Raw genomic sequence first — 144,179 nt, 5'->3', positions numbered from 1 at the left:
GTTAGCGAGTTGTCAATAAGAAAAAAGCTTCACGAAATATGATTAGACAAATATAGAAGATATTGACGACTGACCTCGTGTTTTCCAACAAAAGCTTGAAGAACAACCAATTAATTCAGAGTGGATGATTTTTAAAATTTAATGAAATTTTGATAAACACTCCTCCCATATAAGCGGGAACATAGCTAATGTTAACTGAAATCTTGGCTATAATACATTGACACAATAGAAATAAAATCCAGCACACATATCCGAATACTATAACGTACAATCAAGAGGGCTCAAGCAAAAGATTGGTGCTATTATTCAAAATTGAAAGATCCTCTAGCAAACGTATGGATTCAGTATTTTGGGCGTATAATTCAAAAAGCTTAACGTTTAGGTTACAAATAAAAATTCAAGAAATTGCATTACAAATGGAACTAGTCCGAGTTCGTTGATAATGAAAGCGTTTCCTACTGTACACAAATCACCTGTCAAGTGCATTCAAAATTTTACAATCTTGAATTGTTTAGACTAGTCGAAAATACTGGTGTATTAAGATCTACAGGATGAAAGACCATAAAAACATATAACAATAACAAGAAAGGGGTTGAGACATAGACACACTTGCGGTGATAATCGTGAAACTTTTAATTATGTAGTGTCGAATTCATTCGAACGATCTAACTAAGTTTGCTTGGTTTTTTTTGTTTTTAAGGACTTTTTATAAAGAGATATATATTTATTTTTCTAAGTGTGTATGTTGTAACCTTTGTGAAAACTAGTTATGACGAAAATACAGAAATGTGATGTATATTCAATAGCACAATGTATATAGGTCAGACCTCAAAATCAAAATATCGACATTAACTTCAAACCGCCCTTATGAAAATATACTTTATTCTTTTGACCGGTTAAATTGTGAAAATTAAAGGTTCTAGTTCGAAGTCGTTCATCCTTGTCAATAACAATATATTCCTTACATCAAGTTCACTTGGGCAAAACGATATGTGAGCATCCCTAGAATGAGGGTCATTGCGTGCCCGAAAATAATCTATAAATCTGAAAACATTGCATATTCCCCGTCTATCTTTCAAAAGGGTTTGAATTAATTCTTCACATAATGAGAACAGGTGAGATAAATAGTCAAAGCGAACATACACTAATGAAGGTAAAAAAACACAATACAATAAGAGGCTATTTATGTAAAGTATAAACATAAATACAATAGTATGTCAAATACAGTTTGTAGTACTGGTTTGACAGAGTCATACCAACATAAAATCATATTATCAAGTTCATTGAAAACACAATTACACAATGTCATGTGGGATTCATGCGGACTATACTCGTGATAAACAAATTTGTGGAATCATTTATCACATTATTTTTTGTTTTTCTGATTTATCATTTGACTTGAGACTTTGAGTAAAACATATATTTATCAGTGTGGTAAAATATAGGAAGGAACACAATAACAATTTTATTTTAATCATTCTATAATATGAAAAAAACACCAAACTTTACCTGACTATAGCATTTCTTTGTATACATTGAAAATGACGTTGAGACTAAAATGACGTTACAAATAAAATCCCTAACGAGAAGACCAACATGGAAAACCTTACTGTATTTCCGTTTCTTTTTTTAACATTAAAATATGTTTGAATATTGAAACGAGCTTCGTCTCCTTTGACGGGTAACACCTTCATCATATAAGATACATTTACCTTTATAGCATTCGTCCACTGTATTTCGGCTGCAAATCGTACTTTCCAGTTCTTGAAATATATCAAACATATGAACGCTTATTCATTAAGTGGGAGGTAATTTATTATTATAATACAAAGGTCAATTGACTAAAAAACAACATCATACATTGTACGTACATAGCATACAAATGATAGTGGTTTGAAAGCTATTTTCTTTTAAATTTTGATCAGCAGCAAACTTAAATTCAAATAGGTTGACACTTCCAGACCTATCTGTTTTAGTCCGACCTTGCTATAAGGTATATACATGACGACCATTTTCATATGAATGACCGGGATAGGATAAAAGTTAGCACTGCCAACCTACTTGTATAGATTAACTGCACTAATTAAAAGTAATATGAAAATAACGAGATATTGCTCTTGCGTCCATCTGGCCAGACCAGTTCTTAAAATGGCCATCAGTTGTTACAACCATCTCAAACTAATGTAGTTTGTTACATCTTGTTCGCACTAATTTGTTCCTGTATTCTTGTAATTATATTCTTAATAGTTAATTAACAAAGGTAGAGTATATTTTTGAACTAGCATACAGAAATAACTTTATCGTAAATTTCCCTTGATTTTTTTTTTTCATATCATGCTACTCGCTTGAAATAGAAAATTATAGTACGCAACTTAAGATGCACGACCCGTTGTATATGTAAAAATCAACGACGTCATTGCAACAAAGCAACAAACATAAAATCGATGGCCTTTCAAACCTGAGGATGTTTCTAGTTTTTATATATCACTGAATACAGTTGTCTTATTGTAAGCTTTGATTATATTTGAGCTGAGGACAAGCCAGCAGTTTGAATAATAATCGATAATTTATAAAAACCATTATGATTCCCAAAAGTAGCTAAATTGTTGATATAATTTTCATCCCAATCATCAATCCAACTGTTGGTTCATCTTTTTAAGGTATGATGTATAAGGTAGTTTTTTAACAGCAAATAAACACACATGTGTGTACTAGAAGTCCTCCAAAGCATGTTACTAATGTGAAACTATAGTTATAAAGACAAACTTTGCTTCATCAATTGTCTATGTAGCGCTATGTATAATACTGTATTTTATTTTGTCATATACTCTGGTATTGCCGATTTCCATACAACTGATGTTTTTTCATCGTCCTCTTTATTTCGCCAGCCTCTTAATTTAAATCGTCCGTTTGTAACTGATTTGAAATAGTGTCAAATAAGAGGATCAGTTGTGCTAAGTTTGTCTTAAACTCCTAACTGATATAAGAATATTGAAATCATGAAAACTTCATATTCAATTATTACATGTAATTTTAAATTACCATATATTCAGTGTATGACGGTGCTGAAAACATTTCTGTCTGTTTTTTATCTGAATGTAACAGTTTGAATATCCAAAGATCTGAACTGTCTTTGTCCTCTACATCATTTACACTGTAACAATAAATACTATTAAAATCAAGCATACAGCCATTCAAATGTCCAGCCACCCTTTATTTGTTCACCTGGTTACATCTTTTTACAAAGAGTTAAATCAGTATTCGACGTTAATACGATGGCACTAAAAATAGTATATAAAAATTGCGTTTATGTTTGAGTGACACAATATGTGATGGCTGGAATTCGCAATGCAAACATTAAAAGTATATCTTGGTATGTGTGGATCAAAAGTAACATAATTTAAACGAAAGTGCTATTGACAATATAACAAATTTCACATACAGCAGAACGTCTTTACATTTTAGAGCATTGAAGGTCACATTTCATTTGTGTTGGATTCATTCTTTCCAATTGCTTGTTGTTTCATTGTAGGTTGTTTTTATTTTGTTTGTTTTCCCATTTAAGTTTTGGCAATGTTAATGTTTTTCTATGACAAACATAATATCGGTTTTCTATCTTACTTCAGAACTGAACACAGTCAATGTAAAGATCTCATTGTGATATTCGAAGATCTATAAAAAGGCAACAGTAGTATACCGCTGATCAAAACTTGTAAATCTATGGACAAAAAAAACAAAATCGGGGTAACAAACTAAAACCGAAAGAAACACATTAAATATAAGAGGAGAATAACAATACAACATTAAAATGTAACACACACAGAAACAGACAAAGCATTAGACAAAATCCGATGAGAATAACAAATATAACATCAAAACCAAATACATGAATTTGGGATAGAAAATTACCGTGAAATGACTTATAGTAATGTGAATTCACACTCAAATATAAAAGAAAGCAAACGACACAACGGAAACACAACGTTAAAATGTTACACACACAGAAACGAACTATGATAACAATGGCCATTCTCCTGACTTGGTACAGGACATTTTTAAGGAACAAAATGGTGGATTGAACCTGGTTTTGTGGCATGCCAAACCTCTGTATAATTGTTTGTTCCGATCCTTGATATAGTGTTATGTTAGTATGTTGAAGTGAAAAAAAAGTGCGACAAATCAATAAAATTAAAACCAGTTATTTTTATATACGAGATATATTATCATTTTGTATATAATTGACTATAAATAGCTGTCACCTGTTGTATTCCTTCAAGGAAAATAAATGTTTTGGCTCTGAAGAAGTTTCATTCTTGAAGCTGTACACAAAGCCTTTGTATAAAACTGTAAATTTCTTATTCCCTATCAAAAAATATATTAAATGAGTTATATGTGAAATATGTTTATCAAAATTCATGTAACATTTATTTTTATGAAATAGTATGATTTTTTTATATATGTATTTAAGTTGATCCTTGTTAAGGTAAGGGTTGAAATAGACATGAGCGTAGTCTGCTGACATCATACATATTCATATAAAAGCGAAAAATCGTATTCATGTAAATGTGGTTAATACAGATATACCTAATACATACATTGCTTAAATACATTCGGCCTCCTCAACCAACCATAGTGTGCGCCCTTGTGTTTTAAAAGGCTTTGGCAATCTGTAAATATAAGACAAATATAATATTACACATGCTACATTAATTTTTGTTTACGTATTTTTTTACCCTATATGATTTTTTTCAGTTTATTCTGTTTGAGTCAATCGTTCAATCAAAATGCATTGGCTTGGTCAGTATCATTGCAATTTGTTTTTAATATTAGCACTTTGTTCTTTTATCTAATTATAACTTAATCGCACCCGCGAAATTAATTTTCCAATATGCGACAATGATAGCCATTTCGGGATACAGACTTCAGAAAGTTGTTTGTTTGTTAAAGAAACCTTGGTAGAATTAAACATGTTGAAGAATAGTTATTAGGACAGTATTTTTTGTTTGTTTTTCTTAGTGTAATTTGTAGTTATTTCCAGGCCATGATTATCAATTTCCATTTAGAAATACGTGTCTTATTCTAGCATTTAAAAGACATCTCAGTTCAGTTAGGGCTGAGTAAACAATTTTTTGACCTTGGGTATAATGCAAAATGCACGAAGTCAGTAATAACAAAACTTAACGGGCCCAGGGTTAGCTATACTCTCAATTCTGATTTCGATGTTATGCTTATAAAATGGCTCACCCATCAAATCTAATGGTTTATAAGAGGTAACCGGTGAGATTACGAATCACGTACGAATCACGGACGTATCACCTACTTTGCCGTATGACACGAAGAGTTATCAATAGTTTCAAGTTAGGATGCCTAAGTGTTCATAATTATCTCGTTTTGATTAAAAGTATTTACTGTCTGTTTAATTCTTCTTGTTTTGTATGTCGACTCAGTCACTGAGCATTTTCTGGAGGGAGACTGAACGAAAAAATGGCTAGAATGGAAGAGACAAACATAATTTCTGACTAGAAAATTGAACATGCCCTTCCTTGAACATACCCTCCCCCCAGCTCTATTTTCAATTTAAATGTCTAGTCCCTTAGTTCAAAATTTCAGCCATAATCATAGATTTGCCTGATTTTTTTCAAGTAGTCATATATCATGTATATAAGCCTGAAATTAGCGGCCTAGCTATATAGTAATAAGGTTAGATTTTCAAACCAAGTCATGTATTTGACAAGTTGAAACATTCAAATGTTTTCATACAACTCATATTAAGTCGAATCCTATATTGGTATATTCAGTAATAATGTTTGCATGAAAAAAAAATGATTTTGTATCTATCATGTCTATATAACCTTTCAAATCAACCCGAGTTTTCCTTAGCAACGCAAAGTTAGTTTTAAGTTAACAGTTGAAGAACATTTAAAAAGATGTTAAGTATTCCTGAGTGTAATTTTTAAGCTTGAAACGTGAAACAAAAGGATATTTATCAGTACCTTAAGTGCAGATGTGCAATTCTAATTTTTTAGTTTTACATACTGTATCATAATCTAAGATTTTTTGCTGCTAGCAACAGCCTTATAACATGTACCCCCTCCTTGTTTTCACAAAAAAATAATTCTATTGTTATTTTAAAAAGAAAAACAATTGTGCATGATCTGATGAATAGACAATTATATTTATGACTATAAGGTTTCAGTTAATTTCCGTTTTTTTTCTTCCCCAAAGATTAAATAATTAAACATAAATAAATGGAGAATGTGCACGTGTCCATTGGCATGTGGACTCAGTTGATTCCCTCGCTTACATATAAATTTATACAGAGACATATCTTGAGAACTTTAGAAGTGACGCTATTAAAATTTGAACTTAAACTGAGTTTAGTGGCAATAATCATTATAATATGCATTATAATATTGAATTGAGACAAACTCAACTTAGAGATCGGAAACAAAAAAAATAGCATGTTTTTGTAATTGTAAAGGAGCATAACCCAAGAACAGAAAACGGAATTCACCAAAAGTTATACTGGGTCTGTGTTTTGTGGTAATAAGCATTGTTTGTAAGTTTCATAACATTTGGTTGAAGCAAACTAAAGTTAGAGAACGGAAACGAACAATTCAGCAATTTTTCCTTTTATTTAGGAGCATAACTCTAGTATCAAGTGGCGCAAGCAAAATCAAACTCTACCTGTGTTTTTTTATGATAAGCATTGTGTATAAGTTTCTTAACATTTGGTTGAGGCAAACTTAAGTTAGAGATCGAAATCAAGTTTTGGGAAGTACAGACGGACGGACCTATGAACGTATGTATAGACGGACAAGGGAACAACTAAATGCTCGTTCCGGTACACGCTTTTAACTACATACATGGAGCACAAAAAATAGTTGAGAATTGTAAGAGTAGAAATTATTGATGTGTAAACTTGGCTGTTGACTTTTTAAATTTACATAAACGTCCATGTTTTAACCCTTTAGTCATGTTAGTTGTAAAATAAATTTTATGCAATAAAAAGTAGTACCATTCATATTATGTTTTAAAACATTGAGTAAATTGGTGCATATTGTACACTGATTGTTAAATTGATCTACATATGGATATTTTTCAACTGGGGCCGACAGGATAAGGGGTGATAACTTATGGTTCTTTTACAGTGCTATTTCTAATCTAAGACAAAAGATGAATATATCATGAAAACATAGAATAATAACATATCTATCTTTGGGCAATCCGAAAAATGATAGGAGTCTAGTGGTTTTAGTCATTTTGTTCAATGCATGTATAATAAATAAGAAGGTGTGGTATGGTTGACAATGGGACAACTCTCCACTCAAAAGACCAAAATGACACAGAAATTATCAACTGTACGGCCTTCAACATGAGCAAAGCCCATACGGCATTGTCAGTTATAAAAGGCCCCGAAATAACAATGTCAAAAGATTCAAGCGAGATAACCAACGGCCTAATCTTCGCAGAACAAAAAATAACCAAAAAACAAATATGTAACACATAAGCAAACGATAACAACTAAATTCTAGGAGTCGGTTTCACAAAAAAACTTACGACTAAGAATGATCGTAAGAATACTGAATTGTTCATGACTTACGATCAATCTTAGACGTAAGTTTTTTTTTGTGAAACTGACTCCATGCTCCTCACTTAGGAAAGGCACATAAATAGAGAATATGGCAGGTTTGACATGTTAGCGGGATCTGAAACCTCACCCTAACCTCGGACAGTGGTGTAACAATGAAAAATAAGAACGAACTATACAAATCAGTTAAAAAAAGGCTAAGATCAATAAAAATACAAATATTACAAATAAGTGGACGTGGCTGGGTACATGTACATTCAAAAAACAAAAAGACATTGAAGCTTTTTGTTCCTCATTATCTAACAGATACAAGGTGTGCTTCTCTTTAGTAAGGAAATGTCTTTTCTACATCCTTTGAGAAGATACACAAAATACAAGTTTAATGTACATTGACTAACAAATACAATGGAATGGACTGAATAGGGAATGTGTCAAAAAGACGTGAATTATTTTTTTTTACAAAAATTAGTTATGTTCTCCTTTTATTTTATATAAGAGAAAAGATTCTAAAAAAGAAAAAGTAAAAAGAAATAAAAAAAAAAAAAAATATTCACAGAAAAGATAGTATTATGATTTTTATTTTTAACTAAAACTTTTATCATATTGTAATGTCAGCTTTTAGCAAGTAGCAGCTGATCAGCTTATATACGAGATTAGACGCATATATTTTCGTTTTAAGAAATTAAGCATGCATCTGAAATGTATCTTCGGATTTGAAAATCGAATTTTGTTGAGATTATTATAAAGTGTCATATTTTTGCTTCTTTGAAATTTAAAAAAAAATCAAATTATTTCCTGTATAATCCATTGACAGGGTAGGTAATCTCGGTTCTAACTTTGTTTTCACCTGAAATCGATTAAAATGTCTAGTTGCCATTTACGTACTATGTACACGGATACAAAGGGTTATATATTGGTAGGGTCTTTATCCATTTAGTGTTGTTGAATGTACAGTTTGATGGTTGTTCTTTGACAACACGTCATTGCACTTTTAAAAAAATGATGCAGAATCACATGTTACTTTGCCCGACTTAAAAAAAAACCGTAAACATGAAAAAGAACGAAAAAGCTTTTTTCCTTCCCGGCATTGAAGTTTTGTAAATCAATCAAGATCACCTGAGCAAAAATAAGACGTTCGATCAGACTTGGAAATGCAAGTTCGTTCCGGTCCTTGGTTCACATATTATCAACGTTTCCGTAAAATCAAGGAATTTTCAGTGTAGAATTATTGAATTTTAAACATGAGCAGACGCGAGTACCACGAATTTATTTAAAACAGTGAATTATTTCCGTACAACAAACAACACATTGAAATATCTATGTAGTATTTGCGTCCGCTCATAGTAAAAAATTGCTCAAACGGACGGAAAAACTTCGGATTTTCATAAAATTTACGTTTTATATGAAAAAGAGAGAGGTATTTAATATTTTTTTCACACGGAAAAAGAAATTTATATTGATTTTTTGTTAGAAGAGACACTATTCTCCTTAGAAATAGACATGTTTCTTGGATATTATGAATTCTAATTTCAACGAAAATAGGGGGCCAGTTGCAATAGCTTATCGTACCTTCCCGGACCGACCATTTAACACCAAGAGGGGGCTGGACGTGTTTATTTCGGAAGCAATATATTTGATTCTGAATTTTGAGAAAAGAGTTAATCTGGCCAGGGTAAAAAATAAGGAAGAAAAAAAATATCTCTTGGATAATTACCACAAAAAATAATGTTAGATTTGAAAAAAAATAATTTGTCGCGCCGCAAGAAAAACCTTCAAGTGAAGTGGTCGATCCCTACTTGTTTAAATGTTTATTTTAAACAAATAAATATATTCAATATCTTCTATATGTTTTTTCTATCAAACACCTGCACCGTGATATTTAAAAGATTGTCCCCATGATTAAATCATGCTATCATTCCACGTGGCTATTAAAAGTGTAGAAGGTGATCACTACAGGTATACATTTATACGTACTGTTTCGTTTCAATCCATACATAGGCACTTCCGGTATACAAGTTAAAAATTCATAGTCTTATATATCCATTTTTATACTTGAAAGCGCGTAATTTATCATTGTTTTCTAATATAAGAAACTTTGTGAGGTGTCATGGGGTATTTTAGTCGATTTTTCGATTTTGAGAACTTTATCCAATATAAAAATCATTGCTCCCAATGTGTTCGTTCGTCATTATTCATCGGTTCTATTGTAATCTACAGGTTGGTTGAAAGTATTTGTACTGTTGAAGGTTGATTTTTTATAAAAGATTGTATGTCTAGAGAACTTTAGAAAAGATATCAAATGTTAGAGGTTCTTGGAGCTCTCTACCATTTTTCCAATGTTCGTTATTTGTTGTGTTCTGTTAAATTCCATGATTTTCGCGGCATGTATACTTTGAACATACACAAGTGTATTTGCTATAATTACGAGTGGAAAACAACACAAAAAGATCCCACGCTTACAATTATTTCGCAAGACGTGCTTAGATGTCATTGTAATGTTCATTGTTTTTTAAAATTTTAAGTTATTAGTATAACGCTAAATGAACACAATTCACGTTATATATTGATATACATTATCCATATTTATGAATAAATATATACATATCAACATAACAACGTTATGTGCGTCTGAAATCCCAAGTATTTTATTAATTTACCATCACATGGCAAATCAATACAAAAACATATGAATGTCATTCATGTTTTAATTCTCAAAAGAACAAAATAGACAAACGACACATACTACAATAGTCAAGTTTATCTAAAGTCACCAGTGTTCGGTAGAATTTGAACCTAACTTATATCAGCACTTCTTACTCCATTAACTGATAATTGAAGTAAATAAATATAAAAAAAGTAATAACTACTACTATCATCTGTATGTCCTTCAAACACAACAGTCCGCTGGGTGTGGTTTGTGGTAATAAACCGTTTATTTGTGAAGTATAATCATGCAAAATATCCTTCATACTAGATGTTTTGATAATGTAGCTTTTTTGAGATGTAATATCATTAGGAACGCTAGTGAAGATTTACAGCTTAGTTTGAACAAACATTGGAAAAGAAAGTGGCAGAATATAACCTCCACTGTTGACAATGAAAACGGGATTTAAGTCCCGTTTGAGCAAGGACGCTTTATATTATAATTTTACAAGAAACGTTCTGCTATTTATATCAATGAAGTTGAATTGAAATAAAACAGTATTTCCGTATAATTTTATTTGCATCATTTCCTTCCTTAAACACCAAGAAATATAATATGTAAGAAATGTTGCTTGCTAAAAATTCCTGATAATCAATTGTATTTTAGTTTTATGCATTGGCACTCTCTAGAGCATCACTATCAGAAAAAGTATCAACTAGTTCAGAAAAGTTTAGGAAAAACATATGCAGCAATTATTTACACTTTAGATAAGGTTGTGAGATAAATGATAACAGAAGTATTCTCTGATGTGAACTTAAAAACATGTACATCAAGAAGGCCACTGTCAGGTATATTTGGCACAGTATTTTTTTTTAAATAGATCACCAGCCGCGTTCATTAGCGCAATCAAAACATATTTCCAGTAGAAATCAGTATTTTCCTCATGAACATTGAAAAACGTCATCTAAGAGAACGCGTTTGGTAATTTTGAAAAAAAAAAAAAAACACACAGTGCCAACTTGATATTACGTCGTTTTAGCTTAATTTTTTTATCAGAGTATTTACAATGGTACTAGTATAATACCTATTTTTTTGCATGGCTTGTTTGGCTGTTCATACCCTACTGGGGAATACATCATTAGGTGAATTCATCTAAAAACACCAAAACCAATTAATCCATTTACAATATCTGTTTTCTTTCATCTGGAAGTATAAAGTTAAGTAGAATTAAATCAACACTATAGACTACTGACCATTTCAAAACTCACAGTATACTGATTTTTGAGTAGAAATAAGAAATACTACAACAATGTAAAAACTAATGAGGTGGATACACAAGACTAGTATTTTATCTTAAGGTAATTCATAGCTATCTATCAGTGACCAAGACACAATAATATTATCAAATACATATCACACAAATGCCTTCCATGAAGAGCAATTTCAGCTGCAAAGTGAGCTAAAAAAGCGTTGTGTTTTCACAAAAAAAGTCCAGTAAGGCGAAATGGATTTTCCTTTGTTTATGTGGTAAAATAAAATGAGTATCATACTATTTGCTGCCTTTTGCACATACGTTCAAATACATTTCATGAAAACTATGTTAAATAGCTGTTATATTGGTACAAATACTGTCCCCTTGCGTATCTCGTACAAATCAATAAGTATTTATAAAGAGTGCTTTACATAATGGATCTTGTATGTCATATGTTATCTTTAAATTTATATATTTACTTTAAACACACTGCAGTGTTGAATCCGATTAAACGAACAAGATCAGGGACAAAGAAGAACGTTTTCATTGAACAAGTTATACCACAATACATATTTTCTTTTAAAAGACATAAAACCAAATGGGTCTAGTGATATGGCATTTCAATCATATCAGACAATGATAAACTGTATAATTGTATTTCTTTAAATAAAATGTATTACTTAAATACTATGTTGATACAAAGTACAGTTATCTCAAAATGTGAATTACATGCTTTTTAGAGCCGATTACATATTAAATTTAACGACAGAGTTTTGTTATGATATTCGTGTTTATTATGTACACGATGTTCAAATGTGGTGGGTTGTTCTAGGAACAGTATTTTCAAACTCTTAAAAAAAAAATTTTTTTTTATATTTATAACGGTTTTAGACATACTGAAATCAAGTTCGTCTGTGAAAGCAATTATTATAGATTCTTTATTCTCATAGCCAAATATTTTCATGACAAAAGATGAGAATTCCAAATGCACAACAGATCAGAAAGAACGTTATCGCAACTACCTTTTATATTTGGTACTAGTATACTTAGAAAAACTGTTTTTTATTTCTTCACGAAATGTCTTTTTCACTTGTGTTAATAAATACATGCCAAAAACTGTCCTTCTAAATAAATTCATAAAGGTTTACCAACCATCAATATTAAATACACATACTGCTATGGCGATGTTTAATCATTCTTATGCGCATTCTAGGATTATTCGCGTACCTTTGGTTCAGAGGTTATAATTCGGTAAATGGTATCAAATGATTCAAAATACAAACTTTACACATGCCACTTAGAAATTTACAAATTGACACATTAAACAAAAATGCAGTTTGAAATACAATAAGTTGTCTCTCAGTTAATTACACGACGCGCAAATGAAAAGTTTCATTTTATTTGTATTCCTGAATCTCATGTTCGATTATTTTTATTTTATATCATGGAGATAATGTATCCAGCATTATCTTTTATTTGCTGACTCAGATTTAAAAATTATGTTTCCCCGCCTTGAGTATTTGACTTTTTTATTTATTGTCAAATAAGTAATGAACAGGTTTTCCTGATTGACATGGATTGCCAGTCGTCCTGGCGCAGGATATCTCCGAGTACTACGACTTCCTTTTCACGATGTAGCTAACATTGTTTAAAAGGGAATCGAACATCAAAACAAACAAATCTAGATATCTTTATTTTTTGTCCTTTTTTGCTGTATCATTGACACATACCCAACATCTTCTTTAATTGATACATATAACCACATGTAATGATAACAAATACACTTACACGTGCATATAGAAATAATAACCGAAAATAAAGTATGCATAGTGCATTTATTTATGACACACACGTTTACATTAGGTATCTCTAATCATTTTCTCTTGACGTTGTACTCATATTCTTTCATTTCAGTTTTTTTCATCGCACCTACGGAATTGTAACTACGGACGGTTTCATGGTTAGGGCAATTATTTCATATGGGAAAGTTATAGATAGATAAGAGTACTGGAAGATAATATTTTAAAAGTGTAGTAAAATTATAAAGAATAGATTAACTAATTTCTTCGTGAACATTTCAAATATGAGGTCTTGTGGGTAAACGGATAATATTCTTATATATAATTATGTTTTATTAATCTTGATCGCAGACGGAAAAGGCAACAACCTTTTCGTGCATTTTGTGGGCTAACAGATTGATGCAGTGATGAATGAATATGTATTGTGAAAGAATTCGACATTCTGTTTTGGTTATATATTCTTCAAAATTGACATTTACGAGTTTCCATAAAAAAAAATTGTATAATGAAAAAAATCTTAATACTCATATTATGTTACCAAGGCGTTAAATAATTTCAATCAATCTAGGACGATCCTTACCTGGTATGCAGTAATACCTTTATAAGATATAATTGTAATTTCAAAGGTATTGATCAAAATGTATTTGTTTAAACCGTTTTTCTTATCTAACCACTTCATAACAAAATACATACACTAGAGGAATTTTATTAAAATTGTTCGATATAATATAAATCTTATAAACGTAGGTAGACATAAATCTTTAGATCATGTTAGATCTTATTGATCTTCATTTTTAGCGATTTCTGTTTCGTTTGCATAACATTCAAGTGTTGTCAGAAAATACATGAAAACAAAAAATGTAAATTGTTATTATAAATGTTTGCATACTATTCAAACTATTCAGTTTCCTACGAAATACGAATTAAACGCAATGTTGACGTTATAGCACTTGTCATTCAAACATCATGTACGTTTTATATATATCTGACGTCGCTGGTGTGTTTACTAAGTTTTGGCCGAAATATGATTTAACTAATATACGTGTTATGAGTGATGTTTTTGAGCATATATTTTGATAACAGTACTGGGCTACATAGATATAGGAAGATGTGGTGTGAGTGCCAATGAGACAACTCTCCATCCAAATAACAATTTAAAAATTAAACCATTATAGGTTAAAGTACGGCCTTCAACACGGAGCCTTGGCTCACACCGAACAACAAGCTATAAAGGGCCCCAAAATTACTAGTGTAAACCATTCAAACGGGAAAACCAACGGTCTAATCTATATAAACAAAACGAGAAACGAGAAACACGTATATATTACATAAACAAACGACAACTACTGTACATCAGATTTCCTGACTTAGGACAGGTGCAAACATTTGCAGCGGGATTAAATGTTTTAATGGGCCCAAACCTTCTCCCTTTTTCTGAAACAATAGCATAACATCACAACATAGAAAAACATACGATAAAATATCAATTGGCAGACTTAACTCAATCAAAAAACGTATGATTACAGCCTACACTTAAAGACTTCTCAAAATCAAAACAACAATATATAACGTCCAAAACATCTGTGTTAACGTCGGAACGATGGAATATTTAAGCAATGATGTGGTTTACGATTTGCAAATACCAAATTTCTAATATTCTACAAAGTATAAATCACATAAAAACCCACCAGATTACATGTTATACAAGATATGAATATCCCCCTTTATGGTAGGTCAGTCGTTTGTCATTATCGTAGACAATCAAGTATGATAATTTTAAAATGTGTACATTGTACAGTATTCAAATGAAAAGAACAGCATACGAAATAATTCGCGAAAAAAAAACATTTACAAATAGTAATTATTAAAAAACCGACAGATACGAAATATGTTTTTAAAGGTCAAGCAACATCCTTTTGATAAGAGGCATTTGGACATACACTATCACGTTGTAATCAAAATAAGAATTATAATGTGTGAGAATGGTACAAGGACAAGATTTTGTCACTGAGAATAGAATGTAAAGGTTAATTATAAAAATTATTATTATTTCTTATTGGCAGCACTACACTTCATGTATATCTATGTGTTAAATGTAATAAATTTTAGATAAAATATCCTTAAACTAAAATACAATAAAATATTGGTACTTATTTTAAATTCTATCGACATTAAGCTTTGGAAATTTCAATCTGCTGCTTGTCTTAGGATGAAAAGAAGTAACAACAAATGGCAACTCTAGTACAAAAGAATGTGGGCGATACAGATAAAAATCTTCTAATAGTACAAATCAATGAACAGTCGTGTCAGGTTAAAAATTTAGAAAGTAAAAGCATTAGTTAGTGTTGGTTTTTCTTCTTCATAAAACATTAAAATAAACGGCCGATTAAGCTACACCAATACTACAGTAGTTTTGCTAAAGTTTACAACCATCGAAAGTTTAATATTAATATGCTACAATATTGATGTATTTAGTACAGACAATAACAGGAGGTCACGAGTATTTAAAATATTATGTTATCCTCCAAAAGCACATATATTCTATACATCTTTTCTGTGCCATTTAATATTTGGCTTCGAAACTAGCGATTTTCTTTTGTTAAAAGAAAGTTGAAAAGGAATTCGATTATTTTATATAGATCTTAAAATTGACATTTCAGATTAAGTTAACAGAACCAGCCAAACTTAAATTTTATTAGCAGGAAAACATTTTATCTAGACCTTCATTGCTGTTTCAGGACCTACTCATTGCCACCGGTAAGCAGCGCTAAGAAATTGCATGCAACCCCTCGCCACAACTTTTTTTTAAATAAGATGCAAAAGTCGGCATTCTGAGTGCTTTGACTATGATAAATGAATAACCAAAATTACTATTTCGTACTAAATTTTTGTTTTATCACATTGAATAAGACATTATTTTTAAGACACTACTACAATTTAACCTCTTTGTTATAATCTATTATTTTATCTGAGTTCATTGAATCATACTTAGCTTCATAGCTGAAATCATTTTCATTATCTCCATTTATTTTCAAATATGTAGTTTCAGTTTTGCCAAAACTTAAGCACTAATAATAAACATAGCAAATGTATGTATAGGCGTCGGTATCTAATATACAACCTTTTTAAATAGAACTCATTCAGCATGATTTATGGATTACCTACAATATATGAATCACGTATTTTATTTTATTTTTGTATTTGTACAGTGGTAAAACAAACCTCATTAAATTTTATAGTATTATATATTTTATGTCCAACTTATTAGGGGTAGTATGGCCAATGGAATTCACTCAAAAGGAAGGGCAAGTTGTACGTACAATGTAATTAATTTACATTTATTCAAGTTTTAAAGATAGCTTAAGAAAGCATACAATTACTTTCAACTAGATGTGCTATGGATGTCTACTAATAAATGTATACCATATAGTTATCAAAGGTACCAGGATTATAATTGTGTATGCCAGACGTGCGTTTCGTCTACATAAGACTCATCAGTAAAGCACAATAAGTACAAAGTTGAAGAGCATAGATGATCCAAAATTCCAAAACTTTGTGGCTTATACGGATAAGTTTTAGCTTTACCAAATATTCAAAGTTTTGCAAAATGTTTTGTAAACAAGAAATTTATAAAAATGACCACATTATTGATATTCATGTCAACACCGAAGTGTTGACTACTGGGCTGGTAATACCTTCGGTGACGAAACGTTCACCAGAAGTGGCATCAACCCATTGGTTTAAATAATTATCAAAGGTACCAGCATTATAATTTAGTACGTCAGACGCGCGTTTTGTCTACAAATGACTCATCAGTGACGCTTATATCAAAATATTTCTTAAGCCAAACACGTATTCTTAAATTTTATAAATTTATCAATCCTTTTAACTGCTATTGCTAAATCTTTGCAGTTTACACTATCAAAAGTGTTTTCGACATCATATAATAGTGTGTTTAAACAAGAATAACATAAATAATATAAATGTATATTAGCCTTATATATCAAAGCAGCGGTAACAAAACATACACAAGTGCGTCTATTTGTTTAAGTGTTTTAACAATGTTTCAATCTAAAACTTTAAGTTGAACATATACATGTATTTGTTGCGTTCAAAAGTAAAATTAAAAGATAAATCAAATTTGTATATAGTTTGTTTAAAAGAGAAGACAAACAAAAGAATAGCAAATAAGAAATATAAATCAATTGCTTTTAAAAAGCAATTGTAAACGGTCTTTCCCCTTTGAAATATAGATTGATTTGGGGGGGGGGGGGGGGTGTTTGTTTCTTTGTTTGTTTGTTTGTTTCTTTGTTTGTTTGTTTGTTTGTTTGTTTGTTTGTTTGTTTGTTTGTTTCTGTAAGGGGTGTATAGTATTGTGATACCGGAGAAGTTTCATGTTTAGTTTGGAAAGTTTTTATTTTATTTTAGATCCAGCGCGCGCGCACCAGATTGAGGAGACATCACGTGATTTGGGTTTATAATAACGAAAGTATTTTTATTTCTCTTTAGGTCGGGATGTTGAACAGACAACATGAATAGAGACGGAATGTACACAATGTAATTTCTTTTGTCAATGTAGGAAATTGACATTTTGATCACAGTTCACCAGCAGTGCATGCTTTGGATTTATTGATCCGGTGTAACTTTAAAACACGTTTAAGGATTATTTTCTTAAAATGTACATTTTTCAGCACCAGTTTGTAACACAGATAAGTTTTTTAATCCAGGAGCGTACATTTTTATTGTAGGATTTCACTGAGATTTACGGACCTAGCAAGCAATTTTTACGGCATTGCAATTTCTTTGGCTAGGGAAAGTCTTGGGAGATATCGGTACCACGTTGTTTTATGAACCTTTAGTACATGTATGCCCTGCTGACTGTAAATTTTGGGGTCAATTGGACTTGTAGTTTCAGAGTATAACTGATATCAAAGAGGTCGATTCAGAAGAGATGTAGGAACAATATTGAAAACCAATTCTTCAGAGAACAATTGAAGATCTTTCCACCTCGATAATAAGAAGGAAAATAAAAAAAAGAAGTAAGAAAAGGTCACTCCTTGTTGATGTAATTCAGTACCTCAAACTGATATAACAAAATAAGATTAATAGGTATATGCAGAAGACTAAATTGTTTTGTAATGAACAAGAAAGAATTTAACGTCACTGATAAGTCTTTTGTAGAAGAAACGCGCGTCTGGCACAAAAACCGGCAAAATTCATATCCTGGTATCCATCTATGATGAGTTGATGTAGATACCTTGTAACAGTATTTTGGCTCCAATATACTAATATTTGATCTTTGTTCTCTTAGTTTCAGCGTAAATAAGATATATATATATATATATAGCTATAGCAAAAACCCTCCACAGTGTAGGCTAGCACAACCTTGATTGGGACACCATGCATTCAGTATTCCTACCGTACCAAAAAAATATTAACTAAAATCATGGATATAAGGCAATATAATTATGATCGTCATTCAACCGATAAAAATGAAAACATAACGTTAAAAGATACGATCAAAACGCTTTTCTAGATCGACCCCTTAGGTAACGCTGAAAGCTGAATATTTATGGCCAACAGCTTACATAGAATAGATTAAAACGTTAAAGATGAGCGTTGATAATGTACATGGAATAATATATTCTCTAGCCAACATGATTGCAGCAAGTCAGAAGTCGTAGAGCAAAACAGAAAAAAAAATGAAATCGAAAGAGATAATACACCGTGTATTGATATAAAAAAAAGAAGATGTGGTATGATTGCTAATGAGACAACTATCCACAAAAGACCAAAATGACACAAACATTAACAACTATAGGTCACCGTACATCCTTCAACAATGACCAAAGCCCATACCGCATAGTCAGCTATAAAAAGCCCCGATAAGACAATGTAAAACAATTCAAACGAGAAAACTAACGACCTTATTTATTTTATTGCTTAGAGCTCAGTAGCAAATAATACTCCTGTTTCTCCTAAAATATGGGTGCTAGAAAAACCAGCAAGTAGTAAAATGGCCAATATCAAAGCCGTACGTTTTGTTTTGAAATTACTTCTCTTCTTGTAAGAAACATTTATTGTGTCATCCAATTTTTCACCGCTTTCAACTGTCTGTCTGTGGTTTTATTTCATACATTAAACATTTAAATATCAGTATGTTTTTAATTCATATTGTTTCGTTTTGTTCCGCTTTTAACTCGGTTTGCTTTCTACAGGTACCCTCCTTTTGCCCCTTTTCTATTTTTGATATTTTAATCAAAAATTTAAAAAATAAAACTTTCAAAACGTGAGATATCAAAGTTGCACCTAAGGTTTAGTATTTTAAAAGTTTAATCAAATTCTTAAACTATCAAATTTGAAACCGATATTTAGAATTTTAATATTTTTATTATTTGGTTAAAATTTCAAAATTTCAAAGCTTTTACACAATTCAAAATTTTGATATTTTAAAACTTTGATCAAAATTCAAACAATCCAAAATTTCAAAACTTTTTAAAACTTTGAATGAATAAGTACTAGTGTTACACGGACCCATTTGATTAGGACTTTTTCTTTTGCATTTTCCTCGGAGTTTAGTATTTTTGTGATAACTTTACTTTTTGCATTCAGCAGTTCAGTCGAGAATTGGCATTTGTGTCAATAAAGAAGTCCAAAACGAGTGGCAACGAACTTGTCTTGTACAGCAATTTTGCATTGAATCTTTTGAAAGATGACGACAATGTCACACTTTTAATTGACACTGCAATTAAAAACTATAGGTCATTGTACGACTTTAAACAATGAGCAAACCATAAAGCTTTGTCGCAAAGTCAGCTATAAAAGTCAGCTATAAAAGTCATCAAAATGACAAATGTAAAAGAATACAAACGATAAAACTAATAGGCTAACCTATGTACAAAGCATGACCGAGAACAAAATATGTAACCTATAAAACAAAAGACTACCACTAAATTACAGACTATCCATAAATAAAGGCAATAGTAGTATACCGCTGTTCAAAACTCATAAATCCATGGACAAAAAACAAAATCGGGGTAACAAACTAAAACCGAGGGAAACGCATTGAACAACAACACAACACCGAAACGCAACACACACAGAAACGGACCAAGCAACAGACAAAATACCACGAGAATAAAAAATATAACATTAAAACCAAATACATCAATTTGGGATAGACAAGTACCGTGCCACGTCTTATCTCAATATCTCAAAAATAAGAGAAAACACAAACAACTCAACGTTAAAATGCAACCCACACAGAAACGAACAATATTATAACAATGACCATCTTTCTGACTTGGTACAGGACACTTTTAAAGGGGAATAAAAGGGGTGGGTTGAACCTGGTTTTATGGCATGCCAAACCTCGCACTTTTATGGCAAAGTTAAATATAACATTGAAATGACAACATGATATTACAGGACTACAATACAAATAAAAAGGAGAACATATTAGACAAAGAAAAGCATGATTAATAGATAACAAAAAGCATCAGGTTTAAAATTCAATACGCCAAAAACGCGTCTTGTCCACACAAGACTCACCAGTGACGCCCAGATATAAAAGATCGAAAGTGAAAAAAGTACAAAGTTGTACAGCACTGAAGATCGAAAGTTGAAAAGGTTTTGCCAAATACGGCATTGTTTGTATGCCCGGGATAGGAACACTATTATATAGAACGATTCATGCTATTCCAAACAGTAAATTTTAACAAATGAATGTGAAAGATATATTCATAATGAAACTGAAGTATTAACTTATTACAGAAATCTAAACCCGAATACATGATCTCAAGTTCAATACAGCATAGACTAACCCGAATCAGTCCAGGCGTCAACGCAATCAAAAAAAACAAAAAAAACAAAAAATGACGTCACATACGATGGCGAAAAGGCAAATGTTATGCCACATTTAAATTTATGAAATTTAGAAACAGCATGACGTCACACATGAACAACTATAATTCAAACGTGAGATAGAATTAGGATTGCTTTAAGATTATATTAGAACTAAATACTGATAATTCATTAAAACAAAATGCTTTGCAATACTTATTAATAGCAATTAACTGTAATATATATATGTCCAGTTTGTTATGAATCCAACTTCAAACGTAATTAATCGTACAAAATTAAATATAATTAATAAAGGCGGTGATTAATTTTTCTATCCGTAACACCTAAATATAATAAAAAGACGTCAACACATTTGACAAAATCCGATGAGAATTACAAATATGACATTAAACATGTAAACTAAATACATGAATTTGGGATAAACAAGTACAGAAACACGTCTTATAGTAAGACGAATTCACATTCAGCAAAACAGTCACAATCGGGAATAAGTCACGTTTGGTAATTAAAAGATTAGACGACATAATGACAAACCACAATCTACCATGTGGTAAAAATGTCCTTAGCTAGTTTGGTTAAAGAGACATCATATGGATCCACCAATTCGTGATGGTGTCTTTAAAATTTACGGAGTGTCAATTTTAATCTGTCCTCCTCATAACTTTGTTGGAGCAGTTTCTGCGTAAGGAGCACACTCCTGTATATGAAGTCCGTATAGTGTGAACAAGCACGTGAATAACGTATCAATTGTGATATGTAAACACCATACGAAGGGGCAGAGGGTATGTTACTGCTAAGAAATGGGAAATTGATAATTGGGAAGTTAAAATCGTCCCGTTTATCATAGATTTTCGTGTGAAGTCGTCCATCTACGTCAATATTGAGGAAAATATCAAGGTATGAAGCAGTACTTCTAGTATCAGTAGTATCCTTAATTTCAAGTTCACTAGAATATATGAGATGTAAGTATTGACTGAAGTATGAACCATATGCGTACTTCTTCAAAATACTCATAGGTCGTATCGTACGTAATAGTAAACGGATGAGATATAACGAGTAAATTAGAAAGTATATTCATAAACATGATACAGAAGCCTTTCGATTTACAAAAATGTGTGTCATCACCTTTTTCTGGTTCGTTTTTTTTTTCCTCCATCATAACCTTTTGTAAGCATGTGGTGATTGAGCGCCTGACTTCAATGAATATACATACTCCATATCACAACCTCTCATCTTTGGGATATGAGTAGAATCAAGCCGATCATCAAGGGCATCGGTCGAAACACTATCTGTGAGGTTAGATATTCTGTGAATTGGACAAGTGTTGCTAAAATATACAAAAAATGGTATATTCGTATGATAAGAAGATATTGCTAAATGTAATTTGACAGATGATCATATAATTTTTTTTATTTTTACAATGCTCAATGAAGCTAAAATTGATGAATATCTGTAAAGAATCGTACTCTCTTGAAACATAGCTAATTTAATTTGAAGTCATTGCTGGTCAAATGAGTATTTGTAAAGAATTAAATGTTCGTAACTCTTTGGAGATTAAATAAGTACGGGTGATGTATCCATATAGGGCGTGAACTTATATAACTAACTATAGAACTGTTATAACATATTAGACGTATATATTTCTTTTTTTCAGATCACTTTAATTTTTCTTCCTTCGAAAAAAGCTAGATACTCATCAAGTCAACACATATTTTACCTGTAAATGTTGGTAAACTGTCTTGAAATAAGACCCTTACAATATATCGACATACTAATTCAATAGGAAACAAAAATCTATTAAAACGGACATGAACGTAAATGGGGGAGGTGTTTTTTTAATGTGATGTGTCATAGAGTGCAATTATGTAATTTTTCAATTCAATCTACCTTGACATAGTGATCTAATTACAATCTTATCAAACTTTATAATCAATTTAAATGTATATTGTCTATTCTAACATGACGTCCTTCTAACGCTTTGAGTACACACCCGTGGTATAATATGAAGATATTTCATAGGCTGTTCCAATTATACCCCCACGTCATATGTTTTTTTAATGAATGAGGAATCCGACGTCATAGAACGATGACGTAAGAATACAAGCATTTTACGGGAAAATTCATGCTTGTGAATCCGAAAATCATCACAACAAGGAAGCGTGAACAAGCGATGCTAAAATGTGGTATAAGCCATTTGTTTTTAAAACATGTTAAAAATATAAGTAATTTATCATTTAAATTCATCGAAAACTATCTAAATACGTTATTTTAAATAGTTTCAACCTGTAACTAATTCAGTTTGCTCCGTTCTTTTGCGTCAATTTGATAGTGCGTTTAATTATGAGAACGGCAAAATATTTTCCTCCACCTAGAGCGCTTTGATCCAAAAGAATTGCCGTATTTGTCCTATTAGAATCGAAATAATTCTTGGGGGCTTGAATATATCTAGATTTTACCACGGGTTGTCCCTTTAAGCCGATATTTTACCCCTCGCTAACGCTCAGGGTAAAATATTTGTCATAAAGGGCCAACCAGTGGTAAAATAACGTTATATTCAAGGCCCCATGAATTATTTCTTAAATATAACTCTGTGATTAAATGACAGGAACAGGAAGCAGATGTGAAGAAATATAAATGCATTGATGAGTTCTGATTTAATTAAATGACTTGATGTCGAAATATCTTCACCTATGCTTTAATTGTAAAAACAGCTTTTGACTCGAACTTGTGAGTAACAACAAGCAGCACAGCACTGTTGTGCACAACGAAAATGAAAGTTTAATTGTGAAAGAAATGATTCAGAAAGTTACTTTAGTTGATCAGTTCATCAGTTGTACACCCATCTGAAAATTATATCATTTAGACTTGAAATCGATTAATCATCAAATAAAGAATTATAACTCATAAAAATCCATTGTTTGATAAATATTCCTAAGAATTGATGAGATATAACGAGTAAATTAGAAATTATATTCATAATGGCTATTTCATAAAAAGAAAATGGTGGTAACAACGTAATAGTACATACATTGACTTCACCTTATGCATAAGCATATGTTCCAGACCGTATAAGTATTTGGACTAGACGCGAACGGTCTGAACCATATGCGTACTTCTTCAAAATACTCATAGGTCGTACCGTACGCGTACGGTCTGACTAATATTAAGAAGTTGGTCAAGTTTATTAGAAACAAATGCATATTACAGATCAACATAACTTAACACTCATATCTAATATAAAACTTTAAAGTTCAATTGTAATCGAAATAAAATATTTTTTTCTAACTATTTGAAAATATCACGCTAATCAACTCTGTTAATCTCTTGTATTTAGCCATGTCGATCAGTTATATATTTATTGAATTATGATCACTGAAATTGAAGATATCTGAAGTAAACATAATACGGGAGGACAGTTGTTTAAAAATATCTAGCATTTTTACCCAAAAAAAATGCAAATGCAAAGGAACATGAATATTTTTATTTTTTTTTATATATAGAGAGAGAGATTATACCATTGGTTTTTCCGTTTGAATGGTATTACACTAGTAATTTTGGGGCCCTTTATAGCTTGTTGTTCGGTGTGAGCCAAGGCGCCGTGTTGAAATCCATACATCGACCTATAGTCGGTTTACTTTTACAAATTGTTATTTGGATGGAGAGTTGTCTCATTGGCACTCACACCACATATTCCTATATCTGTGAATTGCAAACATGTACATTTTCAAACATAAAATAATTTACGTTACTTGTTGTAGCAAGTTTCACCTTGTGCAAGTATACTAAAAATGATTCAGAGTACACAAATGTTAAATTTCAATTGTTCGTTTGTTCATTTTATCTCGTTGTAATACGAACAATTTGTGAAATTAAGAAAATAAAGATTATGATAAATTGTTAAAATAAAACCCATATGATCCAATCACATGTATTGTCAGCTCGAACTGGACCATACGCGTATACTCATATGGTCCGATCGTACGCGTATAGTCGGACCGTAGGAGTTTACGTATACGGTCCGGACCGAACGTGTACGGTAAAAATACTCATATGGTCTGGAACACATATACATGATCTTATTGTTTTTGAAACCTGTAGAACAACGTGATTTATACACATATATTATAGTGTGTGTGCCATTATCACCGACAGTTGACTTGTTTGTCTCAAATAGTTATCTAGATATACATGATATATGTCATGGTTTAAAGATTCATTCTGTCTAGTCAATTAAATCTCTTTTAACTTTACCATTCAAACGTTGGTATCTCAATTTACATAGGGTAATAACCATTGATATATGAAGTAAGTATAATTCTCCCAACATAATGCTGTTGATTCATCATCAAAGATTAAAGGTAACAACGTTTACTTTTATTTAGATATGACTAGAAACAATAATTTTGCACCTGTCTTATAAATTATTAATATGGTCCGAGACCACCATTATGTCGTAGTGCATTGCTTTTAGAACATAAAGAAAATACAAATAAATCACATCTGCGCTTTCATCCCTCTTATTTCTGTATGCATCAAGTAAATGTTCAGACACTGAAACAAAACACGTATTCCCACAAAATTCATATAAACATTAAACTTTAGTACCGTTTTGACTTTTACATGTACAATTATAACGCCATACGCCAGTTGGGACATAATCTGTGTCCCACAGACACATTCTACATTTATGTATAATACCATTTCGTTACAACATTTATGTGTTTGTGATTTGTAATCATTGTTCAATGGTTTTTTTATTAAATACAATTCGAAAATATTAAATCTACTAATCATGCTAATGTTATGTTATAATTATGTATGTCTTGCGATTCACGTTTTTCAAATAAGAGGAAACAAATATCTATGTTTCAAAACATGATAATATTATGACAGAAATTTTATTTTTAATTTGATGCATCATATAAAATAATTATTGAAACTTCCAATTCAATCAACCTTGCCATAGTGATCAAAATAAAATATTAAAAGTAATGTTTATCTTAAAATGTAATTTTTAATGTAACTCAGTGATATAATATGTAAAAAGACAAATAAACAGACACAAAAAGCAGATCTGAAAAAAATCTAAATGTTACGATGAGTGTGGATCATATCTAATTCAATGGCTTGATGTCGATATATCCTGGTATATGTCAAGTGTAAAAGAAAGACGAAAAATACTATAGGGACTATCACACTCGAAAATGGAACACTAACTGACAGCCCCATGGTAATAAAAGCATTTTAACTTCTCTCTAGTGAATGAAAATTCATCAATAACATGATGCGTGTTTCCCTGTTAACATAGTGTAAAACACGCGAAGGACAGGTTGAAAATACCATATGATTCTTCAAATTCAGAACTGTCAAACACACTATAAACATATTTCAAACAGTAGTTTACAAAAACACAACATAGACAACAAAAGACTGAACAACACGAAAAATAAGTATATGAGTTGATTAAAATTTATGATTTAAACATATTTGCATGTATAAAAGATATTTTCTATCGAAAGAATTGATATATGAAGTATGTATAATTCTCCCTACATATTATTCGATGATTTATCATCACAGATTATGTCTTCTGTGAATGTGTACCTACTATTTTTTCTTAACTATCACATTGTCAACTTCTACATAGTAATGACCTGAAACATTAATTTAAAACCTGTCTAATGAATCATTGATATAAGATTTGCTAACGCTATCTTTTTTTACAATTTTTGTATTTCAGGTTTCAACATATCTTAAAATAAACACCTATGGTTATATTCTAATACAAAGACTACCGGAGCTCTCATTTAACGTGTCATAAACAGCGAATTAGTATATAACTAATAAAAGTTACAATCGAAGTAAATGTGCAAACATTATCAATAAGATATCTTACAATAAAAGTAAAAAATTGACTTGAATCCTAAATGTACAAAAGATAGATACTACACAAAGGTAACAAAGAAACAGGCCGGTAACTACCGTAACCGGATAGTTTTTCTGCACGAGTAGTCAGTTCAAGGTCCGATGCGATAGCCAAGGACCCTGACCTGACTACAAGTGTAGAAAAACTATACGGCAAGTTGTTTCCGGCCTGTATTTTGTTGCTTTTGTTTTATATCTGACTTGTACAACGTTTCAAGAAAGTGATTCTTGTAATTCATTTTGCAAGACTAATCATTTGAGAAACTAAGATAGCCATAAAGCAGTAAATGTTAGTTATAATATAAACACATTTTTTTTTTCATTTCCCTTCAACCCAGTTTTTTGCAAAAAAAAATCAGGAATCTAATAATTTGATAAAAAAAAAGAACCATTTTAAGTAAAAGATGAATGTTGTACACATTAAGACTTTTTAAAATGCAACTTCGTAGAAAAGTAATATTTTAAAGAAATATTTAAGTGAGAAGTAAGCTAAAGTTTTACGGGAGAAACGGAAAGCGTGGAGGGGGGCTAATTTAATCTAATTTAATTTAACCTAAACAGGCTGAGATCTGTATTTTGATGAAAAAATGCAGGATGTGCAATTCCATCCACCCATTTTCCCTTTGAAAAATCGTTTGTTGCCAAATACATGAACTTAATATTCAGGGGCTTGGGGGCCCGGGGGTTAGAACACTCCCTTTTTGGACGATCAATGTATTTCAACGGGGACATACAGTTGCCCCTATATAGATATAGGAAGATGTGGTGTTAGTGCCAATGAGACAACTCTCCATCCAAGTAACAAATTAAAAAGTAAACCAGTATAGGTTAAAGTACTGTCTTCAACACGGAGCCTTGGCTCACACCGAACAACAAGCTATAAAGGGCCCCACAATTACTAGTGTAAAACCATTCAAACGGGAAAACCAACGGTCTAATCTATATAAACAAAACGAGAAACGAGAAACACGTATATATTACATAAACAAACGACAACTACTGTACATCAGATTCCTAACTTAGAACTGGTGCAAACATTTGCAGCGGGATTAAACGTTTTAATGGATCCAAACCTTCTGCTTTTTTCTGAAACAATAGCATAACATCACAACATAGAAAAACACACGATAAAATATCAATTGGCAGACTTAAGGTAGATTGATGGTATACCGCCATCTTGGATTGTACAATCACAGTACAGAATCGGTCTAGTTGTTTGCTCAAATCAGCATATTTCAAGACAGATTTGCAATTTTAATGTTAGACTGTTTATTTATATAAAGAAAACTTGTTAAATTATTGTATTATCCAAAATATTTTAACAAATATCAACCTTTTTTGTTTTTAAAATCATTTTTTGCAAATGAGCCATTTAAGGGGAGATAACTCTTTTAGTACAAAATGTATACTAGGCTAATAGGGATTTTTTGTATTTGTACTTGTGGCAAGAAAACAAGTTCGGTGACACCATGATTTCTTTTTATTTTCTTAAAGCATATTACGAAACATATCTTCTCACAATCTATTTCAAAATTCTATCTCATAGAACTTTATTAATGCATTCTTATGTGTTTTTCCATGAACAAACTAACCAAATTTAGGCAATTTTCAACGACGCATAGCTTGAAAAATAGCACGGTGACCCATACTTTATATTATATTTTTGAAAAAAGCATAGTAAAATCTTCATTTTGTCAAATTATAAGAAAATTCTGTCTCAAAAAACATTTACTTATGATCTACCTTAACTCATAAAAAAAAATATGATTACCCCTGTTTTGTCCTCGATTGGAATCTCCCTTTAAGATATGACTTGTACAACACATTATCTTTGAGTTATGTTTGTTTCGTCATTTGTTTTAATTGTTTTATCAAAAATTTCCTTTTTTTTTAGTTTGTAGGTTAAAGATTCTTTGTCGATTGTCAGGTATTATTTTTTCTTTTACTATTTTCTCTTACATTTGTTTTTGCTTGTTTATTTTGCATACTAGTAGAAGATATTATTTAGTACATATATTTTTAAAATGTAAATTGTGTTTTTCTAATTATCTTTTGGAATGTACTGTTCTAATCAAAGAATAAAGTTCATCGACTGTACACTAATTAATAATTTCTCCACTTTGTGAATATTTTTCAATTTCTGTATATTAACTTCTTTCTTTTCAAAGCAATCACCCTAATATTCTTGTTTAAATACGCACAATTTGATATACGGTATTCGAAAAATCAGGAATCATGCAGAACATTTATTGTGTAAGGTAAATATTATGTTTAATTTAAAGACAGTGTCGTTTAATCAAAAAGTTCAAATCTAATTGTAAGTTAAAGTGCCCATAAACTCACTGATCATGTACGAGTGATTTTATTCATAAAAAGTGTCCGTATAACAACTAAAAAGAGTCCGTGTATCATCTGAAAAGAGTCCGTGTAACACCTGTTAATGTACTGTTTTTCTATAGCTCTGCTGGGTGGGGGGGGGGCGTGGGGGGGGGGGCAAAGTCGTACAAATCGTGAAAAGATGCTGTTTTCTACTGATTTTCTTATAATTTAAACTGATTCATCTTCATAACAGGTTCATGCACCCCTCTTTTTAGCTCACCGGAGCCGGAAGGGCCCAATGTGGGCTCTTGCTATCATTTGTCGTCCGTCGTCCGTCGTCATTTGTCGTCGTCGTAAACTATTTTTAAAAAATTTTCTTCTGGAACTACTGAAAAAAATACCTTCAAACCTTTACTGAATGTTTCTTAGGGTATCTAGTTAATAATTTGAATCCGAAGTTTTGATCCGTGGATATACATGGCCGCCATGGCCAACAACAGAATATATGCAGTTTTTGGCTTAAATCTCAAACACAAAAGCTTTTAGAGCAAATCTAACGTGTGGTAAACATTGTTTAATTGGCCAAAATCTATATGCCCTGACATTTTCAGACAATCCATAATTGGGGTGCTGCCACTAAATTGGTAGTTTTAACGAATTTTTTGGTTATTTTTGGTTATTATCTTTAATCATAGATATATATATACTGTAAATAGCAGTAATGTTCCGCAAAGTAAGATCTCCAAATGTTAAATGACCAAAACCGTCGATTGACTCCTTAAGGAAAAAGTAAAAACACAAAAATACTGAACTCCAAGAAAAATTCAAAAAGGAAAATCAAAAATCAAAAGGCAAAATCAAAAGTCCAAACACATCAAACAAATGGATAACAACTGTCATATTCCTGACTTGGTACAGGCATTCTCTAATGTATAAAATGCTGGATTGAACCTGGTTTTATAGCTAGCTCAACCTCTCACTTGTATGACAGTCGCAAAGGAGTTATTGCTCTTTAAAAACAATTTTACACAATGCTAACATTTGAAACTATTCTTCTCTGAAACTACTGGGACAAATACATTCAAACTTTAGCTAAATGTTACTTGTGGTATCTTATTGATACATTGTATCCGAAATTTTGATCCATCGACAAACATGGCCGCCATGACTAAAAATGGAACAAAGGGGACAAATGGATTTTTTGGCTTATAAAAAAAAGACTCAAGCTTTTAGAGCGTAATGTGTAAACTACTGTTCATGTTATTTAGTACTTTACTTAGCATATAACATTATTACAGTAAAATGTTTCATTCTAAGCTATGTTTCTTTTATTGAAGTACTTGTTTACTTCTAAATCCTTCAAAGTGTTGATTTCACTCTCTCTCCTTACATTTTGAATCTTTTGATTCAGAGATAGGGTCAATACCCATCTACAAAAAGGTAAAAACACAAAAGGAGAGTGTTGATTTATTTAAAAATCACGGCATGAAAAAAAAAGCAAAGACAAATTGGGTGCGTTTATGGTTCTTTTCATAACTAAATCACAAATGAGATTTAATGACAGGCGGGCATATATACAAAAATAAATGAATAATTGAAATCAACTGTTTGTCTTTTGTTGTTTTTATAGTTTTCTTCCTATGTTTGTTTTATAACAAAAAATTGTATGGCGGTAACGCGTTCCGTACATGTCAATATATTGCACATCAATATTTATTTTATATTAAAATCAAAATCATTGTAAAATATATCTAATATCATGTTCCCTTCCATTCATGAAATTCAATGATTGTTTCGTTTAAAAAATCTAATAATAAATTGGAAATTCCAAATAACCTGTTGAGAGGTAAACATCTTCACAAGAATTTAATCTTTGTTATAAATGGAAATTCCTCGATAAAGATCTAGACTCATATTTAAAAAAAGACATCATGCAATAGTGGTCACACAGAAATGCGTCAAGGTAAAAGATTTAATCAACTTAGTGCGTGTGATATTACGAATCGGAGAATACGAACAACCTTTAAAAAATATATGATTCTTAACAGTTTTATTATGAGTGTGCAATAACCTCAAAACAAATTCAAATAGATGTTTAAGAAACCATCATTTTTGTTTGATTTTGTAATCCCTCTTAATGTCAACAGCTCAAAAACAGGGATATCAACAACACCTCAAGCTGTGATCAATAATTTTACTCTTTCGACATAAAAACGTGCTATTAAAAAAGCCAAATTAAAACACAACAAAAAACAACAATCTGCGTTTTTAAAAATCAATGAGAAGTAAAAGTCCTATATTCTTCTAACTTAATAACAGAACAGAACAGAATAATGCACTATATCAGATTAGATGTATTCAAATTCGAAATTAAAAACAATGTTTTAATCAAATAGAGGAGTATCTTATCACTGTATTAGCTATACTTGTTTGTGTTGCTGGTCAATAAATCTAATTTAAAATTTACGCTTAAAAAAGGGGCCATTTAAGATTTTACTGAACCTACCCCTTTGTATAAAGGACTAACATGAACGTTATTACAGTTTTGCAAGTCTTATATGTAAAATACATAATCTTCAAGTGTTCCTAACATTACCATTGTTTTAGTTTTTGCTTCTATTTTAGCTCTTGGATGGTGTAAACTTTTCAAAAAAAAAAAGGCATAGTGTAATGGGGTATGGAATATGGTGAAATGGTGTGTGGTGTAAGGGAAATGGTGTAATGGTTTGATGTGTGATCATGAATTACGTGAATGAATAATGTACGACGTTACACTATGCAAAATATTGATAAGAACTGATTTTTAATTTTATGCATTTGTTCACAACATTGTGATTTTGTAGTCTCAAACTTTCAAAAAATTGCATTATGGTGTAATGGTTTAGGTGCATGGTGCAAATGTGAAAAGTGTTTGTTGTAAATGCACATGTATAATGATGTGATGGTGTATGGGGTTAGTGGGAAGTTTACACCATCCAATTGATGTAAGTGAAACATGATTTTCTCGTCTTGTTTCTGACTTTTTGCCAGATATTCAGAATCCTCTAGTTTTGCCATATAGTGCTACTTTTTGCCCAGTTAAATCACTATTTATCCATAATTTGAATACATATAGTTGAAGAAGCCAACTTTGAAAATCTTTTAAAATCCTTCTTCTTTGTTCATAGTTTTTGAAATATAAGAAATACCGTGGAATGTACAAAAAACAAAGAGAAAGCTTTTAACCGACAGTTTTTTTATGTCTTATCTATCAAAAACAAGGACATGGACCCTTTTTCCGCTTTTATAAATTCAAAAGTATTTATAGCAGACGTTCATCGAAACTTGTATTCATTGTTCAGCGTGAATATTTTAATAAAATATGTTCACACTATCAGTTATTATTTGTTTGCATATTTTTTATTAAGAATGTTACAGTTGAAAACATCGGTAATTTTTTGAAATGCATTTAATTACCTAGGCGTGTTATTATCTAGATTTGTATAACATTTGATAAAGTATAAGAAACATTATATGATTGATGATACATAACGATAAATCATACACTATACTTTTCCGAAAGAGTAAAAAACCATGTGACCTTAAAATTCATTTAAAACCCGCAAATGCACAGGTTTTAACTATTGCCGAATACACAACACAAATGTAACTATTAGATATTTTGGGGTATTTCTAATACGCGCTGAACATAATTTCTTCCTCAAAAAGTGTGTCTCTTACCGGGTTACAATCAAGCTAGTAAAATTGGAAAGAGTACCTGCAAGTGTCTACAAGTGAGTACATTAGCATAATAGAAAATAGTAATTCAGGAAAATTGTTTATGCATACAATAAACTTTTATTCTTGTTTCTTGCGTATAATTCGGGTTTTAGTATGACATTCATTTTCACTGAACTAGTATACACATTTGTTTAGGGTCAAGCTAAAAGACAGGGATCTCCATGACCTGTTTAACGATGGTGCCATCGTCAAATGACCCGCGCCATTGGTAAATCCTCTTCCGCCATCGTTCAAAACTGTTATCGTTTTATATCCCGACTTCATTTTTGTTGGCAATTATAATCAAATGCATGTAATGGCATAACCCTCAGGTTTTTTTTATATTATGATCCAATACAGTTCTAACGCCTGAGGGATATCCGAATTAAAAACGCCAGACATGAGAATACTATCTGAAGATAGACGATTCATTTGTCGAATTATTCAACTAAGTTTCCGCAAATGGTTATGATAATTTAGATAAATTAATTATTAATCCAGTTACAAAGAAAATAGTTTAACAAGCCGAATTACTTACTTACTTAATCCTCTTCGTGCTTCGATGCACATAAGGCCGACATTACTAGTGCGGTTTTCGTAGTGTAGTGTTTTTACTTGATAGGGGAGCTGGCCCTATGGATAACTCTCCTCCCTTTCTCATCCATGCTTGAGACCTGTAGCTTTTCTGTAGGGAGTTCCATCCCTTAGACGATTGCTGTTGCTAACGAGATCCATCAACCCGGATTTTCTGTTTGGATTTTACTTCCATAGCCTTTGTTTCAAAAATTCAATCACAAGGCAGTGATACTATTTAACCCATGGCTGGGACAATTCTAATGAGTGATAGGGCATGTCCAGACGCCGGTAGACCTACACACTGCATTTCTAGGGCCCTTATTACTCCTAGATCCTCTACAAACAATTCCTAGGTCAATGTACCTAGTTACCGTGTGCTGTCATGGGGATACACTGTAGAAGTCTTGGACAGTGTAGGGGCTTTGTACTGGCAAGAGAGATAACAAGCGACACGTGCTTTTATTTTGACTTACGCAATCAGCATCCCCCTTTTTTAAGAAGAACGAAATGAGACGTAAAACAGTAATCATTATTTCATCGCAAATAACTCGCGTACTGCTGTATTGTAACGATAATAAAGAATTACTTTAAAAGTTAAAAATTAAAAAATTAATATTTCCGGTAAAGAAATATCGTATCGTAATTCCAAATGCGATTCGTAGTTTACATCAAATTAATACATCCGCGTTTACGGACTCGAAAAATGCATGTTGCATAGCATCAATTTGCTAGATATAGACAATGAAAGCCTTTTCATTTGTCAACGGTTGCTTTAAAAATCTTTTAATTTTTGACATAACCCGTTCGAATCATTCATACCGGTAATGGGTTCATGACTTCTTCTGAATTTGACATTTGACAGAAAACAAGAAAACCACATGGGGACCTTCATGGCAGCTTTTCGTAATTCTCGACTAAGGGAAGGACATGAACGCTTGGCCTTTGAGTGGTTACAAATGGCAATTATTGAAAATATTTATATTTCTCTTTATATTTATAACGAATGGAAATAAATATAATTTAAAAAATCAATGAATTAGCATAATAACCAATTCTTATGTGGAGGGATGATATACTTTTAATCGCGCTACAATGTACGGCGTATAAATGGTTTGTGATGGTGAAAGTTCCCCCATCGTTCAATTTTCATTCATTGAGATCCGAGTGATGAGGTTTCGCGCTGCATTGAAGACTAATTGGTGTCCTTCAGCTGCTGTCTGCTCTACGATCTGGTTGTTGTCTCTTTGACACATTCTGCATTTCCTTTCTTAATATTGTTAAATAAAAAAAAAATATGATACCGCTTCAGAAGAAGTAAAATCGGTTGGTAATTATCAGATGTTGACTCCTTATTTTTTATTGATATTTTCATAATTATATTTATGTAAGGTAGTAAGTGTAGTCTTATTGATCGACGAAACATTCCTCGTATACTTCTGTAAAATATTTAAGGGTCCATGTATTTCAACTGCAATATAAAAACAAAGGTAACGAACCGGTTTTTTTCTCAATTAAAAACAGAATTAAATGAATCACATTCATTGTATATGGTAATATATATATATATATATATATATAAATAATAGAAATTGTGAATCTATCTCTGTATTTAAAAATCAGAACGATCGCGTCCCCTTATACTTTTATGCTGGATGTCGAAAAGGTCAAATTCTTCACGCGCGACTAAGAATGACTAGTAGTTCTTTAAACTGTCACTTGTTTCGAAGAAACTTAATTTCTTCCCCTAAATGTCGATGTGGTGACTTAGAAACTAGCTCACATTTTTCATTATTTAGGCCCATTATAGTCGGACATAATACAAGAACGGATAATAACATTTGGAAGCCTAAAATTAAAGGCACCAATGGACACCGAATTTCTAATAAATGGCTCAGATACAATTTCAAATGAAGAAAAAAAAAATTAGTTTATTAATCATGGTACAAAGGTTCATTATCAAAACTAAAAGGTTTACAAATCAATGACTCACACAATAAACATGTAAGCATTTCGTCTTATCAGTTGCAGTTTTTTTTTACTTTTTAGTTCATTATGTAACTCAACTGACAATATCAATATTTTTCTTATGTAACAGAGCATGTAGTTTTGATTTATTTGTATATAATGTATTTAATTTACCAAGGAGACAGATTAATATAAGCAATTGTTGCTTGTTTCTGGATCCTTATTGTGAATGTGTTTATAACTTATACTTGTATTTTTGATAATAAAATACTGTACACACTAATATATGGAACACATATTTTTTATTGAGGAAACAATGAGCGGTATAATTGGTTAAAGATCATTTCGATTAGTGTTTTTCATAAAAAATATTTAAATAAACGGTTATGTTGTTTAACAATGTTATGCAATATAAAAGGATAACAGAAATACATTGATGGTTTATAAACAATACTCCGATAAGATGGACTTTAACATGTTTTATTACATCTATTAAATAACTAACAGTTATATCCTATGTCAAGGAAGTCAACTTATTTCAGTTTTGATATATCATTTACTGCTTTTTTTAAAGGATATTTCAACATCTGAATACACAATGAATTAAACAAGACGTCATCGACCATTAAGTAATAAAGGTAAGAATTAATTCTTAAATTTCAAACAAGTGATTTCGGAAATCAGGTGTTTAGTTAGATATTCTATTTGATTAAAGTACTTAAGAAAAATACGTCTAATCATATAATCAAGCAAACAGATAAAAATGATACTAGCATCACAATATATTCCGCAATATACAGAGTAGAAGACAATACGAATAAACATTGGTCTGTTGCAGCAAATTGGTTCATTTTTTAATAATCAGATAAACTATATTCCGCAAAATCTTAATAGTTTGGATAAATGAACTTAGAAGGGAATCTGAAAAACCTGAATAGCTCTTTCAAAAAAAACGAGAGATATTACAAATTCATTCGCGAAGTAAAGAAATTAACGCCATGACAACAATCATAAAAAGACAAAAGACAAATATACATTCACAACTCAACATTTACCATATGTGTCCCTAAATAACTATGGACTACAAAAACGAATATGACTAACCTTTAAACTATCGGTACAGTCTGCTTTATTTTTGGCTCAAGTTGTGTTGCTGAGAATATTTATACATAATGTTGTATACCTTATTCATTAATTTCTTAATCTGGAAAACAAGAACGGGATAAAAAAAAACCAAGACACAATTGCTTTTTCATAATATTACATTCTGTGTCTATCTAAATGCTCAAGGTTATTTCATTGAACGTTTATTTTCTCTAATGATTCTTTGTTATATGTAAATAACTTTGTGTTTAGATTGTCAAAGCCTGGTTGGTCTAGGCGAGAATTGTTTTGGATGGATAAGAAGACCGATAAAAAGACCAAACATTATGAATAAATGTAAGTTAATTTGAAATGAATATTTTAAAACATAAATTGACTCGTAAAAATTATCACATGATTAAAAAGTTGGTATGACAAAATTTTAATTTGACAGCAAAACATTTCACATTATCTCCCCCTTTCAAACAAATGAAAATAAAATCGTTACTGATTTATTTAACAATTCTGCAAACAAAATGTAAAAAAAAAATATTGAGGTAAGGTTTGTTCAATGTTGTTGTGATTTCAAAATTAAAAAGATATATTCTCCTGACCTCACTTAATACAATTTGTGTGTTAGTCTAACTTCAGTACCAGAGCAAATGGTTATTCTGCTTGAACCTGATCTTTTAAATTACTAAAATCATTGTGTAAAAACGACATAAATCATGACATATAATAATAAATTGATAAAAAAATTGCAAATGATTTTTTTTTCTTTTAGGGGCAAAGAAGTTTGTGGTGTTATACAGAGGTCATATGTATATATTCAAGAGTGAGAACGCACCAAATCATGATAGAGAAATTTCTTTTCCCTTGTATGGATATAAAAGGTAGACATTGTATATCGAGAATTTTTCATTTTGGTTTGATTACGTAGGTCAATCATATTATGACGTATCGAACCATTTAAATACTTCCAATAGTAAAAAGTGTATTAATATACTTAGGAAATTTCATTGCAATTTCACAGTTATTCGAATTAGAACAGTTTATAAGGGTTTTTTAATGTTTTTATGATTTTGTTTTGAGTTTTTGGATCCGCAGCATTCCTAACCAAATATCTAACAACCTATATTGGAAGGACAAATCATAACATTTCGTCATAAATACGACGGTTTATGCATGTCAGAAAAGCCTCCCTGCTTATGTTCTAACACAAAAAAAATGAACTCATTATATATACCAGAATTGCATTTTGTATTTACCCCAGACGCGCGTTTCGTCTGAAAATAATACTCTTCAGTGATGCTCGAATTTAAAAATGTTAAAAAAAGGTAAAATAAAGTACGATGTTGAAGAGCATAGAAGACCGAAATTCCTAACAGTTTTGCCAAAAAAAAGATAAGGTAATCTATTCGTGATGTAGAAAAACCTCCGAGTAGAAACACACAGTTATCAAACTAATTTTTTGTAGTGATAGGACTGTGACAGGAAATTTGCCAGAAATAAAGTAATTATAACGTACTGTAAACCAATTCATATTAAATCCATCCTAGATACCTGGATATAAATTTTGTATTTACGCAAGACGCTCGTTTTGTGAACAAAAGACCCATCAGTGACGCTCAAATCAAACAATGTTAAAAACCAGTCTGATAAGTACGAAGTTGAAGAGCATTGAGGACCCGCTTTCTAAAAATTGTGACAACTACAGCTAAGGTAATATATTCCCGAGGTAGGAAACCTTTGTTTTTCAAAAATGAAAAGTTTTGATAACAATTAATTTATACTTATGAACATATCAATGATAATGTAAGTCAACACAGAAGTGCTGACTACTGAGCTGGTGATACCCTCAGAGAGTTATTATCTTTAAACATTTCTTGGAACAATAACATATTCTTATTTCGATATATAAGCGACAAAAGTTCTTCCAGAAGATTACCTTATTAACGTGGCAACATAAAAAAAATACTATAATTGTACTTGTTAGGCTTTATGAATATTTTGATATGAGCGTCACTGATGAGTCTGATGTACACGAAACGCGCGTCTGGCATACTAAATTATAATCCTAATACCTTGATTGCTCAGATGCTAAACCACAAAAAAAGTTTTTTCTTAACTCTGAATAGAAGAAATTCTACCACCTTATTTTGTACAAAGAAATGGCAAATTGCAAGTATTGAAAAACCGTTATACTAATCTTGTGAATCGATATCACGTTCGCCATATGACAACGGAATTGATGCACCATTTAAATGATAATGATTTATTACCACCGTGCATTAGTATGACTGGTGCATTTGGTAATTTACACTTCCGAGTGTCTATCCAGGGAAAGTAGAACAAACTTGACAATTTTTTCCGTCATTAGAAGACGTTTAGAAATGAATAAATATATATCTCTGTATTTTTAGTGTTGAAAAACCAATACTAAAAGATAATGAAGTGATATGGGTCATGAAACTAGTTCATGCAGATGATGTTAAGTCGAAATGTTTTGCAACGTCTTCTGAGATTGAGTTAAACGTACGTATACATGTTTCATAATAAAATAAGCTGAAAAACAGACGCAACATTTTATAAAACAGAATTTTGTTTAATGTTAGTAGATTTGAAAAAAAAATGATAACACGATGAAGCAAGTTTTGTTTTTAGTAAACACTAGTTGATAAATTTAAAAAGTCCTTGTAATACTCATATTTTCTAAGTAACTAATCGGGTATTTAATTATTATCATAAGATTTTCAGTAGTTCGGATGAGTGGACATATATCAAGTAATGCTAAGTATCTTCTGTATAATTCGGAGTTTAGTATGACATCCATTATCACTGTACTAGTATACATATTTTAAGGGGCTAGCTGAAGAACGCATTCGGGTGCGGGAGTTTCTCGCTACATTGAAGACCCATTGGTGTCCTTCGACTGTTGTCTGCTCAATAGTCAGGTTGTAGTCGCTTTGACAAATTCCCCATTTCTTTTCTCAATATCACATTTCAGGTTATATTAGTTAAACGATCATCAAACCATTAATCCTTATAAAAAATAAGGGATTTATAGTTCCTGAAAGGAAGCCAAAGAATCAAACATGATGATTCGTCCTATGTTGATGAATTCACTTTCATGCATCAAACTTTCATCATAAATAACTTTTACATAAGTCATTCCAAAAACATTATATAATCTGTATTATCATCTGATAATTTCCGAATGTTGAATTTTCATGAAGAATAAAGACGCATTGTATTTATTCCATTAGATTTGGGCAATCAACCTTGAAGAAGGGATTAAATTTGCTAACAATGTGCAGTAAGTTCGTCAATTTTTTTTATTTAGCTTTCAACTTCTACATTAACTTATTGTTGGCAAGATTTTGTGGATGAAAAAAAAGCTTGAATAAATCGAACTTGATTGAAACTAAATATTTATCTTTCAAATTTCAAATATTTCCTTCATTACCTGATACGCGACTATCGGATCTAAATACAACCCACTGTTAACCTACTTGAATCAAGTTACCTAACACCACAATGTATGCTTCGTTCAGTTTTTTAGTTTCCTTTCTAATAGCGAACACATTGACTGTTAAGAAAAATAATATAAAGAACTTCTTTTCAAAACGTAAAAAGGAAAAAGATACAATTCTTATACATGTACCTCATAATGTGTCAAAATATTTTTCTTGTTCTCTTCAAACTAAAGAACAGTTGTTCGTCTGATCAATTACTTCTCTCCATGATCGAGATTCCCAGTACAAATAACACATGTAGTTGAAGACCCTTCTCAATATCTATTTAATTCAATGTGTTTGTTTATCTCTCAGAATCAGACAATCCTATGCGGTTTGGCCACAAGGAACGACAAGTGAACCCGACATTTATGAGGCGTCAAGGCGTTCCCAAGGAGGTATTGTTAAAAGTTTCACTTACTTGTAACAATCAATACTATCTAGCATACAATCATTTTAAGAATTTGTTGAATTTGACATGAACTTGCACATTAACATCTAATTAATTGAGCACAATGTATGTGTTTCAATTATCCCGTTAAAATATCATACTGAAAAAGAATCGCCGACAAAAAGGAATTGCTTTCATTGCACAAAGATATTCATTTTTTGTCTGATATTTGGACTTAATTACATTGTATTTAATGTTAACAAGCTATTTCCAAAATTTTAAGGTGTCACACCACCAATTAAAAGTCCCTATCTGTTCAATCAAATTTTGCAATTTTCACAGCTTTCTGAATATTTTACATTAAGGTTAACTTCATAGAAACTAGGTATATTGTAAATTGTACATGCATCATGCCAATTTTCAACATACATTTAAAAACATAAACAGAAAGTTACATTTCTGCCAATTTGTTGGTTAGTTAAAGTAAACAATGACATCAAATGCACTATCTTTGGTCCGAGTAAGCCTTTTTTAACATACTTTCTAAATTGGAGAGAGTAATTAGTGGTCTGACACATAAAGAACAATACAAAAGGCTGGGTCTTGGAAATAACATTACATAATTATGTTGAATAATAAAGGCAACAGTACTATACCGCTGTTCGAAATTCATAAACCGATAGTGAAAAAACCAAACCCGACTTACAAACTCAAACTGAGGGAAAACGCATTAAATATAAGAGAACTACGACACAACAGAAACACAACATTAAAATGTAATACACGAAAAATGGCAGGAATTGCTATAGATATGAATGTGTTGTCTGTAGCTATTATTAGATCGATTATTATTTTGTCAAATGTAAATATATATATCTTCCTTTAATTTTACGTTTACTTTTTCGGTCTAAATACATGTATCCCTTTTGTCAGTTTTTGTTGCAATTATTTGATTCCACTTATTATTAGTAACTATCTGTAATTATCATCATACTGTACGTTAATTGTGTTATAAATTCTGCAAAATTACTAAAAAATATGAACGTTTGTTTTTTCATTGCTGCATACTTTGTCTACACTATAATATAAATGGTTATCCAAAGATTTTTTTCATTCCTATGCTATTTATGCCGATCCGTTTTTGATCGCTTTATTACTGAATTGCAAATTGTAATTGTATTGCGTTTGTCAGTGTCAGAATTTACAAGGTCAAAGCAAATAAACGAATAACAACAAAAACGTTATGCGAGACTGTAAAAATCATTTGAAACTAACTTGTTACATGCTCTAACAGTCTAAGGTATTTTTTTTTAAATATATAATTTCCTTTACTTTTTTTGTAAACGTATCAATTCAAAAATAGATTGAAAGATTTGCTAAGCGTTGTTTTTTACATTTAAGGTACGACGACCTTTCAACACAACCATTACAGCAGGCATATTCACAGATGAATATTCATAAAAGCAAAAGTAACGACGATCTATCAGCGCATACCGGACAATCATCACAACAGTCGAATGTATAGATGATAAATCGTTCAAGCAACATTACTATCTATGAAGGTATAACTAGAAATGAAAGAGAGAGAGAGAGAGAGAGAGAGAGAGAGAGAGAGAGAGAGAGAGAGAGAGAAAGAGAGAGAGAGAGAGATTTATTCGATATTCTTTAGTTTTCCAGAAATTAAATTATTATAGATTGGAACACAAAATACCGGTAGCTGTAATCTTACTATTAACAATGTCTTTTATTATGAATGCACACTTGATTGAAGTTATATAACTTTTTATTGATTACAGATGTGATAAAGAAAAATTCTGCACCATTCGAACGTCCACCTATGTTATCTCCGCGAAATCAGAGAGAGCACAGGGCACCGAATGAATATTTAGGTAACTAAATATTTACATATAATAATTGTTCAACGGTTATGTGCAGACATTTTGATCTTGTTCAAACATGTTTAAAGACAAAACAAATGATAACAATTAAATTGGATATGTATTAAGCGAAATACTTGTTGCATAATAACTGTTTTATGGCTACATTTTTTTTCTTTTCATTGTTCTTACTTATGGTTTATCAAAACAAGAATCGTCCTTAATATGCATGAAATATTTGCCACTGGACGTTAAGCAACCATCAATCAATCAATGAAAAACAAAAAAACAAATCCTTACCTTTCTTTTATTCGAACGTTACTGATGAGAGGTTGTAGACGAAATAAACATCTGTCGTACACAACATATAACTGTTATACGTACTATTACTTGCCCCATGCATGTAGTTATCAGAGAGATAATATATAAGATATTAAGTTCCAATGCTCCATTAGACAAAGTAGTTGAAGATGAATATAACAGTTCATGTATACATGTGTATCCTGTTTGGTCATTTAGAACTACTTCTGTTTGCGGATATTTACATTACAAATGTTTAAATGTGTCTCTATAGCTGCAAAATGTACTTATTTTTGATTTGATCAACGTAATTGGATAAAACTAACTATCTTAAGGAACTTAAGTGTGGTTATCCATTGTTATCCATGTAAAGAATTCAAAATGTTTGAATAATATTTTATATATTTTTAGAATTGGAAAATCATCCGATTGAATCTGGTAAGTTTATATATGTTATAACTAATCATCTTTGCTGGCCAATGGTTACAATCGGCTCCCCTTCTATCCCCCTTCAACGGATTAAATAAGAATCTAGAATCAAAGAGGTAATGATTTTCACTAGTTGCAGTCGTAAGTTACTTTATCCTGTCAAAAAAGCGCATATAACATGATCACGTGTAAATGTAGAAAATGTATTAAAACAATTGCCACGTGCTGACTGTACAACAAAAAGAGGGACGAAAGACACAAGAGAGACAGTCAAATTCATATATTGAAAATAAACTGACAACAAGTCTTTACCCAAAAAAAAACGATAGTAAGTGACATTCTTAATGTTCATATTAAACTAATAGAAGTTCCGGTGTTTGTATCTTGTACAAATGCTGGAATGTCAAAGTATATTTTCATTTCCTGCTTTATCAAATTTATAGAACCTGGACGCTACCTTTATTCCACCTCCCAACTGAAGAGAGTTCAAGTGCTACCAGTGGTCAAGAATAAGGTATTCGGAATGGGTGTGACAAATCAAACGATAGATGGTGCAACATTGTTATCATAATATTAACTTAATCTGTTAAGGGTTGAGAGGAGGGAGGTAGATCAAAACCTTGGCTAGCAAAATGCATAATCACTTACAAAAAGGAAATTAAATATGATGTATGCCATTATTTCATTAGTATTTTTTAGTCATACAAATCTACTTTGACTTTAAAAAATAATGGGAAAGACATTTGAGCTAATTCGCATTGAAGAAACTGTATTTTTTTTAATTTCATATGCAAAACGAATGACTTATAATGTAACATCTACCTAATATGCTTCAACACTTTTTCATTCATCTTAATAAAGTATTTTGTAATTCATAATTACGAGCATAACACATATAAAAGGTAGAAGAATTATATAGAGCTAGTTGAAATGGATAGAAAACCATATCTTGAATATTTCAAATGTAATTGAGAGATTTTTCTCCAACAGAATCAAGCAGTGATGCTGAAGATGATGATAATGAGGATGACGATAATGAAAATGATGATTCATCTACAGGTTATTGTATCTATGAAAACCTAGGTGATGCAAGATACTTCAATGACCCAGATGAAACAAGTGACCTTTATGATGAATGTAACACAGGTAAGATGTGTTTCAATTGTTCCCGAATTTATCAAAAAATAATTGAATGGCACGAAGGTCTTATACATGTTAATCATGATAAATTGAACTTTTAGATATCATGTCTGAATTTATATCTACGACCTATTTATTTATCTATTAGAATGCTCTATACTATTGTAAGGCATCACATTTGAAACTGTGGTAGTGACCGCTTCTTAAAATGTGAGATAGTGAGTGAGCGTGATGAAAATAAATAAAACATTTGTTTTAAAAAGGCAACATATCCCAAAAAAGGTAAAAATAATCTGTCAAGCCATAACTAAATACTAAAAACAACTAAAATACAAACAAGACTTAACCAAACGAAAATATAACTCTGAAGACTCAGTAACATGAACCCGACTCAAACATTGTCAAATTAAAACTAAATATTTAGACAAATAACACCTAGCTAACGACACCGGTGCCATATCAACGTTAATTTGAATTTTTGAAATACGAAGGCTTTCCTTTTTCAGGAATAGATTACCTTAGCTGTATTTGGCAACAATTTTAGGAATTATGGGTCCTTAATGCTCATAAACTTCGTAGTTTTGTTGGCCTTTTTATCATTTGAGATTTTGAGCGTCACTGATAAGTCTAGATCTTTTGTGGACCAATTGTCTGGTGAAAATATTGATTTCAATCCTGTTATCTATCATGGAAGTATTTGTTATTGTTAATACGAAATTGCAAATATTTTAGTTGTTTCATAAATTTATAATCAATTCGCTACATATTTCGCATCTAAATTCATTTTTATCAAAGATCTGGTTTAAAATTGTTTAACAATGTGAAAAAAAAGTTACATGTATGTGTTATATTCTATTCCAGGGAGCTCGAGTGATGATGAACCGGTTCCTAAAAGAAATGTACAACGAAAAACAAAACGAAGGACTCTAGGTATGTAGTCTACCGTCTTGAAGTCTACTAATAAAAAATGTTTCCTCATAACTTTAAGTGGCGTGTTTATTTTGTAACAAAATCCGAATATATTGTTTGTTTTCGTCAAATATTGATTTCACTGCTCTATTACCTTTAGACGAATTCGTTCAAATATGTGAAACCCCAAAAACTGAGGAAATCAAACATTGTTTTTTTAAATATCTAACAACGTTCAAAGGTGCAAACACGATACGTCAATGATAGTCCATGATAGAAATTTGTCGTATTCTGTCGGAAATCTACGCTAAAATAAGAACTTGGATGAAACATCTAAAAGTTTTGGATTATTGGTTATAATTGGGAGGTAAAAGAAAAAAAAAGCTCATGTTAAGCTAGACCTGACTGTTTTAAACTGAAATGTTGACATTTCTAACAAATGCTCACATTTTATAATTGTATATAAATATAAGAAGATGTGTTCTGAGTGCCAATAAGACTACTTTTAATCATTGTCACAATTTGAAAAAGTCAATCATTTAAGCCAAAGTACGGTCTTAAATAAGAATCCTAGCATCACACCGAAAAGCAAGTTAAAAGGGCTTTAAAACGACTAGTGTTACAGCATTCAAACTGCAACCCAACTATATAATATATAAAAAATTGAAAAACAGAAAACACATATGAACCATATAAGCAAACGAAAACTGACACATGTGGCGCAGAATCTGCTTACCCTTCAAGATCACGTGAGATCACCCTAAGTTTTTGATATAGTTCGTGTTTCTTTGTCTTAAGTTTTCTTTGTTGTTTCTCCTGTACTATTATTTGTCTGTTTTTCCTTTTATTCTGAGTCGTTGCATTGTCAGTGAATTTTAATCTATGAGTTTGACTGGCCCTCTGATACCTTTCGTCCCTCTTTTCTACTGAACATCAGACAATCATGCATAGATAATTGTTTCAAGTAATCAAATTACGTCTTATTTTCAATCATATAGGAAGAATAGAGCTGTCTCAAGGATCACGTTACAGTGTTATCTCCAAGAGAACGTACAGAGCCCAAACCGGCGACGAATTAAATTTTCCGAAAGAAATGAAATTTGATGTCGTCGGCCAGGCAACTAAGCGTTGGCTTATCGGGGAAATAAACGGAAAGAAAGGATTTTTTCCTGTAAAGTATGTTAAGGTACAGTTTGTTTAATTCAGTTGACAGTTAATAGCTAGGTTGGCACGAAAAGGCAATACCAACTTTCATTAGCTAATCATAAAAAAGGACAAGCTCTAAAATGAAAACAAAGTACAATTGAATATTTAGATTTCAAACGTTTAAAGTAAGATATAAGCTTCCAACAATCCTTTCTGTAAAATATTGAACAGGGTTTCGACCTGCAGCCTCAGACTAGTCCGAATATTTTAAAGTATTGAAAGTATTATGTTTAGGAGGGAAAAATGAAAAAAAAATAGTTGGTGCGGTTAATGATGTCGCTATAACTTCTATACTATAACTGTATTTCAATGTAAACTGTCGTACGAATATCGTGACTGTGTATCATCTATATTTATTATCCTTATTTACAATGCGTAATGGATAAATGAGGTAATGACTTATCAATTCAAAGGTTATTAACTTATTATACACCTAAACAAGGATTTGTGAAAGATCAAACTTTCGAGTCCTTAATTTGCGTGACCAGACGCACATTCTGTATTACTAAATCGGCTAAAGGTGTTTAATAACGTTTCATTTGTCAAAACAGCGTCTGACTTCACGAATGCCTAAAACTGATCAAAATCAGAACAAATTTTGTCAGTCATAATCTTGACCTGTAAGAAACATATTCCATAACACATTTTACGTTTTCGTATTTGGTTCTAAAACATAAACTTTTTTATCCCATGACTTTTTATAGAGATTACTACTGTTAATCTGTATCAGAAGATGGGATCCAAAAGCTTGAGTGCTTTCGGCAACATACTACAACAGTTTGGTATACAGTTTTGTGTTTTCTCAATCCATTTCCTTTTCTTTTGTTTTTTTTCTTTATTTGATTATCTATAGTGGCATTGGTGTAATTAAATAATGGTTTAATTTACTTTTGCTTTTTTGAAAGATTCATGTGAATTAATGAATTGAACATTTGAAGCAATACTCCGTCTTGTGTATTCAAATTTTAAGCAATATAATGGAGTAAAATGGTAAAATTATTCATTATTATATACATTTTCCGTTCACCTCACTGCTTATTTTGGTTTCGGTATGGGTTTCGGTTTCGGTATCGACTTATGGTGGCCATGTCTACTAATAGCTCTTCAACGATTTTCGGTACTTTTCCAACATCGGGTTTTAAATGTTTGACATTGAGCGTTCCTGATGAAGGTAAATCCAGAAAAGAGCTTCGGACGAAAATAATTATTAAACGTGTAGGTTTCCATTTTTTACATCAATTGGTCGATACCTCTGTTGGTGGACTATCACTCCACGAGTGTATCATAAGCTTAGTAGTCAGTGCTTCTGTACTTACAAGATTTAACAAATTTTACTAAAATTGTTCGTATATAAATTTTGAAATAATTATAAGATAAAGGTTTTAACTTCCTTAGGCAGTGTTGACTTGAGATGAATTTTGCTATTTATTGTAGGAACTTTTGACTAATAGCTTTTGAACGAATTTCGGTACTTATCCATCTTCGGATTTCATATGTTTGGATTTCAGCGTTCTTGATAGAGTCGGTTAGTAAAAAAACATAGAAGAAAATTTAAGAATTAGTTCAAACGAAAACAATGATTTGTCTTATTTACAAAAAAAAACAATTTAAGAAAAACAATGACGACAGACATAGGACAACGACAATCACTGTGAGAGAAAATGTAAGGTTCATATTATTAACATTTTCAAACTATTGATACCTTTCGACATTTCTTAAACCTATTTTTAGAATACTTACAATCAATTTGATATTTCGATTTTCAAATCCTCAACCAGGAATAGCGCTTTTGGTATACCATAATCATAATCCAAAATTTAAATATCTTGATATAATAACATAACAGTAAGTTCATAACCAAAGTAGAATCAATCAAAAATTAAAAGTCGAACACTTAATCGAATAACGATTGAAAACACGTACAACCTGTACAAAGATTGCAAACGATTTGCGCAAAATAAAGACCTTATCAAATGCATGCTAATTGACAAGGTGAGTTGAGCTTATCCATCAATAGGCTCCTATGAGTTGTTCATGTTAAGGATGGGAAGAATTTATTCAGTCTATGTGGTTGATCTCACAACAAAAGGAATGAGTACTAGTTTACATCCTGTTAAAACTTCCAAATTAACATTTACATAACGTTATCATAAATATAATACCTTTAAAATTTGATTATAAACCAAGCTATTCAAACGAAGTGAAGTTATATCTGCATCTTATGTATATATTTATTACAGATAATGAATCTGTTAAAAAGGATTTGACGTACAGTGTTATTGCTCTGCGACCATATACAGCCCAATCCAACGACGAAATAAGTTTCCGAAAAGAAAATAAATTCAACGTGATTGGTCAGGAATCTGAACGTTGGCTTGTTGGAGAAGTAAATGGTAATACGGGACTTTTCCCAGCTGAATTTGTCAAGGTAACACAAACCTGATACATGTATATCTTATTTTAATCCGAAATCTCAATCTGCAAACACACACAAATGAAAGGACAGTGTTACAATTGAGAAAACTGATTTAAGAACGCGAAATCATGTCGTATGGAGTCTATCAAGTTTTAATACTATAAATGCATTGCCAACATAAACAAATCAAGTTAAAAAAACAACAAATGAGGGAATCGCATGATCATCTCCTGTGGCACGCCTGGGTGAGTCGATGGGTACTGCTTGCCATTCGTTGATGTGTTCCTGTCATTTTTTAATGTGGTTATCCCATTACTTGACCACATCAAAGAATGACACGACCACATCAAATAATGAAACAAACACATCAAGTAGTGTAAAATCGTCAAATTTTGAAACATCATTACGTAATGTTAAAACCATATAAAGAATAGACAAATCATCATTACGAAATAACAAAACCACATCATGTAACGAAACAACTACATTACGTTAAGTCACATACACATCAAGTAATCTTAAAACCACATTGACTAATGACACAACAATATTAAATAATGGTGAAACGACATCGAGTAATTACAAAACCATAGTGAGTAATGAAAAAACTATATCAAGTCAATTCGAAACCATCGTGTAATATCGAAACATCATTAAGTAATGACTATTCCATATTAAGTTATATTAAAAAATCATATAAAGTAAAGACAAAACAACATAAAGTAATATCAGAGTTCCACATGAGACAGCTGTGGCGTTCCATATAATAGTCTAAATGTGTGTCTTATGTACCACATTTTATTCATTTTCTTATAACGTTTAAGTATTATTCTGTCCCTTAACTAGTTTTGAGTTTCATTATATATTTGCAAGTAAACGTATTTATATCGTGCTATGGATGATATTGTACATCACACAATCACATTAAACATTTCTGATAATAATTTTGAATTGATAATCCTTTTAGAAATGTCAGATAGTTTCATCAAAAACAATACGCAAGACCAAAAAACGGGACACAAAGGGTAAGTATTCATAGGAATTAGTTACTAAAAAAACATTTGTAGGAGGTTGATTGCAACATAAGTGATTTATTTTCTGTTGAAAATATTACAAGAGTTCACGTTTTTTCTACATTGGCTAGAGGTATAGGGGTAAGGTTGAGATCTCATAAACATGTTTAACCTCGCCGCAATTTTACTCCTGACCCAGGTCAGGAGCCTCTGGCCTTTGTTAGTCTTGCTTGATTTTTAATTGTAGTTTCTAGTGTATAATGCGGAGTTAAGTTTGACGTCCATTATCACTGTACTAGTATACCTATTTTTCAAGATGCCAGCTGAAGGGCGACTCAGGGTGCGGGAGTTTTCGGCTACATTGAAGACAAATTGGTGGACTTCGGCAGTTGTCAACTCTAAAATCGGGTTGTTGTCACTTTGACACATTCCCCATTTCCTTTCTTAATTGTATTACATGTATTAAAGAGTTTTTCGCTTTGTAGCATACAATGGTGATTTTTATTCATACAATATTAACGCAGAGAGCATTTTAACTTTCATTAAAAAGCTATGAAGGGTATGCGCATACCAACTGGTAGAAATATTGAGTTTTTTCACATGTTTCATCAGTCTTTCTAGTTATCAGGTACAACAAGAAAAAATACCAAGAAGAAACTAAACACTTGAAAGTGTTATTCCCACCTCCATGTTGTTGAAGGTTTATGAGTGCCTTCTTGATACGACTATTATTGACCCAAAACCATTCGTTTTCTTTAAAATAAACTAGATTATTCTTAAACCCCATTAGTGAGCATTATGTGTTCTGGTTTGTGCGTCCGTGCGTCTCTTCGTTCCTTCGTTCTGTCCTCAGTCTGTCCCGCTTCAGGTTAAAGCTTTTGGTCGAGGTAGTTTTTGATGAAGTTGAAGTTCATTCAACTTGAAACTTAGTATTTATGTTCCTTATAATATGATATTTTTAATTTAATGCCAAATTAGAGTTTTTATCCCATCTTCACGGTCCACTGAACATAGAACATGATAATGTGGATTGGTTCTCTGTGTACTATGGACACATTCTTGTTTTGTTTAAATGCGTACATGATAATTATGTTAGATGCTGCTTCAAAGAATTTATATAAGGTATTAACCTACAATATTGTTTCTATTTAAACAGCTAGTGCAAAGCAATCAACATATTGTGTCATAGCAACAAAATCGTATAAAGCAAAAAGCTCCTTTCAAATAAGTTTTCAAAAGGAAGATAAGTTTATCGTGGTTGGAGAAAAGTCGAGTGGGTGGCTCATCGGAGAGATAAATGGCAAGAAAGGATTATTCCCATCGGAATATGTCAAGGTAAAATTGATTTTGAACTTGTTGTAATAATGTTCTTGCATTTAGATATAATCTTTGAAAAACTCTCAATTCAAAACATTTGAGTAGTATTTTCTTGATGTACTATTATAAACATGGAAACGAATTTATTCTAAAAAAACATTTCAATTTATGATAGAAAACAGTAAAAACACAAAAATACTGAACTCCGAGGAAAATTCAAAAAGGAAAATCAAAAATCAAAAGGTATAATCAAAAGTCCAAACACATCAAACGAATGGATAACAACTGTCATATTCCTGACTTGGTACAGGCATTTTCGAATACAAAACACAACAAATACTGTAACATGTGTAACAGAACCATTTAATAATGCACAGTTGATTAATTGTACATTATTTTATGAAAACCTATTTCCGTGAGCATTACAAATCGATTAGTCAGAAAACAAATGTAAGGATGAATAATTTTGTGGTATTAACGTAAGCGATTATTGGAACATGATAGAATTTTATCTTACGTTTCCTGTCGTTTTTTGTTATAATAGATACATGTACTTATTTAAATATGCAACATTCGTTTAGTCGTTAAAAAACCGCTTGAAAACAAAGTATTTGGAACATTTTGATCTGAGCGTCACTGATCAGTCTTATGTAGACGAAACGCGCGGCTGGAGTACTAAATTACATTCCTTGTATATTTAATAACTATTATTGAATTCAGTTTTTGAAAAAAAGAATACAGTAAGACAAAGAATATTCAATTGATACTCAATCTCACTCGAGAACAAACTTAAAATGGTTAGGCAAAAGTTAAAAGCAATAAGTTGAGCAACAGTGTACAGATATACGAAACACAAAACAGACAACATAGAACTGATCAACCCTTTTTTTGCCAAAACTGGAAGTGACGTGAAATGCATTATAATATGTGCCAGCCATTTTGATATGAATACATTTCCTGGAAACCATTAAACCCCCTTTCTATTATTTCAGGCTGTGACACATTTAGGTACGTATTGCTATTAGAAAGACGTCTCGTTTGTTTGAATACGATTCTTAAAAAAGACATATATCGTTCACACAATTTGTACATTCTTTTACGTGTGTCAAATAGTGTGGTTACGCTGTCGCACAAGTTATATTACCTTAGCTGGAATTTTTGGTCCTCAATGCTCGGTAACTTTTTAACTATTTGTCTTTTTTACTTTTTCATCTGAACGTTCCGATTAATTATGTAGACGAAACGTGAGTCCTGCCTATCAGATTAAAGGCCTAGTACCTATGATAACTAGATTAATGTTATTCGAGTAGTGATTATCAGAAATGGCATTCCTGCATCAATGAACAGACGATAGCGTTCATAACATTTTCCATTACTGTGAACAAATTTACGCGGGAAACAGAAAAATGCTACATTTAATAACTTAAAGAATGTCTTGTTATCCATTCTTTCATCAAAGGGCATATATGCATATAGACTAACTATATCCTGTGTAATGGTATCCTTTTGTCACTTTATAATACCAAACATTAATTATGGTAGTGTATTCTATCATTAAACATAAACCGATTTCTACACGAGCACAGTATTGTTTTTCCAGGTGTGCATACCTATGCAAAGTCAAAGGCACATTTTTGAAGTGGACGTTGTCAGAGTGGCGATGCACAGTCAGCACAGAGAATGTCATGTAATGCAATATGTAGATATAGTTATATATGACATATGCTCATGTCTGTTATTGTTATTGGACATATAATACTGTTTTCTATATAGTCTACCTATTATCTCTTATACGTGTTCACTTGTCTTCAACTTTTATTTTATACATAACCAATTTCTCTTTATGCATATCACTTGTTAACATGTCACGGTATGTTGTTAATTAATGTTAGTAAGAATTGCACCCATCTGTAATTAGCCCTGTTATTTAGCTGAGAAATAGTAGGAAATTTAACAAATGCTTGTTTTTAGACATTTATGAATATACAAATAACTAATAAGGCAGTGTCTCTATTTATCTGAAGTAACAAGTAACATCTTTTATATTTTCATAAAAAAAATAAGCTATTTGTTTAACCTTTAAACTGCAAAAACAGTCTTTTTAATTGTTGAACGCACATTTACGATGTCAACAAACACTTTTTATTCAGTTGCCCAATCTGAAAATAAATGTGACGGATATTGATTTACAACTAACAAAATGTAAACAAATTATGATATTGCTATAGAAACGCATGACCAGATTAAAAGTCCATTCAAGTCAATAACATTGTTTTTTTTGTTTGTAATTAAAAGTATCTAGCTGGAAGAAGAACACGATAAAAACCGTCTAAAATTTGTCCACTGAGTCCTGATTCTTTAATATTCTAATGCAATAGATGTTCAATATTTATAAAAACTGTCTCCTTTAATGTATTAACCTAATAAGAAACAAATAATTTGGAACTCGTCTGTACGCTGCTTTCCCTTTTCAAGTCAAACCTGAACATGAGGGTTAGCTTCAGAACCAGAAGACTTTATAAGAGAGGTTACCTTTCAAATGAGAATAAAAATTAGAGAGTTTAATAAAGGCTGGATAACTCGAATATTACCTGCCAAAATCTTGCCTATTTAAAAACTCATCATAGTATTAGAATTGGAATTTTGTACGCCAGTCAAGCATTTCGTCTACAAAAGACTCAACTGAACCGAATACCTTTTCAGCAGTTTGTACCAATATGATTAAAGTCATATGAAACCTCAAATTAAAAAAAAATATGCATATGTTTTGTAACTAAATGAATAGATTTCATTATATAACTTATGTACATATCCTTTTTTTCTGAAGAAATTATATTTATTTGTTCACATTTAAAAGGAGTTTACTTTTTTTAATTGCTTGCTTCCAGGAAGCAATTGGCCGACATATTTTCCGTACCCATAGTGACCTTAGCGTGACACTCCTCTAAGTAAATCCGGTGATCGCAGTACGCATGAATCTGTCATTAAAATAAACAACTATCTGATTGTACATGTTAAACACGTGCTCAATAACCATGCTTTTTGTTGATTGTTTACTATAAGGTGACAATCGGTAAACTTCGGCTTAAAAACACAGCATATAATGATCTGCCATATTGGTTAAAACTTAACAGACAGAGTGAGAAAAAAATGACGATTACACGATATATTTGCGTAAAAAATGATAAAATCGTGCACAGAAGACTTACTTTATGTTATATACATGCATTAAGCAGAAACAACCATCTCCTAGGATATGTTCGTTAATAAAAAAAACTTTAAAAAAAAAAAGCATCCGTGACGGTATATGAATGTCATTGGGGGGAAAATCCTACCGTGTTAAGAATCACTCTGATTCAAACAAAAAAATCTCGGAAACTGACATTATCAAAATGCTTGATTTCTTGATTGGCAACATATTGGTTGCGTTTGTTAGACGTGTTTTAAACAGCATTTTTATATCAATCATTTTTTTCTCTAAATAAAATTGATGTTCTCTCATTAAAAAAATCATAATATGGTGACTATGTTGAACGCAATTATCCCATCGAGCTAGAGATAAAGGAGGATACAGCTGATATAGACAAAGTTATTGTGCCTTTATGACTTCCATCTATCAATTAACAATAAAAAAGGGTCAGATTTGCTCTAAATGCTTTGGTTTTTGAGTTATAAGCCCAAAACTGCATTTTACCCCTATGTTCTATTTTTAGCCTTGGCGGCCATCTTGGTTGGTTGGGCTGGTCACCCGACACATTTTTTAAACTAGATACCCCAATGATGATTGTGGCCAAGTTTGGTTTAATCTGGCCCAGTAGTTGAAGAGGAGAATATTTTTGTAAAAGTTAACGACGACGGACGACGACGACGGACGCCGGACGCAAAGTTATGGGAACGCTCACTTGGCCCTTTGGGTCAGGTGAGCTAAAAAAACAACAACATAAAAACATTAGTACACATGACACAACATAGAAAACTAAAGAATAAACAACACGAACCCCACCAAAAACTAGGGGTGATCTCAGGTGCTCTGGAAGGGTAACCAGATTCTGTTGCACCCATCGTGTTGTTTATGAGATAACAAATCCGGTAGATAGTCTAATTCAGTAGCTCACATTCATGAAAGAGAAGGGGATTGTAATTACGACGTAAGGAACATATCCGATATCATTTGTGAAACGGTGATGCATAACGGTCAACCAACTTGTGATTGCGTCCGTAAAATTTACGATGGGATGATTTCAACTTCATCATTTGGAACTCTTGGTTATTTTGGTCTTGTATGATTTTTAATTTTATACTTTCTTGTGTATATTCCGGAGTTTAGTATGACATCCATTATCACTGAACTAGTATACATTTTTGTTTAGGAGCCAGCTGAAGCACGCCTCCGGGTGCTGGAGTTTCTCGCTGCATTGAAGACCCATTTGTGGTTTTCGGCTATTGTCTGCTCCGTGGTCGTGTTGTTGTCTCTTTGACGCATTCCCTATCTCCGTACTCAATTTTATTAAAGCAACCAAAGACAAATGAATAGTTGTCTACAGGTATCAGTGTATATAAAGTGCGAATCCAGCTAGTTCATTTTTACTGTTATATGCGGGTATGTCTATTGTAGAAAAAAGGATCATGGGAAAACTGAATTGTTTTCGTTTTGAAAATATCAAGTTAAAGGATTTTAAGTTAAGTTTTAACATATTTTCATTGTGATATGTCTTTATAATATACAAACATAGCATTAAAGTTCAAATAAGTGTTATAAAAGCATCATAATATAGCATATCGATTATTGAAAGCGATCCATTTTAACTATAGATGCGATGAATTATCACTGTGAGTGCAGTCATTATTAATGTAGAATTTTCAAAGATGCGAGGAATTTTTATTGTAGAATTATGTGATAAATGCACTTGCAACAAATGAAAAAAAAATTAGTTGATGACTTTAGGATTTATGATACATGTATTTTCAAATTGAAATACAAACTCCTCATTCATTCTTCATCAAATATATAGCTTTTCACACTTGTAACAAAAGCGATTCTCAAAATATCATATTATATTCTTCAGATTACGTTTCTCTTTGATTTTAACTTATATAGGGAATCACTGGAGCGTGAAAGCAGCGGGCCCTCTTAGGCAGTCAGTGGGCCCCTACTTATGAAAAATTCTAGATCCGCGAATGGATACTACCGCAGAGGTAAAACCATGCACATTTGGGTTATTGTACACAAAATGCATGCTACAATTCATTTTTGTTGATTTTAGACCCTTTGGAACTCTATGTGGGCTATTTCAGCAACTAGACAAAAAATCCCCAAACTAGATACAAGGTTAGATTCAGCATGTCAACGAATTCCAAATATCTATATTAAAGGACTTTTGTCTATAAATTTGGACCCCACAAAATTGAAAAAGGGACCAAAAATATAAATAAAAATGCATGCATCGGATACATTTGTTATTGAAGGCATGACTGTAACAATAGGATGAATATACAAAAATATCTTATTCTGGGGTCTCATTGGGGGGTTCTGGTCCCGGATCCCGCTTACTGTTTTGGTAGATTCCCGTATTCCGCTTATTGTTTTGTCAGATTCCCGTATCCCGCTTATACTATTTATGCATGCAGTTCTAATTTTTTGTAATTATCCGTGTCACGCTAGACTTCATTTTCCGTTTTTCACTACACAATCATTTGACTTTCACCTGTCACGCTTGCAAAAAATCGGCAATCCGGCGTGACGCTTATACCCAAATGCGACCCACTATTTTACTCTATTTTGACTCATATTAAGCCCATTATAAATATATTAAAAAAGTAGCGTGGTTTTTTTTTATCCCTTTTTATCCCGTCTCGTTTCATTTTTGAGCCATATATAGATGTCGTATGTGACAATGGGACAACTCTCCATCCGAGTCACAATGTATAAAAGTAGACCATTATACGTCAAAACACGGTCTTCAACATGGAGTCTTGGCTCACACCGAACAGCAAGTTATAAAGGGCTCCAGTGTAAAAACTTTTAAACGGGAAAACAAAGGTGCAATATATATCAAGATGTACGTAGTTAGTGGTGAAATGGATAAAAAAAATAAGGATAAAGATCCCTATACGCTTTATAAGAAACTAAATGGAATACATTTGAAATAAATGTTATTTCTATTGAATTTATTAGAGTGTTTTAAACCAAACTTTCCTCCGTAAGTTAAATTTTATCAAATCTTAATCTTACTTTATCTATTGTTTGAGCAAGTCGGCTAAATTAAGGCTTTACAGCTAATTTCCTAATGCATGTAAAGCAAAACTTTGGTTGGCTTGCTTGCTTTGTTTGTAAAATTGTTTATACAAACTTTGTAAATAAGATTGATATTTTTAAACAATACGAATAGGCATAGTTTAACCTGTATTTTTAATATTTAAATTAAATTGGGTGTAATCATAATGATTATTAAAAAAAAAAGCAAGCAAATCAACTAAAGTCTTGCTCTACATGCTTAAAGAAATGAGCTGTAATAGATAAAAAAAAAAAAAAAAATTATACAGTGAAAATGCACCGCATATACAATACTAATGATTCGCTCCACAGTGAAAATGAAAGAATAGTATCATTATTCGACAGTAAACATGACTAGCATTACGAAATCATCATAGTGGAATTTAGTTAAATATGAAGAAACTGAATGACAAAACATATTCTACGTTACACAACTTTAATAATTGTATTAATTTTTTTTTTTTTTTTACTGCAACAACATCTTACATGTTAGTTATAAGGCACCTGCACGATCTGTTCGTGAAATGTCCTAAATATTCACCTATTTTGGTATATATTTCACAGCTGGATGGCTTTAGACGCGATAAAACCCCGCTCGCATCTCTTACTTTGTTTTATTAGTATTATGTATTTCTGAACATATACATTTTAACTAATTTTCTTCATTTTCTTCAAAAATTAAAAAAAGTTCGTCTGTTTATTTATCATTCTACATTAGACATTTATGGCATATACAGTAAAAATGATATTTTAGGATCCGCACTTCGCATACACTGGGTATATAGTATATATTTACCGGCATTTATAATATATTCCTCCATCAGAATAATACAAATAAAAATATTGTAAAATTTTCCCCAGAATAAGTCTCGATTAGAAATAAAGACGAAAGATAGTATCATAGAATGAACCATTTCATAAGTAATAGAATTGATGTATAGTGACTGTTATCTTAACTTAAAATTTATCAACCAATGATTTTTCCCTATATTTGCAAGCTGCAATTTTCCCAAATTTAAATTTTATGAAATTTTATTAGAATATGTTTTCCATATCTACTGTACCTGTGCCAGCATGAACACATAGAATGTTTTAAAACAAGGATGAAGTCAATTAAACTGGCCTAACATGTTTCCAATGTGTGCTAGATTCACAATAATTCTTACAATTGTAGCAATTTCAATTTCAGCTTGTTTTTTTTCAGAAAGATTTCAGAAAACTGAGGATTTCAACACAATTCTTTATAAGAATCTTAAAGAAAGCCTTCGCTAATTTTATACTGATGCCCAGCCTAAAAAAATCAATAAAAAAATCCAAAGTATACATAAAAGTATTGCTCGTGATTATAATAAAATTTCAATAAAGAGTACATGCGTTCTGAAATAAATAGACATTCGAAGGATATTGGTCTCAACATTGACATTAATCGAGACAAAGCCTTTTTTCTTGTGCAATCGTGATGCCCTTATTTGCATTCCCTGTAACTATTCAGTTTGAGACATCAGCTAAAGTTAAAAAGCTAAAAATACACAAGTTCAAACTCATTTATTCTAAGAGCTGTCGTTTTTAAAGGTCTCGTACTAGGGGAAATAACATACAGAAAACAGTCGCTAAAGTTTTTATGTGGAGCGGAAAGAGCTCCTGACATTTTGAAAGGTTTTGTAGTATGATTATTACTCCAATGTTGCAGAGAACATGAACCTGTTAACTACGTTTACATGTATGACACATTTGCCCATACTTTGTAAGGGGCCGTATAAGTAGAAGTGGGACTCACTAACGCATTAGGGAAGCTTTTGTTGCGGCAATCATAACAATTTACTTGGTAAAAATGATTAAAAAAAAAAAATTATCTATGCGAAATGGGATGTTCTCATTGTTGAAGCCGTATGGTGACCTATAGTTGTGAATTTCTATGTCATTTTGTCTCTTATAAAGAGACTACGTTGTCTCATTGGCAATAAAACCTCGTCTTCTTTTTTATATTTATAATTTTCTTTTACGCAATTTTCTCAATATACATTATCTCTAATATAGCAACTTATATTGTCGTGTTGTCGTCATTGATTTATACCCTGTTGTGTGTCCAAGAATAAGTTACGGAAGCCTGTATCTCTTCTTATTGGAAATCCCCGGCGACCCCTTTGCGGTTGTTTGAATAATCAAATATATCGGAGTCAAAGTACACTACATAGTATAAAGTATATTATACTTGTTGTGTGGCGTTCTAAACTAAATTTTATTAATTGTAAATGGTTTTTCGTCTAACTAGAACAGCTAGGATGTAAAATAGTTATCCCATTCGGACTTGGTATGTATAAGTGTAAGAGAATTCCACTTTTAACACAAAACCAAAACAAAACTGGACAACATTTTTCTTACGCAACATATTTGAAAACGTATCTAAATAATATAAAAAGGGTGAGTTAAGGATGTATTCTTCTGACTTTTCAGTCTCGTTCAGTCTCATTGACATCTCGTTCTTGAATAATTTCCAAAACATGTGATAGAAGTGGAAAATATCAAAGAATTTTAAAAATATAATAATCAAACGTAAATCTGCGAAAAAATGCTGTATTTACAATGAATGGTTTTTGTGTAATCCAGTTTTCAAATTTTACGACCAACCAAGTATACTAAGTATTTTTAGCCAAAATTTAGAGAAAATGGATGTGGGATACAAAAAATGATTTAAGGGGGCTCCTGGGTATAAATGATTTTTTTTTTCTAATATAGGATTTCGCTATATTTTTGCATAAATGAACTTTATCATATACTTAAAAGAAAAATGAAATAAAAAAATGGGGTCACCGTTCATTTAAGCTAAAATCTGCCTCTGGAAGAAGCATACATTTTTGTTAATGTCCTTTTTTTCTGTTGAACTAATAGGAGAAAAAGAGGAAATATCGAAATAAAAAAATTACCTAATATAAGAAATCGCTTAAATTTTACAATTATTTAGGTTATGTACAGCTTATTTGAAAACAATAATAAAAAATATAGGTCACCGATGAGTTAAAAAGATTTTTCAAATTTAAGGCCAAAAAATGGCATTTTTGCACCAAAGGGAGATAATTTGGAGCTTTTTCAATTTTTAAAGTCATTTAGGGCCAAACCAAATCGTTTTTTTGGGTTGTTTTTGGTACCATATCATAAAGTAACAACTGATAGTGTAATAAATAAAATTTGCAATGAAAAAATAATGGTTTAATTTTTTGCTAAAATTTTTGTATCCACGAGCCACCTTAACAAGAATCATGTCCATCCCATATCATTTTGGTCTTTTCAAATTTCTTAGATATGCAATTTTTCAATCATTTATAACAAAAAAGTCGCATTTTGTTCTTAAAACTGAGAAAAATCACAAAAATCAAAATTGACAGCATGGTAAATTTTACACAAAAAAAGCGTCAAAATATGATAAAACTTTCTTATATTAATTTAGCACCTACCTATACTTTTTGTAAGTAATATTTATTCAGATCGGTCCACTTCATATATAGAAAGTATGAAGAAAAGTTTATTTGTGGAAATGTGATTTTTTTCACGATAATGGCCCAAAAATAGGTAAAAATCAATGAAAAATGGGAAGATCATCAAAATTGGGCATTTTCAAAGCGCCGTAGCAAAAAAAGAAGTGCACCACCATATGATTTTTTCTTCACCAATTATTTTGTTACAGTCTTATTTATCCCAAAATTCAGGTTAAGAAAAAAGTTTAATTCTTGAATTGTTTTGCTCCTCAGAGGTGTACATCCTTAATCCCCATTGTCATCACCTATCAATCGAGTATTAAAATGCTGGACCAATTCACTCACAAAACTATTTTCATATATATAATTATAAACCGTTGCATACGCTTAAAAATACGGATAAATTTCCGAAGTTGGGTATGGTTTTATATTTTATCTATGACGTCATTGTTTCTATAAATAGTGGAAAGCGGTTTCCAGTGAAAGTGTTCAGGTAACTTTTTTCAAAGGATTATGAATAACATAAAGTCGATTTAAAAGAATGCATAAAAAAATCAGACTATTTTTGTACACATTACAATATATATAATTATTATACAGATCTTTGGGGATATTACAGAGTTCTATCCAGACTTTACAGAGTCAGAGAACTTTTTGACTTCTAGGCCGACCTGATTTTTCGAAAGTCCATCGGTCTTTTATATGAACGACTGACTTTCGGAAAATCATGATATTCTATATAAAAAAAAGTCCTTTCAAACATATTTTGTGTGATGCCTATGATGGTAGAAATCTTCAAGATTATATTTTCTAATGACTACATACACCCAAAGCTCGGGGTGAAGGAGGGGGTCCACTTCTTATAAATACAAGGTGATAGGACGTACCGCAAGAATATGTCACCTTAAGTTTCAAGCTTTAAAATGATCTAAAATATGTGAGTAGGTCGGGAAAACTATCAGAAATACATGATACGGTCAATAAAGTTCCATAATTTTGTCTGTTATCTTTCTTCCTGTTCCCGACATTGTTTTATCAATCAATTTTCTCTCATTTTGCACTTTGGTTTTCCACTATTACACGCACATTACACTCAAAACGAAATTTTGAGAATTGAAGTGCCACTTTCATTTTCTTACTTTTTCGACGTTTCTTTCCCTCACACATTGACAGTTCATGACATCTATTTATAAAGGAGAAGGTCCAGTAAGACCCCTTTTTGGCCTCAAAATATAGCAGTTTTAAAAATTTGTTAAAATGTAAATTTTTAGTTATTTATTGTACAGTAGAATGCTTCTGCTACATAAATATGGGCTATTTTTTACAATACAATGCACATATATCAGGTACTAGCACCCTGAAGTCATGCTAAATTACTGAAATCTTCACTATTCTAGAATTTTAGTTAAATTTTAGACGGTTTTCGTGTGAAACGAAAGTGGCCGCATTCGTGTTCATCCTTGATATTAAAATGTAAGTTGTATTTTATAATAATACATAACTTATATAAAGATTGAGGATGAACACGGATGCGGCCACTTTCATGTTTGACGAAAACCATCTGAAAAGTGACATTTTTCGGCATATTTGATTTTTCATATTTGCTTGAATCGGGCCGTTTTTAATGACAAAATCAGTTAAAATCTTTCACACAAACTAATTGATTCAAATGAAATAGACACTTAAGTGTTTAAAAAGTGGTTAAAATCTTTCGTCAAATGAACCTGAAATTTGAGGCCGAAATCGGTCCTTACCGGACCTACTCCTTTGTGACGATGACCTCTTACTTGACCAATTCATTTTAAAACGGTTGTCTTATTCAAATACGCACTGTCGTTTGAGGTTAAATTGAAAAGAATTATTACTCAAAGTACTTAGCTCTTAGCCAAGCAAGCCTTATGGTAATTCCATTTCGAAACTAACATTTTGTAATACTGGAGGCACCTGTTTTAAAATTTCATCATATATATAATTTGTATATATATTCTAAATTGGATGCGCAATTGTATGGAACGCCATGACTGTCTTCTGATGTTGATTGTTTAATATGTTCGGTGCTTTATACATTATGTTCAGTAGTATGCATAGTATGTTCAGTAGATATACTATTATATTCAGTAGTTATTACATTATGTTCAGTAGTTTTTACATTATATTCGGTGCTTTGGTTATTATGTTCAGTAGTTTCATTATTATATGCAGTGGTATTTAAATTATGTTCGGTACTTCTGACGTTATATTCAGTACATTTTTCATTATGTTCAGTACATTTTTCATTATGTTCAGTACTTTCGACATTATGTTTAGTAGATTCAATATTATTTGCAGTACATTATGTAATACCTTCAGTAGTCCCGGCTTCTTTATATTCAGTAGATTATTCATTATGTTCAGTAAAAGCATTTGTATTATATTCGGTTCGTTCAACTTTATGTTCAGTGGTTTTATCATTATGATGATGTAGTAAAAATCGGGAAGTCAATAACGGAAATTGTCGGAAAAAAACGAACGCCGATATTTTTGACGGACGTTTTATTTATGAACACCTTTACGTGATTGAATGAAAATGGAAGCAGTTTTAAATCGGTTTGGTTTAAGCCTCGGTCACACCTTACCGGATAGCTCGAACGGACGCCTAAAGCCTCTGTCATACCTTACCGGATAGCTCGAACGGACGCCTAACGGATAACTTTTTTTCAATCCGTTCATGTCCGTTAGACGTCCGTTTTAATCCGTTAGACGTCCATCCATATTCATTAGGCGTCCGTTACGCGTCCGTTTTATCCGTTGACGTCCGTTCTGTCTGGTGGAAAATTGTGAGCATGTTCAAAACTTTAAACGGACGTCCAACGGATAAAATGTCCGTTGAACGTCCGTTAGTCGTCCGTTAGTCGTCCGTTTTGTGTCCGTTACGTGTACGTTATGCATCCGTTGGAGATCCGGTAGACCAATTCACCAACGGACGTCTACCGGACGCCTACCGGACGCCTAACGGATAAAACGGATGTGAAACGGACATTTACGGAAGGATAACGGAGAAAACGGATGCCTACCGGATGTAAAGCGGACAAATGCCAATTGAAATTTCTCATGGTTTATTGCCTTTAATTTTTAGATGGTTTATTTCATTTAATTTTCAGAATATTTTGTTCATCCGTTTTATCCGTTACGCCTCCGTTAGGCGTCCGTTTTATCCGGTACTCGTCCGTTGGATGTACGTTCGACTCCGTTCTATCGGTACGTATCCGTTTCACGTACGTTCAATGTTCTTTGTGTGTCCGTTTGGCATTCGCTACATGTCCGTTAGTACACGTCCGTTCTGTCCGGTGGAAAACTTTGAACGGACGTCCAACGGATAAAATGTCCGTTGAACGTCCGTTAGCCGTCCGTTTTGTACTGTACTCGTCCGTTTCGTTTCCGTTTTGTATCCGTTACGTGTCCGTTATACATCCGTTGGCCAGCTGGAAGATAAATTCACCAACGGACTTCTACCGGACGTTTAACGGATAAAACGGGCGTTGAACGGATGAGAAACCCCGGGACTCATACCGGACGTATAACGGATAAAACGGATGATGAACGGATCTGAAACGGATAAATGCGGTAAGGTGTGACCGAAGCACGAACGTACATCTAACGGATGAAAATAAAAGTTGTCCGTTGACAAAATTGTTATCCGTTTGGAGTCCGTTGATGTACTGACCGAATAAAACGGACGTGTAACGGATGCCTTACGGACATAAACCGGAAATGCAACGTACGAGAAACGGAAACGTACCTGAGAGAACGGATGTCGAACGTACATCCAACGGACGAGTACCGCATAAAACGGACATCTAACGAAAGCGTACCGGATAAAACGGATAAACAATATATACGGAAATATTTAAGGCGACAATAATAATACATGTACATGGCATAACTATTCAAAATGTGTGAAGAATCGCCCTTACTCTAAGGTCGATTATGAATAAAAAAAAAATCGTTAACCTTTAGAAATCGGACATACCAATAATTGGCATTTCTGACGCGAAATTTTCAATTGGCATTTATCCGTTTCAGATCCGTTTATCATCCGTTTTATCCGTTGTAAGTCCGTTAGAAGTCCGTTTTTTATTCGTTCAACATCCGTTGTATCCGTTAAACGTCGGTGAATTTATCTGTCAGATCTCCAACGGATGTATAACGGACATGCAACGGATATGGACGGACGTCTAACGGATAAGAATGGACGTCTAACGGACATGACCGGATTGAAAAAATATTATCCGTTAGTCGTCCGTTCAAGCTATCCGTTAAGGTGTGACCGAGGCTTTTTCTTGCATCCTTATTTGCAACATGCTATAAAACACGATTTTACATTTCTAGCAATAGACTTTACATCTCCAGCGCTAGACTATCTCAGTGCTACACTTTATATCTCCAGCGCTAGACTTTACATTTTCAGCGCTGGACTTTGCATCTACAGCATTGGACTTAACATTTCCATCGCTTGACTTTAAATCTCCAGCGCTAGACTTTACATCTTCAGCGCTGGACTTTGCATCTACAGCATTGGACTTTACATTTCCTTCGCTTGACTTTAAATCTCCAGTGCTAAACTTTATTTATCCAGCGCTTGACTTTACATCTTCAGCGCTGGACTTTACACATCTTCAGCGCAGGACTTTTAAAGAAACTTTATAATCTGTGTGAGACCAGGGCTTCGTACTTAACCAAGTTGTTATTTGCGGTAAATTGAAAAGCAGTGGTTAAAAACATTTAAATTCTTTTGAAATGAGGAAAAAATATAAGGATATGCAAAAAATATACAGGCTATCAACCATTAAAATCTAGCATTCTTATATAAGGTGTAATTAATAACAATCAACCCGTATACTGATTTGTATCACTTCATATTAATAATCTTTGTGGTGAGGTTAAATTTCCTGTCATTAATTCATCACCCATGCACGAACGTGTCCCAGAAAAAAATTATATCTGTACATTTTCCTCACTTTCATGTTAATAGATGTGATTTTTTTCTGAGACAAGTGCTTGCGGTCATCCGATGTTCAGTAGTTCAGTAATTTGATTATAGTTCGTTATTACGTTCTTACTTGTGTTGTACTTTTTCATCAATGTCTCATGTTAGAGGAGGGTTGAAATACCCGCGCTAACATGTATAACCGCGTCGTATATTCTATATTTATGATAATGTGTATGTCTCAAGTCAGAAGCCTGTAATTCATTGGTTGTCGTTTGTTGGTGTGTTACATATTTGTTTTTCATTTTTTTATTACTAATAAGGCCTTTGTTAATTCGTTTTAATTGTTTTATAGCTGAATTGCAGTATGGGCTGTGCTCGTTGTTGAAGGTCGTAAGGTGACCTATGGTTGTTAATTTCTGTGTCATTTTGCTCACTCAGAATGGAGAGTTGACTCATTTGGCATTCATACCAAATCTTTGTTTTTACATTGACCATTTGGTATATGGCCGTGTTTTAAGCGACACGTACATACAGGTCATACATCAACTATTTGAAAGAAATCAAATTGTTAACTAATAATGGGTGCCGTAGGTGGTTCAGTGGAATTTTCTTAACATGTTCGAGATAGAAAACTCAGGGTGTTAATTCATAGAACAGACAAGGGAAGTGTCAAATATTTCATGTCAATATATTTTGAACATAGAGAGGATTTCCTCGGCAGCCTTTGCCAAAACAAATCTTCTTTTTTCTGATATGTGCCTTCCGACTTTGTGTTTCGAATTGTAGTTACTTTTTCCAAACTTAGTATTTATTCTAATTCAAGCTCCACGTGATGCAGGAAAATAGTATCTTGGAGCAAGGCTGTTTCATTCTTTCCGAGGAGGGGGGACTCCTATAGCAAACAACATGTTTATAATGGCATTATAGGGATTTTCTGATTAAATTTCTAAATAAAGTTGCCGATCCGGTACATGAATAGATCGGTTAAAAAGCATTTTTTTTTAAATTTTCATTAGATTGGAAAAGCTTAATACGAGGGTTGGAAATTGAGAGCACAAAAAAGGAGAGGGGTTTGTTCCACAGGGAAATTTTTTATCTATCATTTTTTCACACCGATTTAAAACTGCTTCCATTTCTTCCATTTTCATTCAATCACGTAAAGGTGTTCATAAATAAAACGTCCGTCAAAAATATCCACGTTCGTTTTTTTCCGACAATTTCCGTTATTGACTTCCCGATTTTTACTACATCATCATAATGATAAAACCACTGAACATAAAGTTGAACGAACCGAATATAATACCGATGCTTTTACTGAACATAATGAATAATCTACTGAATATAAAGAAACCGGGACTACTGAAGGTATTACATAATGTACTGCAAATAATATTGAATCTACTGAACATAATGAAAAATGTACTGAACATAATGAAAAATGTACTGAACATAATGAAAAATGTACTGAATATAACGTCAGAAGTACTGAACATAATTTAAATACCACTGCACATAATAATGAAACTACTGAACATAATAACCAAAGCACCGAATATAATGTAAAAACTACTGAACACAATGTAATAACTACTGAACATAATAGTATATCTACTGAACATACTATACATACTACTGAACAGAATGCATAAAGCACCGAACATATGCTACAATCAACATCAGGAGACAGTCATGGCGTTCCATACAATTGAAGTATTTTCACCGTATATCATCAGTACACCGGAAATAGGTATACTAACCAAGCGGGCGTGATCGATTTTGACCTCACACGACAACGAAAATCTTTGTTTTGTTCACATAATATCAATGTGTACCTCAAATTGGTCGTAGGTTGATGATAAGAGATGTCGCATTATTTTCCCTATTACTAAAAACATGTACAAATACTTGTCTATAAAGTTGGCACCCGTCTTATCCGATATATTTATATATTCATTGCAACTCTTTTTCTGATAGAAGGCCACTGTGCGTGTGTAATAGTATAGTTTTTCAATAATTGGCATTGAAATCTTTCATGCATATGTTTTTTTCGATATTTCATTCCCGAAAGAAGCGTTGTGTACGGTGATCAGCTGACCACATAAATCCTTCTGTACGGTGCATACTAGTTAAGTTGCTGTACACCGTACACAAAAACAAAATTTTCATACTCGTTTATTTATACCCTTAAAATTTCAAAGAAGGAATTATAAATAGCAAAACATCGATGCGAAAATTATTTTGGAGCAGGAATTTCAGATGTTGAGAAATGTGCACTGAATGTTGATAAAACAAAACAAAGATTTTCGTTACCGTGTCAGTTAATAACACGAGCATGCCCGCTTGGTTAGTACCTATATCCGCTGTACGGTGATTGTGGTGTAATCTGATGCAAAATTGATGAAAATCGATAATCCAAATACAATGACGTCTAGGAATATAAAAATCAGTGTGGTCATTATTTCCCCTTTAGACTCTCCCCAAGAAACCAAAATGTTATTAAAGATATAACTACATAGATTAACGAAAGGTCTTCAATAATGAGCAAACAATATACAATAGGCTATGAAATAAAAAAATAATCAAACTTTGAAAATGACGGTCTGGTTTATGGACGTACAAAACAATAAACGAGAAGACAAAAGTGATATATATATGGGTTCGAATCCCGGCTAGGGAAGAACCAAACATTTGCGAAAGCAAATTTACAGATCTAACATTGTTGGGTTGATGTTTAGACGAGTTGTATATACATTATGTACACAGCCATGTATCACCATCATTGATGGCGATCCGATGGATACATCTGTTGTAGGGTTGTCACTGACTCAGACGTACTTATGTATATAATTTATATATATAGTAATTAGCTACAACCACTGCATTACAGGCTGGCTCGATCCTGATTTAGTTCAGGCACATACATAACGAACCGGGATTTAAGATCATTCAGATGCATGTATTATGACATTGTTAATGATACAGACAAAGACTTATATATATAATCGTGCATACTGCATTTCCCTAATGATTTATATTTATCTTAATTAACGAGAATGTCATAACAGCTAGAAGTGTTGGCGTTTAAACAAAAAGACGAAAGTGTAGTTAGATAACACTGTGCTATCATCATCATCTTCCAATAATGGTCAGGAGTCGTAGACGACTGTAAATTGACCAGGCGTTGGTCTGTGGGAGCCATTCCCCACACAGTTTTAATATTATGCAGAAATAAATAGCTGGTATTTACAGTTAAAATATCTACATCAAATGATGGTTTATGTGGTTGTCCTCGTGACCACATCTGCACGACGGCTGGCCTTGAGGTCTTCCCGAGATGTTAGCAGCTGGTTCTAATTCTGGATAGTGCGTGGCAAGAAGGAGTGTCTGTACACTTCTGTTTTGGTGTATATATCTGCCTCAATCTGTTTGCTCCTCTGGTTCAGTTGTCAATTTTGTTGATGATAGTGTCGGTTCTGGTATGGAAATCATGCCATTGATGGCCTTGTACATGATCAAAAGGCGATCTGGTCCGTACGTTGTTCTTGTAATTATTCCCATTTGAGAAGCTGATTCATCCAGGGTTGTATTTTTTTTTATCTCTGTAGTTATTACAGACGTAGCGGGCACCCTTCTTTGTACTTTGTCGGGTCGGTTTATGTGTTACACTTTGTATGGGTCCCATACAGCGGACTCGTACACGTACGATGGTCGGACTATAGATCTATAGGTTGCTTTTTGGACTGTTTCGTTATAGTCTCTGAAGCTGCGGCACAAGAATCCTAGAGTTCTCGATGCTATGGATGCTTTTATCTCTGCGTGATTTTTCTAAGCTAGATATTCGCTGAGAGTAACGCCAATATATAAATTTTGCTGCTGTCAACAACTTGGTGCACACTTAACAATAGTGCATACTCATGTCATACTACATGTAAACAAATGAAATAGTAACTTGCTAATTATTTTTTCAATAAATGTGATGATATGACAATATGTATTTGATCATAGCTTTTTAATATTTTTACAGCCGATTCCAATGAGTGTGTAGCTAAAGGTGATTTCTTTGGTTAGCTTGATTGCTAGCCGTTATGTCATTGTTAGGTAAGCCGTAAGGTACCGGTATAATACCGTCCTTTCGAAGTAGCCTATTCCTATAGATAGATAGATTGGTTATCTGACGGGCTAGACTCCTCTTAAATTATAAATATATCCTTTTTAACTCTACTATCCGCTATATAGGTGATGTTCTTTCACTAAAAAATTCAAAATTTGGTGACTATGTGGAACGCATCTATCCCATGGAACTAGAAATATAGGATACTTCAGATACATTTAAGTCGGCCTCTTATCTTGACTTACATCATACATCTGAAATTCAAAATGAGGGTAGGTTGAAAACAAAACTTTACGACAAAAAAGATGATTTTAGCTTTCCAATTGTGAACTTTCTTTTTTTAAGTAGCAACATTCCAGCAGCACCTGCATACGGGGTATATATCTCCCAATTGATACAATATTTCCGTGCTTGCATTTCCTATCATGATTTCCTTGTTAGAGGGTTGTTGCTCACAAGGAAGCTATTAAACCAAGAGTTCCAAATGGAGAAGTTGAAATCCTCCCTTCGTAAATTTTACGGACGCCATCAATAGTTGGTTGACCGTTATGGAATAACAGTTTCACAAATAATATCGGATATTTTCCTTACGTCGTAACTACAATCCCCTTCCCTAACATGAATGTGATCTATCAAATTAGACTATTTACCGGGTTTGTTATCACAAGCAACACGACGGGTGCCACATGTGGAGCAGGGTCTGCTTACTCCTCCGGAGCACCCGAGACCATCCTAGTTTTTGGTGGAGTTCATGTTTTTTTTATTCTTTAGTTTTCTATGATGTGTCATCTGTACGATTGTTTGTCTGTTTGTCTTGTCATTTTTAGCCATGGCTTTGTCAGTTTATTTTCGAGTTATGAGTTTGACTGTCCCTTTGGTATCTTTCGTCCCTCTTCTAAAGGAGGGTACTAGTAGTTTACCTAACCTAACAGTGACTTCACGGTTCAGCTAGCAATCAAGCTAACAAAAGAAATTACCTTTGCCTACACACTCATCGAAATCGGCTGTAATTGTGTTATATTGTGTATACATGATTTTGAATCTATAAATACACATAATCAATTATTCGATTATTCTCGTTCTCTTTCATTATATGCAGAAAATGGAACGGTATCTTGTGGAGAACCATAATAGACTGGTGTTGGACAGTTTAGAACCAGGTGATTTGATAGCAATAAAGGATCACATATTATATTCTCATTGGGCAGTATACGCTGGTAGGTAACATATATCACAATTGTTTATCTTTTTTTAATAAATTGTTGACATTGTAGAAATATGATCATGTGGTATGATGCAAAGGGGAAACTTTCCAGCAGACCGGAAAACGTAGTTAGAAAATGCAGCTCATTTGATATTCATTATTTTTTCATTCCTACAGAAGGTACAAAAATAAACTATGTTGAGAAAACGTTTGAGAAGCTCTCATCATGTAATCAATAATGTGAGAAGTATTGATTTTAAATCAACAATATATGGGCAATAGACACCTGTAAACAATAGGTGATTTAAACTGTGTAACTGAGTGGACCGTATCAAATGAAACTCGTGTGTCTGTTTCCTTTGCTATCTTCTGAAGACTGAAAAAAATGCACTTCCAAATCCAGCTTTTAAAGTAACTAATTTTCAGAAAGAGACTACACCTAGGTCCTGCCATGTTTTAAAACTTTCGTAGATGCATCAGTTTGTCTATACTCATGGCAGAAATGTTTGGGGTGTAAAAACGGCGATATTTTTCTATTCCTTCAAATTAACGGTAACCATAAGTTAGCGAGATATAATTCGCGTATGTGCATCTAATAAGAACAAAGTTGATATAACCAACTCATCAAATACCAGAATTGGCGAACGACCATTTAACTTCCAGAAGGGGGAGGGGTATGTTTTCTTTTCTTAAAATAAATATTCTGATCCCCAATTTGATGGAAAAAAATATTCTGGCCAAGCAGGTGACAAGAAATAGTCTGAGTGCAAAGTCCCCCACACATTGTACCGAAGAATGCTTAAAGTTTTAATTTTGAAATAATAATCTGATAGAACGCGTCGAAAAAATTCGGACTAAGAAAAAAAAAACATAACCCCACACACACCCCTTTATTTGCTCTTTTTCAAGTTAAATGGTCGCTCCCTTATAACACTTTCCATTCATTATATTTTTCATCAGATTGAGGGACGATACAAAGCACGCAAAATGCAACCAACAGATAATATAAAAAGAGGATGTGGTACGATTGCCAATAAGAGCGAGACAGCACTTCAGTTTCAGTTTAGAAATGCTTTGACCCAATGATTATATTATTGGTTTGTAAGCTTAATATTATGTTACAGGTCAATTTTGTGATTTATGCTGGTGGAATAAGATGTTAGACGAATGTTTGCCCTAAGAAATTAAGAATTTTCTTACATTTGTTTGGGGCCATATCTATGCCTTAACATAAGCTTGGTAGGGCCGTCTACCGCAATCCCATGAAGTTGATTATTTGTTTACTTTCAAAAATTGATTATCAGATGATAAACTCGAAACAAAGTCCGACCAGGCGCTTTTTTCAAGTATCTACTTGTACGAAACATTTTAAAAAATCATAATACCCCCCTTTTTTATTTTCCAAACCCCAGCCCCAATGTTACATCATATATTACACTTTATTGAACCGTTTGGGGGAAAAAATCAAGACAAGACTGTGAGTGAAGCAAAGAATGAAGTCATATATTCCAAAAAATGTTTTGTAAGTAAGCTCCTTTCTATTTGAGAAAAAGTCTCAGACCTGCACCCTCGAAGATGGTGGGACTTTTGCTGACTTTAAAATAAATCGTCTGAATAATTTCATTACTTAAGGATGTGTCTGAGTGTTCAAATACTGTGGATTCATTATTTTTTTGTGGGATACCAATTTTCGCGGATTTCGTGGTTTGAGGTGAACCAAGAATTTATATGTTCAAAGAAGTACAAATTCTCTTAAAGCTTGTAAGAAGACTTCGAAACCACGAACTCAAATATCCACGAAAATAGAACATTTTCCTAACCTACAAAAATGTGTACCCACAAAAATAAATGAATCTTGAAATCTTGAATCTTAATAAAAATGAGAATGGAAATTAGGAATGTGTCAAAAAGACAACAAATCGACCATACATGGAACAGACAATTAATAGCAGAAGGTCACTAACAGGTCTTCAATGCAGCGAGAAACTACCGCACCCGGAGGCGTCCTTGAGCTGGTCCTTAAACAAATATTTAAATAAACTAGTTCAGTGATAACGAACGCCATACTAAATTTCAAATTGTACACAAGAAACTAAAATTAAAAATAATACAAGACTAACACAGGCCAGAGGCTCCTGACTTGGGACAGGCGAAAAAATGCGGCGGGGTCAAACATGTTTATGAGATCTCAACCCTAAGTATGCTTGAACTGATATAAACTAGAAAGTAAGATACCGTTTCAGCACTGTTTATTGATTTTTTTTAAAAACACATCGGAGTTTATGTTAAAAATAAGGTAATTGTTTTTATGTGTTTCAATTTTACATTGTAATTTGAAATATATTCATGCAGGCTTGCTTTTAATTTCATGAATATTTTAGACTGTCCTTCCAGAATTATAGGACTTTTTTAACAGCAATACAAGGGAGAATATGATCATTTTGTTACAAAGCTTTTAAGATAAGATGATTCTGAATATTCCATTTTATTCTGGTATCGATTTCACTGGGGTAAATGTGATCTCCGTAACTGAAGTTACGTATATCCAAAGATGGCGGACGATGTTTCTGGTCAATATTTCTTTTGTCAATTGTGTAATAATTCTGTATTATTTTTCTGTATTCCGTGTCTTATCTAAAGTATAACTAAGTTTGAAACTTAAATACAATGCTTCTTTTCATAGTTTAACCGCTCAATGGGGAAATAATCATTTTAAAACATTCCGAGGATATGGGTAACTGTGTAATAAATGTTTACAGAAGGATCCGCTACTGTTGAATTATGTTGTTTCCGCTTCATTCATTATCCTCATTTAATAGTTCGGACCATCATTTATTGTGGAAATAAAACTGTCATAAATTCGTCAAAATATATGAAATTATCGGGATTCAAAATAATACATCCTCAATGTTATAACAACATTAGAAAAAATCCACTGTTTAAGAGTTCTCCACACTTAATCCTTTGGGTGTTGGATGTGTAATAACTAATAAATTAGTCTAAGATGGATTTCACATGTACAAGAAGAGTGTACCCTTGGCGCAGATGTTTTTTTTTTATCTTAATGACCAATTTGTTTTACAGGAAATGAACAGGTTATTCATATGACTGGTAATGGACCAGAAGGAGTTGTTGCTTCAGACTCAGGCCACTCATTTTCTATAGCTGGTAAATCGTTTGCCAAATGTGTAGTAAAGATCGAAAACTTTTGGAAGGTTGTTGCCAACGGAATAGCTAAGAAGAACAACAAGAAAGACGAGGAAAACATGTATGATTAATGTGTACCTGTGATCATATTAATTCTAAGTAAATTTTGGTGGAATCGATTGTTTTAAATTGTTCATACATTTGCACCTTTTTCCTTTTAAATATTTGGAAATGATTAAAAATGTGATGGTTAGAATGCAAACTTTTTCAGGCACTACAGGGATCAACCCAGATGATTCCAATTATTGGTTGGGGGGATTCGGAAAATGCAAACATCCTTTACTTGCTTTGAATGGGAAACACAATCGTGATACATGTACATATAATTGGAATTGGTTCTCATGATACATAAAGTATCAAACTGGAATTGGACGGGTTGGGTTGGAGTGGGGCTTACAATTTCTTTACGAACAATATATGAAGTGTTGGTTTTCATTTTTGTTTCTCATTTTACATATATGTAGCTGTGTTTCGATACCTCTAAAATCCTCCAGATAAAAGTGTTTTACAGCGGATTTTACTACATTGTACAAGTATTTCTTCTATTAACTTATTTGTTTATTTAGTTCCTCTCGTATTCATGCACGATAATTAATAATATCATAATTTCAATAAATCATTTTCTCATGGTAAATTTATTCTTTTGACAGCCACCCTTTTGACTAAACTTATAAGATTAAAGCTTAATAAAATGAATTGACAAAAGTTAAGAAAAACATACTTAAAGCATGTATAGATTTGTAAAACATGAATATTCATTTTGGTGTATTTTAGGCCTTTCAGAGGAAGAGACATAGTTAGAAGAGCATTAGATATGATAGGTCCTATTGAATACAATTTACTGTGGCAAAATTGTGAACATTTTGCGTCTTGGTGTCGATATGATAAAAAAATGTCCGCCCAGGTATAGTATGATAATTGTGTATCAAGCAAAGGCGGATTCAGCCATTTTAAATGGGGGTTCCCAACCCAGTATAAAAGGGGTGTCCAGCTATATGTCCCAATTCAAATGCATTAATCGTCAAAATGGGGGCTGCATCCTCCGGAACCACCCAGTCATTGGTTCCGCCACTGCAGATGAAACGATATGTAAGGCAACTAGAGCTTGATTCGACATTCATCGTCATGTTCATTTTAACCAGGATATATAATTGTTTTCAACAACAAACACGTGCCAATATCATTTTTTCAATGGTTAATTCAAATTCGTTGAACGAGCATTATTCTTTGAAAGATCGGCCTTCAACACGAGCCTTTTTAAATGACAAATAAAACAACACGACCGATATTATTACTAGTACATGCATCCTGGACTCACTATTTCTGAAAATGATGAGTCCCAGGATTCACAACGAAAAAATTAATAGGTTTATTTGGTCTCAAATTTTTTTTTATGAAGATACATGTACAAAGTTTTAACAAGTATGAAATAGATTTTTTTTCAGACTAAAAACATCTTCTTATAGGGCCTCAGAATGCAGGATTTTGCATCTTAATTTCAAAAAACTAATTGTTGGGGGGGGGGGGGCGGTGCCCCCAAACTCCCTAGTAGGTTCTTGTGTCGTTGGTTCACTCACCGAGATATCTGATACATAACAGGGCTAGTTGAATATAGCCGGCTTGTGCCTACAAAAATTATTGTCCAACCCTGTTATCAATGCTCAAATTCGAATTCGCTGAACGAGTATTAATCTTTAAAAGATCGGCCTTCAACACAAGCCTTTTTAAATGCCAAATAAAATAACACAACTGACATTACCAGTATCCATTTGCAAACTATTGTTATTTTTCATAAACAATCAAAGAAATCAAACATGTCAAACATGAAAAATTGTTCAAATCTTGAAAAACAACTTAAGGAGTGAAATATCACTGGTGATATCACTGTTTGATTTTAGGTTAAGTTTTATTAATTACTCATGAAATGACATTAAATGGATGTACTGCATGGGATAGAATGCTATAACACCAGCTCAGTTACTTAAACGATGACAGACCTAAATTGGTACCCACTCGAAATTAGGCGCTTACGATACCGACTTTACTTTTACAAAATTATTCCTGAAATTGTTGCAGTCCCCACACATAATCTTTTGATCCCACTAGAAAATAGAACCAGACACAGCAATCCACACTCATTAAGGCAAATACAAACATCTAAAGACGGTTATAAATATTCATTTTATCCACGAACTGTTATAAATTGGAATTATTTGCCACAACACATAGTATCATGCAGTACAGTACAGGGATTCAAGAGTATGATCTCAGAATCTGCTCTCATCCCCATATTCTATCCCCAACAATTCCGTTATTAAATGTATAATAGTTTTATCAAAATTTATTTTTTCAAATGTACATACGGTGTTGATTTTTGATTTTGTTATTTTTGATTTTTGTTGCTAAAGTTTAAAATATTTTTAAAGTCGACGCCCGGCGAATAATCTTCAATAATTGAAGGATCGCTAGAAACCTAAAGAAAAAGAAGAAGAAGTTGCCTCTATGACTTTTTTTTAAATGTAGTCATTGATTTTTGACACTCTGAACCTGAATATTGTAAACAAGAATTTCAGGTCAAAGTCATAAATGTCTTTATTTCTTCATTTATTTATAATACATGTGTGTACGTGTAGGTTTTAAATATACATACATGTATATATGTTAGCGGCAATAAGTGAAATTAGGCATTAAGCTTAAATCCTAGGCAATAAGCTAACGCCTAGGCATTAAGCTATTGCCTGATATTTTCAGGCATTAAGCTTATCACCTGAAATCTGATGGTGATTATTCATCCTATTGCCGAACATGATTTTAGGCAATAAGTGAAGTCTGTAATTTATGTATATTTAGTGATTTTGTTCTTGAAATAAAGTAGTTTCTTAATTGTATTCCAAATATTTTAATATGTATTCATCTGTCAAGTCTTCAAACTTTAGTATTTTTCTTATTCAAAACAGAATTATTAACTCATACTTTTTAGTGGAAGTTCAAATTAAAAAAAAAAGATTTAAAAAAATGATTGTATCCAATAAAAAAAGTAGGAGACTCAATATAATCTTTCTAATACTTTTTTTAAAATGTTAACACTTCACTTGTCAAGCTGGTAAAAAGTAGACTTTGTGAAAATTGCAATATGAAAAAAAACATATAGTGAAAGAAGTAGTAGGGAAGCCCATTTTATCTAATTTAAAAGACTTTAACAGTAGAGGACAAGTTGATTTGGTGGAATTTCAATTAAACCCAGATGGAAACTATATATGTATTATCACTATGGTGCTTCAAGACCACCTTGCAAAATGTTGTAAAATTAAGCCCTTACCTCAAAGGTTCCTCAGAGGGACGATCCCCTATTAAGCCTTGTTTGGTAAATGTGCAACAATTGGATTCCATGTAACACCAGAAACCAAAATTCCGAAAGAAATATTGGTGACCTTAGAAAAGGTGGAGGACTTACTTCAGCTCCAGACGGAGTCTTTAAATAACCAACCTATAACTTCAAATACTACAAAAAACATTGACAATGCCCTTTATATACCAGAATCAAATTCAAAACCAAATGAGGAGCATTCTTCTTCAATCACTGATGAAAGCAAAGGGTAAGTTGTAAAAAGTAATAAAAAATATTTAAAAAAAATAGTAAAACGACTCTTTAACCTTTGAGGGCTTTAACTAAAGTATTACAGTAAGTCCATGTAAAATTTAATGTATAACACATTTTTAGATTGAGTGTTAAGTCAAACGATCATTATGAACAAAAAACATATTATCAAAAAATTTTAACTAAATTTTAAAAACAGATTTATTCTAGTCCGGCTTGATAAATATTTATAGTTACACCGAATCAAAATGTTTTTATCTTATTATTTATTCAATCTATTTTTCAGGATGTTTAAAGTGCTATGTATGTGGGAGCTCATATGTGTAGTAAATGTAACAAACACATTTATGTTTTATGTGGTACTACTGTTAGTGAAGAGGGATACGGTTCGAAGGTGTTATGTCCAAATTGTACAATTAATACAAATAGAATTTTGCCATCGTTTTGGAGCCATGGACAGTCAAAGAAGCAGACAAACACTATGATAGCCAGGATTATCTGTGATTTTATTTCCTGTAGAAGGCTTTAACTTCAGTTCTCGTAATGCTATTATGTAACATATGTATTTTTTTTTATTTAATTGAATAAATATCTTTTATTTACTCACATTTATATTTTAGGCATTAAGCTTAATGCCTGGACACATTTTTCAGGATTTAAGCTTAAATCCTAGGATTTAAGACTAATGCCTAATATCATTTAGGCATTAGACTTAATGCCTAGGCGTTAGCTTATTGCCTAGGATTTAAGCTTAATGCCTAATTTCACTTATTGCCGCTAACATATACATATTTATTACATTGGTTGCAATAAATTACATTGATTTCCCAGTTGAATAAAACCGATAATTTCACATGTGAAATAAGTATAGATTATTACATGGCATTTTTCATATCAAACCCTTTATCGGCCCAAGGTTGTGATATCAGCCCAAGAGCCGGAGGCTCGAGGGCTGATATCATGAACGAGGGCCGATAAAGGGTCTGATATGAAAAATGACATGTAATTATCTTTTTATCATATACTTCAGCAGAAGATATACAGACAAGAAATATTAAAAATTTATTTTTTTTGTCTGCACTTTCAGAAAATATTTACAGACAACCAAAACAAATTCTTTACTTTAATTGTTTTATTAATAACACAAATTTTATTTCTTTTTTCTTGTTCTTCAATAATATTGTCTTTCAAAACAAATTTAACTTAATTCATTTTTGCTCCTCAACTATTTTGGGAAAAGTCTTATCACTTGCCGTTTTCCGCGTTCTGTTGTCGTTTTCAATCAAATTTCCGGAAATGCACGAAGTTGCATGTGATAAACGTCACGGAAATTAACGGAAAGGCATGTGATAACATTCCGGAAGCAGTCAATAAAGGTACCTTTATCAGCCTCGCCCGCTATGGAAATTTTTAAGAATCTGGTCAATAAACCTAGTAATCCTTTCATAGCCTTTTGATATTTTTAAATGTTATCGAACTGTAAAATTTTAGTAATATTTTATACAAGTATATTATAAACGTGGTTATTTCACTCTCTGACGTTATACAACAATAAGCGTTGTCAAGACGTCGATAACGTCGGATCAAAACAAATTGTGAATGCGTAGGAAAATAATATAGTTCCTTACATTTTCTGCATTAATTTCATAAAAAAAAAGCCATTTACAGCGAATGTAATAAAAAGTATAACTAATCGCCGTATTTGAATATAAAAAATGAGACAACTTGTGACCGAACGCCGCTGTGGATTAAACTCGTGCTGCGCACTCGTTTAATCCATGCGTCGTTCGGTCACACGTTGTCTTATTTTTTATATTCAAATACGGATTAGTTATACTATAATTATCCTTTTTATCATTAATATTATATATTGCATTTGTTTTTACTTTTTAAGGACGATAGATTAAATGATTATCTAAACTTTCCATCGTTGTAAGGAAGTTATTAAATCTACTTGAATTTTTATCAATCTAGCATGACTTTGGTGTTCAATCAACATAATCACAGAAGAAAGTATTGTTTCAGGTTGACAAAGTTAAAGCTGTGAGAACATTAGTTGTAGGGATCGTGGTAGTTGGAGGATTGTTACACGAAATATTAAAATTGTTCAAAGACGATGACTGAGATATACAAGGTATGAAAAATTAACCACATCCGCCTAACAAGATCTGTTGAACATAAATAACATCATACTCTTCTGTATTTAGAACAATTCGACATGGTTTCCCCCATACAAGTCTTTGTCAATGCTTATTTATTTATTGCAAAATACATTTGATATACAAATATGAAACACATTGTAAGTGCATGGTTTTTTCATTTTTTTAAAGAAGAAAAAGAAAGGTACAAAGGGATAATTAAAACTTGTATGCCATTTAAAATAAAAATGACAAAGCCGGTGCATCAAAATAAAATACGAAAAAGTCGGTAAGAAAACTGAAGATTGAGAAAATCATAAGAATGCCATTAAAAAAAAATCCGCGAAAAATTGTAACCTTTGAATATACGCACTAAATCCCATTCTATGTTTTCAAAAGTTTGCATTTATGAAGGCTAGTAGAAAATGTAGTTCTCGGAATAAAAGGACCGAATACATCAAGAAGAGGACGAGCATGATTTAAGAAGGTTTTCGGCTGACTACTACACATTGTACTTAGACAGCCGGTGTGAGCCGATCTATTGTAGAATCTGATTGGTCGACCAGTTAAATAACGTGTATTACACAGCCCTCATATTGTACACATGAAGTTTTATTTAATGCTTCAATCCAAGAAATGTTATCGCAAATGAAAAGGAATCATCTATTTTCCTTCAAATAATCCAATGGAACATTTTTTTAGTTTAAAATGTATTGTCGAAACCACAGCCGTGAGTTCAAAAGTTTCATTTTGTATGACGTCACGTTGATTTTCGAAAATCGTTCATGAAGTTTAGCGGAATTTTATTTTCATGTCAAATTTATACCTTTTTTTCGAGACTTTTTCTCTATCTAATGCAATAGATTATCTAAATTTAGAATAGGGATGAATTTGACGCATTTTAAAATTAATGCTTTTCTATGCAAAAGAAAACAAATTGTTCTGTTTGTTTACCTGTTCTGATGTTGTACGTTGCTATCAATAAAGTATCGTCCAATCTCTTTAAAATCTCCAGGGCAAAATTTGCCCTAAATTATCGGGTCATACCGGTTGTTTGAGAGAAGCGAATACAAGCGGATTCCAGTTTAAGCATGATTATGGACGAGCGTCCGCGTGAGAACTGGCAGCATACTTAGGGGCGAACCGGACTCAGATTCTCTTTATGTTTCAAACTGTTGTGATTACAAACAGTAAAATTCATTGAGGCGAACAATTGTTCAACTTCATTAATTGCCTTATTAACCAAAAAATGATAGTACATGCACAGACATCTCATTTTCAAAAAGATATATGTAGTTATTATTAATTTAAAAAAAAACCAGTGTTCTTGTTCCCAAAAAAAAAAAGAAAGCAGACTTTTATGTGATTATCGATCCGCCGTATTTTCAGCTGCATTGAAAACTCAGACAAAAATGTTTTGCTTTAAAGAATGTTAGTTTTTAATCCGTAGGGCATATCTAATGTAATCTTCATCAAACAATTATAGATTACCTCTGCAACCAGGGATACATTTTATAAGGAAATGCCAATCTTATGACTTCTACATGTATTATAGTTTTCTATATGAAAGTAAATTGAAAGACCTTATATTAAGTGTTAAAACAATCAATACAAACAAATAAACTAGCGCAAAAATGAAAACTATTGAGACTACAAGTTTGTAAGGTTTATACATGTAGAACCTTTGTTAGTTTGTTGAATTGTATTTGATTAATTTCAAACTTGCCAGTGAAACACATAGCCTAGTATGTATAGTTTAAAAACATTATGAATATTAATTTTTGTTTGCAGATGGTACATATGTTTGCTGGTTCATCACAGATACATTTGGACAAGGTTTAAAGAATACTATTGCTGACCAACATAATTTAGCCATATCCAACTTTAGTTTATTTTCATTAAATTTGATATATGTATCAACAAGAATTAAAGTTTTGAAATAAGCTTAATTTCATGAGTATAACTCTTTTCAATCTAAACGGTGTAAGTATAAAAATGTACATGGTACACAATTCAGAAACCTGTATATTAGTTGGTTTTTTTTTCAAAGTGAATCTGATTAGAAAAGATTGAAAAAAAGAGAGCAGAAAGATACATTTTACCAAAGGTACATTCAAATTCATGGGTAGAAAATAAACTGACAAACAACAGCAAGACTGTCGTGTTGCTCCTTTAAGTACATACCCGGTGATAAGTGTGTAAATTCGACAGAAGAGGCGGATAGTAGGTACGTATACAAGTCTACGTCAATTGGATCATATCCGCCATCCTCTGTAAAACAATTTGTCCATGAAGATAAACCAACTGATGTTAAATTTTAAAATTAAAGAAGGGATGCCTTTATTCACCATTTGGAACTCTTGATTAAATAGCTGTTTCCTTGTGCAACTCTCTATGAGAGAAATGATGATAGAAAATACTCGTCCTAAAATTACGTATCAACTGGGATATATGCACTGTTTGCAGGCGCTGCTGTAATGTTGCTACATAGAAACGGAAAGTACACAGTGAAGCTGAAATCATCACTTTTTGTCTCAAAGTTAGTTTTCAATCGACCCTCATTGTCAATCTCTTGATGTGCATGCAAGTCAATGTATGAGGCAGACTTAACTATATCTGTGGTAGGCTATATATCTCAAGTTTGATGGGATACATGTGTTCAACGTTAGTATCCAAGTTCTGAATTATGTAGTATTAGAACATCATCTATGTATTTGAAATTGAAGTTAAGGGATTTTTTTTTGCAAAGTTCTTTTCTTTCTTAAAGAAGTCACAGTAAAAAGTCGAATGTATTTTTAAAAAAAAAGAAGAACACTTGGTTCCCACTGGAAAGTCGATTGTGTTTTAAAAACACGTCATGAGTGAGATGATTTATACCGAAGGACAAAAATATAAAAAAAAATAAGTGCAATTCAATGTAATGATTTTTTTCTAGAAAAAACTTCCTCTTAAAATCAAAGACCAATTATAATTGATTTTCTACTACAACATTTTGTACAATCATCATTTTCGTTAACTTTTTTCGAAGATACAAAGCCTGTGACCCTCTCATTTATTTGTTTCCAGGATAAAGAGCCTGTTACTCTTAATTAGCTGTTTTCCAGGATACAAAAACTGTGTCCCCTTATTTATTTGATAATTCGTTAGCATTTATGTACAGTAATTTCCCATCCAATTTTAAAAAATGCTATCGTTTAATGAATCAATGAAAAGAAAGAATAGAACCGAATTCATAACAGTGTGGCTGTGGACATTGATTGGCGCACTTTAATGTCCCATTGACTAGGACAGATTAGGCGAACGTTCGTCTATAACGCCCATTAATCCCGACGTCCTTAATATAGACATTTAAACCGTGGGGGCACCAAAGGTTCTCAACTCCTATATAAAATAATTCGAAATACTCATCAGGAATTTGTGTTTTGATTTATATTGATTAATTAAACGTCCTTTACTTGTGTGTTTGTTATGTTTCGACAATCAATTTTCATAATATGATATCGCAAAGCCATGTTCTTTCAGAAAAAAAGAATGACTTACTGGCTTTTTAAAGTTGCAATGCATGTATTGATTGATTATCTTTTTCGGATGTCAAAGCGATTTAACAATTCGAATTATGTCATCTTTTAACTTTTATCTGGTCTAATTTTATTTTAGAACGTATGCATAATCCACTTTCAAAAGCAGTTGTGCAAATACAAAACATATAGACAAAATATATTTCTTCCCTGTCTTTTTCGTACTTGAAAGTTATTGGATAGTAAGAAAGCTATTTGGATTAAACCTTGTGAAATTTGCATGCATTTACGTTATTGTATTGGCAACATGTATCATTTGGTGTATATAGGAAACTTAAACTATTCTGCTATACTGCTACTATACTTGTGAAAAACATTTGGCAACAGAAACGCATTCATCTTATAAATTTATATTAAAATCGACCCAATTTACATAGAAATGGACGTCTTCGTGCATTTTGTGATCGCAAATAAAATATGTTCCGGACCTTTTGAGTATTTGGACAATACCCGCATGACCATACCTGTCATACGCGTACGATCGGACCATACGTGTATGTTTGGACCATATGAGTATACGCGTATGGTCATGACATATGCGTATGGTCCAAATACTCATATGGTCCGGAACACATACATTTGTACATGCTATTCTGTGCGTTGTCGGTCGTCTATTATTTTTTTTCTTTCGTTGATGGATTTGACGTCTTTCTGTGAGTGATTATTTGTTCATAAGTTTAAACGTACTTGCAAATAATTTAAAACCAAGACTTGAATTATAAAAATGTCCAAACAAACCATGATTTTTTTAAAAACATACAGCACATCCAATGAAGGCTTAAAAATTCGCCAGGTATTTAATTTCTACTTAGTGAGTTGACTAAAGTAATGTTGTGGACCATTTTTCAAATTTCATGCGGTATCCTTTTTTTTTCCTCTCGCACAACTTTTGTGGGGTTTTTTTTCATGCCAAGACCTCTTGGAGATTTCATTCTATAAAGTGTGTATTTTGCTAATGGCCGAATGCCATACGGGGCCCAATAGCTTGCTAACGCCTGTTGGTCCCTGGAAAGAATTTGTCTGATTGTCTATCACACTACATATCTACATATTCTTATTTTAACATGCACTTATATCTATGATAAAAATGAGAATTGAATTGTCATTGAGACAACAACCCAACCAAAGAGAAAAAAAAAGCCCAAGGCAACATGTAGAACTTTCGTATCAAGGGAATTGCTATAAATATATTTATTTCAGGTTAATACTATCAGGCCATACTCAAGTTATAAAATAGATCTTGTCGTCAACTTTTGCAACCAGCTTCTATGTTTTCTATAATGCACCGTTCATCTTTTTTGGGCTTCGACTTTTCCATTGGACAGACAATTTTGTTTTCGACTTTTTTAAAAAGATGCATTTTTTTACAAAATCATACAAGTAAGGAGTCTGTGGCCTTTGGTAGTCTTGTATGTTTATTAATTTTTGTTTATTTATTTGTTTAGGATTTAAGTATGACGTACATTTTCACTGAACTAGTACACTTTTTATAATAGTTTTTCGATATCGCTCGGGCAAAAATAATCACGAATATAATGCCTACCCATGTTAAAACTACAATAAAGTATAGTTTGCATCAATTATTTCTTAAGCCTACCATTTTCGTTGTCTGTGTTGGATTTGTGTGGCATTAAGAAAAAAAGTATAAACTACACATTGCAACTTCCAACAAGAATACAAGATTTATTGATTTTAAAAATGCGACCAAAATTAAAAATTCGCTCGCAGCGGAAAAATTCAACAGTTTGATTTTCATTGAAATAAAATAATTGTTATGATTTACACACCGTTTCTTTTTCCAATATAAATATTCGAACTATTTTGTTGGTTGTTTCTTTTATAAATTTACATCATTCTTAAAAAGACCACTTTGTGACTTCGATATTTAGTAGACTATCAAAGCGATGTTCATTATCTTTCTTCTGCTGTAAGTTTAATTCAATTATTTTGTGTCATTAATTAATTGCCATCTCGTATGTTTTTAAATTTGAATGAAGAAGAGTCAGGTTGTCTTATACGTCAATCATACAAAAAAATACAAAAAATAACGACAACAAATAAAATAAGGTGCAACATTCATTCTCCATGAAAAGAATACATCACATGGATGTAATTTTTGTAAGAAAAATACCAATTTCGTGCAGAAGTTGTGTGTTGGACTTGAAGAGCCAAGGCAAACTGACAAATATCTGAATGAACGAACCGAGTTATGGTATAAAAAACAAAACAAAGCCCATATGGTTAGCATTAAATAAATAGTAGGCCACTCTCAAATGATCACAACGTAGAAGTTTTTGTTCTCTTAATCAATTGGATATTTTCTGAAATAACGCGGGTCCCCATTAAATTAAAAGTTTGGTTTTTTTTATACCATGAATACACTTTTTTTTTATTATTATTTATTGATATCAGCCCTTGACATTAATATTCTTAAAAGTGAAACTGTTGTAAGTGATGGTATAACAATTATTTAAATCAAATTCCTTAAATGATTTGTGAAAATAAGGTTTCATTTTATGTATCAAAATGTTTATCAAGTGATTATTTAAATCCCCACTTGAAGGCCTCCGATAGACTGAGTGAGCATAAAATCATCGCCAACGACAAACAAATTATAGGTAAATGTTTCAGTAGAATTACTAATAAAAGTTTTACCGTCGACCACACTGTTATAAATTTGATTCTAATTTGAAAACGAGTTCATGGACCCCTATTTTTCAAAACGGCATTTTGTTTCATTTTGCCGGGAGATTATGTGACCCAAATTTTATAAAACTGTAAATTGAGGATTTTTTTTTAATTTTGATAAACATGCAGTAAAAAAAATACGTTTTTTCATCAATTCATAAACATTTCATAAATATGAGTTTTTTTCTGAATAAAAATTGCATATTGTTTTAAGATATTTATAAAATACAGAAATTACCAATTATTTAACAAAAAACAATTTGTGTTTATCTTTTATAACAAAAAAGTTATGTCTTTCTTTCGGAAAAGAAATTACGGCCACAAATCTGAATTTCGAGCAAATCTACAAAATTTCGACCTCATTTTACTCAAAAAGTAGCACATGAAGGTATATTTTTTATAACATATTTGATTTAATCAGGTAAAAAATAGCCTACATCAATTTTTCATGAACTTGTAAATACAGGATCAAAACTGTATCGTATGCCCTTAAAGCGAACGGCATAAACAAAAATTAAGCATATTAAACGAACGGACAACAGCTGTCGTATTTCTTTAGATTTAAATTTGAATTTCTGAATTCCTTTAAAAAGGCGTTTGTTTAAATCTAAATTTGAATTTCTGAACTTCTTCAAAAAGGCGTTTGTTTAAATTTAAATTTGATTTTCTGAACTCCTTTAAAAGGGCGTTTGATCCTATAATGTATAAACTTCTCTTCACTTAAACAGTGATTCAACCCAAGGCTTATGGTATTTTGTTCTACAAGGCGAAATCGAAAGTGAAAGTTGAAATACAAGCAATATTTACAGAAAATGTCCAATGACCTATTTATAAGCTGTCGACTATAAACAGTCTCAACATATAATAGATTAGTTTGACCAATATTTTATAAGGTATGTACATTGATAAACTTGTTTACAATTGAAACTTTTAATATGATTGTATGATATTCCTTATTTTATATGTGTTAAAATTTTATTATCACGATCATGGTAATAAAAAAACAACGTACAATGTAGAAGATGTCTTTTGTATATAATCATAAACATTGATTGTCATTATATACATCAAATGCCAATAAAAATTATTAATTTGTTTAATAACATAGTATATTACGTAAATGTATATATATATATATATATATATAAACGAGTCTAAATTGAAAACTACGTTCAAACCTATGACTGCGTTGGATAAAAACCGCATATATATATAAAGAAAACAAAACCATCATAAAAAGAAAACATTACAAATTTAATAGAACAAAAATTGTAATCAAATGCATATATATTTTTTCTATATTACGGCAAACAAAACGATGATTCAAGACTCATTTTGACTATTCACACGTTTTGAACTCTTTGTAAAGTCACTATAAATAACAATATTATTGTGCGATAGTGTGAAATCGAAAGTAGAAAGTAGAAATCTAAGGGAAACTTCTATTTACAGAAAATTGTCATTGACGTAGTCATTGTTCTCGACAATTTGTCATCGATTTAAGTTTAGGTACGTGCAATCGGGATAATCATTAAGGTATTAATTTCCTAGACCATAAGGGATAATGATAGCCTTTTTAGAATTTTCAGATACATTGACTTATGTAGGGCACCTAAAGAGCAACCTAAATTCTGGAATGCAAATACTACCGTGCAACCTTAACCAAGACTTCACAAGCTTGAAATCAGTCATGGCACCTATGATGCATAGACTTTTTTACTATGAAACATATTACAATAAAGAATACTAGTCAACATTTATTTCTTACAAAAAAAGTGAAAAATTGCACCACTACCCCAGATTGCAGATTTTCACTTTTTTTATCTCACCATTTTTACTTTATGTAAAGAAACCCCTATAGTTATCTCTATTGCATCCAAATATGAGGGCTAAATGAATAAGTAAGGACCTCTGAACTACTTAATGGTTAAAAAAAAACTCATACTGGTGTCATGTTACCACGGAACTACAAATTAAACCTGAAGAAAACGAGTATAGCGGTACATGTGTGGAAAATAAAAAAATATGCAATTCATGTATTTCGTTGAAAATAATAGGACGTACAGGCAACTACAATATCATCGGTTGCGTTTCAAATTCAAGGAGTTGCACATGTGTCAGACAGTGCAAAAAGTTAAAGCGATCATTTATAATTAAAAAAAATACTAGTACTTCAAGTTACTTAAAATCAATGAAGTTCTACTTTCTGAGACTTTAACATTATTACCCACAGATCAGGTAAAATTTGCTGAATCTGCAATTTTCACTCTCAGGGGTGGAATTAAAGTGCTATTTTTATTATATCTATTTATTGATTTAGTGTAAACATATATATCCCCCTTAAGGTGGCAAAGTAGTCTTTCCTGGCCCATAATGGATAATGATAGCCTTTTTCGAATTTTCTCCACTTACTAACATTGCTAAAAATTCTACATTCTATGAATTTGAATGTGTATCATGACCATTTACTGTTTTTGCTTTTTTTAAAACCTAAGGCTACTAGTGCTTTTAGGTCTTTTATCATGCAGTGAATACACAATTTAAAATAAATCTCCAAAAATCATTTTCATCTGTATATAAAATTATTTCATATTTTTCTACACCTGATTCATCCCTCAGTTTGGGAAAGAATGTTCAGTTTTTTGTCCAATTACACCGTTCAGAAACATTGACTTATGTAGGGTCAAAAAAGAGCAACCTAAATTCTGGAATGCAAATACTACCGTGCCACCTTATACTTTACTGCAACACTCAAGGTCGTACATTTTATCATTAAATGGTTAGCTCGCAAAGTTTACATCCCACATCTTTAATAGAATAACAGCAATAAAAAGGATTTTGGAATGATTGTTAATTCTACTTCTAGTTAAGTAAACAACTGAGACTATAATTCAGCGGCTGTTGTGTGTTGCTGTGTAATATATTTGTTTCTTGTTCATATTTTTGTACATTAATCAGGGCCCAGTTTCACGAAGCTGTCTTAGGACTAAGACATGTCTTAGGATGGTCTTACGACATATCTTAGTCCTAAGTGGATTTCACAAAGTGGTTCTAAATTAGGACATCTCTTAAAGTTGGTCATAAAGTTAGGACAACGCGAGAGGTGTCTTATGATGGTCTTAGGATAGTTATACGTTTATTTATACAAATTACAATTATTTGTTATATTAATTTTGAAAAAAATATCTTATTAACATCTAATTATCTATTCTCCTGTTCCTGCTTTTAACGCAATTTTTCTAGATTGACGGATTATCATGATTTGTCAACAATGTAAATTCGATGTATAATTGATATCAAGATTGCACGATTTTATCCCTTAACCTTTTATAACCAATAAAGTCGAAATTGAATTCAACTCACTTGTACCAAAATAATTATCATTTTATATTCTTGTTTTCTTAATTTTTCATTAAAAATTTCATATTTATATTGATGTATTGTTTGAAGATAATTTATAAATAAATGACTTTTACTTTTTTTATATTTATTTTGCAAATTATGTCATTTATATTGATCAATACGTTTAGAATAATTTATGGTAAGACATACTACATTTACATGATTTTTTTCCGTAAATCATATTTATATTTGAAAATTTAAAGAACTTGAGACAGGTTTAGGATGTCTTAGCTAAGATCATCCTAAGACAGCTTCGAGACGAGGTCTGAGATATGTCCTAGGATAGTCATAAGAGGATCATAAGACATGTCCTAAGATATGTCTTATGACATGTCTTAGGATAGCTTCGTGAAACCGGCCCCAGGCCTTTAGGTTTCCCAAAATATTTTATAGATTCTTGTACAACACAGTTTAGCCTCCAGAACCGTGTCTCAGATTTAAAAAAAAGTCAATATTACAAATTGTATACCCCAAATAAATTTAAAGATCGCTATGAATTGATGTTGCAAACTTCATTGGAGGTTAATGAGAGAATAAAATACAATGAGAAAAAAAATCGAAATTCATTCAATTGTGGACATCACAATATAGCAATAAATTATATAACAATAAATTTTGTAATATTTATATATGTCAAAATGAAATCACAGTTTGTAAGAATAATCTGTTTTCTTTCATTTGATACCTCATTTATAGAATTTAAAGAACTTCAAGGATGAGATGAATTATATCAGTTTGAAGTTGCCTGATTGGGATGAAAACATCTTTGTATTGTGCTACTTTTAAAAGAACTTTAACGGAGTAAACAATTCGACCACCACCACCTCTTTATTCTCCACAAAATAGTAGAAATATGTATAACAAGTAAAAGTGTACTTTATTCAAAGTATACTGCTGAGTTAATTAAACACATAACCGAATAAATCTGAACATCAAGATATCATCCAGTAACTTAGTCATCGTTTGGAGAAATTATTGGGCCCTAAAATCGATTTTATCAAATCTATATTAAACATGTGATGTACACTGGTTATAATATTTGAATGGCCACCTTTATCTGTTTATCCACAGCACGGAAACACGTTCATATAAACAAAAATAGCACTGAATAGATCATTGAATGATTAAAAATTAAAGAATTTTTTTACCATATATATATGTTACAGTAAATAGGTGAAATTAGGAATTACTCGTAATTACTAAACATTTCAGTAAATACCTGTAATTACTAGCCAATTTAGTAATTACATGTATTTACTAGTTGTTTCAGTGATTACTGGTAATTACTGATTTTGTCTGTCATTTTTACAGCTATTTACTAACTTAATGTTTTTGTTTTAAAATTAAAAACATAATTCAAGATACCAAATAAGAAAGTGTAGGGGTAGGGATTTTAAGGGAGCTTACTTAAGGATGTAGGAATATAAGGCACATCAAAAGTGCTCACTCTTTAGTGTTTGGGAATTGAAACAGGAAAATGTTTGTTTTTTTAGGTCTTAAAACTCCGTAAATATATGCATGCAAGACAATGATATCAATCCGAAATTGATTTTCATAATTTTGTTAAACTAAAATCTTAATCATGCACTGTGTTTTAAAACTTTAAAATAACTTTCTCCAAATATCCTTGATTTCTACCAAACTTGGACAGAAGCTAAATGTTTATGATCATAAAATAATATCCGAAAGTAAAGTTTGTAAAAGAAATCCTTTTTATCCTACATTACTTATAAACAGGATAAACGGACTAGTTTTTTTCCCCAGTTAACATTACATACACTCTGCAGTTAAAGTTTTTAAAACATTATACTTTATAAACCATCCTGGATTTTTACCATATTTTGACAGAAGCTTCTTATAGTACTAGTAAAAAATATTATCAAGAGGAAAATTTTATAATATTTTTTCCTCATTTTTGTTGAGCCTGCGATTAACAGAAAAAGTAGGCGAGACGATTTGTTCTGTAAAACCCTTACAATTTTAATAACTTAATACATCGATAACCGATCTCCAGCTAGGGGTTGAATTGAAGGTCACATGAATACGTATTCAATAAGGTCCAAATATTAACTCGCAAGTGCACAACCTATCAACCTTGTTTCTCAGCTAATTTAACAAAATAGAACCAGATTGGCTGCTGAATTATAATTGTACTATATCATATTTATGATTTAACAAACAAAAAAAAAATATTTATTTATTTTTATATCTCGAAGCTAATACACATAACAGTTCATTCCAGTTCCCAACCTACATAACGTTATCTTATCTTTATAAGGTACTAAGTCTAAATATTCTTCAAACAGTTTTTTTAAAGTTAAAACATAATGCTTTGGGAGAATTTTCCATTTTTGATGTCTGCTGAAATTGCTAAAAAATATATGTATAATGCTCAACTTTAACCAATTTGGATTAAAACTTAAGTTACTCTGATTTAACCATATATTTAAAAGTCCATATTTATTCAAGATATTTTTAATACAAATCAACCATTCAATATTTTAAGAGTACTAACTGATCTTCTATATATATAGCTAGTTAGTATTACTATAACTTTTGATCATCTGACCATAATACAACATTGCTTTAGCAGTCAGTAAATAGGTGTAAAAATGCATTTTAAAATTAGTAATTACTGGTAATAACTGGGCCGTTTCAGGAATTACTTGTATTAACTAAGTGCATCGGGAATTACCTGTAATTCCTAAATTTTAGTAATTACATGTAATTCCTAATTTCACCTATTTACTGTAACATATATATAAGTTAAACAAACTATTCAAATTAACATATTTTTTCTTATTTGTTTTAACTAAATTCATCCTTGTTCAAAATGTTCATATTTGTTGCGTGTTGTGGTTGATTTGTTTTCGCTAAATGATTTTTAACTATTTAACAGCAGTATAATACTGTTGCAGGTATTTACGGTTATAATTTTTTTTTCTTCTTTGACAATAAAAACAAAATTAGATATTTCATTGACATAGAATCTAAGATTGTCGTCGTACACTGAAAATTACACTCATTAATTTTTAATATTGCATGTAAATGTACATACTATATAAATTTATATTCGAGCAAATCAAAACAAAACCCTTATGACAAAAACCGCATTATTTCACAAGGGAGCTACCATTTGATTTTAGGGGGTAGGATGACAAATGTTCTATTGTATTTTCTTAATTGTTATCTCTGTCATGCTTTTTTTATTTTTCACTAATTTTTTGTTCTCCTTTTTTATAAGTTACATTAGTCATGACTTTTTAAAATTAATTTCTGTCATCGTTTTCTTCTTTGCAAGGTGTTTCATCCTTTTCGGTTTTGTTATTCAAAACTCCTATCCTTTCTTTTATTCCATATTTCATCCCAGCCCTCCATAAAATCAATCTTTAGGTTCCTAAGTCATCTATGGGAGCAGTTAAAGATCGAAATTGGTTTCAATTTTTTTTATCACCGAAGAATAAGATAAGTTACATCCGGAAAGAAGTTTAATGAAACGACAGAAACGTTACACTTTGTACATTTAATCGTTTTATGACTGTGAAAAAATGTGTCAGCATAAGAAAGTAAATTAAACTATTTGAATATATTCTCTGTTTGCAGATAATGGCTCAGAAAACTTTGCCAAACCCAAACCGCCGTCCGTTGGAAGAAGGAGATTTGTTAGAAATTGATCGAGGAACGTACAGTCATTGGGCAGTTTACATAGGTATGTTGCAACAAATTACCTCATCATAGATGCCAGGATTAAAGAATTGTATTCCATAATCGCGCTTTTCCTGAAAAAAAACTAATTAGTGAAGATGAAATCAAACAAATGTAAAACGGCAGATAAAGGGTCCGTGTAACACTTATCAATTCAAAGTTTTTAAAAGTTTTAAAATTTTAGATATTTGGAATTTTGATCAAAGTTTCAAAATATAAAAATTCCAAATTGTGTAAAAGTTTTGAAATTTTGAAATTTTAACCAAATAATTAAAATATTAAAATTCTAAATATCGTTTACAAATTTGATAGTTTAGAAATTTGATCAAACTTTTAATATACTAAACCTAATGTGCAATTTTGATTATTTCACTTTTTGAAAGTTTAATTTTTTAGATTTTTGATTGAAATATAAAAAAAGAGAAAAGGGGCGAAAAGAGGGTTACCTGTAAACACTGCTCTGATTCTTAGTTTGGAATAAATAGCTCGAAATATATCAAATCACTTTTTATAACAAAATAAACAATTAAAAGAAGAAGTCGTTTTTTTATAAAACATATTAGACATCACCTGGGATAACAGTATCCTGAAATTTTAAGGTTGTGCATCTTTTATAAAAAAAATATATCCTATCTAAACCAGCATCAAATAAATTGATTTAAATATTTGATAGAAAGATAGCGTTTGAGATAAAAAAAAAAAAAAAAAAAAGATAATTATAATAAAAAAATAAGAGCTTTTGGGTGTTTCCAGTGCCAAAAATTTAGAGGTAACAGTGAAACCAACGCGCAGTAGGTAAAATAGTATTATTCGCCTTTTTGACGTTCCTGATGAAGGTAGATCCAGAAAAGCGCTACAGTCGCATGCAACTTTAAAGTCATAAGAAACCTCAAATCAAAAAAAAATAATGCATATGTTTTTTTATAACTCAATGGATAGTTTTTTTATTATAAAACTTATGTACATATACTTTTTTCTGAAGAAAATTCTTTGATTTATTCATATTTAGAAGAATTTTAATTTATTTTGTTTGCCCCGACATATTTTCCGTATGTAAAGTGACCTCAGCGTGACCCATCTCGTAAAAATCCAGTGATCACAAAACGCATGGATGTCCCTAAAATAAAACATTATCTGAATTTACATGTTAAACACGTGCTCATTTCTATGCTTTTTTGTTGTTTTTTGTCGATTGTTGACAAACACTGAAACAGGTGTCAATCGTTAAACTTTGGCTTCAAAACACGAACTTTAATTACCTGCCATATTTTCACAACAGCACTGACCGATTGAAAAAGAAAATTGACGATTATACGAAATTTACACGAAAAAAAATGATAAATTAGTGCACAGAAGACTAAGTTAATGATTTTTGTATGCATTGGTTCAAGAATTGGAAGAACTTTATTTTTCACCGGTCACTCGTTTCTTATGACTTTAATTTTTTGTTTTGTTTTTTTATTGATTGCATGACGATAATATATTGCCTTTTATAATTGATTTCAGTTCCAAGTATACGAAAGGAAAACTTAATTTATGGTGTCACAATCAACGTTGTGCTAGGCGTGCTTCAGCAGGCCTCTAGTTAAAAACAGTGTACAGGGTTGCGTTCAATATCGTAGCGGCTACGTAGTGCTACGTATATTTATGACTATTGAACGCGTACAGCTAGCCGAGTTTTCTGCATAGATATTGATAGCAGCTTCGTAGCGGCTACGTAGCTGCTATGGTATTGAACACGCTCCTGGTTCAGTGATGGTGCAGTGATGGTTCAGTGATAATATACGTCATACTAACTTAACTACGAAATATAACAATGAGCTCAAATTAAAATCATACAAAACTTATAAGACCAAAGGCTCCTGAAAAGGCGCACAAACGCGGCGGGGTAAACATGTTTCGTGAGATCACAACCCTTCCCCTATACATCTAGCCAATGTAGAAAAAACAAACCCACAGCAATACACACAGTTAAACGCACTTTTAAAGAAATCCAAGTCCCATGTCAGAAAAGGAAACAAAAGAATCTAATCAAAATGACAATGATAATAAATTAATAAAGGACTACTATATATAAAGATAACAGTTACTGACAAATGCTAGCTCCGGACCTCAATTAAGCTAACTTTAAGATAATAACTTCATCATATGATTAACGGGCTCCCTGTTGGATTTTTTGCTTATTTAATCCTGAACACTCATGAAATATTTGTCACTGGCAACCAAAAATGGATAATTTAAAATAGGTTGTTCCTGAACATTTGATAAATTTAAGTTATCTATAAACAAAATATTTAATAAATTTATATGATACATATGTAAAAGAGAACTTATAAATAATTTATCCAAAAACAGCTTGTGTTCATCTTTAAAAACAAAAAAAGTTGTGCATTTCTGTCGGGAGGAAAAATACGTCCACAAATCGGAATTTCGAGCAAAGATCTTAAATTTCGGCCTCGTTTTACTCAAAAAGTAGCACATGAAGGTATATTTTTTATCAATATTTTATTTAAGCAGGTAAAAATAGCCTATATTCCTTAAAGGGAAGAAATTCTCACCGTCAGAAATAAACTGTTCATGGATATGCCCTTAAAATGCACAAGTAACAATTACGGAACAATGATATCCCTTCAAGCAAATAAAAAATCCATTTCCTTTTATTTTCTATTTGGAAACAGCGGTTGGTCCTTTAGGGCCCATAATGGATATATTATTGTAAATGCGTATACTTTGTACAAGCATCAGTCCAAACGTTGTCTCAGGATGCAACCATTTAACTTCAAAATTGGGGATATGGTTGTTTTGTCGAAGTGAAGAAAAAAAAAACGCGCTGAGCGCAAACGATTTTATTTTAAGTTTTCCATCGCTAGAAATCAAATTATTTGGTTCAAAAGTTAATACTATAAGGCATGGGGGATATCTGGATTCAGAATTTTTTTTTTTGTCCTCTGCTTCCACAGATTTTGTTTTCTCCAGCAAATTGGAGATCAGAATATATTTATATATCGGATTCCCAAAAAGATAACTATTTATCACTGCATGATATAAACTTTTTAAAATGATTTTCAATTTCCAAACGCCGACACATACAAATTGATAGATGGGCGATTAATGTACAGCGGCAACTATTACATAAATATGAAGGCTGAAAATAATGTTTATGTTATACGTTTATGATATGAATGTATACAGCGTTTGCAAAACCAGAACAATTAGTTGGATGTTAACGAATTTATTTGGCCCTTTTAATTTTATTTGACTTTATTGGCCTTTTTAACTTTATTTGATTCGATCGTTACTGATAAGGATTTTGTAGACGAAACGCGCGTCTGGCGCAACTTCATATTTTACATTCTCGTATCTATCTATGGTGACTTTATGTAGACTAGAACACACCCGCGAAATCGCGGGCATTCAGAGCGTAGTTAAAAGTATGTAAAGTGTTGTTGGAAGAATTTTTGTAAAATATTGAAGGACTGGAGAATTTCAGCAAAAGTATCATAAGTCATAGGTTATTGGGGACAGGAAAATGTTTTTTTATATCCCACCTCCTTTATTTCCAAAATTCCCAATTTTTGGTTTTCTATCAATTTCAATATGAACATAATACATTGAGTATGTTATGAACATTTAAGTAAGGAGACTGTAATTCAGTGCTTGTCGTTTGTTTATGTGTTAAATATTTGTTTTTCGTTCATTTTTTGTACATGAATAAGGCCGCTAGTTTTCTGGTTTGGATTGTGTAACCTTGTCAGTTCGGGACCTTTTAAAGCTGATTATGCGGAATGGGCTTTGCTCGTTGTTGAAGGTCGTACGGTGACCTATAGTTGTTAATTTCTGTCATTTTGGTCTCTTGTGGAGAGTTGTCTCAAAATGGCTATTATACCACATCTTCTTTTTTTGTAATCAATGAATTTTGTAAAAGATTCAATAACTGGAGAATTTCAGAAAAGGTACCAAAAGTTCACATGAATAATTTTAGCGCTTATCTGTATATTATGAACATTCATTACTATATAAATATAGTGTATTTACTTTCAATTTTAAGTTTACTAATCGATCCATGGTGGTCATTGATATAGTATACATGTATACAGACCCTCTCTATTTAATAAACTATGTGACCGCCGTGGATAGTAAACTTGAAAATGATAGCAGATAGAATGTCGGAAAAAGCTCTACAGAGCTTATGTTGTATTGTTATCCGTATAACCGACTTTAAATAAATCTTTTATGCTTTATGCTTTATTCTTAAAATTACAGTATATAGAAAAACGCAAACCGGAAGACTAATCAGACTTCAAATTTCGTCCAATGACGGGACATTATCCGGATGCCTTTTCTCTCGTTTTTCTCCTAAAATAACTTAATCTGAATAATCATATGAATGGATGACAAATGCGACTATGCACTGTACCTATAGGACACAGAGGCGTGTTGATTAATTTATTGTGGGAAGAAGAGAAGCGACACCAAAAATGAGGTCTTCTCGTTTAATAGTATAGATACCTTATAGCAGTATCCTGGCTCCAAACTACTAACATTGGTCTTACTCTGAATTTCAGCGTAAAAAAATATCAAAAACCTCCCACAATCCAGACTAGCACAACGTTCATTGCGACACCATGAATTCAGTATTCCTGCTGTACCAATACTTAAATCTGTAATCGTTGATACAAGGCAATATATGATCGTCATGCATTCGAAAAAGAATGAATACAAAAAGTCAAAAATTTACGACCGAAAAGCTTTTCCGGATCTACCTTCTTCAGGAACGCTCCAAGCTGAATATTTAAGGCCAACAATTTATAAAGAACAGAAATAGTTTATTAAAACGTTAAAGACGATCGTTCAAAATGTACATGGAATGATATATTCATCTGCCGACGTGATTGCAGAAAATAAGAAGTCGTAAAGCGTAACAGAAAAATTTTAAATCAAATGAGATAATACAACGTGTATTGAACCATTTTATTGCTTAAAGTTCAGTAGAATATATATATACATCTTCTTTTTTACATCTTCTTTTATATATACTCAACCTTACCATACTATTTGACCTAGTGCGAGTTGGTCAGTTTTTACTGTTACTCCTAAAATATGGGTGCTGGTAAAACCAGCAAGTAAAATGGTCAGTATCAGAGCCGTGCGTTTAAATTCTCTTCTTTTGAGAAATTTTTATTTTTGTCATCTAATTTTTCACCTGTTACAACTGCCTGTCTTTGGTTTTATGTTTTATATTAACTTTTAAGTATCAGTATGTCTTCATTTTATTTTGTTTCGTTTCGTTCCGCTTTTATTTCGTTTTGCAGTTTACAAGTACTCCTCTTTTCGCCCCTTTTTTATATTTGATATTTTAATCAAAAATTTTAAAAATTAAACTTTCAAAAAGTGAAATAATCAAGATTGCACGTTAGGTTTAGTATTTTCAAAGTTTGATCAAATTTCACTATCAAATTTAAAAACGATATTTAGAATTTTGATATTTTAATTATTTGGTAAAAATTTCAAAATTTCAAAACTTTTTACACAATTTGGAATTTTGATATTTTGAAACTTTGATCAAAATTCCAAAAATCTAAAATTTTTAAACTTTTTAAAACTTTGAATTATTAAGTGTTACACGGACCGTCTACATTGCGAGTTTAATCTCCCCAAATAACACACGGCTAAAACTGGTCATAACTTAAAGACAAATATGTCTTCTTTATTTTTTGACCTGTCGTCAGAATTTCGTATGGTCACATTTTTCTAAAAAGTCGTTTTAATGACTAGTAGTATATTGGAAAGTTTCAACCCCCCTTTTTCAAAATGAAAAATTGTGAATGTTTGCTTACATTTTATTGAAATAATTTTTTTTTAAGCTATTTTCATATGTCAAAATAATCTATTCAGTATTTTATTTTCTTCTAGTCTATTGAATTTGCTAAGTTTGGACTGTTTAAAATTGAGGTAATTTTAATTGCAAATTCAGACACAAACTTTAGTTTCTTCTTCAAAGTAGTAATAAAAATTATCCCATAATATGTTAAGCATATAGTAATTCATTAAACTAGTTACTGATAAAAATTTCAGAACCTAAATATGAAAAATAACATAAGAAATCAATGGAAAAAGATTGAAGTAAAAAACTTCAATTTCAACACGGAACTAAATCACTTGCCTTCCGTCACATTTTGTGTATTAGTCAATAATTTGCTCTCAACTGATATGTATTACTACCTCTTTCGCTATTATATACAATTTTTTTCACAAATTTGCTACAAAAGTTACACAAGAAAACATAATTGTTCCCCCTTTTAGAGCGAGAAAGCCTCTAATCTAATATTTAAAGCCGACATACAATTATCGGATGTTGTCCCTCATTTTCGGGTGTTTGTACGCGTTCTAGAATGCAGTCGTTCAACTGGAGCACTTGTATATTTTGTTGCAACATTTTAGGAAGATAAAAAAAAAAACTACGCAAGTTTGATTCAGATGAGGCCACACTTAAAAATATTTTGGTTTGCCCAAACCCTACCCAAAGGTTGAGATAGTGGGTAGGTAGGTAGGCATTTTCTTTTTTTTTTCAAAAAAAGAAATTGAAGTATCAGATGTTTATTAGTCTTCATGCCCATTTGATTAAAAAAAAACTTCTTCAAATCAGGACAGTAAAAGAATTTGAGTAGGCAGCTTTTTTCTGGGTAGGTAGCGTTTGGGCAAACAAACCTATTATTTTTTATGACCTGAGCGTATTAAGATTGTTTTATCCATGTCAGATAAATCTAAAGTTGAACTAGTTTCTCGTTCATCTTTCAAACTTCAAGCACTCTTTCCTTCTGGTTGCATTACAGAATACGATGCTGCTTTTAATAACTTAATTTTCGCTAATGACAACGATTTAATGGTGAAAAAAACCCATTCCTCATGACAAAGTTACTTGATAAATATCGATCTTTTCTTCCTACTGATTCTAATTTGAACTGAATATTTTACTTGTAGAATGCAGTCTCAACTCATTGATTTCTATAGAAACTCCGTTGTCAAACAACTTCAACAAGTTCAAGGCAAATCTAACATAATACTTAGTAGCAAAATAACCATTCGAAATCAGCCGCTAATCAATTGAAAACTGACCTCAAAATTTCAATGTCAACTGTAATAGACACAAATAACGGACATATATTTCATTCCGCTGCAAGTATACTTTGAAAAGACATCGAAACTCTACAGATTTCCACAGAAGAATACCTAACTTCAGATAAACTGTCTTTTCCTTTTTCAATTCAGTCAATGCTTAAGCTTCGTATTTATTGCAATTTATTTAATAGTTACTCGACGATACTGCATACAGCAAAGTCTATTCTCAGGAAATGGCACCAGAGAAATTGCGTAAATGCCCAAGGAAATTGTTGAGTCAATCGTTTATGTGGCCAAATTTGTTTTTACTCCTTTTTATTTAGAATTGGCTTTACAAATGTATGATGAGTCTGGTTCAAAACACCTTGTTGAAACATTGAATACCAATTAATTTTGTGCTTCTTAAAGTAAAGTGCGACGCTATCTAATAAGTGTTGCCAACCATTGTAATTGAGCGAATTCAAGATAGTATGTACGTACCATATAATGTTTCCCCAGCATCTTTGCAGAAAAGCATATGCATATTGATGTCATCATACCTTCATAAACCCACTTTTAGATCTCCGTTAAATCTTGGATAAATTGATAGGGATGGTTTAAAGCTGGTATTTTAGTAACAAATGTCTTCGGACTTCCTACAATACCTTGTCTGTACTTGAAAAGAAAAATCTGTGTGCTCAAAATAACGTGTTTGCTTTGAGCAGAACCTTTCATGTACAGACCTGTGTCCATGAGTGACATGTGTAGAAATATTAAAACATGTCTTGTGACGGTTGATGAAATGAAGATGATGGAGATTGATTTTATATGTAGCTTGTTACACTGGTACATACTGTCCCAGGTTAAGGGAGGGTTGGCGAGCCGTTATAAAAGTTAAACTCCTCCACATTCTTTATGTGTCTGTCTCAAGTCACGAGACTGTGATGCAGTGGTTTTCGTTTGTTTCTTTATACTATATTTGTTGGTTTCCTATTTATTTTGTACATTAATCGGGCCGTTAGAATTTTCGTTTTTTTTTTTTACATTTGTTTTTCTGGAATTGAAGACTATGCAGTATACATTTTACTAATTGTTGAAGCCCGTACGGGACCTATAGTTGTTAATTTATGTCTCCGTTGGTCTCATTTGGAGACTAGTCTCATTAGCAATCATATCATACCTTCTTTTTTTATATGGAATACTTTTGAAGTTTGTGGTTCGTTGCAAGGAAAAAAAGCGGGAGGTATAGGTACAAAACCTATAATGTAATAGATATTAACCAGAGTAAAATACACAATAACAGATAGTACTATGGAAGCAGTAATATTTGTGAAAAAAAAACAAAAGCAACGAGTAGTATATAAAAAAAAACCAGAAGTATACGCAAATTCAATGTGAGGTCATATTTGACTGTAGTGTTCTATTGCTTTGGTTTTATACCTCACCAAATATGATAGTTTAAAAAATAATTTTAAAGTATTGTCCTGCATGACACTTGATTTTTGCCTGAAAAAGATTTTTTTTATAAGGTGCTCTAAACATTTTTTAGAATGAAAACTTTATTTTTAAAGTTTTGTTTAAAAACGTCGTTTTAGCATTTTTTTGGATAACAAAAATCTGAATGATGAAGGTTTATGTAAAATAACCGACATTACTAAAGCCAAAACAGTAACGTTTGTAATAAGTTGACTTTAGAAATAAAAAATGTGACCATATCAAGTCCTGACGACAGGCATATTGTTATAGTACAAGGTTTCCTCTTTCCGATGGTCCAATGATATATTATATCTAGGTGTGTGTGCGGCGGGGAGATTAAATTTTAAAAAATTGCCTTCAGTCAACGCACTATTACGGGTATCTATCCGTTCGATTGCACATAATATTTTTTTTTAAATCATTCAATTTCCTTTTTGTACTTCGTTGGGTTTTATGTAATTTGTATTTTTTTCATATGATGTATCATTCTTTGGATTTAAGCAAATCACATGGTATGGTAGCAGGACTGTTTCTACACATACTTATATTGTCTTTATCAGGAAATAAAGAAGTGGTTCATGTTTCTGGTATTGGTGGACGAGTTGCGTCTAACTCAGGTCACTTACTTACTGTAAGTGGTGTTAAATTCAACAAAGCGGAAGTGAAGAGAGAACACATATGCAATGTTGTGGGCACCAGTGAATTAAGCATCAATAACAGTAAAGACCGCGGGAATAAGTAAGTGCAGCAACTACATTATACAACTTGATTTCAAAAATAATGGAAGAGAATATTGTGTTCGATTAAAATGGAAAGCTTATGAAAATATGACTTAAAGTTAAGTAATTGAGTGTTACCCATATCTACACATCTTAATTTTGTTGATTTATCATTAAGCATTTAAAGTTAACCTTTGTTTGTCAATTTTATTCCTAAAATAAGTTGTAGCGCCAATAGCCCTAATGAACGGACCAGTAATGAACGGCCCATTTAAACGTGCCTAATTTTAAATTTAATTGTTTGAGTAAATATACTGTGTATTCATTGTTTGTTTAAATTGTAGACATATTGTCCATTTTCTCACAATTTTGTCATCCTTTCGACATTCTTTTATTCCCTCACGGAATCACTGTTAATTTTTTTAAACAACTCTTTTAAAACATCGTCGTAGATAAAAAAAAAAAGAAAATTTTTTTTTACAGCCAGTGATAAGAATAAATGAATTAACTCCTTTTTCAAAGTGTTGTATGTAAACTATGTCAAAACACACAAGTTTCAGCAAAAACGAAATTGTTCCTCAGTTTATTAAAACTGGTTCCAGGAAAGAAAATGAGTAGGATAAATTCATCTTAGTTGTATTATGACTACAAACCTCGATTATCAAATAACAGTGTTTTTTTAAACATTAATGATTTGTAATAGAATGTATAGAAAAAATGGTGGCATACAGTGGAGATCAGTTCTAACCTCTCATAAATTCTGTCAGAATCTGTCAGGAGAACTGTTCTAGAACAGTATGTAGAACTGTCAGCCTGACACCTTTTAGTCAGTTCTGGGTTAGAACTGTTCTAGCTAGAACTGATTTGGTCAGTTCTACCTAGAACTGATTTGGACAGTTCTAGCTAGAACTGATCCTGACAGTTCTACCCTACAACAGTTTTAGACAGTTCTAGCTAGAACTGACCAAACCTTTGGTCAGTTCTACTTCTAGAACAGTTCTACGGTTAGAATTGATTTCAAATTATACGGCTAGAATTGATTTATAAATTCTCACGGCAAGAATTGATTTATAAATTCTACGGCTAAAATTGATTTACAAATTCTACGGCTAGAATTGATTTATAAGTTTTAAGAAATCTTTGTCTAAATATAAAGGCTTCGTCAAAATAGCGATTAAAATTATATAGAGTTTTGCTATTTTGCCGGTTTTTTTTCAGATTTATAATCGGCAAGAGAATATGTTTAACCCCGCCATATTCTGCATGTATGTGCCTGTACCAAGTCAGGAGTCCGTAATTCAGTGATTTTCTTTTGTTGATGTGTTACATAAATTATTTGTTTTTCTTTCATGTTTTGTAAATAAATTAGGCCGTTAGTATTATGGGGGGGGGGGATTATTTGAATTGTTTTACATTTGTTATTCCGGGAGTCAGGATGGCTTTTTATCACATACCAAAATTATCTGACCTCATTAACCAAATGTAATATCTGTTTACGAGTAGTTTTCTTACCTCGGACGGACCTGCTTAACAAAAATCTTTTGACCACATCAATCTAAACTGACATTATTTGCTTTCTTTCTGCAAATCTATATAGCTGCACAGTACTCCAGTTTTAATGTTAGGTCAAGAGGGACTGTACTATACAAGTTACAGCAATATTGGAAAACAATTTTGTTCGCATCAATTTATAGTGCCAGCATGCAGGAGCAGATCCAGCCATTTTAAAGAGGGGGGGGGGTTTTCAACCATGAGTAAAGGGGGGTTCCAACTATATGCTCCCATTCAAATGCATTGATCGTCAAAAAATTGGGGTTCCAACTCCTGGACCCCCGCCCCTTTATCCGCCAATGAGCATGTCCTCTTTTTATTCAAAATATTGAATCATAAACAAATATCAGTAGTTTTCATACTTCAGACTGAGTCGTGATATAAAATCTTTTGACCGCATCAACCAAAACTTACCATATTTGCTTTTTATTATGTAAAACTAAATAGCTACACAGTAATTCAGTTATAATTTTAGGTCAAGAGGGACTGTAGTATATAAATAACTACAATATTGGAAATCAATGACCACAATTTTTTTTCTCGCATCAATTGAGAGTGTCAGCATTTCCTATTTTTATTCAAAATATCGCATCAGAAACAAATATCAATAGTTTTCATACCTCAGACTGACTCATGATCATGTAACAAAATTATTTGTCTGCATCAATCAAAACTGACCATATTTGACAGCATCAACCAAAACAGACCATTTTTGACCGCATCAACCAAAACTTACCATATTTGCTCTTTTTTATGTAACTCTTATAGTCGCATAGTAAATCTGTAATATTTTTATGTAAGGATGGATTGTAAAATCATGAAAATACAAATAATAGAAATATTGGAACACAATATTACTGCTATCTAATTTCATTTGCATCAATTTAGAATGCCAGTATGTGCTCTTTTTATTCAAAATATTGCATCATAAAAAAAATATCAGTAGTTTTCATACCTCAGACTGACTGGTATAACAAAATAATTTGTCCGCATCAACCAAAACTGACCATATTTGTACTTTATTATGTACATGATGTCAATCTTAATAGCCGCAAAGTATATCACTTAAATTATATTTTTATATCAGGATGGATTGTTTAATATAAATGAAAGCAATATTGGAAAACAAAATTATGCTCCCATCAGTTTATAGTGCCAGCATGTCCTCTTTTTAATCAAAATTTTGAATCGTAAACTAATTTCAGTAGTTTTGATATCTCAGACTGACTCATGAATATAACAAAATTATTTGTCGGCATCAACCAAAACTGACCATATTTGACAGCATCAACCAAAACTGACCATATGTGACAGCATCAACCAAAACTGACCATATTTACACTTTGTTATGTAAATCTTAATATATATATAGCCGCATACTAAATCACTTATAGTAATACATATTACGACGGATTGTATAATTCAATGACAGCAATATCATAGCATGAATATTGGAACACATTGGCTACAAAAAAGTATCAGCAAGTCCTCTTTTTATTCTAAATATTGAATTGTAAACAAATTTCAGAAGTTTCGATATATCCATATATACGACTGAGTGAGAGTCATTTTAACAAAATTATTTGACCGCATCAACCAAAACTGAACTTATTTACACTTTATCATGCAAATATAAATGGCCTCATTGTAAACCAATAATATTTCTATGTGAGGACGGATCGTATGATAAAAATTACACCAACTTTGAAACACAATACACCTCATCGCTAATCCTGGCTGACCCGGCCTCTTGAACTTTTAAAGCATACAACAATCACTTTTCCATTGTAGCGTCAGATATTTTGTTTTATGACGTCCAAATTTCACGGGAACCTGTGTGATATCCAGTAATGGCAGACAAATAGCGACAAGGTGTATTTATACCATATCTAAGAATTTAGCGCGCCGTTATTTCCTCTCTGTATCCATAAAAATGAACCTTCACTAAAAGTGACTTTTTAACATGTTTAAGTCAGTAGTAAGTTCATTTGTAGTTTGTGGTGGTTTTTTTTTTAAACAAAACTATTTAACGGCATCATCCAACACGCACATGACTGATTCATAAACTTTATTATAAAGATAAAATAAAAAGTACATGTATGGGAAGTTCTCTTCTTGGAATACTATACTGTTAACAGGTTAATATAATTTGAAGAAGGCAAAGAAACATGCATGATTTTGTTTGTAGCGGAACGTCCAGGGGCAAATATTTCATTCATGTTCAGATCGAGTATATTTTTCTGAGTTCCAGACTCCCAGATATCATTTATAATCGTTATGGATAAGTCTGGCTAAATTGACGAGATGGTGCAAATGTATATATAGTTTTTTTACGTTATACAACACTGTTTTCATTAATATCCCATAATTCATCCACTGTACAATTTTCGTTTGAACATTTGTCAAAACAGAATCTTAAATGAATTTAAATCCATAGCAAACAAGGTAAATTACGATTAAAATTCCATGAATTAAATGCAGAGTTATATTTGGAAGAGACTGTTAAAAACGGGGAACGAACAAACGTATTAAACAATGATGTTTCCGTATGCAATCTTATAAAAATATTTCTCCGATGAGTTGGATAACCTCCTATTCACTTCGATATTTGTACATGTAACGTTTGATCAGTAAAAAATATAGAAAATCTGCTATTATATAGCAAAGTAATTGGAAGTGATTTATTTCTTCTAAATTCTAAAGTGCCCTTACTGCAGTGACGTCATTTAGAACTGTTCTACAGTCCTGACTGATTAAGTCAGTTCTGCTGACAGTTCTACGGTTAGAAGTGATTTGGACAGTTCTACCTAGAACTGATTTAGACAGTTCTACCCTAGAACTGATCCTGACAGTTCTTCCTAGAACTGATTTAGTCAGTTCTACATAGAACTGATTCTACCAGTTCTACTTAGAACAGTTCTAGGGAAGAACTGTTCTAGGTAGAACTGTTCTAGGACAGGTTAGAACAGTTCTATGACAGAATTTTCTGACAGTTCTAATGAGAGGTTAGAAGTGATCTCCACTGTAAGTGTATTAATATTCTTCACAAAAACCGTATTGGAGACTGAAACTGAAACTGAATTTGTATTCTAAAAGGAATTGTATCCGTTTATTCTAGGTGTCGGCCACCCAAAGAAGTTGTAAAAAGAGCACTCAGTAAGATTGGTCCTTTAGAATACAATTTATTGTGGAGCAATTGCGAGCATTTCGCATCCTGGTGTCGAAATGGATCCGCAATATCAAACCAGGTATTTTGAAAAAAATATAAGGGGTATAGATCAACATTAAAAGCCAAAAACGTGTGTTCACTAACACCATATGATAAACAAAAAGGTATGTTTCCATCCATGTTTAAGCATTAAATCGCGTGCATACTAGATAATTAGTTAATAGATAACAACCTGTTTAATATTTGCATCCAACAAGGAATTATTGGCCTATGTTAAAGTGCAAAGATGTTGTCTGATTGCCAATGAGACAACCATCCATCGGTTTTCGATGAAGTAGGTGTGAGCAATCATAGGCAATTGTACGGCTAGTATCTTTGATATTGTTTTTAGAGACTTACACATGCCATTGATTATCCTTTCAATTCCACTTGTTGTGATAAGTTCTCTACTACTGAACATTTCATCTGGAACTGTAAAAATTCTATCTAATTCAAATTTTAGACATGTTATACTTGAACGCCTCCTTATCTGAACTTTTTTATAAGAACACATTCAATGGAAAAACACATATATCCATAAGTTACCGTTGACAGGACTAATGTCATTTACCAATGGCTAATGTAATCGTGGCAAAGTAATTTTTCCACGTAACTTATATTTATTCAATAATTCTTAGTGACATCAACTTATATCATATCAATTGAATAAATGACAAAGAATAGCAAAGAAGGGGGGAAAAATCTGCCACAAATCCACTCTTATGCTGAAAGAGTGGATCCAAAATGCACTCTTAGGCTGAAAGAGTGGATCCCCACCCGAGGAATCTGGCGACGTGAATACAATTTACAATTTATATATGACTTGAAAAAATTTACAAGCATGACATTCACATACATGTACACCAAACACATATCACTTTATTATGTAAAACGTTTCCACATTTAGCAGACATATTGAAAGTTCATATTATCATATACCAAGATTTTACTTTTTAATTATCTCTTACCGGTAAATATGATTAAAGGTGTAAATCTTATTCCGGTCAGGATCACGGCAATTAAATTACAATAGAATCGTCGTTAACAGGTTAAGTATGTTTCAGAATTCATATTTCTTCTTACATCCAGACATTTAAGCAAGAATCCTCTATATATTTTAGTACCGACAATTAGTACATTAATTAGCCGAAACTGTATCTTTAATCTCAAAAATTTAAACAAAACTAAAGTACATTTTTACAAAGCCCTGATTCCTTTCTAAATACGAAGTTTTGTATCTGAATATTTCTGTATGGGATTATGAGCAAATGATTCTTATACTACACTTGACATTTTTCAATCGAAATTGCACAAATATAAAAAAAAAAAGATGTGGTATGATTGCCAATGCGACAGTTCACCACAAGAAACCAAAATGACACGGGAATTTACAATTATAGGTCACCGCACGGTCTTCAACCATGAGCAAAGCCCATATCGCATAGTCAGCTATAAAAGGCCCCAAAATGACCATGTAAAACAATTTAAACGAAAAAACTAACGGCGTTCATGTAAAAAAAAAAATGAACGAAAAACAAAATGTAACACATAAACAAACGACAACCACTGAACATAGGCTCCTAACTTGGGACAGGCATATACATACATAATGTGGCGGGGTGAATTCCATAGGGAAAAAGTTTTTAAATTGAAATTAGTAAATAAGTATCTAATGAAAACCTTTTTTAACTCTCAGTTATTTTTGTTGTGATCCGATTTGATATGAGACTATAGAAATAATTTTCGTAATACATGATACGGGTAAAAAAAAGTTTTATTCACAATTTTAAATAATACAGCTCTTTATAGAAATTTAATGACTGGTAAATATCACCATTCAATATTAATAGTAATAATTTATTTCGATAATACCTCCAAAAAAAAGGGGGGGAATACAACAAACTTACTTAAAACTTACGTAAGATAAATTCATTTCTCCTGGCATGCTACAGAACTTAATTTAACATACTGTTATTCCAATGCAAAACATTTGAAAGGTTTATAATGTATGGTAGTAAATAAAGTTGTAAAATGAAAAATATAATAGTGTTTCATATAATTATTCTGAACCTTAATTGCGATGAACGTTAAAAGATGTAAGTTTTAACCGGGAAAATATTTATAGCTTTTGACACATACTTTAAACATTTAACCAAAAGAAGAAGAAGAAACAATTAGTTAATAACCAGTCTAGTTAAATATAAAACTTTGGATTGTTATGGATTTACCTCTAAAGACCATAGCATTTAGTACAACTATTGCAATAAACCATCAAGTCTTTTTGAATAATTAATATGAATTAGATAGGCAACATTAAAAACCATAACATGATTTACGAACAATTCATGTATACACACAGGAAGTTAACCCAAGCCATTAAACAATGTTAAATTAAAAAAAACAATTAAAAGGTAGCCTGTCGAATGATCGCATTGACAGTCTAAACAATGTGTAAAGACAACATCGACAGGATAACGGCAATATAGACACAAATCGTATGAAATAAAGATCTTAAACGTTTAAGCAAGCAATACTGATCCAAAACAAGATACGGTTGAAATGATGTGAAATAAAGATAATAACCGTTTTGCATGCAATGATGACCCAAAACAAGACAGTTGTAATTATTTGAAATAAAAATCATAAAATGTTTTGGCAGGCAAATTGAATGCTGACCCAAAACAAGACAGTTGTAATTATATGAAATAAAGATCATAAAACGTTTCGGCAGGTAATGCTGACCCAAAAGAAGACAGTTGTAATTATATGAAATAAAGATCATAAAACGTTTTGGCAGGCAATGCTGACCCAAAACAAGACAGTTGTAATTATAAGAAATAAAAATCATAAAATGTTTTTGCAGGCAATGCTGGCCCAAAACAAGACAGTTGTAATTATAAGAAATAAAAATCATAAAATGTTTTTGCAGGCAATGCTGACCCAAAACAAGACAGTTGTTATTGTATGAAATAAAGATCATTAATGTTTTGTCAGGTAATACTGACCCGCAACTGCTGAAGTATAAATTTCTGAAACTAAATTTATTCTTTTAAGCTGTAAAATTCCATAAACGCATTTGACTCCAATCTTGAATCACGGATACTATTTATTATTAGGACCATTCCATCCATGAAATGCGGCAGAAGTCTTTGTTTGTTTTATTTTCCTTCCTCTAAAACTAAGTGCTGTATTTAAGTTACGAGAGTCCTTGACAATTAACGACATAGTCAAATTTAAAGAGATGGTGGAATAACAATAGGTGCATGGCGCTTTCATTGTAACTGGGATCCAGTTGTGTATCAAAATTCTGATCGAAGTCGAATTTTGTAAATTTGTATTTATAAAACAGTCAAATTAGGCTTTGGTTAGTCATGTTGATACGACTCGCACTTTTGGATCAGAATTTTAATCTGAAATTAAGTATGTCTCATTAATGTCAGTGAAACAGCAACCCATCAATATTCATATGTTTGTATTATCGAAACTATGACTTACCGCTGACAAGTGAAAGTATATGTAAGTTGTTGATATCACGCTTTATTGCACATTTCCTTCAATGGGGAAAATTCTTTCGTAGATGAATGCCATACTAAGCGCTCTTTGTCCATAGTTAAAGCATGAAATAAACAAAATAAGAATATAAATAATGGATAAAATAAAATTCCTATTAAAAAAACAAACTTAATCTTACTCAAGGACCACAAATTTAACGCATGATAAGGAATAATATGCGATAATTAAATTATCATAGTTCTTTTCTCTAATAATCACCCATTAAACAAAAAAGATTTTGTTTTTCTTTTTTTTTTATCATGTATTAAAAGAAGAGTATGAACTTCAAAATATCATCAGTATATATATATATATATATATATAAATATATATCTTGTCCAAAGTTATTTTTATTAACAAATCTAGTATATAGAAAAAATCAAACGACCTTACAGTGCAAAAGTATAAAAATTATCAATTACGTTCATCGCAACCCAACCTATACATGAATTAAAATAGTAAAGATAATTAAATTAATACATGAAAAACATGTATTACAATCGGACAAACATGCCAATCTGGCTACATGTCTCAAAATACTGGCAATTTTGTATATAGCTAAAGAATTGATCACAAAATTAATTTATTCCAAACCAATCACCAAGGCGAAATAATATTTAAAAGTATACTGAGCCAAAAAAGTTTAGCAACAAAAATATGAAATTTTATTTTATTACAAAATTGTAACAAAATATGATTTTAATTATAAAAAAATGAAATTATGACATGTCAGAAGCAACATGAATGTTTATCACTCACATTCAATAGGATTTTCTTTGTATGGAGCGTGGGAGGGTCAAAATGCGAAAATGACTATAGCGTTATTCTAAATCAATTTCCCGGCCATGCCCTAAGTGCATCAATGAAGGATTGGCAGGCACAATCGCAGCTGCCCTTAGTCAATGGACTACTCTTGTGGACGGAAAAAACTTATCACGTGTTGCTGTAAAGCGAAAGTAGCGCTCCTCCCTTGACGATAGTTTTTCTTGGTCTACGACATATCGACCTATCCCGTGCAGTTGCAATTTGTCGACATCTGTTTGTTAGTTTCTAAACTGTTGACTTATGCACATTTTATCATGCCACGACACCAGAAACACTCATTCTGCCATCAACCATTCCAATAGCCTTCTGACGGTCATTTTTGGGGAGGCCAGATTGATGCCCCATGCAATTTTTTCAATTTTTTTTGTGTTTTTCTTACCAATGGTGTGTTTCTGAATGTTAGTGAGAAAAAAAAATTCTATTTTGTTTTAAAAATACAGTTACAGAAGGTAAAACATCAATTACACGTGGAAGGCTAAAATGGCGCCAAATCAATCATCCAGAAAAAAGTAAGACTGTTAAAAGCTAAAGGTAAAATTAAGGATTATAACAATGATGTTTAAAAAAAATATTGCAAAAACAAAAAAAGAAAAATTGAAAAAAAAAGTGTTGCTAAACTTTTTTGGCTCAGTATAGTTTAGCATGAGTTTCTTGACGAAGCATAAAACAATACAGAGATCATAGACCAACCTACTACGACCTCTGAAAAAGTAGCATGAGTTTCATGACGAAGCATAAAACAATACAGAGATCATAGACCAAGCTACTACGACCTCTGCAAAAAAAGCAGCATGAGTTTCATGACGAAGCATAAAACAATACCCACTACATACTACCATATTTGCAGAAGTAAGTACACAGAGGTAATAGACCAAGCTACCACAACCTCTGAAAAAAAAGACACAGAGGACATAAGTACAAGCAACCACGCCCTCTGCGAAAATTAAAATATCGTCCACATTACCCAAACAGGCAGAAACAGGTAAATTGGATCGTAATAAATAAGCATTGGGTTGCGATATAGGTGAAAGACATATCCTTTTTATGCCGTTAACATAAGGCAAACAAGGTACACTTGCATAAATTAAAATACTAAGAATTATAGCGATTAGGCTTACTTGCTAGATTATAATAAGCTCCAAACAAACTGCCGTGAGAATTTACGGAAGTAACATGAGTTTAGTGACATAGCATAAAACAATGAACTCTGCATTAAAACGTAATTGAAAAAGCAAATACACAGAGATCATAAGTACAAGCAATCAAGCTCACTGCACCAATTGAAATATCGTCAACCTTACATAAACAAGTACGCAAATGGGTGTGTAACACAATAGCTTAGCATTAAAACTTTAACTGTCTTGCTCTTTCATAAAAGAGCATGCACTTAAATGTATGGAACCGTTAATAACATCGTATATAAATTATAAGTGTATAACTTTGCATTCTATCATGTATGGTATTTTTATCGATATGCAAATATCCAATTTTGTATTTGTAGTTAAATTTAAACGAATCATGTATCTTACAAATACATAATGCGGATGTACGTTCTGCAAACATTAGGATGATGGTACCTTAAGGATTCAGTAACTTGTTAAATTACATCAGGTTATTCATCATGTAAATGATAAATAATTACATTTTGATCGCAAACGCACAGTGTCGCCACCCACATGAAAACTAATTTGACCCACTATCTATGAATTTGACCGACTGCTACATGTTTTGCATAAATCAAAATCGTGAGTTCTATCCGAATGGAAGAATGGTTAAAAAAAAATACTGTACGTTTGTTCAAAATGAAAGCATAGAATAGCTTTAAAAAAAAGAGTAAAGTTCGATTTTACCTGAAATAGTTAAAACGAAAACACTCCAGTCCAAAATTATACATGTAATAAAAACAAATATCACATATAAAATTTTGAACAAATTCACAAGTTAACACATCAAACGCTGATGATAAAAGGAAGTGACCACAATGCACTTACACGTGAACTCGTGCTGACCCTCCAGATCATTGCCCAATAAAAAAGATGAAATCCAGTCATGCATTGGTCATAAGTGAAATTTCTCTGCACGTGAAAACATGTTATCTAATTTCAACAATTTATCGTTTAATTAAGTAGGACACTCTGACCCTTTGACCAGACTAGAGACATCATACAGATTCAGATTCAATATTTTATTAGAGTCTCACCACTTGCAATACATATAATACAATCATCATAATATATACATTGAATAAAACAATAATTTTATAAATTCAAATACAAGTGCCATTCTATAAAGAATTATGAGAGACTATAGATATCAATATAAATTATTAACTATATATTTATCATGCATTTAGAGTATTAATAGCTAACTCTTTTATTTATGTCGGTAAGTAATAACCAATTAAAACAGAATTATCTTGTCTTCTGTCTTTAATTATTTTATTCCGCTTTATTTTCAATTAGCAAATAAAATTGGTTATCTTGATAAGTAGTTGAACAATTATGTGGCTGTATTTTTTCAATAACCTGCGGTAGTCTACAATTAATGAAATATTATCAATAAATAATATTTTCTTCCTAGGTTGACAAATTTGTAACTGCTGGTATGGTACTTGGAACTTTATTTATAATCGGCAAACTATTAGACCTGTACATATACCTTGTATGTAATGGATATTTAAAAGTATGAAACTATTCATGATACTTATATATGCATCGTTGTTTAATAACATTGATTCAGATAACAATTCAATTATCTCTTTACTTATACAGGCAGTGAGGCACTTTTGATGATATTTGCAATACAATGGAAAGTGAAGTATAAGATACATCTTGTTGACGAATGAGTGTATATAATTTACATCAAGATATTAATGCCAATGCATAATGATAGTTTTCAATCATTTAGGCGGAGTTCTTCTGTCAATCTGATCATGTGTTTTTGACAATAATGATAAATGCAGGCCATTTAGTTTCATTAAACGACATCTTGGAGTAAATATGTTTACTAATTTTCAGACTTTTCTTTTCTTGAATTCATTGAACACTTCGTCTTGGAACTTAATGTGCACGTCTTGTTTACGCAGATTAATTTCAAGCTATTGTAGATGGTTCATTACTTATCTTTGGTTGTTTATATTATGTTTGTACTTTAGGAAAGTAGTATTTTTTTTAATTCCCCTTTTAACCAACTTTTGTTATCTTGCTGTAGTATAATAAAGCAGCAAATAACTAATACATGTTTTAAGCAGAATGTGTTTTATGTTGTAAAGCGTGTAACTGGTCAATTATTCGTAAACGAGTCTTGGAATCTGTTTCCCATAACTATCTGTATATGACAGGACCGATATTTAATTGTAATTAACAATTTTCACGATATCTGTTAAAATAGATTTTTTTTTTATGATCAAGGCATTTATAAAGAATTTGAAATTGTTTTACACAAAAAAATCAAACTCTTATACCTATTTGAAGGCTGTCCGCATTTAAGCTTACCATACTCCTACTTTGTGAGTAAATACAAAACTTGAAATGAGGTGTTAAGTTTTAATTTCTGTCAATTGTTGTTGCATTTCTATCTGCACCAATCACGCTTTTCTCCAATATATTTCTGTTCAGTGATGCTTGAGACCAAAATATTGATATGAATATATAGTTTCAATCTTCTATTGAATGAACCAATAAACAAACTATTTGATAGTGAGTATAAAATGTAAATGTAATCATTTCGCCCAAAATTGATTACACACACATTAGTTTTTAATCCTAGTAGTCAAATTCATTTAGACATAAAAAAATTAAAAAAGTCAGATTCTTTTAAGCGTCAAAGAAGTTATTTTATGCATGTACATTTATGTTGAGTCTTGGGGGACTTTTTATATGTGTAAGTTAATAATACAATATCTGTTTCCAAATTAAATTATAATGTGGCAAATATTCATATTACTTAAGTGGTGGTGGTCATTTCCCAAAACTTATGCAGATAATAATTTATTCAATGATCTTTTATTCTGATATGCAATATTACATGCACACCAAACACCTAAAAGCGGTATTTTGTCTTAAATAAAATGATAATTTACTGTTTTATTGTATATAATAACATTTTATTTTTATTTTCAGACGATGGAAATATCTCCTGACTTTTCGAATTCTACCCATGTTGGAACAAGTAAATGTGCTATAAAATAAACAAAAATGGAATTACCAAATGCTATGGATATCAAAAGTTTTTCAATAAGCTAGAGAAAGAGCTTTACAATTCAAATAGTGTCGATATCCTACTCAGTCTGGTTTTCTGTTTTAATCCATATTACAGCAGAAGTACACATTCGCAGTTTTTACGATATTAATATTTAATTCGGACAGACTTTATAAGTTATATTTTGATTCAAGATGATTTAAACAAAGACCCCTTTGTCTATCAATTGTATCGAGGAGATGCTTTCTTTCAAAACACTGCTTTTATTTATGTTATGCATGTTCTTTTAGATAAATGTTCTGTACACATTTGATCTTTTTCTTGAGAATAAATTGAAGTGTTTAGGTCTAAAAAGGATAATAATTGTTGAGAGAGATATGTTCATCGGTTACGTTTGATTTGTTTTTAACGCCACGTTTATGCATTTATGTTGGGCTTTTTCTTGACTGCCAGTTTTATTTGTGGAGAAAGCCAGAGTGCCGGAGAAAACAAAAGACCTTCGTTAAGCTTTGACAACTGTTTAAAGTCAAACTCATAACAAAGCATCGAGTACAATTTTTTGGCTGATACATAAAAGTAAGAACTCATCTACAAATCAAAAGAAAATCATTTCTGTCAGGAACCTGGTTGTCAGTTTTCTTATGTCTTATAATCTTTGCTACTTGGACATTTTGGTGTGCTGACAGATCGTTTTACGTTTCTGATTATAACACGAACACAAACAATTATCATTATCAACCTTCTTTAAAAGAGCATGGTATATCTCGGATAATCTATGTTGTGAGAATAGAATAGAAAAAAAAGTACAGAACATATATATATACAATAGAATTCTATAAATAAATATGAGTTGAAATATGTAGATCTTATAATATGCTTTCAGCGAAATAAAACTTGGTGCGTCAATAAAATAAGTTCCTGATTCTACAGAACAAAACAGGAAAAATGGTTTTACATTCCTTTAAAAATAATTATCTAAATTGTCTTCCCTGATAGCTTGCAATTGAAATAAATCAGTAGAAACGTTACAATAATAAGATAAAGAATGATAATGTCTTACATGTAATTAAGATCAAAATAAATCGCAAAACTCTCACAAAACGTGTATATAAAATCATTATCTATACCAGGATTCCATTATGTATTTACGCCAGACGCGCGCTTTGTCTATAAAAGACTCATCAGTGACGCTCGAATCCAAAAAAATTAAAAAGGCCAAATAAAGTACGAAGATGAAAAGCATTGAGGACCAAAATTCTTAAAAGTTTTTGTGCAGCTAAAGTAATTTAATCCTGAGGTAGAAAAGCCTTAGTATTTCGAAAATTTAAAAGTTTGGTAAACAGATAATTTATAATAATATGACCATATCAATGATAATTCATGTCAGCACAGAAGTTGACTTACTTTTACTAAAGGAGAACAGCCAATTTTAAAGAGAATATATATTATAAAGTATGGATATGTTGAAAAAATCGTGATGTCACAAACCATTTGGCAATGGCTAAAACAAGTCCACATGAAAGGTGTTCTCTTTAAATATAACTGTGATCTATCTCTGCGTAGATAATAGTATGACATTGGTCAAAGTTATGTAGTAAAGAATTTTATATTTGTTCAACATTAGATAAAAACACTACCAGACATTTGGCACTCATTACAAACCTTTTTACATCTATTAAGTATATCTGAATAATATGAATATCGGTTCATAATGATTGCAAATTTCGTTACAGAAAAAATTATGAAAAATCTATATATAAATAAAGATAAATTGTTGTTTGTTCATTTTTTATCAGCTACCATGTTTTCAAAGGTATTTGTTTATTGTGTCGTTATCGTTTATTATTCAAACAATTCAGTACATTTATGGATTGGAACAGCAATTTGTTTTTGTTTTTGTTTTTCATATTTAATCCTATTTTTATTAAAAAGATTATTAAAGATACAATAACATTTATGACTTGTAAACACATCTACAAAAATAGAAAAAAAATCTGGTGTTAATTTCTGAACTTCATAAACAGCTTAATTTTGTTATCTAACATATAGAAGTGTAAATCTGAATCAAATATAGCTATCAAAAGGAAATGTTGTGCTAATTGACAGAAACAAGATCTTCTCAAGACAACCCTCCGGCGCACCCAAGATCACCCACGACTTTTAGTGGGTGTTGTAAAGTCTTTATTTTTCTGCCTTGTGTTTTGTTTACTAAGGTTTATCCTTAAATCGTTTTCCGGTTTTTGCAATGGTATTGTCATTTTATTTTCGACTTTGAGATTAAGTATATCTTTTTTATCTTTCGCTGATCATTTGTCAAAAGAGGCGTTAATGATTTTCAACAGGGGACATACAATAATACATTGGTTACCCTTCTAGAGCACCCCGGGTTTTTGTTGGATTTCGTGTTTCCCGGTCCTGAGTTTTTAATATTGTGTTGATGAATTAATATTTGTCCATTGATCTTTTTTTAATTTTCTTGCCATGGCGTTGTCAGTTTAACTAATAATTTTAGACTTTGACTTTGAGTTTGAACGTTCATTTGGTATCTTTTACCATAAGATACAGAGATTTTTTCTTCAAGAGAAATTTATCATTTATAACAAAAGTCATGCAAGTAATACCTCATGAAACATACGTAATTTATCAAAGAAGACATATATTATTTACCAGTGGCCAACTTAATATTAAAAATATTTTTACACATAAATATTTTGATAACATCAGTGTTCTACAGTTGCTTGTCGTGTTCAACTTTTTTTATTATATAGAAAGTAAAATATTTGCAATCATTTTCACCTTCTTTTTTTTTTTTTTGGGGGGGGGGTACTTTGTCTTTAGTTTTTTATGTTGTGTCTTGTATTTATTATTTGTCTGTTTTCTTTTTAAGCCATGGCGTTGTCAATTTATTTTCTATTTATGAGTTCGAATGTCCCTCTGGTATCTCTCTGTCCTCTTTTACAACAGAAAAATATGCATTATTTACCACTGTAAACATCACTTAAATATAACCCACAGGATACATTATTGATTTTAATAAGCAGACATACATAATGAACAACCGTAATAATACATTAGTAACCAGGATTTATATTATCATTAACCACAGGAGAAATACGTAATTCAACACAGGAGTCTTACATTAATACAGTCCTTTTAAAGCTGACTATGCAGTATGAACTTTGCGCATTGTTGAAGGTCGAACGGTTACCTAAAGTTGTTAATTTCTGTGTCATTTGAACTCTTGTGGAGAGTTGTCTCATTAGCAATCATACCACATCTTCTTTTCATATATATATATATTGTTTACCACAGCCAACAATTCAAAACAGAAGTTCTGTAACAAATAGATATTTGGATATGATCAGCTTCTTATAGTTTTTTGTTATGTTTATCAAATTTTCAATATATAGCAAGTCAGTTACTTAATGATTCATTTACTCTACTTTCTCTATTTGATTTTTCTGTTGTTAAGTCATGATCATTACAAACAGCTGTGAAAATATGAATTGAATAAAGCTGACGTGATAATTCGTTGCATTGGTAAATGTCTTATACAAAATATGTCATTGTTGTGACGAATTACTGACCTTTGAATTTTAATAATGTCATATTTCAAAAAGGTTTTGTGAACAATGCGTTTTCCAATGTAGAACGTAACATGTTATTTGAAGAAGAGAAAATCATCATATCTCTGGTTTAGCATGTTTATGAAAATATTTATATACGTTTCAGAAGTTGTCAGTACACTAAGTGAATTCGTTAGTATTCGTTGGAAACCAATTTTCGTGGAATACGTAGGTACAGGCAAACCATGGATTTAAATATTCAACAAATAATAAATCATATATAGGCGTGTATGCACACTTCGACAAAACCACGAAATTAAACATCAACGAAAATTTGTACCAACGAAATAAAGGAATCCACAGTAGTTAAAAATTTCAAAAGTATGTTCTTGATATATATGATTTCTTATTTTCGTTCGGGCAGTACTTTTTATCCTTTACCATGTTCATATGAGCTATAAACTTGAATGCGGTTATCACTTTCTTTTTGAGATGATTTTTTTGAAACTGTTGGTCCTCAGTGCTTATCCACTTTGTACTTGTTTTGGCTTTTAACTTTTTCATCTGAGCGTCACTGGTAAGTCTTGTGTGGACGAAACGCTCGTCTGCCGGATTAAATTTCAAACCTGGTACCTTTTATTAGCTATTATTTGTGTGTTTCTCTGTCCTATATGTTCTCCAATTTATTTGTATTGTAGTCCTGTCATGTAATGTTGTCATTTTAATGTTATATTTAACATTGCCATAAAAGCGGGTGTTTGGCAAGCCACAAAACCAAGTTCACCCACCATTTTTAATATGTCCTGTACTAAGTCAAAAAAATTGTCGTTGTTATCATATGTTTGGTTTGTGTGTGTTATATCCTAATGATGTGTTTTTGTTGTGTCGTAGTTCTCCTCTTATATTTGACACGTTTCCCTTATTTCTAGTTTGTAACCCGGATATGTTTTTTTTTCTTAATCGATTTATGAATTTCGAACAGCAGTATACTACTGTTGCCTTTATTTACCACAGGAGAAATAAAGTATTTACCACATTGGGCATACATTATACAACGCAGGATTTCAAGTAATTGCTTAAAAGAGGATATAACTACAAAACCACAAGAAACATAAACCATTGCCCATAAAATACATAAATTATTTACTCATGGATGAATCATTTATATACCAAGGGAAACATAGTTATTCCACATATTTGATATTCAGTCGACTCTCGTTATCTCGAAGTCAGCCAGACCAGAGAAATATTTCGAGATACACGTAGTTCGACTCAAACGAAAACCGGTAGTTTGACAGAACAAGGGACACAACTCTTGCTTAGCTTGGTAAAGCTGAAATAAATCCGGTTGATTTTTAATGTTTACCAGAACAGACAAAAACTGTGTGTCACATGAAGAGTTGGATCTTCTCACCCTTCCGGAGCACCTGAGATTGCCCTATTTATTTGGAGGGGTTGTGTTGTTCCGTCTGTAGTTTTCTATATTGTGTTGTATGTACTATAATTTGACAGTTGGTCTTTTTTATACGTGTCCTTGTCAGTTTATTTTCGACTAAGGAGGTTGAATGTTCCTCTTGTATCATTTGCCTCTCTTATATTACAGTTGTGGAAGATTTATACACTTCTCACTCTAAAACTGTTTGCTTTTGGAAGGAACCCTTCATAAACTACATAAGTGTCCTTTCAAAAAACGGTATATTGCTGGGTCTTCCAAGTGCTCCACGAAACCCCTTTCTAAATTATTAACATCCATCTTATCAGCAATCAAAGACGGGCTTCAAAGTTATTGTGAAACTGCCTATTCCAGAGGTGGCGTCAATCAGATGTGGATACTTAAAAATTCCAAAGATCTCTTAGAGTACATACAATCTAACTCTCTTTCATCTTGTAACAGTATTAAAACATTTGACTTTTCTACTCCTTACACAAGTATTCCACATTCCAAACTAAAAGACAAATTAAAAGAGTTGGTATTACTTTGCTTCATAAAAAAGAATGGCCAACGTAGATACAAGTATCTTGTTTTAGGGAGGGATAAATCCTACTTTGTAAAGAATCACTCTGATTCAAACAAAAAATTCTCTGAAACCGATATTATCAAGATGCTTGATTTCTTGATTGACAACATATTTGTTACGTTCGGAGGACGTGTTTTTCAACAGACTGTCGGCATCCCAATGGGAACAAACTGTGCCCCTCTACTTGCTGACTTGTTTCTTTATTATTATGAGGCTGACTTCATGCAGGAACTTCTTAGGAAGAAAGATAAGAAGTTAGCAATATCCTTGAACTCTACTTTCCGCTATATAGATGACGTTCTTTCACTAAACAATTCAAAATTTGGTGACTATGTGGATCGCATCTATCCCATCGAATTATTGAATAACGAGTTTTTCAACATACAATTGGCTTTCATAACCAACTGTGCCCTTGTACTCTTTGTCTTGTTCTTTATAATTATGATTAATATTTTATTTATAGACATACAATTAAGATAATATGGATTATTCCTTAACTTCAATAATCGCTATGTAGATACATAACTCAATGTTGAGTTATTCATATGACTGCATTTATTCAAAACTAATTCCGGAATTCTAGATTGAACCGTTTATTGCGGTCGCAAACGAAAATATCAATTTTAATCCTTAGGAAATTGGATATTTTGGGATTTTATTTCATCGCTCGGGGGGATTTTTGAATTATTTTCACAGAAATTTCGGGATTTGGCAGTTATTTTTAAGGGAATTCGAGATGAGACCCCCTCTTTCACTCCAAAAGCCATATCTCACACAAAAAACTAACTTAAAACCCTCACTCATAGTGAAGAAGTATTTATTCGAATTTGTTAATTGTTATCTTTTGGTTTGGAAATGTTAAATATTTCCTGCAAAGAAAACTCTGCATTGTCTTTTAAATTTTCTTATCGACTTGCAGTGACCTATATTTGTCAACTGTTACGTCAATCGTGTCTCATTAAAAATCACGTCACATTAAAAATCATGTCACATTTGTCTGAGGATTTTTTTCCACATATTTTTTTTTAGAATTTTTAATAAATGGTACAGGTAAAAATTACTTTTTAATCATTGCATCTGGTATCTTATAGTGAAACATTTTTTCTCATTTAAAGCATATTATAAAATCATAACTATAATGTTTAGTATGCTTTTTAGCATCCAAAAAGTAAACAGTCTTATTCACTAATTAGGATACAAATTACCTTGATGAACTCTGTTATGTCGTAAAATTCCATACATACAGATGGCGGACGGCGCGCTGTTTATGTAACTCTCAGAATGTTTTAAGTATTTCATAAGTATTCTTTTAAACGGTAAAGAATTCTTAAATTATATTTTTTGTATGTGTTTATTTATTTTAGGTCTTATGTTTTAATAATTTGCTGTACTATGATAGTAGCTAATTGCCTCTCTCATGTCGTAAATTTGAATTAATGTTTTGTGAAACAAATACTTTTGCAAAACAATACATTTATCTGCTGGACAAATTGATGATATCTATTTAAACATTTCCACTACGAATTCTTAATCTTTAAAACTATTTTTTAGATGTATGCAACTGCAGTTTAAGATGTCTAATATATCATAAAACAATGAGGACAATACTAAGCAAGGTGATGCATTGTGAATACATATGTGTTAGCAACAAGGAGTTTAGAGTTATTGCTAAAAAGGGAAAGTAAACTATAAACAACCAAGGTCATACATTAGATGGTCAATATCATGAATATATCACAAACAAATAACGAAGATATTTAAAATACACAAAAATATATATGTCATGAACGGAAAAAGGACACAATCGGTAAATAGTCTAGTATTCTTGTATTGAACCATCTAGGTACGAAAAGAACGATTAGCATTGGTGACCGTAAGACTCATGTTGGTTATAGGCGTTCTTGCTCAATTCTTTGTAAAAGGGTTTGTTTGTGTCAGGATAATACCGAGGTCCAAGCCCATTTAATGTTAACTTGATCGCACGTTACTATTAACTGAGATGTGTCAACTCAATACAGTTGGATAGATAATAAATTAAAACAGTAGGTATTAAATCAATGCAACAAGCTAAATCTTAGGGATTCACATTAATTTTTAAATGGAACTGAGGACAGGGAATCCTTTAATATTTACCTGAATTTGTGTATATATTTTGAGTTACTTAGTTATTGTCTTTATTTGTTGTTGCTGTTGTCATATGTCACAAACTGTAAAGTTTATATTGCAATAAAACTTGAATTTAAATTTGAATTAATTTTTAAAGGTTAACACAGGTTTCTTCTTGATCAATAATGTTTCTACTTTTACTGACAATTCAAATGACGTCATATACACTGTAGGTGAGAAAATTACCTTTTAAAGGAAGAAACACATCGTATAATAAGAAGTTGATCTTTCATAAACTGCATTATTGCCTGTAAATCGAAAGCAGGTACATCTCTCTGACGTTTTGATTCTTTTGCCCCGACTTTTACAGTAAAATGGGAGCTGGATTTACAAAAGATGACGAAAATGACAGAACTGGTGCTTTATTTCAGGCAATACGGCGTGATCGATTCCAGCTGGCTACAGATCTCATTTCAAAAGGCGCGGGGGTCAACTGTATAAACTATTTCGGCAATACACCACTGATAGAAACATGTCGAAGCCATAGAGCATCAACCAGAACAGGGAATGCTGTTGAGTCTGATCGAGAGCGTTTCGTCACATTTCTTATCAGCAATGATTGTGACAAGACCAAGTATGACATATATGGATGGACAGCTCTTATGTATGCCGAAAAGAATGGTCATGATACCATCATTGATATTTTGGAGAAAAAAGAACAGGAAATGAGATCTGATGGTAAATATTTTAAGTTTTATGAATGTTTTAAATTTTTATTGTTTTACTTTACTCGAATCTGCCAATTTGCTTCCATACTTTCTCTAGTTTCACACTTACATGTAATTCAGTATGATAAGCAAGAAAATGCGATTTGTACAAATCCAAGCAAACGTCTGCTATTTGAAAAAAAAATTTGGTAGACATGACTTACATCAGTGTTACTGTCTATGTCAAATTTTACAAAATGACGATGAAGGTAATTTTTGGTGCATGATGATAAAATATAAACTTTCTTTTAGACGATAACAAAACATCAAATGTTTTTGACGCATCGCGTTTTTTTCTCCTCAAATGACGGTAACAGTTTTACTATTTTGACGATGAACAAAAAAATGTTAACGCTAATGGTAGCCGAAAATGACAATTTGACGTCTGACGGCAAAGGGCATTACTACCCTCATATGCCATGTTTAAACAGTTTTAAATTGATAGACCTGAATTCTTTAATCATTTAGAACATTTTTACTCATATTTTTTTAGAGGTTACAATGTATATGCACTTGTACTCGGGAACACATGACTAAAGACAAAAATGAAAGTAGGAAATATAGACCTATAATTATAATAGATATTAATTTTTTTTCTCAGATTCATCAGAAAACAAAGCTGGCAACAACAGCGACTAAGTCGACCAACTCTGGAGTATATTAATTACTGGAATACTGAAATATACAATATTAACTCAACAGAAATACTCTTTTGAAATACCTCAAGTAATATAAAATAAATTAACCGCACTTTATAATCAACTGCATCCATTTAGCAATACATGTGTATTGAATTGATCATATTCTATTAGTATTTAGCTATCGCCATCAACCGCAGGAAGCTTATATTAAGTTTATATATGATTCTTCTGGCGATGCAATTAAAGCTATTATCATAACTGATGATACATCACTTAAGACTGAGAGGTGGTTAACTTTTTACAATTCTAAAAATAAGCTAGGATATGAAAAACGAATATCAATTATTTTTTTAGTGTTAAAAGCGTTGTATAAATATTGTGATTTTAATGGTTTGAAAACGTACCTGTTATAATTATGATATTATCTTAAATCAAAAATACCGATTTTTCTGCAGCGGTTATTTAACCCAGTGCAACATACGCACTTACTTTAAATAGGTCTATTTCAGACGGCAACATTTGTCCGTTCTTATGTTTGGATATTTCAGATTCACACAAGAAACTTTATACAAAAACTTACGACGAAAGGGACGATTTTGTATTCCTTTTCTTTAACTTTCATTTTTTTAACACGGCTAGTTCTTACATGTTATCAATGTAATACCGTGATGAAATCTTTAAATGAAGTTGTTTTATCGGTTCTCACAGTATATTTATATCAATTGTAAAAAAATAGATATGAGTACTCATGGTTCTACATCCTGATGTTTCTGTTTACTTTTATCCTTGTACTGCACGAGTTCATGCGTTTCTCAGACTGTTTATGACGTCTACACAAAGACCGTTGAATGTGTACTGATTGATATTTTAGTCTGGGAAGACATGAATACTTATAGTTGCAATTGACCTATTGTTTTTATGCGAAGGGGTTAGTTTGTGCTTCTTCATACAGTGGTTGTTGTATTTTTAAAGAATCCCTGTTAAACTATTTAAAACAGTTTCTTATTGATATGAACATGAGACAGGTCGTCGAGAGAGGGAGGGGCATCATGTGAAAAGTATATACTCTCTAGTACTAGAGCTACCAGGTAGTTTTTAGCAGACGCAAACTTTGTCTGCCAGACTCGATCTATTTGCATATACATGTACCTCTCATTTTTGACAACTGCTTATAATACCGTTCGATCAAATATGTATACTTCATTGGGGTTTCAAATTCCATCAGTGTAAACTGTCCTTTATAACACACATTACAAATACCAAAATAATTGGTAAAAACTGATTTTCCTGATCAAAGTTTTCAGACAAACTTTTCTTTCCTTACTTCAAATTAGGATAAATAACTAAAATAGTGTTTATATCATGTATATGTTGTTCTTGTAATGCAATACATTGTATTTTATTTCTACCGTTTAATTTGTTAAAGAATTTTTCTATGTCATGAATTACATATGTCCAGCAAATTATGAAGATGCATACTATATTATTTGTCAAAAACTGTTTTACTTTATGAATGAATGTTTATTTATAGATTTTTATCATACCAATCGTCAATGTGCTAGTATAAAAATGAATTTAATTTTTTGACTAAGAAATAATTAACTACAGAGATCACGTCAGCATTTTTTTCAGATGAAACATTATCATGTGCAACTGAATTTCGTTTCTGCATGTATGTTTGTTTCTTTCTGTAGATTTATGTAGCAATCTTTTACCTTAAAATAAACATAAAAAATTTACAGGAAAGTACATACAAAATGTAGTATGTTGGTATGTGAATATTAACTATCATTAAGTTATGCCATCCTATCATATTTTGAAGCATTAAATCATTTCCCAAGCAAATGTTCTTTCTTTATTTTATTGATGCCAACATTATAATATCTGTTAAAAGAAAACAACTTGCTCTAATACCAGCATTTATGTGAGTATACACTTTATTAGAAGACATCAGATTCCACAGCTTGATATCAGAGCCACGTGCACTATGGTTAAACAATATACTGTGATTACAAAAACAATAAGAATATTAGTGCAAGCAAATCGGTAAACAGACACCTTAGTTATAGTGATAACTTTTACAGTGGATTCATTAATTATCGTTGAAAACCAATTTTCGTCGATTTCGCATGTACAGGAAAACTAAGAATTTAGATGTTCAACAAATTACAATTGTTTAATAGCAATAAACATAGAATTTGCCAAAACGATGAAATCAAATATCCACGAAGAGGCAAGTTTTCTTCAATCCACGAAAATAGGTTCCCACGAAAATTAAGGAATCCACACTAAAAAAAAATTAAATGCTTCTTGTCATGAATAAAGTCTTACAACATTTACCGACATATAAGAAAATGCCTGCAAACATAGTAATTGTTCATCCCTTTGTATTGTTCACAACCATAAGTAACCAAGTCACCAAAAGTTTCAAAAGTATACTTTTGGAACAAAACATTTAGGAAAGAATTAATCTTTGTTACACCCGAGATAGAATGGAGAATGGACAAAAAAAATGGAAATAAAGATATATGTTATGATTTTCAAATAGACAACTTGGGCAATATGCGCAATTGTTTCTCCGTAGGCGGTTATGGTAACGTTTCCTTCTGTAGCTCAGTCCGTATCGTAAAGTTGGGTATGTATGAAGCCTCGTTTCGAATCTGAGACATTTTCACATATGTGAGTAAATGTCCGGGATACATTTTTTTTCGTAAATTAACCTACCCCGAAAATACTTTCGTGATGCGGTTCTTCGTGGTTAAAAACCACATTTTTCACACAATAAGTTCTTTGAAAATTTAATACTTTGAATACATTTAAATGTGATCTACCGAATTAGACTATATATCGGATTTTTTATCACATAAGCAACACGACATGTGCCGCATGTGGAGCAGGATCTGCTTACCCTTCCGGAGCATCTGAGATCACCTCTAGTGTTGGTTGGGTTCGTGTTTTTCTCTATTTTCGTATGTTGTGTCATGTGTACTATTGTTTGTCTATTTGTCTTTTTTTTCATTTTTAGCCATGGCGTTGTCAGTTTGTTTTTTATTTTTGAGTTTGACTGTCTCGCTGGTATATTTCGTTCCTTTTTCCGTTTTACACATTTATTCCATGTCCTCTTTTTTCCAAATCAACACAAATGATAAAATCAATCGCTTGTATAAAAAAAAACTTGTCTTATATCTCTACAAAGAGATCTTTTGTATTCCTCAATTGCAGGCGCAATAAAGATATTAACCCAACTATCCAAAAGAAATCTTATAACGTAAAACCAATCAACTATAGACAATCGTACGTTACATTGTCCGTCGTTTAACAATTTTGTGGAACCATCGTGCAGGTGATTTTTTTTTTTTTTGCAGGGACCGCATGTTTTATTCATGGGAAAATGCCAAGTTAAGGGTATGACAGTTGTTGTCCACTCATGTTGTGTGTTTGTGCTTTTCATATTGTCATTTGATAAGGGACGTTCCATTTGGAATTGTTCTCGGAGTTTGGATTTTTTGTTGGTTTTTTTCTCATATAAATGTTTTTTTTATATCCATGTCCAAATCTTACTTTGATAAACGAGAAATGGGTCATCATGGCTAGATCACACTACTGTGTTGTTTTTTCTTAGGATTTTTTTTTCATATTGTATCTTATACTACTACCAATTAACTCGCCTTTTCCATGCTTTTGGGTTTTTTTTGGTATTTCGTTTGTACATGTCATTCTCTGTACTTGATTGCTTTAATTTATAGAATATAGTATTGTTGTTATTTATGCTGGCATGAAAATTGTCCAGGTTACTTTTGGTCTCTTGTTCTCCCCTCGTCAATTTTTAAACATATTTTTTAATAATATTTGCTAATTTAAAAATTCTTTGTTTGAATTAGATACTCATTGGGCATTTTCAAATATGTTTTAACCTCCAGCTTTATTACACTGCAGATATCAGCAATAATACAATGCTATATGTCATTTGTATCATAGTTTCACATATATGATCAGACATATATACATAGATAGATAAATAGATAAACATAAACAGAACTAAAATTACAAAATAATCAGTGTTTATGTAGATGTATGAAACATGTATATACAAATATTTCTAAAGGAATCTATATGTATAAAAAAATAACTAAATAAGTTGTTTCGGTCTAATGTAAGGATTCAGAGTATAAATAAAAAAGATTTAAAAAAAACATTACGAAAAATCACACTGAGCTTTAGAAATAATCAATAAGAATAGATAAATAAACATATTTATAACAGTTCAACAAGAACAAAAATTTTCAAAAATTACTGAGTTCATGTACACTTATCTCGTAATGCGCATCTGCAGCAGTTTAATTGGTATAGTTCGCAGACGATTGATTAATGTTGGCCCCGAATATCATTTTTAACTAAAGCTAATAATTATTGAAATGCTGAACAGTTGAAATTAAATTGATATCATAAATATGTTTAATGAAATCGTACTTAGATTTTTAGAAACTATATAAAGTTAGTTTTCTTAGGTTGATTTTGAGCTTTTGAAAGACCTGTTTGTAAATGACAATACCTATGCCCCATATGTATAAAGCTCAATTTTTCGGGAAAATTCAAAGCCTTTTGTCATGCTTCTATCTGTAAGATGTTTATTTTAAAGGAAACAGTTAATGTGCCAGTTTGTAGAACATTGGTGATGTTATTCTTTGAAACATTTTTTTTTTTAAATTTAGCCTAAACTTTATTTGATGTCGTAGTTTAGATAAATAATTGACAGAAAATAATGAAATGACACAGTTCAAATCTCAATTACCTCTTGATTACAAGGCTGAATTTATTTTTATACCGCTGTGTCAGACGTTCACCGATTGATGCAGTATTACTTTGATCTTGCGGTTTTCAGGTGTTAGGAAACACCATTCATAAGGCAGGATATAAAGCGATAAGTGCTTTAAAAACAATGTGGCTTTCGGACTTATGTTTTAATTTATCCCTATTATCTAACATGTTGATAAAATTTCACATTTTTGTTAAATTTGAATGGATAACTCAACAATCAAACTAGCAATTGTAAATTATTTTATCAGTCATAAGATATACCAAATAATTACAAAATATACAATATATTATGTTCACCGTATTATTTCCCTTGGTGGATAAGTATAATATAGTGTTATTAACTGGCTATTTCTGTATTGGCACTGGTATAGATTCAATGTTTGCTGTATTGGCCTCGAGACCCGTAGGGTCGAGGGCCAATACAGATGACCGAGAATCTATACCAGTGCCAATACAGAAACAGCCAGTTCATAACACTTTTATTAAATAATCCAACGTTTTCAATACAGACTTGTTCTGAATGCTGTATTACATACATCAAATGTGAATATAGGGCCAATATTTCTAGTACGGACTGGCAATGATGTGAATATAGGGCCAATATTTCCAATACGGACTGGCAATGAATCCTGAATTACATGCATAATTACATCTAATATAAGAATGCCAGAATTTGATTGGTTCAACCAATGGTAGCCAGCGTATTTTTCGCATATTCTAAAATTTTTTCCTCATTTCAAACCAAATGCCTGTTTTTCACCACTGCCGGTGAATATGCCTCAAATACATGTACCATGGTATTTGTCATTTTGGATATTCCTTTTTTACCCTCCCGGGCATATTTCCGCCAATTTGTTTCGGATATGACGTTACATAACAAAGATAGCTAACACGTATTAGTACATGCATAATTCCTACGTTTCTATGATAATATCCACTTATTTATCCTCAAAGTTATGCATAAACATGTTTATGAATTACACCTTACAAGTAAAAGAAAAAAATCAACTTCACCTGTACAGAGAATTTTAGTCCTTAACTATTCGGTGTAATTAAACAGATATATCATGTTACGGAGTGGTATTTGCGAAAAATACGAGTCTTGGGACCGATTTCCATCGCCTTCTTGGCTTGGGAAATTTCACAGCCCCTTGACTGGTATTTTTCGCAAATACCACTCCATAACATGATTTATGATCTGTTTATAGGGCCAATGATTTTTTAAATACTGACTTCCTTTGAATCCAGCTTACAGAGTTACATGTATGTCATACACCTAATCGCTATTTATTCCATTCCGGATAAGTTCTAAAATTACACAACACTTTCATCCAGTTGAAGCTATCTGGGACCCTGTTTAAACAATTCACCATGCATGATACTTTTTAATGAGACCTGTTTAAACTACCGTAAATACTCCAAACAAAATATTTTTTTACTTCAATTTTAATTTCGAAAAAAGTGGATCATACTATATCAAAGTTTCTTGATGATCACTTTCTAAAGTTGTTCCTCTCTCAGCTCACTGCTGATGACCTCCATTTACGGCCCGCGTGACCTAAACAGGAAGTTGTATAAATGACTGTTATTCCAGGAATGGACTAAATAGCGATAAGGTGTATTGATATGGGTCATAATGTGATCAGCCGTCAATATTTCAAAAGACAAATTTGTATGAACTGTCAAATTTGTAAGATTCATATTTTTTCAATAAGAATAAATATAGGACCTACCGTAAAGAGGGTACAGAAATCATTTCATATCTGAACTCGTCACTGCTTTTCGCTTTTACGTCCATCATCATGCATGGATTTCTTGTCAACATTGTCAGATGAAATTTCTGATTCCTCGTCCAAGTACTTAATAAAATGCTATAACAATTCATTGTATGTAGCAAATATAAAGTAACTGGGAAGAATAAATCAGACAGTTTAACTATTCTTACTCTGTCTTGGATCGTCTGCGTTTTGAATGTGATGATTGTTTACCTTCTTACCTTAACGGAAATGCAAACAGTGTCAATAATAGAAAGTCGTACTCGAAAAGGCTGTGAATTATTTCCGTTTCAAGACTGCAAGACGTTAAAAAACATTGCACATCATTTAACCTTTTTATTTTATGATTACACAAATGTACCCCCAAAGTTAAGTAATGGCGTTGGAAAATTGAAACCGGAAGTAAACGTTCTGTATTAGCCCATGGGCCAATACAGCTTTTATCTGCCCTGTTCGAAAAGCAATATGAGCTCTTGATTTATATCGACAGTGGAACGTTATTCAGTATTGCACATGCCGATTTATCCGTATTAGGGCTGTTTTAATCGTATTATTTAATAATATAACATATTAGTTTAATTTCTTATAAAATATCAATATCAAGTTATTTATTAAATTTTTGATTGCTGCCACATATTTATTGGAAACAGTAAAAGTCTGAAACACTTGGTTATTTATTCATTTTTTTTTCTAGCAAAAGTAAGAACCGGATGGATAAAAAAAAAATATTAGGGATTTTTATAGCTTATTGTCAACTATGGGGTTGGCTTCTTTATAAAGCTGTGAATGCAGCTATACCCCTATGGTTATTTCTTAATAAAGGTTTCATTCATAGCTAATGATACGCGTTTATAAAATATTCAGTTAACTGAATTAGCATATGGTCTTTTCCAATAATTAGCGAAAGAATTATATATTTGATATGTATTATTAAAAACAATAGTTGACATAAATACTTCCGTGAATTTGATTTTATAAGTTTTTGCTGACCTTTTGACAGGATTTCATTAAATTGTACGGATATTTCAATTTCAATGATGAACACGAATTCAAACTTGAATTGTTAGTACGAAAATAACCTTCAAATTATTAATAACACTTGAACTTGTGAGACTAATTATATTTTCCTGGTTGTTTGAAACATCATGTTTATCGATAATATATAATATATAAACCTACACACAGGACATATTTTAAGATACATGCATGAGAAAAAATTTCTATTTGCCTTACTTTTTAAATTGTGTATATTTCTGCAGATAGATCTTTTATTTTTGTATCTGTCCTATTGTTCAGCCTAAACTAAAGTATGTTCCTACTTGGATTAGCATATTCCAAAACAATGTGTTCGATGGTTGTTTGGACTAAATAGTTCACCTCGACTGCTTACCAGATGAGAATATTTTTTTTGGAATTCCTAACATTGCAGGTGCATATGACTTCGGTTTAAAAAATGTTGTTTACAAAACCGAGTTTTACCTTACGCTAGTTTACTCACGATAAAACGTTTGGATTTCACCTGAACAGATGACACCTTTTTTAACATCTTTTGTGCTATTATCATTCCAGTTTGAACCAAAAATGATAGTTTAACAAAACCAGTTTGACGAAAATATTATCGGATAAAATACTTTCTAAATTTATAAGTGACAATACATCCTGCCGTAGATTTTACACCTATTTGTAGATGAAGAATATCACATGATGTAAGTAAACATCATTTCATGCATAGCCATATGTGTAATCTATAAATGTTAGTTATTTAAGTATTTTGTATCCAACTGCACGTTTATTCGCTTGACATACTGTTGTTTTATACATTTTGATAAATAAACATGTACAAAATAAAATCACAAAAAAACTGAACTCTGAGGAAAATTCAAAAAGAAAAGTTCCAAATTAAATGTCAAAATCAAAAGCTCAAACATGCACAACAAACTAATGATAAACAACTATCATGAACCTGACTTGGAACAAGCATGTTCTTTTGTAGAAAATGGTGGATTAAACCTGTTTTTTAACCTAGCTTAACCTCTCACTTGTATAGCAGTCGCATCGAATTCCATTATTCTGACAATGATATGTGAACAAACCAAACAGACGAAATAGGTAAAAATGTCAAAAATAGGGGTACGACAGTCAACATTGTGTTATAGTCTTTATCACTATGAAAATAAACAAATATGTTACAAAGAACATAGCGTGTATATTTGAAAAAACAGATACTAAGAATAAAATTAAAGTATGCAGATAATATGTGACGATCAATGGCTGTTGAAGTGTATAAAAAGAAGATGTGGTATGATTGCTAATGAGACAACTGTCCACAAAAAAAACAAAATGACACAAATATTAACAACTATAGGTCACCGTCCGGCCTTCAACAATGAGCAAAGCCCATACCGCATAGTCAGCTATAAAAGGACCCGATAAGACAATGTAAAACAATTCAAATGAGAAAACTAACGGCCTTATTTATGTAAAAAAAATGAACGAAAAACAAATATGTAACACATAAACAAACGACAACCACCGAATTACAGGCTCCTGACTTGGGACAGGCACATACATAAATAATTTGGCGGGGTTAAACATGTAATTCATTTGACAATCATCTTTCATTCATCATTTTTGTTTTAAATGTTTAATAGAAATAAATCACTATTCATAGCATACTATTACAACAAGTTAATATAAAAAAAGAAGATGTGGTATGATTGCCAATGAGACAACTGTCCACAAGAGACCAAACTGACACAGACATTAACAACTATAGGTCACCGCACGGCCTTAAACAATGAACAAAGCCCATACCGCATATTCAGCTATAAAATGCTTTAGTTGGTGACGTGACTCATATCTGTAATAAGTTGTCGTTATGAGGAAATTTAATTTTATAAATCAATGTGTACTGGTGTTAGCGTGCCATTTCCAAAGACGATTTTTCTTATTTATCTATATTTTTAAATTGGGTATATCTCGTTAATTGTTTTACATATGCTATTGTGGATACTCAAATTCGTTGTGTTTCAAGCTTTAATTGAATAAGCATTTATCTTGAAATTGAATTTTCTAGTTCACCAGCCTTTCAGTACTGATGTTTTTAGTTTGAACCCCGCTCATTGCAGGTGAGTATGACTTAAGTCTCGTTGTAGGTATTGAAAATAGAATAAGATCAAAAGATCATGACGTCTTACAGCAACACTTATTTATAATTAGTACATGTCTACTCAAGACGAAACGTTTGAATTACTCAATAGATCAGTATCATTTTAATCTGTTTGATGCTAATTTTATTCAAAATTAATCCGAAATAAAAATAAAGAGTAAAGGAAATCAAAATATAAACTATCTGATAAATTATGAAAATTATGATACAATTTAATCGTTTTAAGTTTCCATTCCATTACATCATAAAACTTGTTAGGAGCTCATCCGGTTTATAAAAAAAAACCATTACAACCAAGAGAAGAATGAAACGCAAATACGATCATTTTTTGAAAACATGAATTTAAACGTAAAATAATATTTACAAATTTTACAATTTATTTTACATAATGAATAACACATGTTTTTGAATTCTCCCTTCATAATTTCAGAATTATTATTTTTTAACAAAGATGTTACTAACATGGACAAGGTTGACCAAAGATATAATTTTCTTTTCTTTAAGAAACGTAGTCATAAATTCTCTCTACGTTTTTGTACATCCATGGCTTAGAAATGTTTTGATCTGAGCGCTGCTGGTGGGGTGAATAAAAAAAAGTCATTAGAAATGTGACATTTTAAAATAAAAACAACCGCGTTACATCTCATATATTCTATACTGATATTACTTTGTACATGTTGTAGGCATCAACTCGAACTTTGATTCAATTTTTCCTTTAAAAAACAAATAATCTGATTTTCGTTGTGTCATGAATGCAAGTAGTCAAAAGGAAATGAATGTGAAAAATATAGGTAAATAATTGTTTATTTATAAAACAATTATTCCAAATTACATACAGATATTCTTCGTCTGCAGGCTAGAAAAGGACAAAATGAACTCCAAAGTATTTGTTCTGACCTTTAGGAATAACTTCACTGTACAAATTATGACATGCTATCCCGTGTGTAATAAGTTTTCAGTCGCTTTTTTCATACCAAATCATAAAACAAATGAAGAAAAGTAATGGTAATGTTGCAGGTCCTTGACGTAATAATTAACCCGTACTCATAGATAACATTCAGTGAAATTTAAAACGTCACTACAGACACGGGCATATCAAAGAGCAGAAACATCCACATTCAAACCTCAAGTAAATATAAGTATAATGATACTAGCAGTTTGCTGTCCTTTGCGAAAAAAAATATCATTTTTTTTTTAATCTGTTATGTTATCATTTTAAATTTTGGTGAAGTCAATACTTGTACATTATACTGTTGTCATCTCTATGAATGTGTGTTCTTATTTCCATTTTCGTTTTTATTGTTATCAATAATCCATTCTTCTTGTTTATATGTGTGTTTGTGTGTTCTCTCAATTTTACAAATTATCAATTTTACTTGCTATGTTTTATAATTGCAGTAACAGGCACACGTATAATCATGGGAAACTGTGTGCAAAGTTTTTTTATCTTGTATGAAATTCAACTCAAAAGATCATCTTGATATTCAATTAATAAACATTGATAGCAAAACCTCTATCCTAGACCACTCTTTTAAAGAAATTAGTACAGACGATAAAAATAAGTCACCGAACACATGCATGTCCAAAACCCAGCGAGTCGATAGCCAAAATGAAGGAGCAGTTTCAAATGATGATATGCATGACTCGCAAAAACCAGAATCTGATATTGTTGGTGAAAAGAACACACAAATAGTAAGTTAAAAACAAAACTATGCAAAACTGCACTTCGCAGTTAACTCACTAAAAATCATCAACGGAAATATCAATCTTAATTAAACAACCATAATGTTTCTTATAAAATGTATTGATTACTTAAACGGTACATTTTTTTCTGTACCAGATTCGCATTTTGACAGTCAATGTCTCTTCTATAATGCTCGACGCCAAAACATTTGAATAATCCAAAGCGTACTAAAAAACATGAAGAGCTATAAACCAAAAAGGACAACAAAAATAAAAGCTAAAACCGGACAAGGAATCAGAGCTTTCTGTATGGTAGACGTTTGAACAGTAAAAAGCAATACAAAGAAGAAAATTCTGGAAATATATTTGGGAGGCAGATTTTAAAAAATCTTAATTGTAATACTAACACTGTAAATTAAAGTTTTAACTGAATACAGAATATTATCTTAACACCTCATTTATATAATTGATCTATAATTTAATTAGCCGTTTAGAGTAGTTCGGTAATCTTTTACAACTATTAATAATTGCAAAGGAACGTTCCGAACTATTCAAACACTTCGCTTTCCGTCTACTAAAATATGTGTATTATATTGTCAGAATCTTGAAAGCTTTCATTTATCTGTTTCAAACAATAACAGACATTTATGAATAAACTAATCATATAGATACCAGGACTAGATTTTGTATATACGCCAGACGCGCGTTTCGTCTACAAAAGACTCATCAGTGACGCTCAAATCCAAAAATGTTAAATAGTTGTCTTTGAAGGTACTGATTAGAATTGATGTGTCAGCACATTCAACTAACATTTTGGACGAGACTGTGTTGATACGATTCTAATATTATTCGTGCCTTTTTCTAGATCGACATGTCGATCTGGACTGTTAACGGAGTAGTTTACAAATTAACAGTATGCACACATGTCAACTTAGAAGGACACATTTATCTGACTAAAAGTAGACTAGTTTTTCATCCTGCTCTTAAAAACACAAAAAACGAATAAATAACCCCTATCAACCGAAAGCTATCATTATTCCGGGAGACATCGTAGGCAAAATATCGGAAAGAGCACATTTGTAATTAGGTCTTTCCACTTTTCTGTGGAAAGACCTATTGTTTTTCTTCTGATTATTTTTTTTTTTTTTTTTTTTTTTCTTCCGCCTAATTTTGTTCTTGCGATAAACATTTGTTTCGCAATATGTCGCTTAGATATTTTGTATATGATATCGAACAGTTTATGCGCTTTTGAAATTTACCCTGCGTAAACGAATACTTTTCTTTGTAGGAGTTATCTCCCCAAACACTGTTTTCCTTGTTAGCGCATCTCCTTCGTAACCGTAAAAGATTATGACAAATTTATTTTACAAAATTGCTCGTTATATCCTTCGCATGATTTGTCCTATTTTGACCGAAGCGATATGACCGCTCCATATGAGAGTTATTTCCCCTTATGCATCTGATATAAGTGATATGAATTTCTATCTTATAAATCATAAGTGATAGAGACCTAGGATCTTTTGATTGAGATCCTTGGTCCCAAAAAATGAAAATTAGGTCAAGGTCAAGGTCAAAGGTCAAGGTCATATTCTGATATTTGAATTTGGCTTATTTTCACTTATATCCAAAGACTGTATAAGATATCAACAAATTATTTTTACTAAATTGTTAGTTGTGACATGTCGTAAGATATAAATTTTGATTGCAAGCGTACGTTGAATGTAAAAGGGAGTTTTCTCCCCTCTTGTATGTAAAACTACGCGTTTGGTGATATAACTCATTAACTAAATATAATTAAGACCTATGGTCTTTTGATTTGAGGTCCTTGGTTTATGACCTTGAAATTGATCTCAAGGTCATAGCTTAATTTGACGTTCTAGATTTTGACCTTTGCTTTTATTCTATATGTATACATGATAAAGATATACAACTTTTAGAAAAATGTATCAAACCATTCAACCTTGAAAAAAACAACCGGAATTGACCTTTTGTAAACCGGAAGTAGCGTTTTTTTTGTACTTTATTAATATAAAAGTATATAAAACCAGATATTTTTGGAATCAGAGTCAAGTAAATATTCAAATATAATCGGAAGTAACATTTTCCAAACCGGAAGTAACAAATTATCTCCCTTATTTAAAAAAAATGTATGGAAACAATATATTTTTGGAATCAGTTTACTAGGAGCTATCATTTGACGATTGAAATGACATTTTAAGCTTAGTTTTACAACTTTTCATATCAAAACACATTGTTTTGATGGAAAGACCTTCAATTGTTCTCTGAACAATTGGTTTTTAATTGCACTTGTTTTTCTTAAATGGACAAAATGAAATTTCACTTTAATTAAACCAGGAAATTCCAACAAATATATTAATATGCTACCAATTACGATATCATTCATAAGCATTAATTGATTAGATAAACAGAAATACGCCTTCTCTTTCAACAATCAAAGTTTTCAAATAAATGACGAAAAGGAAAATTTTCAATCTAAATCATCCTTATTAAAGAAGGCTTTTTAATAGTTTATTTTTGATAAACTAGCTAGTTGACGGAAATATGAATGATTGACAAAAATATATATTGAAATTTGTAGACCGCAGTCGGCACCAACTTGATTCAAACTGTCAACCAGTACATACGAGTTGAGCATGTTGAGATACACAATCCATCAGCAAATGCCCTCATTATAGGGAATGACAATCCAGTCAATGTTACCAAGAAAAAAATAGACAGACGACAACTAGTTGACGATATCAAAGTGGTAAATAACGACCACAAATATATCGGGAAAACCATGAATGAAATTTTATCAGGGCAGGAAATTGTAAGTTGTCTCATGCTTAAGACGTTTCATTATGTATTATGTATAAACTGTTTAATCTAAAACAAAAACAGATTCATACATTTATAAATGAAAACACAAAAACATAAATGAACAAACGGTTTTAAAATATCGTCACCTTATTTTTTCCGTATAATCGCAATCATTAAGAATGAAGTAAAAAAAAGTTCGAATCGCAGAGTTAACTTTTAACCTGTAAGCGATATTATTAACACCCTTCAGATCCTACATGTGTTTTGTTCTAAAAAATCAAGGCAAACAGACCTTTTGGTCAAGTTTCTTGTTTAGATATTACAAAAATGGATATATTTTTGTTTCAAGAATGTAGACATATTTTAGATTATTTCAGGGCACTTACTTTAGTTTTTGTGATTTTATGAGCAAAAAACAAACAAACTGTAAATAAAGACAGTAGTAGTATTCCGCTGTTCATAAGTAATAAAACGATGAGAGAAAACAAATCTGGGTTGAAAACTTAAAAAGAGGAAAGCAATGGAACAACAGAAACAATGAAGTCCTACTACAACAAAAAATGCCTAAATACATATCAATGAACTATTTGATAAAACTGCCACTGCCTGACCTGGTACAGGACATTTTAAGAACAAAATTATTGTTGTTATAAGAGATACTGTGATATGTATTGAATAAGTAATCATCATGAAAAATACTAAAATTTCAGTTATTCACTTAGCCAAATAACCTTCTGGTTTTAAGTTTTATAAAATGAAGATGTCACCTGTTGATAGCGACGCCAGATAGACTGTAAAACATCTTTCTTTCTTTCATTTATTTTAACATTTATGTTTATCAAATATTTGTTACGAATACGTTGGGTTTTGCATATGCAATAACTTCAAAATTGCCCGGGGCAACAAAAGAGTATATTGATATCGTGCTCTGATTCCAAATGATGTGACGTCATTGCGTCCTTAACGAAATTTTATGATACAAAATTTAAGATTTAACCTGTTTATGTAAATTGTAATAATTGAACTTTGTGTCTCTATTCTGCAAAACTCAAATATGTGATAAATAGATAATAACATCTCTTTTCAATATTGGCCCTAGTATAATCCCTCGACCCATATCGGCACTCGACTAAAGCCTTCAGGCCGATATAGGAGTCTCAGGATGATACCAGGTTTAATATGGAAAAGGCCAGGTTATAATCTATACTTATTATTCGGATAAACGTCAATTTTATCTTTATTATATTTTAAATTGAGATAAATTCTGCATGCATAACAAAATATGAACCTTTTATGTGTTACAGGACAAAACAAGCGACGAATTCAAATCTGGAGATGTAGCGAACGTTACAGGAACCATATGCAAAGGTTTGTAAGAATTGAATGAATGTGTTTCCATTTTTCATTAAAACTCATAATGCATATTTGAACATAAACATGTTGTTGCAATAGAAAAAGATGGAGTTTAGAAAAAAAATACCAATAAGATGTATCATGGTTGTTGCTTCCCTATTATAGACCAAAATGGTCATATTTACTTTGAAATTAAAAGAGCACGCAACTGATAGAAAAACGAAATTGGCAGTAAACAACCGTTGTCACAGAATAAACGGACTTAAGTAAACATCATTTTGACCTCTTCATCATAATTACAGCAAGCGTTATTACACTTGAAAACGGGAAAATTCAAGTGAACAAACGAAATATGTGCACACGGTGTTAACGTGCGTTTAGTTCCTACTATGCTTGTTTGCTAACATAGCATTCATTAAGATTTGGCGGTCAAATATATTGTCCAATTTATGTCTCTACTTTAAGATTATCGAACCTAACCAAGGAAAATGTAAACTGTAAAATCTTTTAACTAATAATCGTCCAATCTATTTTATCGAAAGACCCGATTTCTATTTTAACAAAGTACACAAACTTTATTTTCATTAAAGGGAAATTCCGCGATTTTTCACTTATCATCATAAAAAACACAATCTCAAAGTGTTATATTTATATTCCTTATAATAACGGTGAAAATCAAGTTTTTGTAACTTTTTTGCTTGACCTACGAGAGTGGGTTGTGACGTTTTAGCCCGATTTGTTGAATCAGATATGGGAAAAAATAAAATCTGTTAAAGTCTTAATTTCTTCTCACAATACTACGTAATTAAAAGCGCACAGATGATCGTTGGTCGTAGTTAATAACCACAATATCAAAATAAACGTGCCTGTACCGTTTTGTATTATTGAATAAAACTTCCTGTATAATTATAAATATTAAGGTTTAGGTACCCTTCTGTAGCCATTATTGTATGAACTTTTAAAACTTCGATTGTATCAAAACTACAGATATAATGAATAATAGAGATAGGCCATTTTGTACATATTCCAAGGGGAAACTTGATGCAAAGCATTATTTTTTACTGTTCCATTGCATTTGAAAGAAAAAGAGGACTTTGTGGCAAATAAATCAAGATTTTTATAGAAAATCCACAGCCTTTTTCCTTGTACTCTCATATTTGGCAATTCGATGGCTGATAAATATAGTATTATTGCATGCAGTGCTAGCATTGATTTCCTTAAAACAAGTTGATAAATGTAGTTACTGGTTAAAACAAATAAAAATATGGCCAAAATCAAGTACACCTTTTAGGGTGCGCTCGACTTTAGTGACTCAGCACGAGGTGTTTTGGAATTTACAGGTTGCTTAGAACTTTTTGTAAAAAATAAACACTAGCACATCATAGAAAATCAAGTAAGTAATTTATGTTTCAAATATTATAACAAAAATCTCTGTATTAAAGGCTGTGGATTTTCTATAAAAATCTTGATTTATTTGCAACAAAGTCCTCATTTTCTATCAAATGCAATGAAACAGTAAAAAATAATGCTTTGCATCAAGTTTCCCCTTTTAATATGTACTTAATGACCTATCTCTATTATTTATTAAATCTGTAGTTTAGGTGCAATTGAGGTTTGAAAAATTCGTATAAAAATGGCTACAGAAGGGTACATAAACCTTAATATGTTCGAATTAATTTCTAAAACTATTTTTCGGATTTTTTCATAAAATATCTGTTGAACATTTTTACTGAACTTGAACTGAAAATATGTTACGTTTTATTTACCGTTAAAACTTTGATAACCATTTCAATGAAAAATATGTGTGGAAAGAGTGTGTTAATTATTTTGTAGAGTCATTGTTTATTTCTTGATTTGCGAAGAAATGGTTTGAACTTTACCTTGCACCAATTTAGCCTCAGGTGTACACAGGTGGGAATTCAAGTGTAGACAGCTGTGAATGTTGTCATTTCGAATGTGAATGTTGTCATTTCGAATGAATTAACAGAAAGGGTATAGCGAGTTTAATACACCGATGACAAAAGAGAAACAATAATTTAATTGTATAAATATTGAAAATAAATTTTTAATTTCGGAAGTGTATGCAACATAAAAATGGAACAATTTCCGATAATTTTCTATGAAATTAGCATACAATTAAAATATAAAGTTGAAAGAACCTTAAAAATAAATGTTGCGTTTCCCAAATAAAAATTATTGCACATCTGATTTACTTTACCGGATTTTTTTAACTTGTGCTTAAATCTTGCTATTTTTAAAGGCTAAGTATAGCAAATCTTTCGCAATTTTAAAGTGATTAATTGAAAAAAAGCATGATTTTTTTTATTTTTAACATATCGTTCTTACTTATTTACATAATATAATCTGACAATAACTAACTAAATTATTTGTGAAAAGAATGCTAATAAATTATCGTTTCTTTCATTAATGGATATACATATATAATGAATCTTATCTAATACATTATTTTGTTATAGGATTTTTTTTACAAGTTTGTTTTATATTCTATGCATGATAATTACGTGCAATGTTGAACATGATAGCGGTCAATTATCCAAATTAGTAGTACAGTAGTTGTAATAAAACATGTAAAAATCATATCTTAGTAATGTATAAATGCTATTGACGATTTTATATAGATTAATTCGTTCCAACCTCGTTGTTCTTGAAACAATCTTTATTTGTATAATTCTACGTTTTCTGACGTATAAGTGCCATTGAAGATGAGTTCAGAGGTCCTCTCTACTAGAAAAAGCAGACTAGTAGCGTTTCGTTAATATGATTGTTTGGACAGACGAAGCCAACCACTTGTATACAGATAACCAGAATTACCATATAAGCTTATGTTGTCAACACCATCAGAGAAGAGTTCACGTCGTCTAATGTGGTACATGAAGGCTTTCAAGAATGTACAAGTGGCATGTCTGACTCTAAACAGCTTGTAAACGGACTAAACAGTGACCTGTAGAAAACGACCGCTTATTGTTCTTGATATTTGAAACTGCATGCATATGTACGTTTTTGAGAGTGATTATTTATCTTGTGTCTGACGAAAACTAAATGCCTGCGTGGTTATATTGTTCGTTTTGGTTCGGTGAGTGTTCTCTCAAAAAAAGTATATATTTCACAAATGTATACCACGAAGAAGCTTTGAAGGTAAATACTACTCCCATTTTGTTTGGGTGTAAAAACATCGAT

General features: G+C 31.6%; 3 protein-coding genes across 3 annotated transcripts; all 3 read left to right on the top strand.

The window, feature by feature from the left end:
• The first annotated feature begins 61,487 nt into the window (after window positions 1-61,487).
• LOC134696264 (phospholipase A and acyltransferase 3-like) lies at window positions 61,488-82,207 on the top strand. The gene is made up of 6 exons (XM_063557960.1): window positions 61,488-61,529; window positions 71,216-71,333; window positions 74,405-74,588; window positions 75,302-75,431; window positions 80,151-80,259; window positions 82,055-82,207. The coding sequence occupies exons 2-5, from the start codon at window positions 71,219-71,221 to the stop codon at window positions 80,247-80,249; spliced, it is 528 nt and encodes a 175-aa protein (XP_063414030.1). The 5' UTR covers window positions 61,488-61,529; window positions 71,216-71,218; the 3' UTR covers window positions 80,250-80,259; window positions 82,055-82,207.
• Window positions 82,208-87,287: 5,080 nt separating this feature from the next.
• On the top strand, window positions 87,288-116,255 carry LOC134697894 (phospholipase A and acyltransferase 2-like). The gene is made up of 6 exons (XM_063560181.1): window positions 87,288-87,422; window positions 93,535-93,640; window positions 102,771-102,948; window positions 107,599-107,728; window positions 114,646-114,747; window positions 116,187-116,255. The coding sequence occupies exons 2-6, from the start codon at window positions 93,538-93,540 to the stop codon at window positions 116,253-116,255; spliced, it is 582 nt and encodes a 193-aa protein (XP_063416251.1). The 5' UTR covers window positions 87,288-87,422; window positions 93,535-93,537.
• Window positions 116,256-124,196: 7,941 nt separating this feature from the next.
• Window positions 124,197-126,011, top strand: LOC134697129 (uncharacterized). Its single transcript, XM_063559182.1, has 2 exons — window positions 124,197-124,693; window positions 125,324-126,011. Exons 1-2 carry the CDS (start codon window positions 124,330-124,332, stop codon window positions 125,359-125,361), a joined length of 402 nt encoding a protein of 133 aa, XP_063415252.1. The 5' UTR covers window positions 124,197-124,329; the 3' UTR covers window positions 125,362-126,011.
• Window positions 126,012-144,179: the final 18,168 nt, after the last annotated feature.

This window comes from Mytilus trossulus, chromosome 14 (genome assembly GCF_036588685.1).
Source record: "Mytilus trossulus isolate FHL-02 chromosome 14, PNRI_Mtr1.1.1.hap1, whole genome shotgun sequence".
Classification (NCBI taxonomy): Eukaryota; Metazoa; Mollusca; class Bivalvia; order Mytilida; family Mytilidae; genus Mytilus; species Mytilus trossulus.
This window is presented reverse-complemented; position numbering and strand designations above follow the sequence as displayed.

What these genes read in the sequence shown, in the direction of transcription:
- LOC134697894 (XM_063560181.1), top strand. Translation starts at nt 93,538, where the DNA reads ATGGCTCAGAAAACTTTGCCAAACCCAAACCGCCGTCCGTTGGAAGAA. An exon ending in AGTAAAGACCGCGGGAATAA is followed by an intron (nt 102,949 to 107,598) that starts GTAAGTGCAGCA and finishes CGTTTATTCTAG; the next exon opens with GTGTCGGCCACCCAAAGAAG. An exon ending in GATCCGCAATATCAAACCAG is followed by an intron (nt 107,729 to 114,645) that starts GTATTTTGAAAA and finishes TTTTCTTCCTAG; the next exon opens with GTTGACAAATTTGTAACTGC.
- LOC134696264 (XM_063557960.1), top strand. Translation starts at nt 71,219, where the DNA reads ATGGAACGGTATCTTGTGGAGAACCATAATAGACTGGTGTTGGACAGT. An exon ending in TCATTGGGCAGTATACGCTG is followed by an intron (nt 71,334 to 74,404) that starts GTAGGTAACATA and finishes TTTGTTTTACAG; the next exon opens with GAAATGAACAGGTTATTCAT. An exon ending in ATAAAAAAATGTCCGCCCAG is followed by an intron (nt 75,432 to 80,150) that starts GTATAGTATGAT and finishes GTATTGTTTCAG; the next exon opens with GTTGACAAAGTTAAAGCTGT.
- LOC134697129 (XM_063559182.1), top strand. Translation starts at nt 124,330, where the DNA reads ATGGGAGCTGGATTTACAAAAGATGACGAAAATGACAGAACTGGTGCT. An exon ending in ACAGGAAATGAGATCTGATG is followed by an intron (nt 124,694 to 125,323) that starts GTAAATATTTTA and finishes TTTTTTTCTCAG; the next exon opens with ATTCATCAGAAAACAAAGCT.